The sequence below is a fragment of the Semicossyphus pulcher genome, unplaced genomic scaffold (genome assembly GCF_022749685.1).
Source record: "Semicossyphus pulcher isolate SPU_LCO1_2020_fin unplaced genomic scaffold, fSemPul1.0.p SCAF_7, whole genome shotgun sequence".
NCBI lineage: Eukaryota > Metazoa > Chordata > Actinopteri > Labriformes > Labridae > Semicossyphus > Semicossyphus pulcher.
Window position 1 is genome coordinate 2,443,804 of NW_027211748.1, and position 144,179 is coordinate 2,587,982.

General features: G+C 41.9%; 1 protein-coding gene across 1 annotated transcript; it reads right to left on the reverse strand.

The window, feature by feature from the left end:
- Positions 1-14,302: 14,302 nt before the first annotated feature.
- On the reverse strand, positions 14,303-107,815 carry LOC138611150 (cadherin-18-like). The gene is made up of 11 exons (XM_069684119.1): positions 106,937-107,815; positions 65,045-65,339; positions 60,480-60,599; positions 38,423-38,590; positions 34,038-34,225; positions 31,279-31,532; positions 26,838-26,974; positions 25,249-25,373; positions 18,336-18,450; positions 15,215-15,484; positions 14,303-14,958 (listed from the first exon to the last, which is right to left on the reverse strand). The coding sequence occupies exons 1-11, from the start codon at positions 107,804-107,806 to the stop codon at positions 14,303-14,305; spliced, it is 3,198 nt and encodes a 1,065-aa protein (XP_069540220.1). The 5' UTR covers positions 107,807-107,815.
- Between the last annotated feature and the right edge of the window lie 36,364 nt (positions 107,816-144,179).

Here is a 144,179-nt window from a genome sequence, read left to right on the forward strand (position 1 = left end):
CCTAATAAAGTTCAGCCTGCTGGAGAAGGTGATACAGAGATGCTTTCTGTTAGTTTAATACATTGTTTTTATGTCAGACTTTATTGTGAGAAATGATGATTATCATGCTTTCTTTTTATTACAAACTCACATCAGATGGAGCAGAATTAACTGAGTTGTTAAACATGAAGTTTGTGTTTTTATATCACAGAAGGACTTTGGTAAATGTAAGCACTGTTTAAATGACAGACCTGTCTAACATGCATTTATAGAACAGGACCTGATGTCTACTGACTTTCAGTCATGTTTCTTACAGGTCGAAAACCACAGATGAGTCTGCAACATGTTTATGGTGACTGTGTTCTCATTACCTGCTCTCTGCCTGGATCTGCTAATCATGATACAAAGTGTAACTTGTACTTTGGAGAAGCGAGTCGTCCGGTTATAACAGCCACCATCTGGAAGGGAGGGGTCTCAAAACACAAAGAGTCGTTCTGCCTGTTTACTGTCACAATCGATGATCTGCTGCGTCGTCTGCGTTTGGTTCAACAAAGTGATGCCAGCTGTGATTACAGTTTGGGGAGTGAACCCAATTCTTTGTCTGCTCGTAGTGACGGATACAGCTTGACTGGTGAGTCAGAAAAAACACACAGAATACACAACTTTGCGAAAGTCTGGAGTTTAACAGACACACTAATTATTACTTTATTAATTATTAGACGTAAATTCACTGTCAGCCTAAATTTCTCAACCAGTTTTCCCAACCACAGTTAAAATAGACTTCTAAATGTCAAGTGACACTTAGGGGAGGAATTGAGAGGCTTTTGCACACGCAAAACCTGTGTAGATGACACAAAAAACTCATCGTTCTCGAAGAACATGCAGAGGGCTGAATGCACCTTTAAGTGTGCTGCAGAGTAAACAGTGTCCCTGTGCACATATATAGTTCAAAACAAGGATGTTTCATAAAACACAATTACATTTCACAAAACATAATCAACATTTCAGAAAACACAACTCCATTTGAGAAAACATTGCCATTTGTAAAATTGATTGAGATAGTCTGACATCAGAATCAAAATCAAGTTTAGTTTCAGGTTCCTTCTGAAGAGATATATAACATACAAGTCAAAAAATAAAAGGCTGGCACATTAAGTCGTTGATATAAAATATGATATTTGATCAGCTCAATCCATCTTCTGCTGCTGTAGGTATTGTGGAGAGAGAGTCAAAAAGGACCCAGACAGAGCCAACTTCTGTTAAAAGCACAGGTAGGACATTTCATCAGTGTTGTGACCGAGTCATCTTTGTTCAAGTCCCAAGTAAGTCTCAAGTCATTTGGTCCAAGTCTCAAGCAAGTCTCGAGTCATTTTCTTCTTGGGCAAGTCAAGTCAAGTCACAGGTCATCAAGTCAAGTCGAGTCCTTAGTTAAGGCAAGTCAAGCCCCGAGTCAAGTCTTTTTTTCCACCCAAGACTCAGCACTCTTGAAAAGACAAGGTATTTTTATAACCTATAATTTATGTAACCTGTTCAAAAAGTATGACATGAATTGTATCTGTATTATCTTGGCACGCAGCCATGATGATGGTCTGCTCTGAGACCGTATTGAGTAGTAACGAGTACGACTGATGAGGCTTCTCTTTGGGGTCTTTGATGTTGCGTGTTGCCATAGCGAGGAGTTTGACAGACAGCCAGTCATCCAATCACGACAATAACATACAGGGAGTTTTTTGAGTCGCCCAATCATGATTCCCGGTTTGCGTTGAGTACATACTTGAAAGTTAGACAGAAACTTGACAACATTGAATGATATCATTTTATATTTAACAGCTAACATTCAAACACACTCAAGTTGTCCGAGTCATCATGCCTCAAGTCCAAGTCAAGTCTCAATTTACTTTTTGTCAAGTCAAGTCACAAGTCATCAAAACAGTGACTCGAGTCAACTCAAGTCCAAGTCACCAAGTCTCAAGTCCACATCTCTGCATTTTATACATCGAGGTCACACTTAAGTACATTATTATGAATGTGGTGTTTTTATTCTCCAGGTGTGACTGTGAGCAGCTCTGGTGCTTCCACTTTGGTGACTCCTTTAAAACAAACATCAGGTAACAAAAACACATGTGTTATGCAGATCTTGTGCATGTTTCAGAGTTTTCAGAGTTTTAAAAGTACTTTTGATGATGGAACAGGTTTGTCTGTTGGCACAGTTACTACAGGTTCCACCTCCACCCCCCCAACACCAGGCAAACCAGCATCAGGTGACATGTTTTACTAAGTGATGAATTTAAAGTCAAAGTCATAATCACATGATGGTTGCTAACTGATTCTCTAAAAGTATGAGATAGATATACAGACACACATATGGTGCACTTATGCTTCCACCCAAACCTGAAGCACTTACTACATGATAACATGTTAACATGAGTATTCACTCTGATATGTGAATAATCATGCTTGTTGTCATGAGAAAATGCATTTGCTATTCACTGTATTATTGTTATAATAATACAATTATTACAATTGAATGTCTTATACTCTGTTTTTCATGTCTGTTGAACAAAGGTAATAATTATTGAAACACAAATTGTTACGACCAGCGAAGGACCCAGAAGCAGAACACAAACTCTGAGGTTTTTGGACAGTAATGAGGTTTTATTGCAGGGAAAAGGGAGATGGAGATGTGGGGAGGTTGTCATGAAGGTTGCAGAGGGAAAGGTAATATGGCAGATGAGGCCAGGCAAGAACAGGACAGGACCTGCAAAAGAGACCAGGATGAGAAGACGAACAATACAGAGCAAAATCAGTGAAAGTCTTGAGCCGTATTCTACCACAGTGGCTGAAACACAATCTGGCAATACGTGGATGGAGAACCAGGGAAGATGTACTGTAGAGTTGATGAGTAGATGTAGAGCAGGTGTGCAGGTTTCACCAGAAGTGTTTCTTGAGCAGCAGTCAGGGGGGAGCTGGGGAGTGTCACGTGTGGAAGCCACGCCCACACACACAGACACACACACACACACACGCACACACACACACACACGCACACACACACACACACACACACATACACACACACACACACACACACACACACACACACACACAAACAGGGGTGGGGGGGCACAGAGAAACAGGAGGAACAACTGGCCAGAACAGGAACGAACAGTCACAAAGTAAATGATAAAAAGTAATTTGAAGAAATTGATCAGATGGGTGTGTGCATACATGCTTGAACCTTTTCTGAACTTTAGGAATGTTGTAGCATTCTCTCTACATCCACACACACACACACACACACACACACAGAGAGAGAGAGAGAGAGAGAGAGAGAGAGGCAGCAGCCAGTGTAAGAGATAGTTTAGAAATACATCATTAAGCATGTCAGAAAGATTCCAGGCTAGTAGTAAACATTCCTTGTTGAAAGGCCCTTGAAGTCAGATGTTGGCGATGCCAATGTTTTTTAATATTTGCAGAAAGACAACGTAAAGTTTTAATGTAAATATGTTTTTGTGTCTTCAAGAAGCAGAAACTACTATGGCCTCTATGAATCCAGCATCTGGGAATGAAATAACAGGTAGATGAGCACTCTTTGTACGGCATAAAAGTGCTAAAGCGCTGATATCACTGTAGATGTTTGAAAATGTTTTTGTTGTGCGAGAGTACACCTGGCATTAAAGATGTTTCTGTCCCTGCAACCACGCTGGAAACACCTTCAAGTGAGCACGTGATTTTTCTTACACACACTGTTCAGCATATTCTGATATGAACAAATACTTTTTAAAATCTTGCTTTCCTGTTTGTGTGTTTTCTTTTATGAACTTTGCAACAAGGTAACTCCTTAGTACACACACAGACACTGGCACTGCTGTTATGAAACACTACCACCTTTAAGTAATTCATTTTGACTTGAGTGATTAAGTCATGTGTATAGCTCGTTACAGCTCATTACAGCGTTCATGAGTTTTCATTATTAGAAACCAAACTAACTTTGTTTCAAAGCAGAATCATGGATATGGAAGTTTGTAGCAGTTGGTTGTGGATTTACTGCTGTCGTCATCGTGCTGGTTTCTGCAGTTCTCTGTAACAAAAGAAGAACAGGTGAGTCTAATGAAGTCAGATTCAGATTTTTCAGTTTATACATTTCGTTTTATACTGAAGTGTTGAACTTCAGGACAGAAATCTAAAACCTTCCCCATAAGTTTAAAAAAAAGTTTTTCTCTAAATGTTGAATATATGTAAGCAAAGGGCTATTTCACAATGATTCTATCTGCAGGGTCTGTCTGTATTACGGGGTTAAAGACTACCTTAAAGGTATAATTGTTAAAAATGAAGACAGCTGCAGCTGGAAACATGGTTGGTATGAGTGTGTATTAATTATTATAAAAAGTGTACTGATGTGCACACAGCTGTGGATCAGATCGATCACACAGCTGTCCTCTACACAAACTTGGACCTGAAACATGCACTTGTTGAGTTCATGAAGTTCACAGTTATAAAATTAGCTCTTGTGGTAATCGTCAGCCTGTGCAGAAGAAACACGTATCTGCATCTCTCACACTGAAAACACACACGTGGTAGACCACAGCGCTGTGACACTAATGTCCTCCTTTACTCGGAACTATTTCCATTCAAACGACATATTTTCTGAGAGGTTTTAGAGAATTGTTCTGCAATATAGATGTTTGTAATTGTTCTAACAGCTGATTGTTTTAGATTACAGATGAACTTGAACCGGCACATGCACAGATAGATCATAAAAGGTTCTTCATCTCCAGCCTTTTGCCACCACACTCGACATGTGACCCACTTGTTGATGATAATTGTTATTAATCTTTCAATTATTATTTTTCCAAATAATGTAATCAGAAAAAGAAACATAGATGTTTGAGTCATGTCATGTATATCAGTGGCTGTGTGCAGTGTTTAGAAAGCAGGACAAAAGTAAGACTCTCTGTATAGTAATTGGTGCAATTGGGTTTTCCTGTTCCAGATGAGAAATGTATTTTATTTATATCCACATTTACAATAGTTGAATTATTTTGCTCCTAAATCACATCAGCCCAAAACAAAACAAAAGTCAGGCTCTTGTGTCCTGGAAAACTTCAGACTTCATAATGATCCTTTCTGTAAGAAGTCATTGATCTCATGTGCCTGAAAGGTTCTAAATGATTTATGAACTTCACCAAACATGTCAAAACAAAGGGTTGAATACAACTTGTTATGAATTGTGTGTCATTATTAATGCTGTTGTGGCACTGGGTTGGGAATAGACAATTTGTGGGTTAAGTGCCCTTTTGTTATTGCTTGAGTACAGTGGCCGGACAATTTCCATTAGAAGAAACAGGCTGCAAATTCAGAAAAAAATCCAAAAATGCAAATAAAGAAACGTTGCAAAGTCAGAAACACACAAACCCAGAGATCACATGCAAAAGCAAAACACTGCGAATCCAGTCAGCACCATGGAAGTGCTCCAGGCCTGTAGGGGGGCTTGATGTAACAGATTTATTATTGACGGGAGACAGAGGGAGACTTTGTAATGTTAGACGCCGCTTCAGCACAATGTCTCTGTTGTTCAGGTACCACTAACTGCTGTACAAAAACACAACTTTACAACATGAGCAAAGAAATCACAGCTTTCATTGAGAAGTGGCTCCTGATCGACGCATAGCTTTGCTACAGTAACCACTGCTGAGTGTAGCTTCTGTTAGCCACGGATGCAGCTAGCGATTCTTTACATGACTGCCTGATGTCGCGCTCTGAGCACAATGAGGAGTTGGTGTTAACTCCTCTAACAAGCACAGCGGCTTCCAGAATTGGGAGTTATTTAGCCCGCAGGGGAAGACATGACCTATAAAAGCTCTGTGGTAAACAATGTTCTTAGTGTGTGTGTATTTCTCAGTAGCAGGTTCTGAGATAGTGAAGAGGCCCGAGTCTCAGGAAAAGAAAGTAAGTCGGACAAGAGAATGATATTCATATTTTCCCCTTATATTAACAGATGCTACAGTTGGTTTCTTTCTTTTCCCAGCGTGACACGTATCATTTTTACGAGACCATCCCTCTGGAGCCAGCTTCATCAGCCTGCAAAGACATGGTGTACAGCACTGTGAAGCCACACTGACGTACAAACAGCTTTCATGCTGTTTTCAGAAGAGTAAAGATGAAAAGTATAATGCAATGTGTTGTTTTCTCTTATCAAACAAAGTACAAGATTAAACCAAAGTTTTCAGCCAGAATCTTATGTTCCAACCTGCCTTTAGTTAGATAAAGATTAAAAATGTGTTTTGGTTGATAAAGAAATGAAAAAAATACTTTGTATATATCTATATCATTCATATAATATGCATCGATTCATTTCTGTAGTTTGGGTCTTTTAGTCTCATTCTAATCTAATCTAATTGTTCTTGTCAGATCGTACGTCACCACGGCCAGGTTGTTGACCATTTTCTAACGTGAGTTCAATAGAGTGTGAAATCGAGTCTTTTTCAGTGGCAATAATCATCTAGAGGATAAAAATGAAAACAAAATATGTCCGTCGGCTGTTACTAATGACAGAAAACATAAAAACAACAACAAACAACATTGGATACATATGATGTAGTATTATGAGACAGTTCAAAGTTTCACCAAACACGAGTTGAACTTCCTGGTGACCGAACAATTTAACACTCTATGATTTACCTTTAAACTGAATTAAAATTTAAATAAAAGCTTTCATCGTGTGGCTGTGTGCTCACTGACATTACCATGTAACTGAGATAACACCTCCAACCAAAATCTCAAGGACATCGATTCCAGCAGCGCCTCAATCACACCATCCTGTAAAAATATCAACACATCAGGTTCTTTCAGTTATAGGACATTAGTGTGTTAACTTATTGCTTTAGAGGAGAGGAACACGGCTCCGACCCCTCTGCTAAACTCCTTTTTGTTTGTACTTAAACAGGAAGAGAGACCACGATGGGAGGTGGAGAATAACATTATTCAATGCTGCCACCTAGTGACCAAAGCTAGCTATAGACGTGAGAAAGTAACAGCCCACTTATAATGTACTTCACATTCAACTTAAACATTGTTACATTCAGAAGAAACTACAAATAACACAAGTATGTTGCCACCCTGAAAAATAGTGCCTCGATATATCAGTGTAACATTGTGTGAACCTAAGAGAAATAATAATGTGAGAAATAATATAATACATTTATACATTTGTTTTTCTCACTTGTTACGAAATAAAGTTTGAAATAGGTCAGAATTGAAGTGAATATTAAGTTGAATTTGTACTTTTGTGGATCTGTTCAGACATTCCTTGACAGGTGGCCATTTTTCTGATCTAAGTTACTTTACTGTAACTGGATCGTTGATTCAACTGTGAAAGAAAAAAGTAAAATGCCATGTAGTTACTGACACAGCTCCTTACTGTAGATGATGCAAATGGTTTATTACAGTAATGTTCAGGGTTGAGAAGTGGCCTTTGTTTGTTGTTGTAATAACTAAAACCAGACAGCAGGGGGCGATAACAGGCTGGTAAACTAAAAGCTGGGGCTTCCTGTTCATGCCTCATGCTCTTTCAGAGGAAATAGCTCCATCAATATACATCAATATCAATATATCAGGTAAATTAAAATATAAAAATGTAAAGTCTGAAGTTACGATACTGCTTTCTCCTTCGGATGAGAGGTGAAACGTATTCAAGAACATCAACAAAATCCAGCTGCCTTTTGGATTAAGCTCAGAATTACCATGACCCTGATGACTGAGAGCCTTCTCCTATCGTTTCCTATCAGTAATAAGAAGATAAACTGGTGTTTGAAGGCAGACATGGAGGCCTTGTGCAACATGCAGCGGTCTGAACGTTTGTTAAGTTTATGGTATTACTTAATCTAATGTCTAAAGACAGTGTAGTTCATACTGTGGACACTTTTTTATATTTTACATTACACGTTGACATGTTAGACATTTAACCAGAAAGTGCTGCCACAACATTCTCTTCTTCGCCACCAAAACCAGACTCCATGAACAAAAACTGTGTCTTTACCTTTCAGCAGAGTGGACATTCTAATCTTTCCTCAGCCTGTTAGTTTCACAGTATTCTGTGTAACCTTTGTGCTTTAGATGGGGAGTGCAGATCGGTCAGGAAGAATGAGGTAGAAGGAGAGTTACAAACGTGACTACGGTTCTATGAATTCTGGATGACCGGCAGAGTCTCTGTCACTCTGAATCTTGGTGAAAAGATTCAAAGGGATATGTTTTGTGATGACATATGGCTTATACATAAGTCATATGTCATCACAGGCTTTGTTGACATGAGATACTCAACCTACACATTTAGAGACGGTCAGCGTTGAGCACTGCCTCTGGCGTTCAGCAAGAATGAAATACAACATGCATATAATATATTGCTTAGATTATCATTATGCTTGGTTTCTCTTAACACTGGTTAGTATACTATATACTAATATACTGTAGCTTGCATTTTAATGTGTTATAATATTTAAATAGGAGTTTTATCATTGAAATCAGGAACCTGAACAGTTATTCTAAAATATAATGGATCTCAATCAAACTACAGTGCTCAGCTGATTGATTTTCAGCTTCACGTGTAACTGTCACAAACTGGGCCACAAAGCAAGCAACTTAAGGGGAGAGGAAAACTACAAATGATAAGTGTAATCAGTCAGGTCATCAGGATGGATGCATGAGGTTGTAATGTTTAAGGGTGCAGAACAACAAGCCTGGAGCTCTGGCACACTGGGCCCAGGTGAAGCCAGTGTTTCTGATGGTACTAAGCCCCGCCCACCTCTGCCACGCTCACCCCCAGTACCTGCAGTAGAGCAGAACACATACAAGAGAACAACCACACCCCCAAGGAACAGGCAGACAAGGCACAGAGGGTCTTCACGTATGTAATCCATGATACAGCAGAGGGAAAATGAGGATCAAGAAGAGAAAAATCTTTCTCATGAATGAAGACGTTTCATCATGGACCCAGAAATATTTCCTGGTCAAGCAAGACTTGAATGCTCAAACCATGGAAATGGGATGTAACCATGACAGCACGTTGTGATACAGGCTCACGAAAACAGAGTATGAAAACAGGAGTAAATATTTCATTATATATTAACACTCAGATCTCTCCATAATGCTCTGCTAGTGATCTACATTAAGTATTTTAGCTTATTGTGATGCCATTTCTTGGAGTATTTTCAAATGCTTGATATCCCTAAAATCTGTACAAACTGATGGGGTTTTAATGTATGTTATTGTAATTTTTTTTTTTATTTAATAATAATTTAAACAGGTCATGCAATCACTCTGCAGGGCCAGATTATGACTGCACCCTGCTGCCTGGGCATTTTCACCCAGCATGTCACGTAAGGTCAGGACAGTATCAGTAGATGTTCAGCATTAAACCGTCGCTTCCTGCTGTAAAAAGAATCAATGCTAGAATTTAAAGAGTTATGCAAACCATGATCTCCTGTAGACAGTTTGCAACCAGCTTTGCGTTGTCATCTCGTTTCCCATCACATGTAACAGACTGTAATGAAATCAATGAACAACATTAACCAAAGTACAGCATGACCAGTTTTCTCTTCTAAATAAATGAAGGCTCAAGCTGTTGTCAAAAATGACTTTATGAGTTAACAGTATCTTCTCTACTATCAGATGCACATGCACTCTTACACACACACACACACACATAACAGTCATGTGTAAGATTGCAAAGTAGTGGTAGCTCTAGTTTACGCCCCTGTTACTGTTAGGTGGTGAAAAGGAGCGGGAATGTAAGTGAGCGGTGGACATATTGCATGCTGCTGATGAGAATCATTAGTGGCTTTGTTTGTCTGGCAGAGGAGCAGTGGCTCTGTCAGACCGTGCTGTGGACACAGTGCTATTTACAGTTCACCCTGGGAAGCCATTTAAATGCTGTTTCACTCAGAAACCTAATTATGTTTGTAATGAATAATTCATATTCTCAGCCCTGTTGTGGTCACTGTTTTTCAGAGACAGTAAGTGCATCAACCTCCCTAATTACTTGTTGAATAAATAAGCAGCAGAGGCTTGAATGGTGTTTAGAGTTTGTTTTGTGTCACCATACTTTTTTTAATACCATGAAACATGTTTTCAGCGACTTTGTCTCAGAAATAATTCACCAGAAAACCCTTTAAGAAAAGGCAACATAGGCCATCTCCTGTAAGACAAAGAATCATGCAGCGTCAAGCTAAATTAATGAAGAGCTGACACGGTCATTTTTCATGCTTTTAATGGACCAAACTAATACGTACAAAGGCTGGATATCTCCATGATAAACAGCTCAGCGTATTCAAAGTAACAATCCTGTAATAGAGACTATGTTCATTATTGGAAAAGGTTTACAAAATACTTTAACAGTGATTTATTTATGTCCCTTACTGGGTCTCCAGGGATGAGCTACACCAACAGGCAAACCGTGTCCAGGGCAGATTTACAAATCCCTCGATGGCTGTGAACGCTGCACTCTGAGCCATTTGAAGCCAATTATTACACGTTGAATACTGCAGCGGTCCCAATTAAAATCTTTTCAGGCTCTTTTTCTGGGGTATTTAATTTCCAGTGACTCCAGTTAGATGGTTAGAACAAAGGATAGAGAAAGACAAAAGTGTAAAAGCAAGACGAAGTAGAGTTTGTTTTTCACAGACAGCACAGGCTCAGATGACCTGCAGGAAAATATATATATCATGAAAATGAGAATCCCAACTGTGTCCTCTTGCACACCACACCCTAATAATACAAAAAGTAAACATTATTCAAGGATTGCATGTACGGTTCCAAAGCTAATCCAAGCATATCATCAAAGTGCTTTTCTGAAACCATTTGTCTTTTTATTCAATCAAAAATATACAACCATGTGCTTCATTTTCTTCATGAGTCAGCTTATTCACAGTTTCACGCTGACAAGATCTGAAAACACAGTCCTGTGTTGATTTTAGCCCAGTGAAAGGATGCACAATGAATTACAAATCCCCACTGATTCAAAGAAGACGGCAAGGCTGGAAAGCCAATGAGAAAAGAGGGAGTGAAAAAAGTTGCTATGGAAGTCCAACGATCTTATATTTGTGACTTGTCAGTATAAACAGGGCCTGCTTGTTCAAAGTAATCTGAACAGATTACGGCTCACAGATTGGATCAAATCTTGGGTTGCTCAGAAGAAGAAAAAAAGGATTCTGAAATGGCACTTCATCAGGTAACCGTTTTAGGCTTTTATCTGGATAAAACCGTTTGTGTTGTTTAAACCGTTTGAGAAGGATTGAGAAGGTCCTGATCCAAAAAATGTACATGTCCTGTACATGTTTTAGTGGTGTTTTTAACAAAAAATCTCATCCTGCTTTCTGCTAACAGTCATATGTATCACTCACTCACTTTTGCAAAATGTAAACAAAGCTTCGTCTACAATGCACCCCAGCCCCCGCCCCCCGCCCGCCCCCGCCAGGAGTTTCAGGCCTTAAAAATAACTCAAATAATCATTCTTGTTGCTGATGGCCTGGTTAGCTTTAGTAGGTCATAGAGAGTAATCCGAATTAAAGCTGCAGTAGGTAACATCATTAAAACGAACTTTTTGTCAGCATCAGCGTGTTACTGCTTAGTTGGCTCTGTTGTTTTTTCCACAGTCTCTGTTAGCAAACTAAGTGCTGCAGGTTTTGCTAAATAGAATTAGCTGCAGATTACCGTTGACAGCAAAAACACAGATTTCCGCTGGTTTGATGTGTATCTGCTTCGATTGTGTTGGTGGTGTAATACAACGGCTGCGGTTGATGACATTTCGCGTTCTTATCGGTGTGTCCGCCATATTGTATACCTGGCTTCTTCAGTTGCTGTGGTGCATGACAGCCTCCTCTGCAGGAAGGGGCTTTGGAGGCAGGACTGAGCGCCACAGAAAGAGAGGGGGAGGGACCTGGAGGTTGTTACCTTACCGTCCTACCTACGGCAGCTTTAATTTCAGTTTGTTTCATGACCAGCGCAAAACTTCTCACAGGAGCTCCAATATTCACTGCCTCTCATAGAGTTCTCTGCTCGGGAAATCATTGGCATTGCTGTTGAAGAGAGACATTTCATCAAAAATCAATTTGATCTAAACTGATCATGAGTTGTGGAGCAGATTTATGGCAAGATCGACTACAACATAGAAATTAGTGATGTTGTTCCTAATCAATGTTGACCAGGGCAACTAGTAAGCTTGTTGAACAAACCAAGAAGTCAAAGCCCTCATCGGAGTCTAGGAAGAGGAGGCCGATTAGACGGAGCTGGAATAGGTGGATGATAGCTCAAACATAAGCCTTTTCTAACCTCAACCATACGATGTGCAGATGTTGTAAAACACAAATTCTTTGAAACAGAATTAATATTGGATGATGAAAATATCTGTAACTGCACATGATCCAGAGAAATTGTAGAATTATATAACATAAACATTTACAGGTGATTAGGAATCAATGTGACCAATACCACAAACTGAATAACTGCAACACACTCAAGAAATGTTGGGCCTTGATCGTCCACAGGCATATACACTTCATGTTCACATTAGAGTCAGAAAATGGATAATATCAGCCGTTCTTTACCTGCGTACTGTACTTTGCTTTGATGGTTCACGACATGCCTAACAAAGAGCAAGTTAAAATCAAGCCTGTGTCATTGTTCCTGCTTAATCCTGTTTATCTGAAAAATGGAAGCAAACTCAACAAAGAGCCTTACATTAAACCTAACCAATGTGCCCCCTCTTAATTTGTCATGAGGCAGAGTTTTGAATCAGGTGGAGCCTGACAACATGACAACGTTTATACATAAATATTAATAGTACATATGCAGGTTGGGCAACAATACATAACCAAGATACAAAAATTCCCATCATTCCAGTAAATGCAGCAACTTCAAGCGAGGAATCTGTGCGACGCTTTCACTTCTCCTGACATTGCATGAGAAAAGGAAAATCCAAACTCCATTCAAAAAACAAGTCTTTTAAGGTTGTTTGCATGTCTCATCTTCTGACAGACCTGACAAAGCATCAAGTTTTACTTTTTACAAATCTGCAGCAGGGTGTAGTTATCACTGAATTTTATAGACGCCTACTGCAATTTAATCATGGCAAGATGGTTTTTATTGGTTCATGTCGCTGTAAGCCAGACTGAAGCCAACACATGACTTTGTAGTTTCAGTGAAACTGCTAACCGCCATGAGCTGATGGACAGGCTCTATTCAACAGAAATCAAACACCAGTGATGACCAGAATTCCTGGTACGGCGCCATCCTGACCGAGCTAACAGGTCATCAGACTGGGCACTGGTCAGCCTCAAGTAGCTGGAGGCAGCAGAAGAGTTAATTCAGACCGTGTGCAAGACAGTGAACTTCTGTGGGCTGTTTAAGTTTGATCTGAACACATCTTTAGGCTCATGGGGTTGGACTGAATTGCATAATAAAGTATGATCAGCAGAGCTGAGATAGTACATGTTATGTTGCCTGATGATATCACCCTCTGGATGCATGGATAGGTAGCAAATGCGACTGTAAGATTGAAATTATAAAAAAATACGAAAATGACCTTCACATTTTCAAGACAGCCGATCAGAACTGTGTGAAGATGGAACTGGAATTTGGTACCTGATGACCTTCACTAATCCACACCTGGGAAGGTGATGCTTACCTGCCGTCACTGTTTGCTTGCAAACATATTTATGTTGCGATGACCTTACAGGTTTAGTTGATAATAAGAATTCATCCGTTTTAGAGGCCTGCAGCTTTCTTTGGCCTTTGGAACATCTATCAGTTCTTTCTGATCAACAAATCAATCAAACTCAATGTTAGTCCATATTATACAAGACAGTTGATGACAAGTGAGCTGAACATAAACTCAGAGTACGATACCAGGGTTTTTAAGCCACTGCAGTTACAGTAACAGTAAAGATGGAGACCAGAATCATTTGGGCCCAGGACGAGGTGTACCTTTTCCTGCAGCAAACATAACAAGCAGAGCAGAAAGCCATTTGCAAATTGACCTGTCATTAAAAACCCTGGTCTTCTCTTAGTCTGCGTTTTTTGACTGGAAAGCACTCGAGCTGGATATGTTCATCCAAATCTCCCCAGCTTGTGTGTTCTTCTCTCCTGTTTAATTGCAATGGCTTTTCTTATCCTTTTTACATGATATCACAGTTTCAAATGGCCAGCTTTTTCAAACAGTTATTGTGCATCCTTGCATCCAATGTGTAAATGGCACAGGTAAAAAGCAGTCTGTTTCAACTTCTGGCTAAAGGTATAAAAACGTCAAGACAAAATCTCAGGATGGTAATCCTTATGTGTCAGGGTTAGCTGGACTTACAGCCAACTGCTCTCCGACAAGTTGTTCCAGTGTTTGCCTCTCTGGCTCCCAGTCTTCCAGGTCAGCATAGTTTAGTTCGGGCACTGCCCCTGTCAAGCCCAAAGAGCTGACTGACCCCGCCAAGGATCCACGGCCCTCATAGGCATATGTTTGAAGTGAGTCGTATGGTGGGCCTCGAGTGTCTAAGTTTGCTTTGGCCACCTTCTGCTGGAGGATCTGCTGAATGATGTCATCACCATCTAGCAGAACCGATGGCGCTGACTGGCTGATCTCTCGAGGAACACAATCAATGACAAACCAGCCAGGTTCTGACTCTGGGCTGTAGTTCCTGTAATCCATCTCCTGTGATTTCCTCCTTCTCCACACCACAAACCTCTCATCATCATCCTCAACCTCCTCCTCTTCCTCATATGGGCCTGGTCCACAGCTGAGGTAGGTGTGGAGCTTCCGCCGAGGCTCCGAGGCTTTGGGATTCCGAAGTGCAGCAATGTCAAAGGCCTCTGTGTCCTCCTCCCCGCCTCCCTCGTCATCATAGGTCACCACGTTCTCTCTGATGTCCTCCTCAGAGAGAATCAAGGGCTCTTTGCTCGCTTTCTTGTTTCGTAGCTGGGTGAACAGCATCACTATGGCTGGAGGAAAATAAGCAGGAGAAGTTTAACGGACGAAAGAAAGGATGAAGGGGAAAGAGAAGAACATACAGGGGAAAATAAAACCAATATCATCCAAAGTACTTTTTTCGTATGGATGAAGAAAATATGTGCAGAGGGACTTGTTTATTCAAAGAAACTAACAGATACAAATACACAGATTAAATCATTCCTAGTAAGCAACCGTTTTTTGGAAATACAAGACAAAGATAAGCTTGATTGTCAGCCTCATACTTACCTAATAATATGACAATACACAGCAGGATGGCCACAAAAGCCCCAGTGCTGAGGCCAGCTGAAGACAGGAAGGCCTGGGCCTGACAGACGTTGTTGTTGTTGCGCCCCCTGGTGTTCCTCTGACACTCACACACCCTGAGGGAGACTGTAGAAGTGCTGCTGAGAGGAGGCTCCCCACCATCAGCCACCACCAGGACCAGGCTGAAGAACTCCTGGTCTCTGTCCTGACTGAAGCCGTCACGCCGTCGAGACACTATACTGGCAGTGCTGTCTGGGAACATGGAGGACAGGGCGGAGGAGGGTGAGGGAGGAAGGTGACATCAAAAAGCACTTTAACATTAAAAAGGATAAAATGCTGTTTGATCGTTCCTCACAGTGGCTCCTCAGCAGGTCTGAGATGAGGTTTGTTGTATAATAAAGTAGGAGACAAATAATAAATCTGCACGCAGCATGATCACATTTAGGATCCAGCTTTTGTAAAAGTATTTAGTTGTACATCTTTCTAACTGCATCCTAGTGATCCTGTTTCTTCAGTGTTTTTGCAGCTGTATCACATCAACGTCATACACAGGGGGCTTATGCCAATGAACTGGAGACAGGAGATCCTCCCTCTTTTGTCCATGTTCTCTTCTAAATACTAAGAACAGCATACATTGGATAACATGATTCTTGTATGATATGTACACAGGGTCGGGAGTGCTGGGTTTGTTGATCTTAGGTTGAGTCAAACAGACACCAAATTGATGCTCTTTCCTCTAAAATCTCTGCCATGTTGACCAGCTGACAGTTTGTATTCAGCTTAACCAGTTGACTTCTCTACGAGCTGATTGGCTTTTAACTTGACAAGCTGAGTCACAGGCGACGGGACCACTTCACACGGCTGCAACATTCACACTTCACACTTGCTTGCTTCTTGCTTCTTGCAACAACCGAACTTCCCCTCTGGGGATCAATAAAGTACTATATCATGTTATCATATTCAGACACAGTTTTGTCTCCCTGTGAGACACACACCCTGTATGTCAAATAAACTTGAAGGAAAACTTTAACGTGGTTTTCCAGCACAACTGAATACATTTTGTTACAGTCACTTGAGTAATCAGAACGATGAAAATAAACACTTATAAATCAGCTTTAGGCTCATTTTAACAAGGAACACACACAAAACACATCTGCAGTGCACCAGCAGGCTCTGTGTGCCATGGAAGAACAAGTAAACAACAACAGCACAAAGCGCCTGCAGCAGGAAGCTCCCAGACTGCTGTCCGACCCCCCTGTCCGAGTCCTGTCACTGTGTCTCATTACTGAGGCTGCTGTCAGCTCCCCTCAGTCCTCTGTGTGTCTGCAGAAAGCAGTGCGTTAACACCAGGAGAGACCGAGGAGACATTAGACGATGGAAAAGAGAATAGGAGTTGACGGAGAGAAGGTGAGACAGATTTCTACAGGAACACAGGGGCGGAGGAGTCGCAGTGTGGGGAGATAAAACGACAGAAGACCTCGAGCTCCGAAACATCACGCAAGCTGACATATACCTGAGAACTAAAGGACGACCTGCCCCCTCCACTTTATTCAGCAGAGAAAGGGTCTGAAGCTAAATGAGGAGAGGAAATAAACAGAAAACTCCAGCGGCTGGGTTACCATAGCAACAGCACCACAGTTTTTTTTCTTAGACATAAAAGCAGACCTCAGTGCGGGGGGGGGCTGCTACCTGTTCCAGCAACAGCAGAGAGATGAGACTGTGGTGACAATACCAGCTGAATGTGTGGTGCTGGTAGAAACCACAGACACACCCTGACACAGTGTGTTCATCTGTGGCAGCAGCAGCTCTGAGCCAGGCTTCATTATGCTCCACTCGAGATAAACGCACACATGATATACTATAAAGCCAGGTTTTAATATATATTAATGTGGTTTAAGGTTCCCCCAGTGAGCACAAGGCGTATTGGCAAACGCGCAGAGGTCATGCATTAAGATCACTGCACACTGTGAGCCACATTAACTTCAAAGTACAGCTGCTCACCAGGCACATGCGCTGAAAGTTAGTCAAGCCTCCTTAGTCAGGCTTCAGAGGGGAGAATTCACAAAGATAATGCAGCCACTGATAGCACCATTAAATAAGCATCACTTACCCCCGCTGACTACCACTAAGTATATTGTGTTGACAGTATCACAAATGCAGCCGTAAACTTTGGCAGCTCAGTGCGACTGGTCATGTTCTGCGTCTCACGATGTGAAAGCTCTGCTGTACGATCCAGCTCAATTCTGTTCACATATAGACCATATGCTGGGGGGTCAACTTGTGAAGCCTAGACTCAATTGAAATTGTACTGGTTCTCTGACTACAACCCAGCTTCCTCCCCGGAGCAAGCCAGCAAGAGCAGCTCGTCCAGATAAAACATCATTCTCATCCTCCTCCTGCGTAACGGCTCACTAACGTCTGTTCCACTGTGTGCTGGGTTTGAGCCCCCTGATAACCCTGGACCAGTTTACTCCTGATTATAATCATTTAAAGACTTTATTTATGGACTACTTTATTTCACGACTCTGAAGACATAATAAACATATTTACAATAATCACTATTTCGCTTTGCAGAACTTTTGCTGTATAAGAAAGTCCAACGTGACGACTCATACAGGGAGAGACAGACAGATGTTTCTTTTCTAACTAAAATTAAAGTGAAGAAAATGGTGGAATTAAAATGAATAACAGGAAGTACTTTGAGATGATTTAGGAATGAACACCTGAGAGTCAAATAAACACTTTGTTTTGGAGTAAACTTTTCTGCACCACGGCTGTTAGCTTGGTTGACATCCTGTAATTAATTTTTCGCCGAGCACTTGCATATAAATGTATGAGAAAAATAACGATGTCGACAGCCTGTACACAGCTGCAAGCTGTTTGTGCACGTCACATTTGTGCGTGTGCTGCCACATGGCAGTGTGTTGACTTTCTTCATCAATGATTGATCTTTTTCCGATCTTCTTACGCCTGAAGAATACAATGTGTTTCTTCTGCCTGTGTTTAATGGACCAGAGCATCCACACTGAAACTGTCAGAAATGAATAGAAATATATAAACTATATTTAACATTTAACAAGCTGTCGTCGCACTACAGTCTTACCTCCATTGTCCTTCAGGGTAAAATTGGGATTGGCTGGATGCTCAGCAGGCACATAGAAGGAAAACTTTCCATTTGCAAAGTTGTCTAGATCTGCTGCTCGGATGGTCTGAATCACCTGAACGAGACAGAAGAGAAGAGATGTCGAGGACTGAAACACAAAGGTCCCTGTAAAGAAGAATACAGGTAAGAGAGAGAGAGGAAGACTGCAGAGACAGAGCTAAGTGAGGGGAAAAGACAGATAATAAAGAAAGAGGCTGAGAAAAAAGCCTTTGTCTATCACAGTCTGCTGACATGAAGTCAAGTCTGTCAATGCAACTGCATACAATCCAATATTTATAAAACAAAGTTGTCCATAATTTCTTGCATGTTTACACAACACGTGAACAGAGTAAAACAATATCATCAACCACAAACCTAAAAAGCATCTCATGAGCGTCTCATACGCAGCACGACACTCAGGACTGTGGAGATGAAAGTAAATATCTGAAAATATTGCTACAAGGAAAATCACTGCTGCCAGAAACATTAGCAACTGTGATCAAGTCCCTGAAGCTCTGAAGCTTTCTTTTTAAGTCTCTACATAGCTTCATTGTGAGTCAGCTTTACTACCATCTTCTTATACCAAGGCACGCTGGACTTGTGATCTTGAGTTCATTCCTTGGTCACAACACTGGACTACATAGCAAACACTGGGCAGCACAGGTTGCTTGGCAATGGGTCGATGGGGACCAAGTGTCCTGAATAATTGTCCTGCCTCAGTATCTTTGGTTTGTCTTTGTCAGAACTACAATTTTAGCATGCCATGTTCAACTTGACGTCCTCTCAGCTCCCACATGGCCTCATGACGGTTGCCCCAGTGAAAAACCTGAAACACACTGGAGGCCTGTGAATTAGGAGTGTTCAAATTCTATAAAACTCTGTGTTTTAAATGATGTTTATGAGCCATTGACACTTACAACTTAGAAAAAGACTACATTGGTATTGTTGCTTATTGAGATATTATTTTTTTTGTATTTTCAAATGCTTGGTATCCCTGGAATCTGAACAAACTAAGCTAAATGGTTCAGTAAGTCAATGGTGCATAATAAATACAATGTTAATCTATCTTAGATCAAGTCAAACAGGAGAATTGAAACTCTTCCTCATTGACAACTCTGTCAAACAAAAAGACAAACAAACCAGTTGGGAGGTAAGACCAGTAACTCCTGTGTTCTGTGAGGTGTAAATACTGCTTTTATCAAATGAAAGTGGTGTGTTTGCAGAGAGCGATGCTGCGTCTGTTTGTGGTTCCTCTGTAACAAAAAGGTCTATCTCTGCAGGGATCCTTTCTGTAATGTTGTCACACACTTAGAACAACAATCTGAGCCTGTCAGTGGAAACAACAAGAACTTTAGAGGAAGTATTGATGGATTGGATTGGACTTGGATTGGGTTGGACTGTCCGACTGGCGGCTGAAGCAATCTACTGGATCAAGTCTATCTATCTTTGTCATTTAGACCCCAAAAGATGTAAAAAGAAAAAAACAATGGCCCAGAACAGTGTTTGTTATCAATGATCTCAAATTGAAATCTAAAGCAGCTCACAGACTGCAAGTTAAATAATGCGATCATATTCCTCTAGAGGCCACACTGAATGTGTCTCAAGAGTAAACATGCAGGAAACAAATGCACATTTCAAGCGTGCAAATTGTAATGTATTCTGAGCCCTCCGGCTGGTATCCGACACTCGTCTGGATGCATTTAACACAGCAAACAAGAGATGAGTATTAAATGTACAGTGTGCCCCCCAACCTAAACAGCAGTCTCATCGCTTTGCAATCAATTATGCAAATGTTGTACACAACCGAGGCCCCAAACGCAGCACAAAAAGATTGTCACGCCAGAGAGACGTGCCATGCATGAACATTTTCTACCATCAATTTATTGCAATGCCAGCACTTTGGAAAAATAGAGTCCTCCCTCGACACTGATCGTGCTAGCATGTGTTGTCTGTTGCCTGAAGCAAAGCTAAATGAACACACATAAAACACACACTTTCATTAGCATAAGAACCAGAGAGAGCAGTGGACAGATAAAAGAGTGCAATACATATAATGACACAAAGGTAGTGTGTTATTTGTGTGTCTGAATGTACATGTGAGGAGAGCTGTTGCTGTCATGCAGATCTACGCTCTATCCCTGCTTTCCTTAAATAATAGTGTTTTATCCTCCCCGGTTCGCAGCGTGGTGGTGGTGGTGGAGGAGAGAGGCTGCTATCTGGCCCGGCAGCGGAAGCATCAGCACGCTCTGCAGTCTGAATAATTTATGGGTTCAAGAAGCTGCAGAGTCTGCAGCTCAGCTGATAAATCCCCCGCTGATGGTGTCAGACACACAACACAAAGGCTACAGATCAACATGAGTGTGCGTGCCAGCATGTGTTTGCGTGAGTGAGAGAGAGGATGAGTGTGTTTCCGTACATGTTTTCAGTGGTGCACACATTATTGTTGGTTATATGTGTATCTGAATATACGGCTAGCACACATTGTAGGATTTGATTTGCACATGCTTTGGTCAGAGATTTTTGTGGTTGTGTTTCTGCTGTGCAGAGTCAAAATGTCTCGTAGGTTCTGTTACATGTTTTTCATGATGTGCAACAACTCTGTCAGAGAATGACAGGAGCGAGCTGTGTCATAAGCTGTGTTCAGCCCAAAAGCAAAGCATGTGACCACACTAAGTTGACAGGAGGATCATTTTTCGTTCGTAAGCACAGGTTAGATATGACCCAAATATTCATCCTTCTAGATTTGTCAGAAAGCATAACGTCGCCATGCCTGGGTTCATACGTGGACGGAAAACCTTGATTGAGTTCTCTGCCTGTGTGGATCTGTGTCTGGATTAACTTTACTCCCTCTTCGGGCTACTTGGGTGTGACCATGCGAGGTGCGGCATGAGGGTGACATGTGGAACAGATCCATTAACATGCCAGATAACAGACTAACTAAGAACATCTTTCTCTGGGATCTCTCAAATAATTATCCTTGGGCGAGGGAGCTTTCAAAAATATTAGACAAACAAGGTCTCCAATATATATGGACCATTCTACCGAATTGGTTCAAATTCAGAGTTGGAATAGTATTTTTATAAATTAATATATATGGTTTCTGCATCAAAATAAGTCATCATTGCTTAAAGTACACATACACTTAACCAATCATTATCATAAAATGTTGCTTGATGATTCAATACATTTTATTTTTGTTAAAACAGCTGTTTTTTCGGTAGTGACTGCACTGTTTCGGTAGTGACCATACTGTTGCTATAGTTACAGTAGTACTGTGTTTGAGGGTGGCATCGTAATCACTTAACTCTTTTTGCTATATTTTAACTTTTAACATGTATCATAACCAATGTAACATATTAATTCATCATTACAGAAATAACTGTGGTTTCATCTTCCATATGAAATTTTAATTGGAATGACAAACAATAATGTCTAATTATCAATGAAAATGTTTTTTGTGTGACAATCACCAAAAACTTGTGCTTCAACACTGCAGGGCATCACTGCATGACATAAACAATAAGGTGCAATCATTGAAATAAAGTTTTGCAACTGAAACAGCAGTCTCTCAAGGCAGACTCTCTGCTTTACAAGCATAAAAAAGGAAAGAAATGCTTTTTTTTTCACAACGATGAGTTCCTATATTGTAAACAATGATGTATGTGCAAAATTACTTTTTTTTTTTGGAACAAACATTTAACAAAAATAAAGTTTTACTTAAACTGAAACTTTAGTCTCTCCAGGCAGACTCTCTGCTTAACAAGCATGAAAAAGAAATGGGAAGAAAGGAAAGCTTATTTTAACAGATGGCTTCCCAGATTGCGAACAACAAAGTGCAATAAGCACTGCAATTATTATATTTATTTGCAATGAACATTCACAAAAACATGTACTGTTGTGACTTATACAGGAGAGGTGCAATTATCATTGAAACATTGGTCTCTCGAGGTAGACTCTGCTTTGAAAGCATAAAAACCAAAAGAAAAACTTTTTAAAGTGATAAGTTCCCAGATTGCTAAAACAATTAACAAAAACGTGTCACTTGAGCATGGATTTATCTGTTTAAAGATTTAGTTTTTTGCACAGTGCTGCAAACACAGCAGGAAAGATTTGGACATGCCTCTGTGTCACTTTTTCGGGGGGATCTATTAGGGGGATGACCTTGTCCCTGGTATACCAAATCTTGTCCTCCCTCCGTGGACAGAAGTATCGGTTTCGCCCAATGTTATGCATTACCTTCACCTCCAGGGCAGCTGATGGATTAGTCGTTAATAGATTTCAGCTTTCCTTCTTCCTTCCGTCTCTTATTTCTTTCTCTTTCCTTTATTAAATATTCTTGGTATTTCACTGGGTCATTCTTAACTCTTTGCCTATACTCTCTCAGTCTCTCTGCTCGACTTTTTGGCATTTTGGTGTTTTATCTCTTCCTGCAAAATCACATTAAATATACAATAAAATAAAATTTAAATCAGATTATCTATTTATCTCATATGTATCCATATTATGTAAGACTTACTTTAATCAAAAATGAACATCATATATTGTCACTACCGAAACCTGTTTTGAACTGTGTGTACAGAGAAAGAAAACACAACATTTCGCGTTAAAATCAAAAGTGCTTATTTAATTGCAGAAATTATGTGTTTGGTAGTGACAATCCTTAAAACCACACACTAATTTTCAGACTTTGGAAGGCATGTACTTAATAATGTAATAACTAACCACTCACCATGTGGCCATGGATAAACAGGAAGGCAATGTCTCTTCTTGGTGAAATTTCTGGGGGTGTGGCTAAAACCTTGCCCTGCCTACAGACTAATACTCTTTGTGTTTCCGTAGTGACATGAAAACTTGGGACAGGGTATTTTACATAAAGACTTCTAATTTGAACACAATCTACAAAATCAATCTAAATCTTTCAACTTCCCTTTAAAAGAAATCAAAAATCTCTTAAATCTATTAGATCTATTAAAATACAATATTTAGGAAATTCTAGCAAAATTAGCAAAAATCATTTAAATGTTATTTTCATGAATTGAAATGTAGGAGTTAGAGGTTGGGACAGCCACCTCCCAACAGGAAGTGACATATAAAAGAGGATTTTTTTATATATTCAATTTAATGGTATCTCAATTAATGTCTTGTGATAAAATAGATCATAACATGATATTAGTGCAAGGTCTGAACACTTCATTGTTTTTTAAAATATGATTTTCATTGTGGGACAGCAATTTCAATCAATTCGGTAGAATGGTTCATATACAGAAACAAATGATCATGTAGTGTCAGTCAAATGAAAACAATACTATTTGAAAATTTGAAGTAGAAATGGTCTGAAGAAGTCTTAAATAAACTAAAGTTAGGGACATATAGTTTAATTAAAAAGAGTTGCCACACAGAGCTTTATGTCAGCCTGAACCTAACCCGAGCACAGAGGTCTGTCCTTGCCCAGCTGAGCTGCAGTATCCTGCCTCTGGCTCTGGAAACAGGTCGCTTTCACTCTATTCCAGAGGAGAACAGAAAGTGTTCCCTCTGTGAGCCAGGAGAAGTCCTCTGTATCACAATCTCAGATGTCACCTTTTAAGCAAAATGTCTGCACATTATCCTGATTTGTTTATGTTTGATTTTTGTCATACTTTATTCGACATTGTTTGATATATTTTGAGGTGTAACTGTTCTTTTGTTCTCATTCTGCCTTTGCTCTTGTTTGTTTTGTTTGTAGTGTCTTGTAAGCCTGTGTGGGCTGGGTACATTTTTGTGCATGACATGATGAAATAAACCAACCACCTAACTAACTAGCTAACCAGTGCCCACTTTGGTGACCTGTGGGGCCGCTTTGGCTCGGCTCACCTCAGCTCAATACTTCTACCTTTATAACTCCCCTTATTTCTTTCTAGTTACAGAGTGCCTGCCAACCTGACTCCGGTTCGTGGCAGTTTCACTGTACAACATAAAACCGGTTTTGTTGAGATGTTCCTTTAATAAACTGGTCAGAAAGAAAATATCTTGTTGCAGATTTTGTAAACGTTTGAATTTAAGTTTTGTCAGGTGTCTGCAAGACTAAACGAGCACACTGCTGTTAAAATGCTTGTTTTTTTTTTTAAAGGTCGGTTCAACAACTGCTGCTGTCATTTCAGGACGCCTGGAGAATCTCAGCGCTGATGGGCCAACAACACAGTACGTGTTCGACTTTGTCCACATGTACAATTCACTTTACCTTAAACACTAAATGTGCTATGTCCACAAATACAATAAAAAGAACCAAACCTACAATTCCGTGAGTTTGTCAACACTCTCCAGCTTCACTCAGCCTCTGGCACAATGTCTCCTACTGAACCTCTTTAGAGACTTAGCTCCACAAAGTGCTGATTTCTTTTCTGTCTTATATTTGAACAACAGAAAAAGACAGAAATTCATTACTTATAAAGATTCAAAAAGCAGATACAGTGTATGTTGTATTATGGTTCACTCTTTTGATGTTTACTAAGACTGACAGAATCCTAATGTTGTTTTGGTTGCTTCATTAAGAGAGTTAGCTTAGCACAGCCCAAACGTTTGTTCTCTGTAACCTTTAATGTAATCTTGGCCAGAAACTCACTCTGTTCGGAGACATATAAAACTTTGCTGTGCACACCTCTGTGCACTGTGCAGTGAATGATCTGACCTGAAGGAAGCCACAAAGTTGGATCTACAGACTCAAGTGTATTTTTTAACTTTCTAATTTTCTGTTTCCATCAGAAGCTTCTCAAAAGTTTCAGCTTTTTAAAATCACATTTTAAGACCATGATGTCATCATCCTCTCGCAGTGGCAGTTGCAAACCAAACACCCACAGAGTTTCTCTTGTTCTCATAGGCTGAAGCATCAGCGACCCACCTGTCCACTTTTGGTGCTCTCACACACTATGATGACGTTGTTGCCCCCGGAGATGGCAGGAATGTTGTCGTTGACATCCAGGACCTGGATGGTGACCGGGACGTGACTCACCATGCGAGGGTTATCTGAGAATGACAAAGAAACAGAAGTAGCTGCAGCTCTCCAGACAAAGTGACTTATTGATTATAAGGACAGATGTGTTGAGTTTTCCAGGTTCAGTATTTTTCACTTATTGGTTTGTCGTTCAGTGAATTTACAGATTGAAGGTTGACTGCACACCATATTTCTCAACAGTCTCATATTTCACTCATTGCTGTACAGTTCAATATCAAACAATACTGTAGACACAGAGGCATCTAAAGGCATGCAGCATATAAATACACTATATTCTATGTATCTCACATGTTCAGCTGTAACTCTACTACAGTGCAGGATGCAGGCTGATGCCAGGTCTCTGTCCTGACATGAAACATTGTGGAGAGAAAACAGTCATTCTGTCCACCATGGCAGGATGAAATGTAATCTTAGAATACCCAGTCACAACAATAGTGATGGTGTTGTTGTCTCAGACTGATATATTAATAAAATAATGCTTGAATGTGTCATCAAATAGACTCAGCTATGAATAAACCTGGGCAGCCGGCCAAACTAAAGTCTGTGTGTGGTATCACAGCGCATCAAACTGATTTAATGTTGGCGTATGTCCAATCATTAATTATATTTACACACTACTCTACTTTTCATCTCTCTTTGACTCTTTTTTCTTCCTGCAAGACAACGACCAAAATTTGTTTGCATCATATGACCTGTGTTTTCCACAATAACTCCAGAATAACTTCAGGAGCTAATTTCTATTTGTATCCTGAAGGAGGCTGAATGTCCCCAAACCTCGCTCTGCAGAACTTAAATAAAAAGATAACCTGCCCTGAGCCGTGCATCTTTTCTGTCTGTTCTTTGTCTTCCTGTGAGCCAGCACCTCATTAGAGCAGCTGTTTTCCTCCTCTATCTCTGACATCAACATCTCATTTGAGAAGGAAATACACTACAAGTGACAAATGCTTTAAATTCCTGATAATTTAGCTCAACCTTCATGAGAATTATTTTCCTACTGGTTCACACGAGGCGACATGCACTTTAGTAACATCTTTAATTCTTAAATTATAAGGTAGGTGTCTCTCCTGCTCTGCAGGTTTAGATCTTTTATCCCCGGAGAATCAGCTTCAGGATGACTGAGCCGTGCGGCATTTATGAATGCCCTCGCTCACTCTATTACCCGCACTTTAGAGCAGTAAAGGGTAAGAGAAAGGGTAATTGCAAAGATAAGCATCGGCTGGAGAGAAATGAGAGGGGCGGATCAAGAGAAAGAACTGATGGACTGTTCCTCAGATGGCTTCAGAACAGACTCAATCTCATCTGCACAGAGGTCACATCACTGATGTGCCTCAAGCTGTTTGCCACTGAGAAATACAGAATTAATCAGTATTCTAAAAATGTATTGAGTCTTTTATGTATTTTGTGTTTGAGTTAGTTAAATGCAGAAAGCAGAAATCAGATAGCAGGCGCTCTCAGCTGGTCTGCGGTGAACTTACCAACCTCTGCAGCCACCACGGTGATGTTGTGCCACGCTGTCACCTCCCGGTCCAGAACCTGAGTGGTCCTGATGATGCCGCTGTTCACTCCAATGGTGAAATACAAAAGTCTCTCCTCGTCATTTTCTATGAAGAACCTGCAGAAGAATGACATGGATGTTAAAGAGGAAGCACAGCTTTTCTTTTTCAAGAAAACACACTGAACTGACAGTAGTCATGGCAATATACCGATGGTGTTATGAAACTTCATCTTTTGATCTTTTTTTACAAATACATTTAGTGGTATTTTAGAAGATGTCGTCAAACCCTGAAGGCTGCCTGGCAGGTAACGATTATGTCCAGACACACTGGAAGGTTCTGACTCGACCAGGATTGAAGCAAACTTTGACATCACGTTTCTCCAGTGAGTTTCATATGGGATCATTTGTGTTTATTTATGTTGATTGAAGACAACCTGCCATCATTTGTTCTAAGTTTGAAAAAAAACAAAAAACACACAGCTGCTAAAGCTACGTGAGGCTGACCAGTGGCCAGTTTGATGTTAGCTAGGCCAGGCTCTGCTTGGTACCAGGCTGTTCTTCAGCTGTGGATGCCTGTCCGTCTGTCTGTCAGCGACTTTACTTTAACTAACGCGTTACGTGTCGGCTGAAATCGGGCTTACGACAGCAATAAATGTGTTTAAAGGATGCCGAAATACATGATGATTCAAACAGCTTGGATTAAAGTATTCTGATAATGTCTTAGGACGGGAACTTCAGCACTCTTAGGCTCAGGTATTTCTTTCACAGTATGTTGATTTAGGATGGCTGTCATAGGGTGGGTGGGTGTTTATGAGGGGTCAGGAGTCAGACTGCAACAGCTGGGAAGGTCTTTTGCTCTCAATGAATGCACAATCGGGGCGGCTGTGGCTCAGTGGTAGAGTCAGTTGTCTTTCAATCGGAAGGTCGGAGGTTCGATCCCCAGCTCCCTCAGGCTACATGTCGAAGTGTCCTTGGGCAAGACACTGAACCCCAAATTGCTCCTGGTGGCATAGCCAACGGGTATGAATGTGATATCTGATTGACAGTTGGGCACTTTACGTAGCAGCCTCTGCCATCAGTGTGTGAATGGGTGAATGTGACATGTAGTGTAAAAGCAGCTTTGAGTGGTCGCAAAAACTAGAAAAGCGCTATATAAGTACAGTCCATTTACAATGTTAATGTTCTGCTTCTCCTGTTATGTTCCATTTAGATCTGATGATTTATCTTTAAAGTGTCCTGATTCCAAATTAAAAAACACTTTATTTCTCATTGTGAAGTTGGAAAGTAACTATTTAGTAAAGGTTAATGTTGTCACTGCGAACAGACACAGGAATGAAAACGATGTTGATGATGGTTAAGATTTATGTACTGGCTGAAATTCCTGTCTTGTCATTTCTAGCTTCTTTTAACCTGAACATATTAAGTGAAGAATGAAGTGGCGCTGTTGTGCCTCATGTGTAAACGTACACAGCGTGTCTCTTAATTTTAATTTCTGTTGGGCAGTGAGATCGCTTCAGTGGTTTTAACATCGATCCGTGCTTCAACATGTGTCATACAGTGATCTCTGTGTGCTCTGCGTGTGCAGGGGCAACTAGCAACAGGCCTGACAGCAGGCGCACCTGGCTCTTAAAGGGAATGAGAGCTGACACTGATTGGTTTGATTCATGTCACAGCCAAAACACACAATGAATAATCCAGGGACTTGAGCCAACGTCTTTGTGCCTTGATAGATTGTCATAGATTGTGCACCGCGTTACTAGCAAAAGTGGGTCAGAAATGCTTAAATCACTTAACGCGCTTGAGACCGTGCGCTCTGTAAACAGGGCCCCAACACACCAAACGGCCAATTAAGTCTTTAAATTAGTAATGACAAGCTAAATAAAGCAGAACACCATGGCCAAAGTCAGGCTGTGCCAGCGCCAAGGTTAAGCAACTCAACTATTCATAGTTAAATGTAAAATATATAGTAAGTCATTTAACATAATAACTTTATTTATACAGTATCTTACAAGAGCAGCTGTCACAAAGTGCTTCAGATAAAACAGATTTAACACCTTAACATTAAAGAAAAATAAAATATAGACTTTTACAAATATAATATAAATCATCACTTATGGGCCTCTATACATGTGTGTTGGTGAGTGTGTGTGCAGACCCTTGTGAGACCCTTCCCTCTGCATCTATTCTGTTGTTTTGCTTTGCACGGGATGTTTTCAGGAGGGGCGCTGTCGTGGTTCCCTGAGCCCTTGGCTTTCCTTCTGTTGGACAGGTAGGTGCCTCAAACCGGGTAAGACAAGCTAACCGGCGGTTAGCATGCTAGCGCAAAGGTAACCGTGATGCTGTCGGTGTTACCTCGGTGGGTTGGGCGCATGAGAGAGTGAGAGTGAGCTTCTGGTGACAAAGAGCCCAGGAGGAGGGGCCCAGTTGGAACTCAGTTTGAATGTGTTGACAAAATGCAAGGAAAAATCCTCCTTATTATACCTTTATTACAAATAGTACAAAATAGTGGTGGTACTGCTGTATACAGGATCTGTGTTAAAAGGAGCAAAGCTTGAATCTATTCTATTCTAATAGAAGGTCCTGTAGGTTTAACAGCCAGTCACAGTGTTCGGTCCATCCAATCAGAGCGCAGCAGTGCTGCTAATTTAGTCCAAGGGATTGTGCGGCCTGGGCCGAGCACAGAAAGCCCTCATGTGCCTCTGCTGCCCCTTCACACTGATCCTTTCCAGAGCCAGGCCACAATCAAAAGGGCTTCTTTTATGTTGGTTCCATCCCAACCCTCAGTCTGATGTCCCCAAACACACCCATTCTTCACTAAAGCATGAAGCTGAAAGAAGTGAGAGTCACTGAGTGGCCAGAGCAAACTGTCCACAAAAAGCGCCTGTTCCCTGGATGATAGGAGAGAGGCAGAGATACTGTGGATGTTCGGGGTTCATTTTCTGTGTGGATGCTATTTAGTGACGGCAGTTGGAGTACTTTCAAGTGAAAATGGGAATATAAGAATAATTTGATTCATTTGGTCAGATTTCTTCTGCTGCTTATAGGACTGTTGTGACTCTGAGTATCTCTTGACTCCAGGTGGTGAGGCAGCTCTGATGTCGGGAATTATGTGTCGGACTTTTTGAGAATGACTGAAAAGAGTTTGAGACCAAATTTGTGCTCTCAGTTTGAGCAAATCTGCTTTGTTCTGACCTGAGAGTGTGTTGACTTATTGAAGCATGAAGCAGCTCTGTGTAACAACAGCTGTATCTGAATGTTCTGTATGAGAGATTTTTTAAACAGTCAAGTTTTATTTTCTGGGGCACATCACCAGCCCCGCTTTGAAGATTAAAGATAATTTATGATTTTAAATTAATTCCCTTCCACTTTACAAGTACATAGACGTTTTGTTCAGAACTGCATTGATGAAGCATGTTTGTGATATAACTGTGTGTTGGGGGTCTCTTAGGCATTTTTATATGTTGTATATTACTGAGTCATTTTCTGACCGTGTGTATCGGCCACACTGTTTTGCAAATACAGTTACAATTTTGCTCAAGATAAAACAAAAAATGTTGCAGCTTAAACAGAACGAGCGTCATCCTGAGCTTGTGCAGGCGCTTTGGAAGGATGTTGCGATCTGGTCTTCACCAGGGTGTTTCTGGGGGCCAGTCCTCCCTGAATACTGTACAAAAGAAACTAACAGACAACTTTGTTTGGAGGATGCAACGAGGAATGCCTGCAGGGAGCATCTGTGAAATGAGCACTAGAGCACGTGGACAACATAACTCCACTGGTTCAGCAACAAGGATTATACAGTACTGAGGTGATTTTCAGCAGCTCCCACCAGGACAATGACTCTGCAGATGATGAAGTTGGTGGGGTAATGGTAAGAAATCCAACTCTGTTTAAAAAAGTTTATGTGAGAAAGCTAGAAAGGTTGTCATGGATATGAATTACATGCAATAATAAAGTAATTCATTTAAAAAAGAACATTAACCCAAAAAGAAGTTTAGAAACATTTGCTGGAGTGGGACTTTAAGGAGTTGGACCTGGAACTTTTCCATGAAGGTGTGTGCTGTAAACAAGCCAGAGCAGCAGGTCCCCTACCTCCCAGGTGATGACCCTGGGCCAACATGGTTAACTCATGGCTACTGGCCAAAACAGCTGGCAGCAAGTCACGATAACAAAATGTTTGCATTAACCACATTTTTCCTCTTGGCCTGGGCCCTTATCAGCCCTTAGTCACGCACTGTACAATGTTACAATGTTACAGATGGCTGTGCCACCGGGAGCGATTTGGGGTTCAGTGTCTTTCCGAAAGGACACTTTGACATGTGGCTGCAGCAGTCAGGGATCAAACTCTGACACACTGAGAAGCCCATCATACATGACATACAAAAGCTACACGGACTTGTGTCACCACTGACTGTTTCCTTTACCTGACGCCGCTGTTGGTGCTATCGGGGTCCATGGCGGTCACAGTGCCGACCTGGGTGCCAGCCGGTGAGTTCTCATACACGTCCATGATGTAGTAGTCCATGGAGAAGACAGGAGGCTCGTCCACATCACCCACAATGACTCGCAGCGACGTGGAGTCCTTAAAGGGCCCCAGGTGGGAGAAGTGGGGGTCTGGGTAAGAGTTGGAGGCCTCGATGTTGAGTGTGTGAACTTTTCTCTTTTCATAGTTCAGAGGCTGTGGAGGAGACACAAAGCATTGTTATCATTCACAGGATGCAAAGTGTTCAGTGGGCAGAGTGGGCACCATGTACAGAGGACACAGCTCTTGCAGCTGCCGCAGGTTCAACTCCTGCCCTACACCCTTTGCTGCATGTCATCTCTCACTGTCCGCTCCCAATGTTTCCTGTCGCTCTTCAGCTGTCCAATCATTACAGGCAAAAATGGCCCAAAAAACAGCTGTTCTTACATTTAAACAGGCCCTGCAGGGGATCAGAGAGGAAACCAGTGATGTACATAGAAGCTGGCCCTGGACGTCTGACTCCGCCTGGAACACTCATCTTCTCAGATCAGATCTTTTGTTATTTGCTTCTATCACTTCCCAGTTTTTCACTCTTCTATTTCCATCTCTCTTTCAGCTATTATCAAAGGACAGATGACAGGACACATCATAATAAATAATAGAAACCCTCATAACCAAACTAATAATAAGCTTCAGTCGTTTCCTTTTTGCCTGTGATTTTAAACTTTACAACAGGAAGGGTTCACCTTGTTCAGTTTTAATATAGTTTCATCTGCATCATAAACACAGTGCCTTGGTGGTCATTTTGCATGTTGTGATGTCATTTCTTAGAGTATCTTAAATTCCTTAAATCCATAAATCTGTACAGCCTAAAGGTTATGTAAGGGTTCTAAGGTTTCCTCAAGCTGTTATGGTTTTTATTTTACATCAATTTAAACAGGATTATGCAAAGAACCATCTGATGTGGTGTTATCATTGTGCTATGCAAGTAATGCAGTGTCATGACATCAGCAATGTACAACATGATGTCACAGGAGACGAAGGCCTTTGCTCTCTGCCACAGAATGAGCCTCTTTGATTTACACACATCAGAACAGGATAATGCAAACACAGATCTCACACTGCCGACACCCGAGATGTCCCTTTTCATAGAGGTAAAAAAAAGACACTGTACATCTCATTCATGTGTGAATGTCAGTTCTAACTTTGTGAAAAAAATGGAGATGACTGGACTTTTATGCATTCGTAGAGTGGATCTCTGCTTGCTCTCTGCTCGCCCACCTTGTGTAAGTCACAGTGAAAGCATAATGTTGCACCAACCGCTCCTCGAACAGTCCAAATACTTTATGTAGACAAAGTTTTATCCTGAGATAAGGCCCAGCAGGGAGACTGGTGTGGAGCAGGGTTGTAAAATGTGCATCAAGGAGAGGGTGAGAGAGAGAGAGAGAGAGAGAGAGAGAGAGAGAGAGAGAGAGAGAGAACAGAGATGAGCCTCCTGTTCTCTATATTTTCAGCAGCTCTGAGGAGCTGTGTGACTGTGACTGCGACTCTAACCTGTAAACATGGGCACCCGAGTGTTAGAGAGCCCGCCCTGACCAGAGAATAATGGTGGCTGGCTGACAAACCACAACATGTTAGAGCTTTGGACAAAAATGTATTAACATCACATACAACTTAATACTGTTTGCATTCACTTCCTGTTTGAGCTTTGACTTTCCTCTGGTCCTAGGGTAATGGAAGTTACCAGCTGTCAATGATCCCACTAAAAAGATCCACAGCAATGAATGCATTAATTAAAAAAACATGGATGATTGTTCCTTTAAACATCCCAGGAATCCAAAGTGTTTAAATATTCTGACAAAAGCCTGGTTGAAAAGTTCTCCCTCTGCGCAGGGAGCTCTCGTCTGTTCTCGAGTTTTTGAGGGTTAGGGTGAGAGAAAAGGAGAAGAAGGTAAAAAGGTACAAAGAAAATCAAAAGCACTTTTAACTTGTGGCTCAGAAAAAAAAACAGTATTGCTCCCTCCTGCTGTTCTCCAGCTTCCCTGTTGTCATATATCAAAGGGTGCGGAGCAAAATCAGACACTGAGACTGCCTCAAAGAACTCCAGCTCAGCTGAAGTCAGGAGGATTTAATTCTGTTCCCTCTACATTTCACATTAGTGTGTTTGAATAGAGGAAAAAAACGCTCAAACTGTGAAGAACAAAATCATTTGTAGCTTTACAACTAACAAAACTGGTGCTTAATACGAGTGGCTCAATAGGTGCCCAATCATTTCTATCTTTTTTTTGCCATGTACAGTTACTACATTTTTTTCTGTGGCGAAACACAAGTTTTGAAATTGACTTTGTTCACAAGTGTTCAGGCTATGGTGGCACTGTGGATCGTCATCGAAAAATATGATCTATTCACAAATTATATCAATCAATCAATCTATCTATCAATCCTATTTTTTTTTTGTTTAAACCACAAACGTCAAGACATACTGTGAACAAAAATCACACCTGGTTCTTTAACCCTCGACCCTCAACCATTTTCAAAGCCTGACTTTGTATCTTAGATCATTTAAGTTCTCATCAATAATCAGAACCAGAAATATACTGTACACCGTAACGCTTCATTCTGCCTTTCTGAAACAGTTTTACATCAAAACTAGAAATGGCCACACGTGAAACTCTTGTTCTTACATCCGTGTGTCCCGTGTTTGTGATCTCTGATTCCTACCTGCTTCAGTGAGATGATCCCCTCTCTGCGGTCAGCATCAGTGGAGATGGTAAAGATGGCCGCTGCGTCTGCGTTAGTGATGCTGTACGTCATCTCAGCGTTCTGCCCTTCATCTTCATCGTTGGCTCTGATCCGACCCACGGCCTTCCCCACTGCAGCCAGCTCTGGTACGTACAGCTGGTAGCTCTCTTCAACACACACAGCATTTAATATCTTATTCAGTTCTTGCACATTTCTATGTCCACTTTCACAGTGTACTGCAGATGTTCGGTCTGATTCTGACATGTGAACAAATCTGTGAAAAGCTGGTGGACAGCAGCCTGACGTTACTCAGCAGGAACCTCATTATCTCTCTCACCCGGGGGGGTTTGTTTTACATATGAGGGCTATGAACTGCCCGAACATGTGCAGTCTTCATGCTGCGTCACTTGACTTCAACGGTACAACAAACAATAAACTAGAGACAGCATCCAGAAATGATGCTAGAGGGGACATGCACACCGAGGAATTATAGAGCTGAGAATGAAAAAACTTTTAGTTTCAGTTTCATTACTTGGTCTGTTCCAGAGAATCTAAAGCTCCCAGCCCATGGCTTGATCTGATTTAGTGGAAAACCTCATGTGATGACCTCTGACCTCTGATCTCTGAAGACCCTTGACTGGACTGCAGCCAGTGAGCAGGTCACAAATGTTCTGTGGAGCCACACCACATAGTGCTTTGAAGGTGATTCTGTACTAGCGATTACAGCAGTAATATTATCAGCTCTGCATGCATGAGCTGGAGCCTCACCACTGTTTCACTCAGAGGAGATGAATATAAACCCTCGCTCACAATCAGCTGGAGACGTGAATCCCGTAACTTTTCATATGTTGTTTTTTTTTCTGTTAAAAAGCTACTTATGTTGTGTTTCCGATTTAAGTTCAAAGACGAGTAACTCTGAGCTTCTAACTTTCTAACTGTATTCACGATGCACTGACTTTTGTTCAGACCAAAAGTGAAGCAGTTTTTCATTGGGTGTAATAACATCAAAGGAAACCGGGTGAAGTAAATGTTCTGCTGCCAGTTTCATGTTCAATTATATTCACTCAAAGATTCGTGTGACACTGTGTCATGAACCGTCATAACAGTGAATCAGAAATTGTGGGTCAATCTCTGTCTGAAAAACATAATAATAATAAAAATAATAATAATAATAACAATACATTTTATTTGTGTAGCGCTTTAAAAGGTACTTAAAGTCACTCTACATGAGGAAAAACAATAATAAAGACAGTAAAATAAAGAAATGAGAGAAACAAAGTCACAACAATAACATAATGAGGAATCACAGATTTAAATAGGTTGGTTTGATTGCAGTTTTAAAAAAAGAGGAATGGGGGAGAGTGTCTGAGGCGCTGGGGGAGAGAGTTCCAGAGGGAGGGGGCACCATTGGAGCTCTGTCCCCTCAAGTCCAGCACTTGGACCAGGTGAGAAGGTAAAGAGGTTAGCGTCGGCCAAGGTTATAGATGGGAGGTAGGAGGGGGCTAGGTTGTGGAAAGCCGTGTAGGTGATGAGAAGGATTTTGAACTGTATACTGAACGGGGAGCCAGTGGAGGTTTTGAAGGACTAGGGTGATGTGATCTCTGGTGCGCAGACGGGCAGCTGAGTTTTGGATGTATTGTATATGTGTTCAGGATTTTGGCGGATGAGCCACATAGGATGCTGTTGCTTTAGTCCAGTTGTGAGGTGATGAAGGCGTAGGTGAACATGCATAAAGATAAGATGTTTAAAAAAATAGACAAAAAGTCTAACAAACAAAAACCCAAAGAGCCTTGTGACCATAAATCTCATGACCATTCTTTCTCCCTCCTCTCTCACACCTAAACCCTCTTCCCAAATGTAGACCAGCTCATTGATTACAGCTTGAATTAGTTTTTCTCCTCTTGTTTTGTCATCAATGAACTTCCAAATCTTCCATGTAAAATATGTGAGTTTAGCTTGCAAGAGTATCTGACAAGACTGAAAGGTTGTTTCCCCATATGTGTCCCTGACAATATTCATAATGAGCAATCATCAAATGCTCCAGAGTCTAAAGAGAGTTCACTTTTCCCTCCTCCTGATGTTTCTATCCTCCTGATAAAACGCCCTGTGCTCTGCCTGTCAGCACCAGTGTCCGATCGCACGGCTGTTTTATGGCTCTTACTGACTTGGTTCCCTCCTGTCTTGATCGTTGCTTGTGTTGTTTTAACTCTCAGATGTACTTTGCTTTGGACAAAAGATAAAGAATGCACTGGATGGTCACTGAACTCTAAATCATGTTCACATCTACCAGCCACAGTGAACACAGCTGCTCACAACAGCATCACTAGTGCATATGTTCTATATTTATCTATTTATTGTTGGACTTTGCACAAGGACAAAACCAACAACGTTTTGTCAACAGTTCTTGGACCGTGTCCATCAGTGATAGTTCAGGGACAACATAACTGTGCATTCACTTTCTGTCACCTTTCTGTCCTCCGTGTGGTTTCTGTTTCCTCACGGCTGGTGAGCTCACAATGTTCTTGGATGACTCCGTTTTTGTACATAAAATACAAACATGCTTTATGTTATTGTTGCAAAAAGCAAATAAGAAATATCTGCATACGATGTAAGTAGGTTGCATTGCTCTGCCATATGGAAACATTTCTTTACATCTAAACTGTCATTAGCATATTATTGATGCTGGCCTGTATTTGTAAACGCAGGCAAAAACTGTGTGATGTGTTAATGTTTATGATCTCACCGCCCCATCAGTCGGGCATGAGTAGATCCTTTTAATTACAGTGTTGCTTGGAGGTAATCTTATGGCGTGTATGACGGACTGAGCCTTATCCTCTCAGCTGCAGCCCTGGTAGTGTCAAATGCAAAGGAAGCAAACAGAAAATATAGAATCATAATTAAAAGTTCTAAGTCGATTTAGTTTCATATCTTATAACTACAACAAGCAGCAGGATCAAGTGCTTCAGTCATTCTCTGTGTAGGAGGATGTCAGTATAACACAGAGGATATCTAAAGTCCTCAGTGTTTCTCTGAACTCTCCTCCTTTATGAAGATATGCACGCTGAACTTCACCTGGTCCCCTACGAATGTTGCTGCCATTTTCACAGACTACTGATATGTATGAAGGCTGTGCTTTTAAACACGCTGATCTGTTAGATAGACTGTATAAAAAGATGGACGACATGACAGCTCCCTAAAGGTGAAGCCAAACCCTCTCTATCACCCCCTGCTGACTGGCTGCAGTATAGCTCATAAAGCCCGCCTCCTCCATGTTAACAGATGGGACATGAGTCAAACTATAAAATCAAAATACACGCCAAATACATTTTTCTCCAACATGGTTTCTGTCATTATAGTTAGTTCCTATCATGCTGATTTATGTCACAGTTATTATTTGATGTCAGCCTACGACATGAACCAAAAATAAACCTTTTGCTTTGATTGAAGGGCAATAAATGGAAAGATGTTGAAATAACTTTTACTTATTAAAATTGTATAAATTTTATAAATTTTACTTGTAATTTCAATATTTCACCCTGCCACAACTATTTGTCTTTGCTTAGACTTTGTATGTATCATGTTGTGCTGAAACGTTGCTTCACTTTCACTCTGAATGTTTCTTTACTACTGCCACAACAACTGAGATCAATAACCACTAAGTGTATGAGATCAATCAACTAACCTGTCTACAGGTTTGTATAGATTTTTGGATGGACTACTGCGTCAGCTTCAAATTCTGCTCATTTATAAGTTTTAAACTTAAATATATATATCTACAGTATATATATATGGTAGCAGTAACATTGGTTCTGTTTTGATTAACTACTTCAAACTGTGATTTGTACTGTGCAGCTTGTTTGTCCTGGGAGTGAGAAGAATGGGGATTCAATTTTTATTTAACTTTCCCATTTTAATTATTTCAGGGTTTAGGGTTTTTACCCGGTTTAATATATTCAGCTGCCGCTCGCTCTCCCTCTGGGGAGGTGGACGAGCAAGCAGGGAGCCTTGATATCTTGGTGCTTGCCAAACCCTCGGTCCTCTTCAGCATAAAAAACAAACAAACATATCGACGTAAAAAAAACGTAAAGCTTCAAATCGTCAGTCGACAAATCAGTGGGTGATGTGGCTGCATCCTTTGTTTACACAGCCTGTATATAGATACTCTAATACAATACAAAAAAATGATTTATGGGGGAAGAATTCTCTCAGCCTGAGTTCAGGGCAAACTTATCTGTATCCTGATGAGGAATCTAATGTGCTCACAGTTAATGTTTTGACAGCAATGAGCAGGAAAGCAGTGAGCCGCAGCACGAAGACAAGGAAACACCTGCTGACCTGCTGCTGTCGCAAACAGACTCACTCACTCTGTGTGAACTTTGGAGGGTTGTCGTTGACGTCAGTGAGGTTGATGTTGACTGTAGTGGATCCAGACAGTCCTCCCACTGAGCCGGCCATGTCTTTGGCCTGGATCACCACAGCGTACAGGTCCCTGCTCTCTCGGTCCATGTTGGACATGGCAGTACGGATGATACCTGAAGGTAAGAGGAGAGACAGATATATATGTGAAACACTGTTTGAACTTATTGTTGATGAGTAAACTGCATCTGTTTATTCAGTCTGCAGCTACAGTGTGTTGGACTGAGATGAGACTGATTTACAGTAAGGAAGAACTTTCAGGAATCTTGCCATTTATTGAAAATGTTTTAAACCACTTTCATGTTGGACGTACAGTGAGCATGTTTAACCATAGACCCGTGTGCCAGCTCTCCAATGCTTCTTACAGATGATGTAGAGTGAGCAGGGTCGCTCAGGGTCCTGCATCACCCTGTCCAGTTTCTTTGTGCTTTAACAACCAGCTCACTGTACATGATCTCGGCCCTGACACAGCCACTCACTAAAGACATCAAAGGCTTGAAACCAAATGTTCATTTAGAAATGACCTTATTGATTAAGACATAATCAATATTCAGTGAGATTGTATAGTTGAAACTGCTTCATTGCTCCATGGTGCTCTGTATCTCTCTTGAATTAGTTACTTAGTTATTATAATTAACATTAAACAGCTGTCCTGTTCACAGGACACAGGTAGGAGCTGTGACAGTGTGCAGTGGTGCTTTGAGTTGAACCTCATGTTCACAATGCTGGTGCTAACATGCTGATGTTTACCATCTTCACAATTTTAGTTCTGTGTGTTAGCAGGCTAACGTTGCTAATCAGCATTAAGACACAGAGTGTTTGTTGGCGTATCTCTGGATTAAGGGCCCCTTCCCAGCGTGGTTCAAACTATAACACAGAGCTGTTGTTTCACATTAGGTGAACTTATAGTCTCAGGCTAATAAACTTTCTGTGACAACCAGTAACATTAGTGCTGGGCTGTTTATAGTGATGCTGGTGTGTGTGTCTCTGTGTATGTGTGTGTCTTGTTCAGCAGAGAAGACTACAGCAGCAATTAGAACAAACTTGTGGCCGACAGATCTCATCCCTGTTCTCTGAGAGCCTCTGGACCATTCACACGGATTACTGTCTTCTACTGAGATATAACACAAACTCAAGTGTGGAGCAGCTCCAACATGGAGTGTAGCAGAGCCGTGTGTATACAAGTGTGTGAAGGATCCATAGTGTATGAGTGTAAGTGAACTGGTGAAGGCTGACATGAAGTGTAAAGCACCTTGAGTGGTTGCGAGACTAAACGTGCTACATAAGTGCAGCCCATTTACCATCCGTTTATTTCTAGTGTATACTGTATATAACACAGCATGTCTAAATACCAAGTCATTTCATGAATTAACACTGAGGTTACAGATATATCAGTTAAAGTGCACTGTTAATGAAACGTGGCCGTGTAGCACACACTCACAGTTCCGGATGACTTGAAGGTTTTTGAAATGCTGCCGTAGATGTTGCAAACTTTCTTTGACCTGACGATGTCCTTTACTGCTGGTAGGAGTCTCTCTGTTTTCACTTGATCTTTGTTGAGTTGGGGGATTTCTAATTTTGACTTTGTCCATTATACATCTGTTGGGTCTTGAGATCAAATTTCCTTTGGGATATTAATAAGTTGAAGTCACTCTGCCTTTGTATCACACTGTTTGAGATTTTAACAAGCAGGAAGAGAGAGCTATTTATTGCTGCTGTTATTCTCCCAGAGCTGCTGTGCCCCAGCAGAGCTTGTTTGACTCAGAGAAGTAAGGTTCTAAGACATATTTGCAGTCGACAAGATCTACCACAACATCTGTCAACATCTGCAGTGCACAGCCAGGTCCATGTCAAGCACCTTCCCTTGTATCCAATCAGCCAACACAAACACCACATCAACACCACAGCCATGTCCCATCCATGCACGTCTTCCACATCACCTGAGCAGGATAACAGTTGTGTTCAGGATCTGTCTGTCAGGTTTATGAAAGCCAAACCATGTAAGTGGTCATTATTACTGTAATCCTTTATTGAAGAACAATCGTAATGACACGTTAAAATCTTAATCTTATGAGTATAATCAAATAAGGAATTTTACAACCAATAGCATTGCTGTCTCAACAACACAGAAACAAAAACAAAGAGTGGGCTCTCTGCACACGCTGCTATCAGTCAGTAAGAATCACAAGTACAGGGCCTAAGTTTGAAATATCTCAGTGACTCTTTCATTAAGCAGCACGATACAGGAGATTGTTGTCTCTTCCCTTTAAGCCACATGTGCTGTCTCTGGTGAAAAAGCTGGGTGTTTTATTTTCAGAATAAGTGATGTGTCTCTTTTAATGTAAGACGGCGACTTGTTGCTGCTAATTTTTTTGTCTGTGTTGGACGAGTCTGATTTTTTATATGCATAGCTCTGCTCAGTGTCAACATATGGTTGACACAGCTTACCATGCTTCCTTGCGGTTCATTGTAAAGCTCTGACTCACCACTGGATTGGTAGGATGGCCTGCTCTGGCCACTCACAGGCTCTGTCATTGGTATATTTTTATGTATAAGGGACTTCTTGGTCTGGTTCCTTCCTACCTTTGTGCTCTTATCACACAAAGAAGTGCCGGGCAGTACTCGCTGCACTCTCAGGATCTCTTTATGCTTTCTGTCCCAAATGTCCGTACAGAAATTGGAAAGAAGGCTTTTCTGTATTCTGCACCTGCCACATGGACTACATTGCAAAACGACTTGAAACTCAATGAATGAATCTGGTTAAATGCTTTTAAATCCAAAATGAAAGAACTACTCTTTCAGATCGTTGTTTTTAAATGATCTGGTTTGCAAAACTGACTGCTAGAACTGCTTTTCTGTTCTCTTTTGTGTCCTTTAAATGCCCCTTTTGGTCTTTTTTTATCTGTAAATATGTGTTTTTTTCATGCTGCTGCCTGGCTTGTCCAGGACTCCTTTAATAAAGGTTATAATAATATTAATAATACGGTTTGCCAGAAGTAGCAGCCTGAAAGACTTGTCTAAATGACCTGAACCCAAGGTCTGAACCCAAAACTGGTTCTAACAAGGACAGACTGCACACACACACACACACACACACACACACACACCTCTCCCACATGAGATGCAGACAGTGTTTAGCCTGGAGGCTCTGCTCCACTGCATTAGTCGCTTCAGAGGCCAACAAAGCAGAGAGCCATCTGGCCTTATCAGCCCCTTTAGACTGAGCAGAGCGACGCGGTGCAGGCTGGACCGGACAGGCAGCACACATTATGCACCTGTATCGCAGAGTGACCGCAGGACAGACACACACAGACTGACAGACAGAGCGAGAGAGAGGGGGATGTGTGAGTGCAGAATAGAGGACAAAAGGATGCAGAGTGGGTTTGAAAATGAGTGGAAGGGACTGGCCCGTGAGAGGGAAGAAAGCCAGAGGGAGCGGAGGAATTCTGCCTCTGTGTGGGGGGGTGGAGGCAGAGATTAACGGTCCTGTGCCGGGCACAGAACTGAACACAATTTCAGACTTGTGGCCTAAACGAATGTTTTTCAGCCTTGAAAGAATTGGATTGGAAGGGTCATATTTGGTAGTTAATCCCAGTTTCAGTCCTTTTGACAGAATGGCACAAAACTGGCCTCCACCAGCAGAAACAACAACACCTCCGGCTGAGCACCTTCCACCACCTGCGTCATGCAGCCCAAATAATGCAACGAGTGTAGCCGGGAAAGATATTTGATGGTGCATTTTCCCCAGTAAATGTTGCTTGATAGTATAAATGCAGCTTTCTCCTGCATGCCCTCGTCTCATTTTTCTCTGTAATCCCTCACACACAGACACAGGAGAGCGAGACAGAGAGGGTAGATTAGAGGAGGAGATGTTTCTCTGCTGCAGCTCGGAGAGACAGACAAAGCTCAGACACAGAGGGGAGGGGAGGGACGCTAAGAATAAGGGTTCAACAGATGTTCCTGAAACTGAGCTCCCAGCGGACAGTCTGACTAATTTAAAGCCATTTAAAAGACAACCTCTGCTTGTACTTATATATTATATATATATATATATTCAAGCATGTATGTGAATCAGAGAGCAGAAACATTGTTGTTAAAGGATGTAGTCAAGGCTCTGAAGGCAGAGTGTGCTGACCCAAGGACGTCAGTGGTATAAGTATTACTGTAATAGTCATACTATTGCAGTATTATGTTAACTACTGTATATATTAACTGTCTATAAGAAGTGAAAGTTGCCTCTTTTTTTTTTTAAAGTAAAGCCAAAGTGAAAGAACCTTAAACCTGCATTCTTTCTAATGGCCAGCAGGGGGTGACTATTGCAAGAGGAAGTCAATGAGAAAATGGTCCTACCTCTCAGTAAACATGCTCCTAATGAGTTCATGGTCTCAATCTCTAGTTTCAACTTCAACACAGGATGATGTTCATTTAGTCACTGATGCTCCCATTCAGGCTGCTTCCCAAGTCTCTTAAATTGCATCCATGTTTCCTTCACTTGTGTCGTTCACTTGCGGCCTTAGTCCCTCCCACCAGAGATGCATGGAGAGACGCGAGGAAACCAAGAGAGGAGAGAGGAAACGAGGGAATGTTTTTAAGAGACATGAGACGTCCTTTCCAATGAAGCATCACGTGCTGCGACGTCCGTTTGTGATGATCGCGTCAGCTGATCACCGCTGGATCAGCTTTCAGTCTGCTTTAACAGCTGTTTGTGTGTGCACACATGTGCACTGTATTAATTCTAATAAAACACACAGTAACAGTGTTTCCTCTCTGTAACCTGTTACCTGTGTAACAAACACCTGCACATGAAGAACAGGATGCAGAGCCATACAGACATTTCATACCAGCACCAAGTCTTTATATTATTTTATTTGTTCATTATTTACATTTTTGATCACAGATAATCTGATTATCTAATTATTTAATAAGCCCAAATACTGTCTGTTCATGAAGTTTGGAAATGATTTATTAGGCTAAAGGTTTCCGGATAAATAGAAATCACGTCACGCTGATCAAACGCGACCTCACTGATGATCACTCTCACACGTAAAAAGTGTTACCTGCTGACAGAGAGACTCTCCTGCTCCCTCTGAATTCATTCATTCATCTGTAATAAAAGTTAGCAGGGAAATAACTGATCATGACGAGAGGTATTTCTTTAGATTAAATAATAAATTAAATATTTAATAGAAATGAATCTGTTTTTGCAGCTTTTGACTTTTAGACAACTTATTTTTACTCAGATGTTGACTCAGAAAACAAATCAAATCTGCAGTTATTCACTGCATTTTATATATTTTACGACAAATTATGATCAATATTTCATTCTAAACGATCACGAGTGTCAAATACCAACTCATTATATCGACGTTGTTTATAGTGGGTTTCAAGGCGCCCTGTAAAGTCTGTTTTAAGGTCCGCTTCTTCCTCTCTGCGGTATGAAACTCCAGTGATGTTGTGAAGTTTCACATCAGTCCGATCTGCTGCAGCGTCCAATCACTAACTGATCTCTAATAAGGGGGCGTGTCGGCCAGTAAAAGACTTCCGTGGAGGCTGCTCTCGTGTATCCTCGCTTATCGCTCCTCTGAACTCCCTCCTCCCTCCTCTCTCCTCGATCCTCGCTCCGGTAAGAGCTTTGAGACGGTCCTCAATATGGCGGCTCCGGAACTACTTCCAGTTCGAGCGAGGAGCGAGGAGCGAGGAGATATCAAATAAGAGACATGGGAAGCAGCCTTAGAGTCACACACACACACACACACCAATAAGCAGGGGAGGGTTTAGGGCGGGGCTACCTGTGATTGACAAGCTTCCACCGAGAATTGAGATGTCACAATAGGTATCAACCTTTTTTTCCAAATATGGTCACTTCTGGTTCCAAAACAAACAAGATGGCGATCAGTGAAATGCAGATGAGGGTATAAAAAGGAGGTTTACAAACCAAAGGGAGGCGTCAGGTTGGCTATGTCCATCTCAAACATACAGCACATGATAATTATGATGTCATAACCTGGAAGATTTTAAAATGCTTTATTCCTTCACATCATTACAACCTCAGACAAAAGGTGATCAGTTTGTCCAACAATAAAGAAGACTTCCTTCACTCTGCAGAACTTATTGGACCCCTGTACATTCTCAAAAAGAGTCAAAAGTAGTCGTGATAGTTTCATCTACGAATGCAGCGCCCACAGTGGTGTTTTTGCTTGTTGTGATGTCATTTATTGGAGTTTCTTCAAATGCCTCATAAGTGTAATAACTGTACAACCTAAAGCTTGTAAGGTAATGAAGTCATCAACAAACAGAAGATGATGCAAGTACAGAACGTTAGCCTTGTTCTCCTGAATGAACGCTCAAAAACGAAAGGGAAGTGAAGGTGAAGAAATGACTCACTGTCTGCCCAAATATAGCGTAACTCAGACTCCTCTGCTCCACCTGTACACACAGTACAGTCAGTATGGTATATAGTCTACTATCTCCAGTGTCATAGTAATGCATGTCATCTATCAGTATGACCATCAGCCCCTGCTGTCAGTGGATCATCTCCCTCATGATGCTGCCGTCTCCCCACAGAATTATAGCAGTCACTCACATCAGACTGAGCAGTTTGATCTTTCACACTGTACCCATCCTGAGCTCGAGGAGACGTGACACCCAGGAGACAGATGGCACTGCTGAGTGTAAACATGGTCCGGGTGGGGGGGGAGGCTATGCCTTGCAAGAATAAAAGTTGCAAACCTCCATCGTTGTTCTCCTGAAGACAATACAGCACTTATTTTTATTCCGCAGGTCTCTTTAACCTCGCCACATCAACAAGTGAAATCCTGACAGTATTACATGTATTTATGATTTCTACGTGAAACATGTAGCTTAATGTGATCTTTAAGCCACTCAGAAAATCAAACGTCTGCAAAAAAGGTCAAAATAAACGCATCATTATGAGATTCTTTTCATGGTTGAAAGCACCATTTGTTGTAAAATAGAGCTTTGGTTTTTGGATTCATGTCGTCTTTATAAACCCAAGGATTATACAGACGACATGAGCTTATTTCAACATAGGTTATAATTACAGCAAGTTTAAAACCGGACCCAAGCAAGAAATGTTGTAACCATCAGCTGCAGCCATAAAAAATGTAGTGGAGGAAAAAGTAGGTCTAAGCTTCTGAAAGGGAAAGTTTCATCCAAATCTACTGAGGCACATAAATTTAGAACCTTTTTACTTTCCATCTTTGATTCCTTGCTTCTCCTGAGGAGGCTGACAAACCAACATATCGCACAAAAAGTCAGTTTTTACAAGCAAGGAGCAGAAGGAGGAAGAGAAGAGAGAAACTGGAAGAAATAAGAGCAGATAGACTGAAAGGTTCCCTTCACACACACACACACACACACACACACACACACAGCCGTTCTGTCAGTGTGAATGTTTGGCTTTCATCCTGTGATTCTCTCCACTTGACAAAGTCCAAGGTTAGCCATCCTTCTCTCTCCTGATAATTCATGTGCTCATACAAGCATGAAGGCAGAGACGGCTCCTCTCCAAGGCCACAGAGAGCCAGAGAGAGGAAATGAGTGTATAATATCAGCACGGCTCAGATAAGAGCAGGAATGAATGGATGTTTGGTGCCGCTTATGACAGCAACATTCACAGGCGGTTCTTTCTTTTCTGTTTCATACGGGCAGACAAACCGTGAGGCTGTGCACCTGCTCCGGGCGGGCCCTTCAGCCACAGACACAGATTATTAATAAAGATTAAATTATAGCACTAAAACGATTTAATGCAACTTGGGTCACAAAGCTGTGATTTGCACAAGCCCATGTCTGTATCAATCCCATGTCTGTATCAACATAAAGATGGTCACTTGGATTCACCTGCTAGTTTACAGCTGGACTGAGGTTACCCTGAAAATAATGGGGTTATAATTAATTATTAATTGTACACATATTATATTGTAAATGGACTGTACTTATATAGCGCTTTTCTAGTCTTTGCAACCACTCAAAGCTGCTTTTACACTACATGTCACATTCACCCATTCACACACTGATGGCAGAGGCTGCTACGTAAAGTGCCCAACTGTCAATCAGATATCACATTCATACCCGTTGGCTATGCCACCGGGAGCAATTTGGGGTTCAGCGTCTTGCCCAAGGACACTTCAACATGTAGCATGAGGGAGCTGGGGATCCAACCTCCAACCTTCTGATTGAAAGACGACCGACTCTACCACTGAGCCACAGCCGCCCCATTGTATTCAGGTAATATATTTGACACATGTATATATAGTAACTTGTGTATCCCATTACTCTGATATTTCTCTGCAGTATTCCAATTTTATCAGAGAAACAAGCTTCACACCAGGTGTGTATTAAAAATGTGTGCACAGTTTTTCTGCACAATTATCCAGCCTGTCAGTACAGTTACATAAGTGCATATTTATATAGTTACAAAAACACCGATCATCCTTTTATTGTTGTTTGTTTGCTTATGTCCCTCTTTGCTCTCCTTCCGCTGGCAGCTGAACACAGACGATCCTGTCTCTTATTCTTTTTCAATTCTTTCCTCTTTTCTGTTTCTGAGTTGTGATCTTTGGCTGCGTCCACGCACCAACGTGATGACGCAAATGCATTTAAAGGCATATGATTTGTTTAACGTAACTAGGCAACGGTCAAGGGTTATTATTGTAAAGCATTTCTGGCGCCTAATTGTTAAGTTGGCAATGTTGGATTAATTTAATTGTGCGTGTTGGGAAGCATAGAAATATCCTGATGGATGTTCATCACTGCCGCACTGACGAACATCCAGTCAGGATATTGGAAGGGATGTGGAGGCCGTTTAGTTTGATGGAACAGGGAGACGCTGAATTAACTTCTTATATGAACACTATCACTATCTTCTCATCTGGCTTGTTGATTGTTTATTGTCGCAGACATGTTTTGTTGCTGCTGCACATTGTTGTTACGATCTTCATCTCTTTGCGTGGCTGTTATTAAAATGATGTTGCCAAATGATTAAATCAATTACCTGCTTAATATCAGCTTTAGTCTGTGTTCTCTGGAATATCTGCGTTTTGGTGTATAGGTAGCGTTTGTGCAAAAACAACAACATTTTATTTCATTTAGCTGGCGCTACGGCTTCCAATGAAACATTTTTTAACAACTGACAGCTGGGCCAGTGAATACATTATTTTACTGTCATTATGACACTATTCTGAATTTGGTAGGGCCTTTACACTTCTGTTTATTCCTCAGTGCATTATATAAACATTAGTGTAATTATGCCAAAACTGGCAGAAGGTTTTCATCAGTGCTAGCTGCCATGTGTGAGGCTGGCAGTCTAAAGTCATCTACAGTCAATAAACAAGCATGTCATGGACAGACAGCAGAACACAGACGTGCAGCAGTAAAGCCGAGCATGTAAACAGCATATTCTGAATGAGGCCCGATCAATGAAGCTGTGATAAACACACGTAATATTCTGGTGCACACTCAGAACGTGTGTCTCAGTTGGGTTTTTACTGCAGCTCAGACACGTGACCTCTGTGTTTCAAAGACACGAGCCACCAGTGTGCAGTGTGGGGGTAAATCAGTGCACATATGGCTGCTTATGAACAATGATATTAGTGAAAGCCACATAAAGAGCTGAGTGGTAACATTTTTCTTTCTGGAAGAAGGGGGCAAACTGGAATACTTAGTGTCTGTAAGCAGTTGTTTCTGTTGTCTTTCTGTCCTGTACTCAGCTAATCTTTTGATTTCTGACCGACTTAACTGAAAGCTCATTTTGATTTCAATTGATGCCACGATTTCATCTGTGACTTGTAATGCTTAAACACAGCTTAGCTGATAGTGTCGTGTGGACTCGATGTACTGATGTGATGAACCTGATATTTAAAGTGCTCTGTTTGGATGAAACTTCCTTATTCCCTAAAAAACTACAAACAACAAAGTGTTGTGACATTCGCAAACGATCCGATTCTCCGGCTCTTTGGTGCGAGCGACACGAACCGAGTCGTATGTGAGAGGCGTTCCTTTTTTGTTGTGCCCAAATTTCACTGCCCGCCCGAGATCCACTCCCCTTTCTGCAACATTATCAGCCTCCGCTAAGTTTGTTGTTGTTCTGTTGATATCGCTGTAGTCATACAGAGTTGTATCATAAATTATTGGCAAATCAATGATGTTGATTAATTGTGCCTACATTATTCTGCTGTTTCCTTTTGCATTTTAAAAGAGCAGAATTTTAAATATGCGCGTGTTGACACGTGAGAACGTTCGCGAGTCTGAAGGAACGGAGCCATAAGATCCAGCTCCCTTCAAAGAGCCGTAATTCCCAACACTACTACAAAATAACACTTGGGCATCTCATGGGTTTGTTATGACACGCTTTAGACATTAGACATTCTGAACTTTATCTTATCAATAAAGGATTATCTTATCTTTTTTTCAGTTTAAACTCCAGTATCAACCTACATGAGCCTCACATTTGACCTGTACGATGTTCTGTGAGAGTTTTCCATGATCGTCACTCTGGATTTGTGACTTCTGTGAATAAAGATCTTAATAAACATTCTTAAGGCACTTTTGTTATCATTGGGAAATGAATTATACCTAGTTGTAAGAGTTAAAGGATAGCATATAGACCTTAAATATCTTTACATGAACCAAAAATATTCTCTCTCACCTGCCTCCTCCGATCTATTCTCTTCCTCTTCTCCTCACACCTTCCTGCCCTTTTTTTGCACTTCACTTCCTCTCTTCTTATTTCCCTTCCTCCCTCGTCTCCCCTCGTCTCAAACCCACGTCAGGTAAATTCCAGCAAACACGTTGTGTTTGGCTCCGATCTGCCTGCACCACTAAGTTCATCTGTCAGCCGCCTGAGATCCTCCGCAACATGTTAAACAAGCCTTTAGCATTCAGCTGCTCGCCTGCAGGACAAACTGGCTGCTGAGTGTGACCAAGGCAGAGAATTACTTTCACGCTTCTGTGTGTGTGTGTGTGTGTGTGTGTGTGTGTGTGTGTGTGTGTGTGTGTGCATGGTGAATAAATGCAGGTGGGTATCTTACATTGGATTTAAAGCTGCTTTGGGCCAGATTTGAATATGAAAATCCACCTGTCCTCTCACGCAATGTTGCTGCAACAGAGACGAGCATCACATATTCATTAATATAATCACCACACACTCCTTCTGTTCACACTAAATACATTCTAATGAGCATATGGTCACCAGGCCTGAATCAGGTTAAACCCTATGTAGTGGGTGATCGGGAGAAGAACACACATTTTTCTGAAAGTCCAGGATTCATTTCTGGAGCCGAGCTCGTGTCCACTAAAGAGCGACAGAGAGACGCTGAGTTTTACCCTTAAATCGCTCTATTCATTGTTTTTACAGGTTTGAATCACCAGGTCCGTTTGTTTCACAGCAGCTCAGCTCACAGAACCTCCTGATGAATAGCATGGGAGAAACACCAGTTTTTATCATGAATATACACACATCAACAAAAACAAACATAAACCATGACAAACCCATGGATTAATCTAGGGAACCTGTGCATGTGAAGGAGGTGATCTGTCCTTCTGAGTGCTCGTGGGCCTGTGCTCTGGCAGCTGACCTTGCCTGCGGGGCGTCTCTGTAGACCACGTCAATGAGGACATTAACTGTGCCTGACTTTGCTCTGGACTCAAACAGCCTCTCCAGTTTCCACCTAAATTGCTCCACTTTTTTAAAAGAGAGCAAATCTAAAAACCTCTCCGGGTGGGAAACAGTCCTCTGCTGAAGAGGAGAGAGCTGAGCAGAGAGAATATCGGGATGAGGTGAGGAGAGAGCGGGGGGAGGATGGTGGAATGCTGCATTAGAAAAGGAGGTAGAGGAGGGAGAACATGTTTGTGGCGCACTGGTGCTGTGCCCATTCAGTCAGAGCTTTCTTCTGATCTAACCTCCCACCAGGGGAAATATGCAGCTTTAAATAGTTTAACTGTTAAAAACACAGATGCATCTTGTTTTCTGGGTGCACTGTGTTGTCTAGTGTTGTTCTTCTTCCTGTGGACGGTCCATTAAATATATATATGACACATTTCCAGCACAGTCGCAGGGATTTAATCCACAGCGGTCCTGCCTGTCAGTGTGACACTCCTCCATCATTGTGCAAATAAAAGGACATGATCAAAAAGTCATGCATTCACTACTTCTGCCAAAAACACAGAAACAGAGTTGATGCTTCCAACTCGTACAGCAGACAATACAACACTTTTTATCATTAAAAAACAGTGAAAGTTAATTTGTTATTATTAAAATTTTCAAAGGCTCTGTTGTATTCACGTGTGACAGTGGGTCACATGTTCAGGGCACTAAGTGGAAACAATAAGTTCCTGTACTTCCCTCTTGACATGTATCAGCTGGTGTTAAGAACAGGTGTGGGTGGGGCTCCCATCATGCCCTTGTGCAGTCTTACAGGTAGATTTACTGAACCACCAAAGCACCAAAACAAGAAGCATTAAAACCTGCAATGCACCAAGAGTGATTATTCTAACTAACCCTCTGTTGCCCCTTGTGTCTACGTGTTCGATGGTCAGCATCAACATTAATTACATGAGCAGCATTACCTCCTGAGACCCGAGCTTTAGGTTGGTAAGCATGCTTCCTCTATGGAGCATGGTACTGTCTGTAAGCCACATCAAACTGCGAATGTCATTCAGCAATGAAGGAGTTTATACTATAAAATATGATGCTGTTAGTTTTTGGCTCTGGAATGATTTGGCAGTGCTTTAGATTAGACAAAAAGGCCCCCTTTAGGGAGATGAATATGGTTTCATGCCCCGTTACACCTCACCGTACTCATCGACACTGTGCGCATGTGCAATAGTCACAGGACTGATTATGTGAAACATGTAAAGCTGCTACTTTATTGCTGCTGGGTGCAAAAGGATTTTTCACGACTTATCTACAGGAAAAGTGCATCTGACATCATGTCAGCGCAGCTCTTCAGCAGAGCGCACAGAGACCTGACCGCTGTGCAGCAGTCTGTGTGTCACCTGCCTGTAAACTGTAAACAAGCACCCGACGCTGCTGCTACTGTCAATGTACTTTGTCCAAATAACACAACATATTGTTTGTTTTCCCCCCTGGGGATCAATAAAGTATTATCATATGTTATCTTATATTTTTTGTTAATTGTACATATTAAGGCAGACCGTATTTCTCTGGTAAAATGTCCTGTTCCTGTCTGGTAAAAAACATTCGGCTTCCTGCAGTAAGAAGCAAATACTTTGAGTAACACCAACGCTGTGGTGTCTCTTTATGACCCACCGTTGTGCAGGTGAAGCCGAGGGAGAGATGTCTTGTCTTTGTTTTAGAAGTTGTGACGTTTGGTATAGATTCATCATCAGCCTTATGTTTACCTGCAGTCATTTCGCAATTCCCTAGTTTGGGAATAACTGCCATAGGACAACACCCGGGTCAAGGTGGATCCTCTATCATGTTCAAAATAACACACACTTGCTCTGAAGGTTTGCATGTGAGGACTGAAAATAAGAGCTTTAAAATTAATAGTTTCAAAACACTGAAGCAGAGGAGTGAGTCAGCATGCAAGGAGTGTTTCTTTGAAACCATAACTGCAGTGAAACAAACCTGACTACACCTGACATCTTTTAAACGTTTCAGAGCCTCTTTTTAATCCCACAGCAGGTGGATGCCTGACACTGTTAACATTTGGTGTGAAATTTCACAATAATTATGTATGCAGGAGGTGGATTTCAGCCCCACAGCAAGTAAAACTGACACAAATTACACTGCATCACTGTCAGTTTGTGCTAACAGGACGTCCTGTCGGAAATATTTAACAAACCAAAAAAGAGTTCTCCACCTTTCAGCTCACATGACCGTCTGCATGTCAAACACGAGGGAACTATACGATTCTGTGTTTCAGTATGTGTATGAAAGCAGCTATAGCTGCCATTGTTTTAACTGAGACACACACACATGCACACGCGCACACGCGCGCACACACACACACACACACACACACACACACACACACACGGTGCAGCGTGTGTACTAAAACCTCTCTTCTGTCTCCAGTTAATTCCCTTCACATTGAGTGCAATGTGCTTTGAAAAGCTCTCTCACTCGAGACACGCTGATATTCTCTGAACACTGGTTTTACAAGGCCTTGTCTCTGGTGTCTTTAATGGACAGTGTCATGTCTGCCAGAGTTTTTGTTTGGGGGGGGGGGAGAGAGACTCGGGGGCAGGAGCAGTGCCACGGAGGAAAAGAGCTGTTAGCATACAGAACCTTCTGCAGTCTCTCTGCTCTGAACAGTAGCAGTTACGTTATTCACATTGCTCTCAGTTCACTGATGGTGTGTCGCAAAATAAAAATGTATTATCAATAAAAGAAGGAAAAGATATCAATTTAATCTTTAAGTTCACCTTTGAAGATGACAAATAAGACAGGAGCAAAGATGGCAACACAATTGTCGGTTGCTGCACCTGGTGTTTTGTTGCTTTTGGGTGTACTATGAAAATATCTCCATCCTGTGCAATCAATGCCATACTGAATGTACAACAAAGTGGGACACCTGACATCACTCTGTGCTCTTATACTGAAGTGAATTTAGAGAGACAACGATCAAACCTGGTGGACGTTTTGGGTTAGGAAAACGTTAGAGCCTGATTCCTACTTCTGTGATAAACGTATAACACAGCCTGACGTGCACCTCCCCTCCCCCCTTGAAGCAGCACTCCACAACTTTGATTGGTCCGCTTGTCATCTTTGCACCTAAGCTGTACCGGATATTAGTTTGTAGCTAGCTGCTACAGCCTGGTGGCTTATGAAGCTAAAAGTCAAACAGGGATTGCTAGTCTCAATCACCAAGAATCCTTTTTTAACTGTTTGCACATGCCAGGAAACCTGTGAGCTACATTAAGTACTCTGCTGGATGGATAATTAGGCAGGACAGTGACAGACGTAGAGAAGCAGCACAGATGTGCATCACCGCTGGGTTTACTGCTGAATCCTCATATTATTACATCACATGTTGGAAAATCAATATGGGACTGAGTTGATTGATGAGAAAGAACAACATAATGCAGGCTTTTTTGCCCTGATTTAGGTATTAACAGTAGGGTGATGATGGAGAGAGATGAAACCAAACTCATCCAAAAGTGATCGCTGGAGGGGAACGAACCAGAGACATGACTGTACATGCCCCCTGACCTCGTGATATTTCTTAACGTTAAATTTTTTTAATATCTAACACTTGCATGATTGGGTCACTCAGAGAGCCAGAGTTTGACTTGTAAAGGGGTTACAGATTTCTTTCTTTCAAAGGTCTTTGTATTGATAGTCAGCAATGAAGAACATGTAAAATGTACAATAAAATATTTTTTCCTTTCTTCCCCCATATAACAACACCACTCATCCATGTCACAAAACATGAAACAAATCAGACACCCAAACATAACAACTTATCACAGAAGACATGTTCTGAATTACAACATGGTGGTTCAGTTAACTTTACAGACAACCATACAAAGAGACTTAAGTTCTTCATAGTGACTGAAAAAGCAAGCTGTTATATTTTAGTATCAGGTAAATGAGTAGGATGTAGAGTGTGCCCCGCCCCCATCCCTCCGCCCAGCCCAAGAAAATTAAATAAATAAATAATAATAATAATAATTATAATAATAATAATAACAAAATTTACCACAAGCAAAAATTATAAAGAGGAAAACGAAAAGGAAAAATAAGAAAATACATAAATACATGAATAAAATAAAAAATGAAATAAGACGCTACTCAGAGATGACTGTAGTGGGTTTCTCAAAAAATGTCAGGAAGGGGCACCACACTTTGTTAAATTGATTTTCTGCTCCCTAGGTAGTGTAACGGATTTTCTCTAAGTTCATGCAAGTCATTGTGTCTCTAATCCAGTGTGAGTGGGAGGGAGGAGCAGAATCCTTCCACTTAAGTAAGATGGCCCGCTGAGCCAGCAAAGACGTAAAGGCCAACACATTCAATTTCGCTTTCGGCAAGTCCAAATCTAAAGATATGCCAAAGATAGCAGTCAAAGGATTTGGTTCAAATTGATGCTGAAGGATTTCTGAGATAGTTTGGAAGAATAATGTCCAAAATGTAACTAAAGCAGGACATGACCAATACATGTGCAGAAGTGAGCCAGGTGCGCCTCTACATTTATCGCATGTGGGGTCAACGTCCGGATACATTCGAGCTAGTTTAGTTTTGGATGTATGGATGCGATGAACAACTTTAAATTGTAAAGGAGCATGTCGGGCACACATAGAAGAAGAATGTATGCGGTTAAGGATTGATCCCATGTGTGACCTGTAAAAGTAGAATCTAAGTCCTGTTCCCAAGCTGATCTAATAGCATCCATTGAGGGGCAGTGCAACTTTGAAATAAGGTTATAGAGGTTAGACATAATACCTTTTGATGTTGGGTTGACAGAGAGAAATATATCAACCTGGTTGGCTGGAGGTTTATGAGGGAAGCGTGGTATTAAACCCTGTACATAATGTCTCACTTGTAAGAATCTAAAGAAATGAGTGCTGTGAATACCAAAGATTTCCCTCAGTTGAGAAAAACAGGCAAAGTGATTATCGATGAAAAGATCAGCAAGGCATTTCAGGCCTTTTTTGTGCCAAATCTTAAATGCACCGTCAGCCATTGAAGGAACAAAGAGGTGGTTGCCTGTGATAGGACTTCGAAGTGAAATAGTCTGCAATCAAAAATGTTTTCTGAATTGGGTCCAGATGCGCAAAGTCTGTTTTACCACGGGGCTACTGTTGGGAATGTCCGAGGCTAGTGGAAGGGCAGAACCCAACAGGGCAGGTAAAGATATTGGACCACTAGCACAAACCTCCATTGTTACCCAAACAGGACAACAGGGTTCAAGGTGAAAGTACATCCAGTACATCAAACAGCGGATATTTGCTGCCCAATAATAATATTGGAAATTAGGTAGAGCCATTCCTCCAGCCTGTTTAGGCCTTGGAAGAAATGCCTTAGGTAATCGGGGATGTTTTCCATTCCAAATGTAGGATGTGATTAAAGAGTCAAGAGCTTTAAAAAAGGCTTTCGGAATGACAATGGGGAGGCACTGGAAAAGATACAAGAATTTTGGAAGCATGTCATTTTTATTGAATTTCTTCCTCCGATAAGAGACAAGGATAGGGGGGACCATTTAGATAGAATTGCTTTAGCTTGATCAAATAAACTTAGAAAATTAGATTTGAATAAATGTTTAAATTCTCTAGTAATACAAATGCCAAAATATTTGAAATGATCTGTAACTACCTTAAATGGAAGATTTGTGTAGTTAAGTTTAAGGGCTTCCTTGTTAATTGGAAAAAGTTCGCTTTTATTTAGGTTAAGTTTATATCTCGAAAACTGACTGAAAAGCTCAGAAAGAGTGAGGGCTTCTGGTAGGGACGTAGCTGGTTTTGATACATATAGGACTAAATCATCTGCATAGAGCGAGACCTTGTGCTCGATTCCCCCCCTATATATTCCCTGTATTTTCCTGTTATTACGGATAGCTATCGCGAGCGGCTCTATGGCAATAGCGAAGAGGAGTGGGCTCAAAGGGCAACCCTGTCGAGTCCCTCGGTGTAGATTGAAATACTTTGAGTAATGGCTATTTGTTAATACAGAGGCTGAAGGACTTGTGTACAATAGTCTGATCCATGAAGAGAAAACGGGACCAAAACCAAATTTTTGAAGTGTATTAAAAAGATAGTTCCATTCTACTCTGTCGAATGCTTTTTCAGCATCGACAGAGAGAAGGCATTCTGACTCACCGTGCTTTGGGGAATATAAAATGTTAAACAGACGGCAGATACTGTAAAATGAATGGCGATTTTTTATAAACCCAGTTTGGTCGGGGGATACAATGGAGGGGAGGTTGTCCTCCAACCTATGGGCTAGGACTTTGGCCAGGATCTTTACATCTGTATTAAATAATGATATCTGTCTATAAGAAGCACAATTTAGCGGGTCTTTATCTTTTTTTCAACAAAAGGGAGATACTGGCCTGGTTGAATGAAGGAGGGAGTGCACCTGAGTCGAATGAATCAGAGAACACTAAGCATAGAAAGGGAGTCAGCTCAGCAGAAAGTGTCTGAAGGGAGCCCATCAGGGCCAGGAGATTTGCCTGATTGCAGTGAAGATATTGCCACAGCAATTTCCTCTTGGGTGATAGGTGCTTCCAGATTATTCCTCAAATCCTGGGAAAGGGATGGTAAATCCAAATTACAGAAGAAGTTTTCCATGACATTTACATCTGCTGTACAGTCTGAACTATACAGATTTGATATAAAGACTCTAAACTTCTTATTAATTGCTTTCTGATCAGATGTTACACCCCCATCATCTTTCTGTACTCCAGCTATAAGCTGCTTTGCTCTCATACCACGCAGTTGATTAGCTAAGAGTTTGCCTGACTTCTCACCATGCTCATAAAAGTTACTTCTACTCCGAAGTAATTGGCTTTGGACTTGGCGAGTTAAAAGAAGGTTCAATTCTGAGTTTCAAACGCTCCTTATATAGTTCAGGAGAGGGTGAATTTGCGTAATGTTTATCAATGTTTAAAATCTTATTAGCAATTTCAGTTTGTTTTTGTTTTGAAAGCTTCCTTTTATATGCTGCAAATGATAAAATTTCACCTGTAAGATATGCTTTAATGGCCTCCCAAATTGTTTTATTAGACATACCTGGAGTTGTATTAACGCCAAGAAATGTTTTAATGTGAGAAGAGATATGCGTTAAAAATGTCCGCGAGCAGCAATGGGTCCAGTCTCCAGTGCTTTCTTACTTGCTCAAAGTCTAGGAAATCCAGTGTAAGAACAAGAGGTGCGTGGTCTGAACTAATAATACTCTGATAACTGCAGGATTTGAGGATTGAAATTAAAGAGTTGTCTAAGAAAAAATAATCAATCCGGGTGTAGGTGTGGTGGACATGAGAAAAGAGAGAGTATTCCCTTCCCGAGGGATATCAAAAACACCAGGGATCGGAGAGGCTAAAGTCCGAAAGAAATGATTTTATATAACCTGCAGACTTGGGGTGGCTGTGGCTCAGTGGTAGAGTCGTTTGTCTTTCAATCGGAAGGTCGGAGGTCGAAGGTTCGACACTGAACCCCAAATTGCTCCCGGTGGCATAGCCAACGGGTATGAATGTGATATCTGATTGACAGTTGGTCACTTTACGTAGCAGCCTCTGCCATCAGTGTGTGAATGGGTGAATGTGATATGTAGTGTAAAAGCAGCTTTGAGTGGTCGCAAAGACTAGAAAAGCGCTATATAAGTAAAGTCCATTTCCTTGCTCAAAGTTGTAGGTTTAGGGGAGGAACGAACTAGCGCAGCATCCAAAAAACAATTAAAATCTCCGCCAAGAATCAGAGAATGAGAATTAAGATCAGGTAGTTGAGACAAGAAAGTCTTCATAAACTGTACATCATCAATATTTGGAGCCTACACATTAGCTAGCGTCACTGACTTATGACAAAGTTTGCCTGAGACAATTATAAAACGTCCGTTTTTGTCCGATATAACTTTAGAAGGCTCAAAGGGAATATTTGTATCAATAAGGATAGCTGCGCCCCTCGCTTTACCCTTAAAATTAGAGTGAAAAAACTGAGTCATGTAAGTGGGTTTCTTGGAGAAAGACTACCCCAGCCTTGAGCTGCTTTAGGTGTGTGAAGACTTTGTTCCTTTTCACTGGATGGTTTAACCCCTTGACATTCCAGCTAATGAAATTGAGATCACCCTTCATCTAGAGCTAACACAGAGTGAGTTAATAAGATGAGTAGCACCAAGAAAATAAAAAGTAAGTAAGAAAAAATAGATAAATAAAAGAAACATCTGTTCCCCCCAATGACCCCTGCCCCGCATATTTCCCCACATATTGCTCTGAACAGCAAACTCCAAAACCTCACCTGGTCCTAAAACAATCATTCCAAAAACATACTTCCTGACTAAACTAATTCCCACATATGTATTTTACATTTCACCCTAAAACAACGGGAAAACGTGAGATAGACATCAAAATCAACCAGGTGAGCAACATCAGTAAAGCACAATTTAAGTCTGCCTCTTCACCTTAACATTGTCTCTTTAACTTGACTCCTCAGAAAAACACTGTTCAGAGTCATAGTATCTGGTCATCCGTATTATTCTTCAACTATTGGAACGTATTACTTTAACATGTAGAAATGAAAGATAATATGTGTCAAGTAAAATCTAACATAACAAAAAGCCCAGCTCGCTACAGTATATAGAGACGGCACGTGTCAGAGTGGTCCACGGAAATGGGAGATGGACAGGACAAAAGTCTGAAGATGTTTACTCACAGAAGTCGGATTGACCATCATAATAAGGCTGGAATTATTAGTCGTGAGCCCTTGGATGTCAGATTATGGCGGAGTTGATGAGCTCTCTTTTGACTTGTCGATGAAGCAGACAGCCTCAGACACAGACAATAACCACTTCTTCTCGCCACTCCGGAGAGTAACGCCAGCTTCGCTGGGAAGAGGAGAGATGGTCGGAGCCCTTTCTTATAAAGTTCAGCCATCACATCCTTGTATTCAGCCCGTTGCTTCAAACATCTGTGGTGAAGTCCTCGTAGAACGTGCATGTGGCTTCAAGTTGCTCAAGACGTTGACTGACCTCCTCCTCCTCCTCCTCGAGATTGTTGATACGCTGTCCCTGGCCTGAAACTATGGCCTGAATCTGGTCGAGCTTGGTATCCAAATTTGCAAACGAAGACTTGAAGTCCAAGGCTAGTGTTGCTCTGTGCTGTTCAAGTAGGTCTGACATAAAATAGGGTTTTAAATGGAAAATGAAAAGTTGTTAGCGGGAGCTAGAAAACCACGCACCTACTCCATCCTCTAAAAACCTGAAGTCCAGGTTACAGATTTGATCTGCAACTCTGTATTCAAGCTCAGATTTAGCAATATCAGAGATATGCACTGTGCTTACAGAGCATCCTATCTCAGCACATTCTTCATAGAAGTGGAAGCCCATTAATCAGCGTCCACTCTCCGCTGTCACATCTCTACCTCTCATGAGCTAACATTGATGTAACATTCATCGCCATGTGTAACTAAAAGCTTCAGAAGAAAGCCTGATCCTCCCACCGACATGATCCGTGACGGCAGCAGTGTCGCGTGCTTGTTTACAGTTTACAGACAGGTGACACACAGACTGCAGCTCAGTGGTCAGTTCACTCTGTGCTCTTAAAGAGCTGCACTGATGTGATATCAGACGGGCTTTTGTTGTAGATTAATGATGGAAAATTAGAAAATGGCGAGTCAGTAGCATAAATAATAAAGTAGCAGCTCTTCTTGTTTCAGTTAATTTGCCTTGAAATCGCACGTCCTGTGATGTGACTACTGCACATGCACACATCGCAATTGCGATGGTTAAACGATTGATCGTACAGCCCTAATTGTAACGTAGTCACAGCTATTTATCCCCTGATTGTTAGTGATAGCCATGTTATCACTGCCAGGCACCACTGACCACGGCATAGTTTGCTTTGTGTTGATTGTTGGAATAAGTCGTGGAAACACAACGATAGTGAATATTTGGCTCATGTGAATATTCAATCTCAATCAATCTCAAATGCAGCGCTCTCCTGAGGAAATATTTGACAACTAATCAAGTACCAGCAGGGCACTTCCTGAGAGCTACTGAGCTATGCAAAGTTAACCTGCAGTGCACCACAAATAGGGGGGCTTCTGGTGTGAAGTGTCTCCCCCACCTGTGACACTCCCTCACATTAACTCACCATCTGCATCACTAATCACCATCTGAAAAGCTTGTGTATTACACTTTTCCTGAATATTTAATGGAGTCAGACAGCACAGTGTAAACCAGAGTCCTCCTGGCTTCAGCATCATTAGCTTGTTTACAGCGCTGCTTGTGTGAGTTGATCCCCGGGTACCTCTCTGTTTGAACCTCCCTGGGCAGTAGTTAAAACATCTTCAAACACAGAAGAGGAAGGTTACCTGTCTTTGGGTCGACAGAGAAGTACGGCTGTCCCTCCAGGATGCTGTAAACTATCTTGGCACTGTTCCCGTAGGTCGGGTCATCTGCGTCTGAGGCTGTCACCTGGAACACTGACGTTCCTGCACAGGTGGGAACACATAATACGTGATCAGATTTGTGAGTAACTTAAAGGAATAAATCATAAAGATGGTAAACATTCATGAAAAAATGGTAAACTACATTTCTGAAATGAAAAGACGATGCATGGTGAATATCTGTAGGACACTAGGCCACATTTCAAGGTGAAGCCACATATTTTGGAACATTACTGTTCCTTGTTTTATACATGACATAGCAAGACGTACATTAATTCTGAAGCACAATCGCTCATCACTTAGTCCTTGGGACAAAATGCTCTTAATGTGACTGCGGCTGCATCTTCTTGAACAGTTCCTATGTAAATGTAACAGTCCAAACTTCCCTCTGAATGGGAACAAAGAGCTGCAGTAAAACACGCTGTGTGTTGTCAGCAGTGCTCTTGTAAAGAGCCACAGCCCATTAGCCTGGCCGTGTAGCAGCAGACAGGAGAAGCCGAAGCTTTTATCCATCTCATTCATCACAGTAGACCTGCGGAGTGTTTGTTCTCCAGGCAGAGACACTGTAAAAGGTTCTGTGTTAAATGAAGGTTCCTGGAGTGTTTAAAAGCCATAGATGTTCACATATTCCTTTTTCTCAGTGAAATTATCAACAATTCTCTTATAGTTATGTTTTTGTCTTACCCCTATCTGCTATCCATACGCACTCATAGACCGTAAACAGTTATTACCATGTGACCCTTTGAGCAGGAACTAGGCCTACTGACACAGAAAAAACGCTTTACCTGTGATTATGGAGCTAGCTAGCAGCTAGCGTGATGTTGGACACACATGGCTTGCTAACTATGATTTAAAAAAGGCATGTCAGTCATCAGATTCTGGGGAAATATCAGACTAAATTCTCGGTAAGCACTTGAAAACACAGCACATGCATTCCTGAGACTCGGACCTCTGGAGACGGACCCTGGACCTTTGATTTCCCAGAGCAGGCAACTTGGGCTGCGTTAGTCTGATATTTAGTTGTTATAAAACGGAAAACTTGTGCTACAGTCACACCAAGCGTCCACACTACTCTGTCACTTCATAGATTATTACAAAATAATAATATATAATTGAAATTAGCACTGTTTATACACTGCTCAAAAGATTTAGGGAACACTAACCCTACTCAAACATCAGATCTTGATGTTCAAGAATTCAAGTTGAAAATCTTTACTGATGAACATTGTATAATTTGTTGAGAACAAAATGATGTAACAACGGTCAGTGGAAAACAAAATCATCAGCCCATTGAGGGTTGGATTCAAAATCAAACCCCAAATCAAAGTAAAGAATTGAAATCACAGGCTGATCCAACTTGTGTGAATGTCACCATGGCAACTCATGATGTGACTCAGTAGTGTGTATGGCCCCCACATGCCCGTATGCACTCCCAACAACTGGGCATGCTCCTGATGAGTCGGCGGATGGTGTCCTGGGGGATCTCCTCCCAGACCTGGATCAGGCCATTAATGGCAGTACTTGGCGGCGTCCGATGCACCAATACATAATGTCTCATAGGTGCTCAGTTGGATTTAGGTCAGGGGAACGAGAGGGCCAGTCAATGGCATCAATGCCTTCGTCATCCAGGAACTGCCTACACACTCTGCACCAGGAGGAACCCAGGGCCCGCTGCACCACCATAAGGTCTAACAAGTGCTTGGAGGATGTCATCCCGGTACCTAACAGCAGTCAGGGTACCATTGGCTATGACATGGAGGTCTGTGCGGCCCTCCAAGGAAATGCCTCCCCAGACCATCACTGACCCACCACCAAACCGGTCATGCTGGATGATGTTACAGGCAGCATAACGTTCACCACGGCATCTCCAGACTCTTTCACATCTTTCACATGTGCTCAGTGTGAACCTGCTCTCATCTGTGAAGAGAACGGGGTGCCAACGGCGGACCTGCCAATTCTGGTGTTCTCTGGCAAATGCTAATGGAGCTGCACGGTGCTGGGCTATGAGCACAGGTCCCATTAGAGGACGTCTGGCCCTCATGCCACCATCATGGAGTCTGTTTCTGACAGTTTGGTCAGAAACTTGCAAGCCAGTAGCCTGCCGGAGGTCATTTTGTAGGGCTCTGGCAGTGCTCCTCCTGTTCACTCCTCGCACAAGCAGTGTAACAACCGGTCTCCTGGTACCTCCTCCATGCTCTTGAGACTGTGCTGGGAGAAACAGCAAACCTTCTTGCGACCGCACGTCTGGATGTGCAATCCTGGAGGAGCTGGACTACCTGTGCAACCTGATTGGGCTGCAGGTACCGCCTCATGCTACCAGTAGTGACAAGGACACGAGCAGAACACAAAACTAAAGAAGAATCAGTCAGGAGGTATCAGGAGAGAGCAACTGTCTGTGGCCACCACATGCAAAACCATTCCCTTTTTGGGGGTTGTCTTGCTTTTGCCTCTCCATCGCACCTGTTGTCTCTTTAATTTGCACAACAGCAGGGGAAACTGATTCACAATCACTTGTGCTGCCTAAATGGACAGATTGAGATCCCTGAGGTTTAACTGACTTGGTGTTATACTGTGACGATGAAGTATTCCCCTCATTTTTTTGAGCAGTGTACTTCACTGGTACTCCCGTCAGCAGATCTACTTCTGACATAAAGACTGGTGCAGAGCTTATAATGTTAAAGGTCGAGACAGAGAAGTAGCTGCTTTAATGTGTGATAGAAAACACTCACAGCAGTGATCTGACTCTTGACAAAGTCTGCTGCTAACTTTAACCTACAAAACCATTCACGCCTTTAATGTTGCAGAGTTACTGAGGGGATAAAGATCTAAGATACCCCGCTGAGAAAGGTTCAGAGGAGGGTGAGGGATTTGAGGTTTAGGTGATAAAGAGTAGAGTGGGCGGGATGGGTGACGGTGGAGGGTGAGGAGAGGGCCAAGCAGTGAGAGAAATAGTGATCAGAGAGAAAGACAGGTAGTGAGTAACAAGAAGTGAAGACACACAATAGAATTAATGAAATGCTGCTCATTTTGGTCTGTTAGCTGCATGTTGCTTCATTTATGTCCCCAAAGCATAAAATCATGAGGGATGTTAAGAGAGAACGGCCCCATGCACCCTGACATGCAGCGCTGCTCTGTTCTTAACACCTTGACTTTGTGTCCTGTTCGATTAGCCGCTAAGGGGAGCAATATTGTGGTGTTGTCTCCAAATGTATGTGGTCAAAACTATCTTTTTAAAATGCTCAGGTATCTTGAAATAAACATGATTTTTAAAGCAGCATTTAAACATCCAAAATAGGTGTGGCAAAAGCAGAAACAAAGGCTGTATTGAAGGAGGATGCGTGTTGATACGGTCTGTATACTGTCCACGTTTAAAGCAAAGAGCCTTCAGGTAAACACGATGATGGACATGATGACATGACATAGCACAGTAAGCACAGGCATAACTAAAAACATAAGTTATAACGATATAGGTGAGTCAGCTCCAGGACTCTGAAGATTGCTTATAAGTCATGAAAATGAGTCAGTATGCAAATTACCATTGAGCCATAATGAATCAGTGAATTATATTTTAACCACCTCAGAGGCTCTCCTCAAAAAACAAATCTATACCAGTTTAATGAGTTTCTTTTGAATAATTTCACCACCATGCTGTTAGACCACCTTTCCTTTGGCACTACACTTAATCACAACAACCTCTGCACTCCTACACATGCAGCACACTGTATCAGATCAGCTGATCAACATTCATCTGGAGACAATAAATAAACGAAAACAACATGATGACAGGCGCTTCACACTGACGTTCTGCACGGAGACATGAGGAGACTTTTATGAAGCAGAGAACACAGAGATGACTTCTGCAGAGTGAGACGGGTGAATGGAGAGAGGGGAGAACTCCTGTGCTTGTTTCATTTATTTATTAAGCAGCATCTTTCCTGATGCCTGGGTACAGCCGAGCTCCCTATCAGGTGTCTGTCTTGATTATTTCACAGGGATTTTACATAATCTTCTTCAGGAAAGGATCATTGCACACATGGAGTTGTGTCAGTGTTGCATGTGCTGTATTGATGTTCACATTCAGTGCAGAGAGCCACAGCTGTCTGAGGCCATTATCACTGAAAGGGACACAGTGAAATCTACGTGGTGATCAGGGCACTCTTTGTTTGAACAGAAAAAAAGTCTCTTGGACGAATGAGCTGTGCAAAGGCAGAGACAGGTTAGTGACTGATTGTCACAGAGATTTATTTTGTACTGAAAACTGGGTTCTAGTTTTAATGATCATGTTCTTTATACTAAAAGGCTGATATTGCCTTGCTTACAGTTTTGCAATTTACTGCATCATATTGAATTGTAACTCATACAGATCATTTTATTACACAACTGAGTTCTATGACTCTGATATTATCAATGCTTTAAGTGTATTTACACAATTGTGTCTTGACTGAGTGGTGCTGGTTGTTAGATAAAGGTGTTTGAGGCGTCTGGCTTACCGACATCAGACATCTCCGGCACAGATGCTGAGAACGGTCCATCAAGGAAGGTCGGGGCGTTGTCGTTGACATCCTGAACCTTGATGATGAACTCTGACTCCGCCTCCAGAGAGCGGTTCGTCCACCTGTCGATGGCCTTCGCGTGTAGCACATACTGGGACTTTCTCTCTCGGTCCAGGCTCTCGGCCGCATGGATGTCACCCGAGGTCTCATCAATAGTGAAGATGGACCCGGCCCCCTCACCAGACAGGATGTATCTCACAGAGCCGTCACCCTTGTCAGAGTTGGAGTGCAGCTGGAGATGTAAGAAGGAGAGAATGAGTGAGTGAGGGAGCGGTGAAGTGTCTGACGAGTGTGTGATACAGAATAAAAGCCAAGTGTCAGGATGAGTGGTCAGTTAATGTTCAGGAGCAGGAGATGAGAGGAACAGCCATCCAATCAGAGCAGGAGAAGCAGGGGTGTGTGGAGGCTGGAGTGTGACAGCTTGTACAAAAGGTTCAGTATCTGTAACAAGAAACTGCCACGGTGCATTGATAAAAGAGAGCGTGACTGAACACGTCTCACAACATGCAGTTTGTCCTGAGCACCATGTGTCACTAAGAGAGACGCTGAGGAACACCAGATACAAGGAAAATGAAGCTCCCTGATAAACAGTACTTTATCATTGTGAGGTATGAGTCGTGTGTTGTGTGCTTATGGGAACAAATGCTACTACACTTATTTCATTATAATGTTCATTAAAACCTTCCACTTCCACAGGACCACAGAGACCCTGTTTAAACATGCTATTTACGAGCAGCGTCCTGGCAGCGTCCAACACAAGAGGCATTAAGATGTGTCTCCACATGCATCTCAAGTGTTCAGCTCTCACTTCCCCGCTCTATACACTACTAAACACAAAGCCGACATAATATTCTTTATCAAAAACATCATGTGATAAAAGCAAGGGTGCACACTTGCAGGAGAGAGATGGGAAAAGATGGGGCTTTCTGGAAAACGAGGGAGAGGGCAATTACTGATCGAAGTGCCAGCACGATATGAAAACTGTGCTTGATCATGAGGATTAATGTTCCTGTACAGTTGTGTGGTTTATTAGTGAAGTGAACTACACAGCAGACTGAAGTCTCTGTTAACAGTGTGCCCCAGCAAGCCCGCTTTCTTCTGATTGGCCAGCTCTCCAAAGCCTGGTGAGACTTTGTTACATCACAAAGTGCAGTGTGTAGAAAACACTGTGAGAAACCTGAGCTGAGAAGCCTGGGGATTACTCCAACATACACCATGACTTTATTTACATATAACACAAATTGGAGAGAGGGCTCAGATTTGTATGATAAAGCCTGAGAATAATGAAAACAGTGAATCAACTTGAAATGAGTTAACCTGCCTGCTGTTTACTTTCTTTTTGCATTTCTTATTTTACTTTAGTGATTTTCTTTCTTACATTTTATATGAGCCTTGTCGAAGGGAGTCAGAGCACCAGTATCTCAGTGCCGACTTCACTGCAGGAGCTGCTAATCAGATTACAAACAAAGAAAATAATTAAGAGCACAAAGTCATTTAGATGTATCTACATGAATAATAATTCTACACAGTTCAGTTAAGCAAAGAGAAGAATTCCAATCCATTAAAAACATTATTTACATCAGTTTGAAAAACAAGACACCATGGATGGAAAGCTCCCTGATTTGTATTCATTGTAAAAGTTAAAGAATAAAAGTGACCCTGGCTGTAGCTAAGTTACTGCGCCGCACTTTCATACATCCTGTGGCGGTCAGACACTCGTGTTTATTGTTCCGCACACAGTAACAGGGTCACAGTCTGTCTCCCTGTCCCTCCTCTCAGCCGTCTGTGCACCTCTCAAACTCTCCGACTTCTAATCCATCCTGCAGCTGCCTGACCCTCCCCGCTCACCTGAATCCATGTCCCTCATTAGACTCACTCATTGAATATTAGTCATTTAAATCGGGACATGTCTACCTTTATTTGGTCTACATACCTGTCACTTTCATATGTACGATAAATCATTGAGTCAAAAATAATTTGCTCATTTTCCTACAAAACTGCATCCCAACCCTGTGTGTCAAAGGTCTCTCAGGTGTTCAAAATACTATTAATACTAATATGAAAATATTGAAAAAGTGAGATTTTTACAAGGTTGCACCTCCTTTATCATCTTCAGGCTGTGAGTTATTCACGCCTACAGTCAAAGACTGAAAAGAATAACCAGAATTCAACCAATGCCACAAACACTCGTACACAGTCTCATCGGTGCAGAACCCTCACTGAACTAAATAATGAATTCAGTTTTAAATGTTTACTTTAAACAAGTTTTCAAAAAAGATGAATGTATTTCACATGACCTCTGACCTCTGCTGGAAGTGTTATTATCGTTTGAGATTCACCTGCTTTTCTGTCATATTGTAAAGAAAAGTTCACAGGTCCTTCAGAAAGTTAAATACACTGTGAGTTTTTAAACCTTTATAAATGCAGTGGTTAGCGCTGTGGCCTCACAGCTGGAAGGTCACTGGCCTTTCTGTGTGGAGTCTGCATGTTCTCCCCGTGCATGCGTGGGTGACTCATTGGTGACTCTATATTGCTCTTAGGTGTGGGTGTGAGTGCGAAAGGTTGTCTGTCTCTATGTGTCAGCCCTGTGATTGACAGGCGACCAGTCCAGAGTGTACCCCGCTTTTCGCCCAATTACAGCCCCCCCCCCGCGACCCTGAACAGGAGAAGCGGTATACCCGAACATGTTTTTTGACATGGCCAAAATAAAGTGGTGAAATTGAGATAAGTCCACTTAGTCCTGAAGCCTTGTGTGTGAGCGACCTTTTACCTGTGAGTATTCAACAGTTAAACATCCAAAAAGCTTAAGCGCAGCTCTACGCTTCTAGCTAACACCAAAATGACTCAGAGGTTCAAGAAAACTCCCTAAAAGGTGCAGCTCCCCAGAGACAAACCCTCCAGTGTTTTAGCAGAGGGATTTATATTTATTACAAGGTCGTGAGGAGCACGATGAATATGCTAACAACCTGCCTTCTCGCACAATGCTTTCCAAAATAATATTTGAGAGAACAAAGAGGCAAAGGAGGCCTATCTTGACACTGTCGGCACCATAACATGAAACAGGAACAGACAACATGACACAATAAGCTGCAGCGAGAGAGAGAACAGACACACACTGCCAGCATGAGCTTTAACAACGCGGCAGTGTGAAGACAACGACAATTCCTCGCTCTGGCACAAAATAAAACATTAAAAACAAAAAGAGAAGACAGGAGAAGACACGAAGAGGGGGAGGTTAAAAATACAGCAGCATGGAAACAGCAGCTGGAGAGGAAGAGGCAGCCACTGACATTTTGAGGCTAAAGTGTTTCCCCCTGTGCACGTCTCTGCAGCCAGGAGAACAAAGGCGTGTGAGGGTGTGAAATATGAATCAAAAAGCATGTGGGCCGGCAGGAAGAGACGGTTATTAATTTAAACAGGTTAATTCCCCTCTTGTGGGACTTCCAGGACATGCTACACTAAGCTCCGTCACTAACCGCAGAGAGCGGAGCCAAGATAAGGTGGCTTCACTCTGATTTGATATACTTCATCCTGTTTATGTAACATCAGTGCATCATGCTGTCAGCAGGAAGAGGATTTCTGTGTGCTGTTCATGGTTGAGTGGGTTTTCTCCTGCCTTTGCCCTTGAGCAGTGCGGTCCTCAGACATGGACTTGGTCCCCAGGCGTAGTCCTGTAGCGGTGCACTGATCCTGAATAATTGTGGAGGTCAGATGTAGAGGACGGATGTGGAAAAGGAAGGAGAGATCAGTGCAGCGGCCTGTTGTGTCTCCTTCAAATTAGTGAAGTGCCAAGGTTTGTCAGTTCTCCTGAAGCAGGAGTCTGCTCTCCACACCAGGAGCACAATTCTGTGTACGAGTCTGCTTGTCTCTCAGTGTGTTGTTTAAATAAGTGATATAAAAAACACAATCAAAAGCAAGGAGCTATTTTAAAATCCAATCACATGGGGGGGCAGGAAGAGGGGGAGGAAAATCAAAAGGGCTGGCAGGTGACGTATACATACTTAAGTCATCACTAAAACATGAATTCTTTCATATAAAGAAAAGAAATATAGTATATACTGTATATGTATGTATGTATTGTTTTCATACACGGCTTTGTTGAATATGCAATGATGATTGGTCAGTTATTTTTCTGTAGCAGACCTCTGCTATGAAGAACAGACTGCTGCTACAGACGACGTTCTCTGGATCAGATCACTCCACAGGCAGAAGGACGGTCATTTTTTATGTATTTATTTATTTATTTATATTGGTGAAATAACATGACAATAAACAGGATAGTGAGAGTGAGAAAAAAACCCAAAAAAAACCTAACCATAACCCAAAGCCTGGACAGGAGACAGGCAGGGCAGGTCAACAAAGACCCCCCCAACCTACCTTTTTATGTATTTTTTTGAATGTCTTTCCTCTCTTCCCCTTTTAATAAAACCTCCTTTAAGTTTAGTTACTTTTATATTTTGGGGCAACCGCACCCAGACCCAGAGGTGGTTGCTGGCCTGTTGCAGATCCAGTGTCCAGTGAAAGCCGTCTGGAGCTGCTACCTCCTTACGTACAGAAGAGAGAGCTAGTGTCACTGCTGCTGTGCAGGCTCACACGAAACCCTCTTTGTCAGAGTCAGTGATCAATATTCCTGTTGTTGAGCAAGATCAGGGTCATTCTTCAGTATAGGAGGAGATAGATCCTAGTTATGTTGCATTTGTGTCTGATGGATATGTTTCACTAGTTGGGAGTGAGAAGAAGGTACCAGTGAAGATATTAAGAGATTCAGGGGCCCTAGATTCATTTACTGTGGAATCTGTGTTGCCTTTCTCTCTTGTGACAGACACTGGTTCCTGTGTGGATGGGAGAGGGATGGGTTGGAGTGTCTTTTCTGCTCCACAGCACAAGTTGACACTTTTCTCAGATCTGGTGAAAGGAGACATCACCATGTGAGTGCACCCATCCTTGCCAGTGGGGGGAGTACAGGTTATCTTAGGAAATGACCTGGCTAGAAATAGGGTCTGGCCTGATGTTCCTGCTCAGGGGCAAACTGCAACGTCTCAGGTAGAATGCTCTGACATTCCCAAATTATCATCTGCGTTAATTCCCAATGGGGCAGTGACTCGTGCGATGAGCCGTGCCAGTATTGGTTCCAGCCTTGATGGTCCAAATAAGAAAAAGAGTTTTGCATTTCCTGTGCCTGCTTTTCCCTTGCCTGTGTCTTGCAGTGAACTTGTGAAGGAGCAGAGAGGTGATCCAACACTTCAAGATCTGTACAGCCAGCTTCTTCCTAATGATGAGGTAGAGAGTGCCACTCATGGCTATTTTCTCAAAGATGACGTGTCGGTGAGAAAATGGCTTCCTCAGGGAGATTGTTTGGTGGGGGATGAAATTCTGCAAATTGTTCTGCCCTCTAAATTAAGATATGTTGTACTCCAGACTGCTCATGATGGCATTGCTGGTCATTTAGGGGTTAAGAAAACCTATAACAGAGTCCTGCATCAATTTTATTGGCCTCGATTAAAAAGGAATTAAAAAAATATCTCTGCCTTTATTAAAACCTGCCACACCTGCCAGTTGACTGGTAAACCTAACCAGGCAATTAAGCCTGCTCCTCTATATCCCATTCCTGTTGTTGACCAACCGTTTGAGCATCTGATTATTGACTGTGTCGTTCCCCTCCCACGCTCTAAAGCTGGCAGTACATTTTTGCTAACTGTGATGTGTCAGGCCACACGCTATCCTGCTGCATATCCATTAAAAACATCACAGCCAAGTCTGTCATGAAGGCTCTGACACACTTCATGTAAATTTTTGGCATACCTAAAGTTGTTCAGTCAGATCAGGGGTCACATTTTTGCTCTAAGTTGTTTACTGAGGTTCTTAAACAGCTGAACATTAAACATTCCAAGTCCAGTGCCTACCATGCTCAAAGTCAGGGAGCTTGTACTGAGCTGGACCGTGACTGGGAGGAAGGTCTACCGTGGCTTATGTTAGCTGCCAGGGAGGTGTCCCAAGAGAGCCTAGGCTTTAGTCCTAATGACCTTGTTTTTGGTCACACCACTCGTGGTCCTTTAGCCTCCTTGCAGTGTGTTTGGCAAGCTCAGGAGCCTCCTCATAACTTAATGGACTTTGTTAATGGTTTCCGACAGCGACTGTACAAGGCTAATAAAATGGCAAAAGAAAACACGCAGGCAGCTCAAACAAAAATGTCTCTATGATCGGCATGGAGAACGTCGAGAGTTCAGTCCTGGAGATCAAGTGCTCGCACTTCTGCATTCCGTTGGATCTCCTTTCCAAGCAAAGTTTTCTGGCCCTTATACTGTGTCTCTTAAGGTTTCAGATTTGAATTATCTCATTTTGACACCTGACCGAAAGAAGGCAGTCCAACTATGTCATATAAATTTGATGAAGCCATACTTTGCTCGCTCTTCTGTGTCTTTTACCTCAGTTGCTACAGTGACTGCCGTGGAAAATTCACCCTCACCTCTTGGACATGCAGCTGAGGTAGAGGAAGAGTATGTTACTCCAGATGATGGTATTTTAAGAGGATGTCTGAAAACCTCGGAGTCACTTGCCAATCTAGGCTCAATGTTGTTACATTTACCTGAGGGTAACAGAGCAGGGTTAGTTAAAGAGTTTCCATGCCTGTTTTCAGACACTTCGTCGTGTACTCAGCTTATTGAGCACAATATTGATGTTGGAGAAGCTCAGCCAGTCAGACAAGTCTTCTATCGCATGTCTCCAGACAAGCGAGAGCATCTGGAAGCAGAGGTCAGTTACATGTTGGAGAATAATATTGCAGAGCCATGTTCATGGTCTTCATCATGCCTTCTTGTGAAAAAGCCAGATGGTACGTTTAGACCATGTACTGACCTCCGAAAAGTAAATAGACTGACCAAGCCTCACTCTTTCCCACTTCCACGGATGGAGGACTGTGTAGACCAGGTCGGCTCAGCCAGGTAAGTCAGTAAGTTCGATCTGCTTAAAGGCTACTGGCAGGTTCCTCTAACACCCAGAGCTAGGGAAATAGCTGCATTTATTACTCCTAGTGGTCTATACTCCTGCAAAGTTATGCCATTTGGCCTTTGTAATGCCCCAGCCACCTTCCAGCGCCTAATGAATCAGGTAGCAGCAGGTCTGGTTGGTTGTGCTGTATATTTGGACGATGTGGTGATATTTAGTGATTCTTGGGAGGATCACCTTAAGCACATCCGGGCACTTTTTGATCGTTTGGCCTCGGCCCGTTTGATCGTTAATCTGGCTAAATGTGAATTTGCCCAGGCAACAGTAACCTATCTGGGAAAGATTGTTGGTCAGGGGCAAGTGTGACCTGTCAGAGCAAAGGTGCTGGCAGTGGATCAGTTCCCTGTACCCACCACCAAGAAAGAGCTCGGTATGGTTGGATATTATAGTGGGTTTTGTCAACATTTTTCTACTGTGGCTGCACCACTCACTACCCTTCTGAGCCCGAAGGTGAAGTACGATTGGTCTAAAGCTTGTCAAGAGGCATTTGAAGCTGTGAATTCTCTGTTGTGTTCTGCTCCTGTACTAGCTGCCCCACAGATGGACCAACCTTTCATCCTGCATGTTGATGCTAGCAAAGTGGGAGCTGGTGCTGTGCTCACGCAGATCAACCAAATGGTGTCGAGTAACGGTGAGTTTCTTTTCTAAAAAGTTTAACTCACATCAGTTTAAGTATTCCATCATTGAAAAAGAGGCACTAGCACTCATCTGGGCACTGAAACATTTTGAAGTTTATGTTGGGGGTGGTCCAAAGCCATTAATTGTGTATACAGACCACAATCCATTAACCTTTCTGCACTCACTACAAAATCCAAACCAAAGGCTTATGAGGTGGTATCTTTTCCTACAGCCTTTTCACTTGGAGATTTGACATGTAAAGGGCACTGAAAATATAGTTGTGGATACTATGTCCCATGCTGCGACCGAGTTGACTTGGGCCTTTTCTACTTGCAGTGTTTTTTTTCCTGTCTGTCCTAGCTTTCTCCTCTTAAAAGTGCTCCTAGGTACCAAGGTTGCTGAGGGGTTCGTCTGGATGACTTGAGAAACCCTGCAAGTTGTATAGAAAATGTACAGGTTAACGTTAATATTCCAGAGTGTAATAAATAGAAAACATTCTTTGTAATTATTGTTGGATATTGTATGTTTAATTAATTGGTGTTCAAATTTTGGGACTCCTAGGGAGGACTCCCATCTCAAGGGAGGCGGTGTGACGACCCTCCCAGTCCGTCTGCCTCCCAGTGTTTGCTTCCTTATTTCAGCCATGTAGGTGGAGCTGGGAGAGGTCGTTGAGCTGAGCCTGCCCACCTGAGCTGGGCCTGCTGCATCCTCCTCATCCTTTTCTCTTTGTTTGGTTTGCTGCACCCATCACATGCATCATACAATATTTCTACTCATCCACACACTTCAGACTTGACTGATTACTCTTATATTACAATATAACATTAAGTATCTGATATGTTTGTTAATTTAACTTAAAATAAATCTGAAGCTGATTGCTTTATCTGTGTCAGGCCTCCCTTTTTGTTACTGGCCCTGAGCCAGGCGGTAACAGGAAGCACATGCTTTTTGGATTGTCCTATACAACTGTAGGGGCAGAGGTAGGCTTCACCGATCCCATTCTCCACCTGTCCCAGCCAGAGGTCCTGCCACACCACCAGACAGCCGGACAGGAATCGCTCACCCTGTCCGTACCCCTGCCGGCCCCACACCCCACTGCTAATGTTTAATTCTATTTACACGTATAATAGATGTGGATATTTTTATCAAAGTAACCAAAGAAGATCATGAATAAAAATGTAATTATCATAAGTAAAGCAGATGAAAAGAAATATAAATATATTAAAACATTTAAATTACAATAAGACATATTAATCAATAATAATAATAATAATAATAATAATAATGATAATAGGAATATAATATCAATATCAATGATGATGATAATAATAGTAATAATTATAATGATAATAATTATAATCTTTTTTATTAATAATAACTGATCACGGTGATAGTGACAATCATAGCAATAACATCATCGTAAATAGTTTGGTGTTTGTAACAGAAAGTTGGGTTGGGAATAAAAAATAAAAATAAAGAAATTTAAAAAAGCAAAATTAATAGAGTAACAGAAAATATTGCTTTAATTTTCAGTGTATGTTTATCTAGGTATATAAGTGCGTATTGATATGGATAAAGCTACCTCGTGTTTGATAGTGACTGTGATGTTGAGTCTGTATGGATATGAGAGTTACAAAAAAACGACGTGTAGATGCAGAGCTGAAAGTGTACAAGGATAGCAGTGAATCAAAATACTTTCCCACCTCTGCACTGCTGGCATCTATGCTGTTTACACCCACTAAATTAGGACAGTTGGCAGCACAAGGCACATTGTGGATTAATGGGTTTCTTTGATTCAAGTGCGCCTGCAGTCCCCGTGAGGCGGCGCTGCATTAGCGTCCATGTCGCCGTGAGGCGGCGCTGCATTAGGGTCCAGGTCCCCGTGAGGCGGCACTGCATTAGCGTCCAGGTCCCCGTGAGGCGGCGCTGCATTAGGGTCCATGTCCCCGTGAGGCTGCGCTGCATTAGCGCCCAGGTCCCCGTGAGGCTGCGCTGCATTAGTGTCCAGGTCCCCGTGAGGCTGCGCTGCATTAGCGCCCAGGTCCCCGTGAGGCGGCACTGCATTAGCGTCCAGGTCCCCGTGAGGCGGCACTGCATTAGCGCCCAGGTCCCCGTGAGGCGGCACTGCATTAGCGTCCAGGTCCCCGTGAGGCGGCGCTGCATTAGGGTCCAGGTCCCCGTGAGGCTGCGCTGCATTAGCGCCCAGGTCCCCGTGAGGCGGCACTGCATTAGCGTCCAGGTCCCCGTGAGGCGGCACTGCATTAGCGCCCAGGTCCCCGTGAGGCGGCACTGCATTAGCGTCCAGGTCCCCGTGAGGCGGCGCTGCATTAGGGTCCAGGTCCCCGTGAGGCTGCGCTGCATTAGCGCCCAGGTCCCCGTGAGGAGGCGCTGCATTAGTGTCCAGGTCCCCGTGAGGCTGCGCTGCATTAGGGTTCAGTTCCCTAAGGCGGTTGAAAAATGTTGATATCGACAGTATTTGATGTTCCAAAGCGGCATCCCTAACATCTCTTTCTTTCTTAAGTTTGCGTCTTAGCGACCTGCTGAGCATACGCTTTTCCATTTCCAAAAAGTTATTTTGACCGTGAAATAGAAATGGAATTTAATAGTTAATTAAAAAAACAAAAACATTCAAACAATTTTGATCAAACAACATTGTCAAAATAACATTTATTTTCAAAACAAAAATAATAATGAATAATGAATAAAAAAAAAGATATTCATTCTTAAGGCCAAGGGCCCCCTATTGGCTCAGGCCCTGGGCACGTGCCCACTCTGCCCATGTGGTAATCCATCATTGGCCGCAGCAAATATGCAAAACTTAAGGCTTCAAAACGGTAACCCACAAACCACCGGGTATTGTCTCAGTGGCTCTGTCCACTTATTTTATAAAGTCCATGGGTACAATTAATCTCTTCTTTCTGCATGACATTAATTCTAATAAATAGATGAACTTTTTAATGATGTTGCTTGACCACAACATTCTGTACTAAGGACATCAGCTCTGGAAAAAATCCATTGATTCCATTGCTAAAGTTATTCATGGTGCAACTATAGCCCCAGCTATCCCCACCACAGACAAACCTATGTAATTAACAAATGTTTGTAAAATACATTTTTAGGCACGCAGCAAATCAATGCTATAATCCTGAAAGTCATTCCTCTCCTGCACGACCTGCAAATAGATGAGCTAAGATACAACCAATGTACGTGAGAATGCTGAATACTATCAGAAAATATTATCATGGAGATGTATCAGTGAGTGAGGCTTATGTCTTTACACAACACACTTCTGCTGTAAAGAGACACAGAGGTCCCAGCTGTGAGGGTGTAAAGAAATGACTCCGTACAGCAGATATCAGCCTCCCCCAGCCTGTCTGACTGAGATCGTCAGTCTGATGTTTGGCAACAGCATTGCGTTTACCAAGAAACCTGAGCACACATAGAATCACTGCAGAGAACACAGTGTTTGTACACACACACACACACACACACACACACACACACGCAAAAACTCGCCTGGCAAGACATCAAGCACACACAAACAGACGGACACACACACACACACATACTCACTGCAGCTCTCCTTAATTCTTGGCAGCGAGAGTATTCCCTGAACAGGGTGTGATTAGTTAACTGATCTCTTCAACAAATACACACACACACACGCAATGATGCGCGCTCACACACACACACACACACACACACAATAACACAGACAGACAGTCTCACACACATATGCTGTGTAGGTGGAGTGTGTGAACAGAGTGCAGGATGCGGGGCTGGAGAGAGCCCTTCATGTTGGCTGCAGCTCTTATTTGGATATTTTGGACGGCACTCCGTCTCTCACTGAGAAATCTGGCACCAAGCCAGAGCAGACGCCTCAGTGTGAGACACATACAGCTTTCTGACAGTGCAGACGCTTTGCTTCTTACTCCAGGCTTTGTTTACATTCTTTTGCTGATATCTTTGTGTATTCTCTGCTAATGTTATGGACAGCAGATCTGGGTTATAAAATATTACAGTCTTTTATATCTATAATCACAAATCTAAATATGTTGGCTAGACATAGGCACAGGACAAATATTAGCATCAGGAGCGTTCTGGATCCTGCTTTACGTAATCTCAGAATCCATCCACTGTCGTCTGACAATGAGAGAGCCTCTGGGAGCGACAGCCAACTTCTGGTCAAGACTTCCCATTCACGTGTGTGGCCACTGTGTACAGCCAGAATGGAACTGGAGTTCAGAGGTCATATCTGAGAGCTGAGTCATAGCTGCTTGTGCATTACAGTTTTTCTTGATTGCTTTGACCTGCTTAAAGAAACTGGGATCCACTCGGTTTTCATCATCACTGTCTCAGCAGAGCACAAGACACCTCTTGCAAATGTGTTAACCCTTTCTCATTGGATTGACACATTGTCCCCACCCTTTTGCAGAACAGTTAACACAGATGTCATCCAAGCTGTCCAAACTCCATTGTTTTAGCTATGATAAACAAACAGAAACCATCTGTTCCCAACTATTAGAAACTACCTACATCAGTATGAAATCACTGAAGCACCTGTTTGACACTCCTTCACACAAATCTTCAATTAGCAATCAGTCTGCAGGCCTTCAAAGGTGCAGCGTCTGTGTTGTTCTTTGCCAACATGGATGGAAGAGGTCTAAGGCAGATGAGACTGAGTATCAATAGTGGCTATTTCTTATACTGTACAGTAAGAGATTTTTATAATATTACTGTAATAGATTTTATTTAGGTTTACATGTCAATCAATCAATCAATCAAATTTTATTTGTATAGCGCCAAATCATAACCAGGGTTATCTCGAGACACTTTACAGAAAGAGCAGGTCTAGACCGACTCTTTGTTAAGTTATTCAAAGAGACATGTATTTTGTGTAATATTTACAGTGTTTCCGTTTTCAGCCACAGTTTGAAATAAAGAATCAATGGAATCAATAAAATGTGCATCAAAGCATTTCTGATTCTGGATCCAATTCTTAGCAAGAAGGCAAATTTGACAACAAATGGCACTGGCATGACGGCTACGTACAGTAATAGGCTACAATGACAAGCAATGGTGCACTGATTTGCACTGAGTGCTGTATTTTGTATTTTGTTGTCCACTGTGTAATGGTTGATTGGAAGAGCTCAGACACTTGTTTGCAAGTTGTGTTGTTTGAAGGCCAAATTAGCTTTTGTTGCATATTTTAAATGTTTTAGACGGTGAGAGCCTTCTGCAAACAAAATGTGTCATTTGGACCATGAGTGGCACTGTGTCGGCCTGTGTGTTAACTGTTTTGAAAATGTGGAGTTTGAGTTGACTGCTGCATCAAAGCAATCAAGAAAAACTGTAAGATATCTGTTTATAGTGTTTTAAGGTAAATCCTTGTCAGATTATAGTCTGTGGTATTCAGGAGCACAATAGAGCATTTTGCTCTCCACACAGACTATTCACCTGCATACGATCAAAACCAGCTGAAACACTAGTGGACAATTATACTCAGACTAAAAGACCTGAACACTTCAGATATTGATGTCATTTGCCTTCAGATTCTGCATGTTATGCAGAAACTGTGAATAGAGACTAGAGTCTGAGTAGAATCGACCAATCATGACTCACTTGTAAACTCAGATTAAAGTCTGCAGAGTAAAAGAGGTGGAACAGAATGTGTAAAATGTAATACCCAAAACAATTTGCTCTCATCAAACAGCAATAAACTTTATTTGAACCTCCATAAACATTTACAGTATATCTGTATGTGAGTAAAGATTACAATCCTGCTGTAGATGTTGTCAACTGCCACATCGTGTTAAATGTTCATACAGACTGTAAACATTTACCAGGACACAGAGCTGAGCCCTGGAGTATCTGTTGGTATCCCCATTGGCTCGATGGTCATCAGATGATAGCTGAGCGGTTTCTCAGATCGCTGGACTTAATTTTATAAATGACACAAACAGTTACCAACATCTTTTGCTTCTTCAGCACAAACCTTTTGCTCTGTCGCTTTGCTGAACTACAGTGGCTGTAAAATCGACATTAGCTTGGAATCTCCACGCCAGACTCCACAAACTTGTGCTTTAAACTGAGGCTCAAACCCAAGTCCCCCACTCGGCCCTACCCCTGTGTTTTGAAATTTGTGACTTTAATGGCCGGCCAGCGCGACCATTCAGGCAGAACGCCTCATCAACTCTTGTGCTTTGGCCACAGCCGTGGAAAGCAGCTAAAGGAAGAGGACGTAGCAAAAGGTTAAGACTTGAGATCAGATTAAACCACTGCTTCAGGACTACGTCAGATAACACGCGTAACATCACACCCTCACACAGCAGCGTAAGGACTGACATTAACTGTGAGAGCAGAAAGCTACAGACAGAGCTAACTACTGTATGCCAATCTGTGATTGTGGGTGACTGAGCCATTTAGGATGTAAATGCCATGAGCATGAAGAACACAAATGTTCCCAATGATACAGTCTGTGACATGACTGAAAGAAACCACATGTCCTGGCTGAACACAAACTGAAAGATACTGAAGCACAGGCAGGGACGAATGACACTGTAAAACAGCAATTAGAGATCTGAATCAAGACTCTTCTCATCTATTAATAACACTCTTTGAACACTGAGATGACCATGAGTCAGAATAACAGCTTCAGCAGATTGTTGCTACTGAACAACTGGCTTTCATGTACATGTACTTATATGGATGTTCTTCTGGGAATGCAGACATATTTTTAAGGCAGAGTTTTGCCTAAACAAATGTAGGAGTAAACCTGTAACCTATTTCACTCCTGCTTTCTAAATCTGACCCTTCTGCCAAGAACAAGAGACATGAGGCAGTCAAGAAATTGTGATGAGATCTGCCTCAACCCCTGACTGAAGAGAGTGAAGGCATGAGGGACACCAGAGCCAAGAGATTTTCAACGCCACTCGCCAATAACTACCTGAGAGGATACACCAGTTCTCCCTCCACGTTAATCACCCTCTCCTCCTCCTACCCCCTCTTGAAGTTCACTGACCAATGAATGAGCTGGTCATTGCGCGGACTAAATTTACCCCCCCTGCTCCTGTCAAAGAATGTCAAAGGTTGGCCCCACTTTTAAATAAAGTATCAGGTACAAACCGGTTTGGAGTTGCTCCAGTATCACTTCAGCTGGCAGCCGCTAAACAGACCAGCTGCAACATAATCTTTTTGGGCTTCAATCAAAGTATGTTGACTTAAAGTGACAGGCTCAGACTGTTATTCTTGGTGATTGACACCATTACAGAAAGGATCTCTACAGAGACACACCTTCAGTTAAGATCATCGACCAGAAAGAGCAGTTAGATTGCTCCAGTCACCAGACTCCTTTGTCAAAAACCGTTACTGTTGTTGGGTGACTTTTATTCTGGTTACCCAGCAACCTTCACAATAACACAAAGTAAGTCGCCGCTCAAGTCAACAGCATGTGGTCATTTAACTGCTGTTTTGACACCCTGCCAACCAGCTTTTTCAAAACTGTTTCAGTTGCTTGGTTTGCATGTGCTGAAAACTGTCACTTGCTAACTCCTATCAGGAATGTTTCTGAAATGAATAAAACTGCAGTTGTTAAACTCTTTCTATAAAAAGACAACCTGGATGTAAATATTGAATAAATACTGACCGTTCGCAGGTCTTACACTTATTGGAAAATTATGAAATGGCCTTTTGGACAGATTTCTATCGCGCTTCAGACAACATCAGAGAAGTGAGACAGCACTGATTCAGGTTCAACATCACAGCAGCTCTCGTCAAACAAAGTCCTCAGTTGGTTGAGCTCATCTCAGAGGGAGAGGCAGTGTTGTTTCTGCTGGTGACCATACATCTGAGTGGATCACAAGATTCAATCAGTGGGCCACTTTAGTCAAACTATTTAAAGGTTATCCACGTTATTCCCTCATAGGTCATTCATCCATTATCTATACCGCTTATCCTGTTCAGGGTTGCAGGGGGGGGCTGGAGCCTATCCCAGCTGTCATTGGGTGAGAGGCGGGGTTACACCTGGACTCATCGCCAGTCAATCACAGGGCTGACACAGAGAGACAGACAAACCATTCAGGCTCACACCTACAGGCAATTTTTGAGTATGTCCAGCACGTCTTTTAACAAGCATGTCTTTGGACTGTGAGAGGGAGCCAGAGTACCAGGGGAGGACTCCACACAGAATGGCCCCCCATGAACCAGGAACCTTTTAGCTGTGAGGCGCTAACCACGGCACCACTGTGCAGCCTTCAGCTAATTCATACAAGCCAGTAAAGTTTCATATCGCAGCTACTTTAAGGACACTCAGACTCACTTTCATCATGTGACATTGGTCCCTTAGAATCACTGTAACAATGTTAAGAACAAGTGAATGGCAGGATGCAATCAAATGTCCTTAATTTAAACAAAGAAAGTCAGAAATCGTTGTATTTGGCAACATGAGGGAGCGAGTTGGGAGGTGAGTTATTCTCAGCGTGACTCCAGAGCTAACGACCAAAACACAAGTTAGATCTGAATCGATTCAAATACCACGATTTCTGAGTTTCACAAGCCACATCAGGACACTGAATGTGAACTTCATCATCTCAGAGAATCACGTCCAGATAAGAGTCAGAGACACTCATTCATGTCTTCATTCCCCGCAGGATGGACGCTCTGGTCTGCTCTTTCTCAAAAGACCACCAGACAACTGAAGGCCATTCAGAAGGCTCCTGCCAGACTTCGAACTAGAACCAAGAGATCTGAGCTCGTATCATCCATTCCAAATGTTAGGGAGTGAATGATCTGCAGAGCCTTGACATCATACCCAGGGGATAAAGACTGGCCTGGTGAATGTGCCGTGCACTGATTGATTTCATTAACTTAATTCTATTATTGTGTCGTGTGTAAATAGTATGCTCAGCCCAAATAAGGTTACAAAACACCATTATTAAGAAAAGGAGACCAAAAAGGACACTTAGATTACAATAATGTTATTAAAGAAATGAACCATCCTGATGTTGTAAAAGCTTCTGTTACAACTTTCCTTCTGTAGTCGCCAGTGCACAAACATCTTAGGACAATACATTTCACTGAACATAGATCAAACATTACTCATTATAAAAAGGACAAAAGAAAATGTGATTCATTCTCAACTTTTCCTTATTCACATAAAGCACACAACCTGAGCTCCTCCTGGATGGTTTTAAATCTGCCGACTTCAAGAGCAACAAGGATTCCTGTTCTCATGTGAGCAGCCAAAGCCCTCTGAGTCCGTGTTCATGTATGGTTCAGAGCCATAATCGTGCTTGATTTGAATATATATGTTTGTAATTTAGGTTTTAACAAGGTTTCATTTAACCATTTTTCTTAAATCCTACAAGTGACGTTGTTCTAATTGTGTTCACACCGCATGGATAATTATTTCTGTAGGTCTATTTTAATCAGAAACAGCACGCAGCTCTGTGGCCTACAGGGGACTGTACGATTTACTTTAAAGAAAAACCTTATTCATCCTATTTCTGACATATTCAGTAAGCTACACAAAACAACAAACGTGGGGAAATTAAATTAAATCACAGGAGGTCCCCAGGTAACACTGGTCTCATGTGAATAGGGCTTTTATTGCATTTAGGGCAAATGATGGGGAAGTGATTCCCCTCTGAGGACACTGATAGCATTATGAACACTTATATTCATCCTGTGAGCCAGGCTTACTGTTCAGATAATCATCTCATTAAATACCTTTACATCCTGAATAATGATCCTGCTTCTTAAAGTCACCAAAGTGCATAAGCTGGTAAATAACTCCCCTTTAAGTACAACAGAAGTTTTGTGTTTAATTCTTTTGGTTTCGTATCACCTACATTCAGAGTGAATTCATTTCATCACCAGTGGGGACAAAAACATATGCCCCTCTTTTAGTGACAAATGGTACGTTGCCAACTGGCCATATAAAATAACATTTTAAAGGGGCTGTATGTAAGATTTCACATATATTCATCAATCAAATATTTTTTATTGTCAATGTCTGAAGGGATAGTAGAGGAACTGATAAATTGAGACCTTCCGCAACTTCCTCCATCGGCCCTAACAACCTGTGGGCTGATTTTTATGTAAAGCACTCGGGACGTTTTTTCTGGGAAACAAGAGGATGTGACATATCTGCGCGTTCGCAAGTACTCCTGCCAAGAGCTCATTCTACACCACTGCAGTCAACAGTGTGCAACACGAGACAACGCAAGCTGTGAAATGGAGACGGATAATGTTAAGAAATGACCGGCACCCACAACAACACCAACACAAACTACGCCCAAGAATAAAAACTAAAAAAGTTTTATCTAGTGAAGCGCGTCTGACCAAACAGGAAGTGATCGTCGTCAGGGGGAAAACTAGAGTCAACATCGGCAGGGCATGTGCATCATGGAGACCTTCGATTGCTTTTGGGGATCAAAACAGACCCACAACTTATTGTTGTCATAGAAACGAAACCCGCGTGCAGCGTTCTCTCACCGCGCGCAGTGTTTTTTCTCTCACAGCACAAGTGCTTCATCCCAGCTCTCTCCAGCCGCCCTGCCCCGCCTGGCTAATGTTCGCTGATGCTTGTGATGATTTGCTGGTTCGCCGGCGTAATTTGCTGTTTGGTTACGAAGTGCAATGCCAGAGTCATGCAGTGTATTTATGTCAGAGCTAGTTGGCTAACCTTAGCATGCTCGCTAACCTTATCAGTACCAAAATACTATCTGCTTGACAAATAACTCTGCCACCTTACATGATATTAACTTAGGTATTATGACAAACAGTGTTGATTTTGGTAAACATGATGCCGGTCAATGAACACGTCTTGTCAGAGAGAAGTAAACAGATCCGGTGAGTTCCGAGACCGAGCATGCTCAGTTATGTGTGTCTTCGGCAAAAACCCTGAATGCTCTTTCATGTGTGCGAGTGTCTGCACGAGCACGTACATGAAGGATAACTGCAGTTCCCTCAACAGCCGACTGTGTCGCTAGGAATGAGGATTTTCTGAAAGTTACATATAGCACCTTTAAACATAAATCAAAGGAAAGAGCTGCAACAGGCCGACAACACTGAGTGCAAGCTGGATGACAACGGTGTTATTTCTGCTGCAGCTGCTCTAAATCCGTCCAAGTGGCCATCTGATGAAGACGAGCGCATCCTATATGGAGACTACAAAGATCTCACTGTACTCAAGACTCTCGCTGTCGAGGCCGCAAACAGTCCGGTACTCCTCAAGGAACTCGACAAACTCAAGTGTCATGGTGTCACGGGACAGAATCTGTGCAAAGTGCTGACCGCTGTCTCCACGCCCCCAGTGTCAACAACTGAGCGTGAAAGAGGATTCAGTGCCATGAACCATATTCTCACAGACGATAGAAATAGATTGAACGCCTCCACGTTCAATAGCCTGCTGGTCATCTCAGTCAATGGGCCGGGGGTTTCCTCCTTCCCTGCCCGTAGATATGCAGAGATGTACTGTAGGTAAAAGAGGGGCGACATGCCGCAGACTGTTTTCTTAGCCTGATAAGTCGGCACACATTTTAGCCTTTCCAATTGATGTTGACAGCACGTGGTGCTAACCTATTTCTTTTTGATTTAATTCTATTCAATATTGACGTTTGTAAATAAGTGCTTTGTCACGACGGACTAAGTGGCGCTTTCCGTGGTGCTGAAAGGGGGATTTCATTTTTGTGGGTTTTGCAGGCCCCTATGTCTCCGCAGCTGCACATGATATCTGTTATATAACCCCCCCCTGATTTTTTCACAAATCGCACCCTACATTATACATCAGAGCTACATTTGCAAACATGCCATATAATGTGTTTGCAGCATGTGCTCTGGACCATGCAATGGACCCTGTGTGTTTTTTTTTTTTTTTTAAACAGCTGTTGGTTTCTATTCAACTCTTGGGTAAGTGAACTTAAATATGCCAATGCATTTTTTCTTACCACTTGGGAGCAGCAAAACTGCAGAAAACAAATCACTGTTATAACAAACATGCCAGCCAAGTAGCCTAGCGTGTATGTGTTTGTGTCCTTAACTCCGTTTATGCTCTGCTTTTGGTCTCCGCCACCTATCTCTCTATATATAGCTCTTATTTAGCACATAGCTCTTATGTGCTAAATGCTCCATTATGTTCACATGCTAGCCTGTGACTGTATCTGCTCTGTGTGTGGTGCGGGGCATGTGGTGTGTTGTGATCTTTTTTTTCAGACTTCTGCTGCTGCTGTTAAAGACGTTGGGTTTGTTATGGAAAAACTAAAACAATCAGTTGAAATAAGCTACAAAGTTCAGATATGAACAGCAGAATTGGTGATAATCCTTGGGTTCACCACTCTTAACCACATCTTTAAAATTACTGTCATTCAGGGGAATCATTCATATATACGAATAATGATAACCGAAGCTTCAGTTCTACTTCACTTCTTGTTATTGCTATGATATTGTCATGAAATTCAGTATACAGGCCAGACTTTACAAATTGGTCTGTATTTTACTATATTTCCAAACAATATCAGTGTTTCACTAACAAATAATGCAGACTTAATGTCAGGCATGATGTGAGGAAAATCGGCAACGTGTGATAACATTGTTGAATTATGTGATGCGGTGAATAAATAGATATTTAACGGTAAGTATAGAATGCACCCTTTCAAAAACGAGCTGCAAATAAATAGTAGATACTGGATGAGACCATTTTAACAAGCATAAAAAAATGTTGTTCTGTAGACACTGTCTGTTCAGATTTTTCTGAAAAAAAACCCGGGTCCAAACAAGCACGGTATAAAAAAATCCCCGTACAAACTTAAACGCAAAAACACAACAGAAACGCTGTCATGAGAACGCCACACCAACAGGCAGCGATATTACCCAGTCATGCAAAGAAGACAAAGAAAATTGCGGCCAATCAAAAGTCTAAAAAATCTATTGCCAGAAGACGACCTGACGGGCTGCAATGGTGCATCGAGGAATATGCATCCCGATGCCTCTGTTCCTCAATATAGTGGGCGAGTAAAAGAAGCACGTCTGTGATTTTGCAAGGAAGTCGCCTCATTAGTGACGCCTCACAAGAGTTAACGGCACACAGCCTGGCGTCACGAGGCAAAAACACTGTTTACCCCATCTACACGTCTCCGTGGAAACAGTTTCTAACAGTGACCTAAAACGGCGTTTGTGCGAACGAAAGGTGAAAATACAGAGCAGAAGCTACGCTTTAAAAAATACCTGTGTGTGTGTGGACAAGGCCTTCGATTCAGACATGTATGATATGAACAGAATGTAATAAATAGATAGAATGCACCTTTATCTCTCAAATATGTGTGTGTTCAGTGGCACGAGATAAAGAATGTTCTTTGTGTTTGACTTGTATATTACTGACAGTTATCATCGAGACAGTCAGCCATACAATTCATCTGTTTGTGTATTCTTCTGCTGTGCCCACACAATATGTCAGCAACACTTTGCTTGGATGGTTTCCTAATATTAGGCACACACACACACACACACACACACACACACACACACACACACACACAGTCATCTTCCATCTGCTCTGCTTCGCTCCTTTCCATGCACTTGAAACAACTTGCCAATGCTTTTAAAGCATGTTTATCCCGGTGTTCAGGGCCAGCTTAACTGGATGGTGACCAGCCAACATCACAGTGTTTACTGGTGATGAAGTTACTTTAAAGTTATAGTTTTTATGAAGTGTAACATTGTATTTCTTTGACTGGTTCTGTGTGTGTCTCTACAATCTAAATTAAAAGGTGAATTCATTCAATAATGTAATTGGTTTTATTGAAGCAGCGTCTGTATTCATAAATGAGTCTGATTGTTAAGTAATCAGTGATGATCACCTTTTCTGTTTGTTGCCCTCATCAGATCAGTAAGCAGTTGTTGTTGCTGGACATAGAGTCAAGTCATTGGATAATCTTGGTCTTATCAAGATGTTTGTGCCAGAATAAGCAGCCACATAGGCTGACTATCGCAGCACTGCTTAACCGAGAAGTGTTTGACAGAACGCACATTGGTCTGGTAAAGATCTGCAGTCGCACTTGCTCTGCTTGCCGATCACTGGGCATATATAACCTGGGACGTTCCATGCTTTGTAAGCCTCTCAGGTCATTTACTCCAGTACACACACCTCTCGTCATTAGCATTTTTCAACACTTTTCCTGAGAGAAACCAGGACCACCTGACTTGTCTCCTCTCTGGGCCCAGCTGGTGTTGGTTTTTAGTGAAGAAACGGCCTATATGCATTAAGCAGTAGTAACACATTGAGCTAAACAAGTGTTGACAGGATGTTGACCGCTAAACTGTGAAAGAGTGTCCCTGCAGGCTGCCACAGTGTTATGAAAATAATCACAGTCACACAATTAGTTTACTATTTGTATCTATTATTGTAGAGCCAGGAATTACAATGATAGTTATGTGTTATAAAATACAGATATTTAAGTATGCAGTTTTGTCTACGGCCACTAGGGGGTTCAGTGAACCCCCCCAAACTACACCTACGCTTAAAAACTAGTAAACATGAACATGAAAGTCCACTGTGTGTTTGATCATAGTTTGGGTTATGTAAGATTAAGGATTTGGTTTCATGATGAACATACATGAATGATTAACATCACTTAAAAAGAAAGTCATTGACAATGGTTTCACACAGGATTCAAACCCTGGGGCCTCATTTCTAAATAAAGAGAGTGCGTAGAATCCAGACTAAAAGTGTCTAAAAATAATTCAGTTAAAAAATGCACTCACGTCCTGCGCCTGTTTCATTTTATAAATCACTATCCACCTGTAAAATGTGCGCACATGAATGAGCCTCTTATGAAGGTGAGACAGTGCTGATCAAATGATAAGCAGACTTTTATTTAATATTTGCTTCAATAATTTTAAATTGAAAGGTGCTTATGGAATACGTCTCACTACAAGACGAGTAGGATTTGGTGACATTAATGTGTGAAAGGCATCAACATACAGCCTGGCTTCAGTTCACCACCTCACCATCTGCTCACCAATTTCCCCTGTCTCCAAAATGTTCGTACGCATGGGTCAGAGCTGCCGTGGAGGACCGCACATTTTCGCGGTTTTTTTTTTATAAATCCCAAAGTTTGCTTTGAAAGTGGCGTTTGCCTTCTTCTGTGTGTACGCTGCGTTTATAAATGAGGCCCGAGGGCTCCTGGATTAAAGTCTCTCATCTCTGTGACCCTTCTGTTGCCCTGGACCACAGCCCAAAGCACACCTTGATGTTCTTCATACATACCTGAGTTCTGACTGATATTATCTTCCCCAGAACAATGCCCCGACAGTGGCTTCATGTATGATATTATAAATATATATTACAGTTTTTGTTCAGTCCACCCTCCAAACTTTGAAAAAGTACCAGTGAATTTACTAAATAAATATGAACACTAACATAAACTGTAAATCAAATGTTGGCAGAATGTAAAAACATAAAAAACTCGGAGGCCATAAACTCTTTCTTCTTAAAGTCTTGGTGCCATGAAATCGTTTTGGGACTTTGGGTGCTGATAAGAAGGTAGATAGTAAAACTGATACGATGATGATGTGGACATGATGGACACATTATCGACTCATAACCTGCTGAGTTGTTGTGGTTTGTCAAATAAAAATGAATGAGAACTAACCAAATGGCTAAAATATACACGTGTCTGTCCTGACAGCCTCGGCCATGAAGGACCGGAGCCTGTCGTACTTTATACAAAATCAGTTTGTTCAGACTTCCCATCAGAGATGCAGTGATGTTTAGTAACCAGTGTGTCCACGTGGTTGGCTTTCTGCCAAGTAATCTTTGTGGCAGGTAAGCTTTTTATTTCACTGCAGTCTGTCATGTGCTCACTGGAGGATGAAGAAGAACAGAGGTAAGGACAAGATGACCATCGATGCACTTAATGCAAAAAAAGTATCAAATGAAGCAAAGTGATATAAGTCTACAGGGAGGCATCTCTGTGTCATTTGGACCATACTGCTGTGTAAAGTGAGGACAACAGTGACAGAGAGGTACCAGAGAAATGCTCCAACTTATAGCTGCATACTGAGCAGGACCACATGTAGGCATTCTGGCTATTAAATCATGGACATGCCTTCAGATAAGCAAAGATCTAAGTGTAAGGGATGCAGTTCATCAACATGTGCTCATCCAACAGTTTGAAAGTATAGTGTAGGATAGGATCTGATGTGGAATATGAATGTCCAACACGTTCACAGTCCTGGTTGTTAGTTACAGATGATTTGTCACAAGGTAACATATATTCAGCTTCTGTTTCAAGGCCCCCTTTAGCTTATGTATTATGGTGGTAACACTACATTGTGGTATCAGGCAACAAAACTACTTGGCAACACACACTTTTTTTTTTATGTTGCAAAAGCATGAACATTGCCCCCTTCTACTCCGCCAAGACCTCCAAAACCTTTCAACTTTTTTAACTGTTGATGTTTTAGTTTTTTATTCTATTATTATGCAGAGTTTAAAAATAGGTTGTTTAATACATTTAAATTAATAAATTGTCTTTGGCTTCCTTTAAATTTGAAGGTGCTAAAAGTGAATAATTTCTGATGGATTCCAACTGCCCCAAAAACAGTAAAGTGACCTACATTTGTTAAGTATCTTAAGATGACATTGTTTGGTATTTCTTTGTTATGGAAACTTTACATTAACTATGACAACTCAGCATAGACAATCCTCATTTGGACCCATGTTTAAATGTGCCACTTTAGCTCAGGTGTTAGAGCGTGCGCCCGGTACACAAAGGCAAAGTCAGGGGAAACACTCCGGCCCTCGTCCTTCAGTGCATGTCATCAGTCTAATAAGCAAAAAGAAACAAATCAAAAGAAAGGAAAAAAAAATTCTCAAGAATAACAAACTGTACTCTCAGTTGTACCTCTGACGTTAAGCTTCAAGGACACAAATATAAGGTCTCATGACAGCCAAAGACTGATGTGAAGTTAACACTTAAATATAACTAACTCCCTTTAGGTTTTATAATGAGTATGTTCAAGACAACTCTGCATTAAAAATCACTGAATGACATGTAAACATTCACAAAGATATTTTTGTGGTATCTGTCTAACACTAAGCCCTCACAGAAAGTGTTCGACAGCTCCATCACATGTTAGTTTATCTTCATTGAGCTACGCTGTTAGTTACACATCCACTTCAGTGTGTCTGACCAGGGAGTGCTTTTCATCCTCTCATTTGGTTTTACACTCAGCTTACGGTTAATAGTGTAAAAGCCCCTTTTGGCTCATCACACCTAACCCGTCATCTGTTTGCCTCGGAACAACACAAATCACAGACCCAGACTCATTTTTATGAACCATGATTTTACCCATTTACTCTGCTGAAAATGAAAATGTTTTTTATGAGTCAGTGAAATGTATCTGTGCTCTGAGCCCCAATATTGTTCTTCAAATCTCCGAAGAGTTCTTTATCTCTGTGGATGCAGCTCCAGAACGCATTTTTCTTCTGGTTGAACACTTTTTATTAGTCACCAAAAAAAGGTTGAGGGTCTGCTGTATTTGCAGGGTATGAATCATGCATCCAATCATTTCCGGCTGAAGAAATATTCTAAAATGTCAGTAACTTATGCAACCACATGTAAGAGCCTGCTGCACACAGGAGAAAGGAAGAGAGAAAGAAAAACACCAGGTAACAGACGGACAGTGACACCAACACAGAAAAAACAGGGAGACGTATTTATATTGATGGCATCACAAATCCACACTGACAGTCATGAAGTGAGTCAGAGTTCTGCAGAGAGGAGACAGAGAGACATGATGCATTCAGAGCTGGATGCAGATTTAGATTATCACACGCACACACACGCACACACACGCACACACACACACACACACACACACACACACACACAATAACCCTTATTAAACAATTGAAAAGGCAGGACAGCAGGGAGAAGGCTGGTCTGCCTGCTTGACATGAAGATTGATCTAAATGAATAGAGAGATGAATCATTGACAGAATGGATGGACGGATGGATGGATGGATGGATGGATGGATGGACGGATGGATGGATGGATGGATGGATGGATGGATGGATGGATGGATGGATGGATGGGGAGCTAAGAAGAGATGGGGATGGATACAACAGACAGCTACAGGGCTGCATGAAAAGATGCAGCGAGACGTTGTTGGACTGAGCGTGTGATTGAATTCACATTGTTTTTACTCAATATTTATATATATACCAATATTTAATCACTCATGTTTACACCTGTGCTGTTTATTTGTGTAATGGTGTAAACATAAGAACAAGCGTTGCTTTGCTGCCCCTCTGATTTCCTGCGGGTCTCTTTCTGTCACTTTCTGTATATTTCATAATAAACTTGTCAGCTGCAAAAACCAAGGCGTTCCTGAGATGATGCGAATGTGAATTTCATTTCATTTCTGACAGCATTAGAAAAATGACCATCACCAGCCAATGTGTCCTTTCAGAACAGCATCTCTGTAATCCACAGAACACACACTTCTCTTGTAAAAGTTGTCACAAATAAACAACTATTAAAACATAAGTGAAATAACACTTTACTCTATGCATGAGCCCTGCAGGAGCACCACTCAGGTTATTTAGAAGTAGTTAAACATCTTTAGGAGCTTCATAGGTGATGAGGAATAGCCTGTTCACCGCGCTGCTGTCTGGCAACGATACGGGAATATCCGATGCTGTACGCCCAGACTACAGAACAGCTTCTTCCCTGGAGGCTGTGAGACTCGTCAATGTATCCTCCACTACCGATACAGAGTAGGTTTAGTGTTGTGTGTCACATAGGGCTCTAGCTTACATTTCACTGTACCTCTCTGTGCTGCTGAATGAAACAAATAAATGAAAAATAAACTTTAAAAACCAACAGTGGAAAATATTTTGATTTCAACTGTTCAGTCCAAATGCCTAAAATATCAGAGTTCAGAGGTCCCTTCTCGTGTTTGGGAAGCTAAAGAGAGAGAGAGTAATAACAAATCAAACCTAAAAGAGACAGTCAGTGCAGCCTTGCTGAGTCTCATGTCACATTAAAGCTCCTCTCCATGATTTTAATGGTAATATTGGGTCGTGGTTGGCTGGTTCTTCATCCAACAGTTTTTATAAAAGGGCAAAATAAATCTTTTTACACATGAAGCCTTTCATTTCTTCAACATGGTTATGAAACCGCCCCTGAGCTGCGGACCTGCCTCTGGCTCTCTCCACTCCACCTTTAGTTGAAATGTTTCTCCTGGGATGTGGACCGAGCTGAAAACAAACACTTCAACAAAGGCCATTTCCCAAATCAGTCCCTCTCCACAGCACTTCACTCTGCATGAGAGTCACACTTCTGATTCTGGAGGGCACTCGGTATAAAGGCAGAAGGTATAAAAAGAGGTAAACCGTGGGACACACTCTGAAACAAGCAGCAAACTGTGGTCACCATGAATACTAATAGATACTTCCCCTCGCTCTGCTGGAAAGCTGCAGCAAACGTACAGACCAAGAGTTTCAAAAAGAGCCTTTTCACATATAGGATGGAGTCAGTGAGGCGTACATGTTACGTAATGAAGGACATACACTCACTGTTATAAACTGGATATCATTTAGTGACAGGACTTTGGACACGTTTCAGATGTGACACTGCTGTCCACTGCTGTGGTATTGACACACTGAGATTAACTATCAAAGGCAATTATTACTTATAAAGCATTTAGGTAGAACAGGGCGTGACAAGATGACGGAATTAAAATGGCAAGTCAAGTTTAGAGCCTGATATTAATATATTATATCACAGATATAATTTGTATTATTATATATGTATAAGGGCTTTCTGCTCTGTGCCGATTTGGAAACTTTCTGACAAAGAATACGATGCAGAAAACAAAGCTTGGCTTGATTTAGAAGTCTTGAGATAACTTTGGTTATGATTTGGTGCTGATTAAAACTTGATTGATTGAATTTGATTGATTGAGAAGTGATCCCATCATTCCTCTCAGCACTGTCTGCAGCACATGTAGCAGAACGTCCCAGCTGAGCGGAGGGTGAGCGGAGGGTGAGCGGCACCAAAGCTTTTTATTTGTTCAGGAAGAAAAGCCTTGAGGTCCTTTGGGCCATTGTGTCAGAGCAAAAATCGATACATAATCTATATTTATAAGGTCTAACTTTTTCCAGTTCAAAATCAGCGGCCATAATTTTACTTCTCGAAAATCAGTTGAAGTCTACTGTAAATGTTCTTATATTGGTCGTTTCATACAGAACTCAGACACCATGTGAAGAATGATGATGGAAACAGCTTATGCTTTTGTATATTGATGAAAGAATTAAGTGAATGTGAATATCCTCAACGTAGCTGTGCTAACAAACTATATTGGCTTATGATTTGCCCTTGGTTAGTGCTGTCACCTCACAGCTAGAAGGTTCCTGGTTCAAGTCCCGGTTCAGACGTAGTGGGCCTTTCTGTGTGGAGTCTGCATGTTCTCCCCGTGCATGCGTCGGTTCCCTCCGGGTACTCCAGCTTCCTCCCACAGTCCAAAGACATGCTTGTTAGGTTCATTGGTGACTCTAAATTGCCCGTGGGTGTGAGTGTGAGCGGGAAAGGGACTGGCTCCAGCCCCCCCCACAGCCCTGAACAGGAGAAGCAGTGTAGATTATGGAGGGATGCTCATTTTATTCTAAATACTCCTACACATCAGATGGTGAGAAGAACGTGAGGCGGGAACATCCAAACCTCTCTCATAATGCAGAGCAGGTATTTAACATGTATCTGGTCCCCCTCTTATTCCACTTTATAAATAAGAACCAGATCTAGAAATGTGAATGAAAATCTCTCTCTCTCTCTGGTTCTGCTGCATTGTCTGACAAGGACAGTCTGAGTGCACTGCTAACTCAGTGGAGCAATCCAGACACAGAGCCTGCAGAAGGCGGTCACAGCGCTTGGCTCTCTGACACATTTTGGAAAGGCAAATATTGACAACGCAAATGAACAAAAATGAAAAATAAACACACACACAAACATACGGTGAAAATTCATTCATCCACAAAAACAAGTGGTGATCAGATTTTGCCTGTAAATTTGGACTGAGAGTGAACAGCAGTGACACAGCGCACGCTGTAACCTCGCATCCGATGACAGCAGATATGAGACACACATGCAGAGATAAGAATAGGAATGACTAATCAATGACGTAACGATCCAGTGAAACCGCCTGATCACAGTCGGTTTAGAGCTCTATGATGACAGTTCATGAAGAAAGTTTTGACAGCTGGTGGGCAGAGAGAAACCCAAACAAGATGACAACAAGATGCCATACAGATATATATCAGCCTCTGGCCAACACTTCTCCAGTGCTAATGAGATGGAGCTGATGTTGTTATCAAGTGTAAGTTGGGCTAATATTCACTGGTGTTTTAGCTCTTTTAGCCTGGACAGATGTTTATCACTGGTTTGCTGTGAACTATTCCACAAGTCTTACGACACTAGTTCAGTTCCAGATGAACCGTGTGTGTAAAAGAAAATAAGTTTAAGTCACTCACACAGCCGTAAATGAAACATGGCACATTTCCTCTGCGCTCATTCTTTTCATTTTAAGGCTGTTTGGTGTTTCACAGATGTACAGTATGTACTTAGTGACAGTGACACCGGCCTGGAGGAGTTTTCCACTGTGTCATCTCGTTTCCCTCATTGTTTGCACTAAACCATCATGGTGAATTATATAAAACAACTAAAGCTCTTGCAGTTGGCTTAATGTTCTGTGATCTAAGGAGGCAGAATATCTGACTGAAAATATTGTGTGTGGCAAACAAGATCATTTACAGCTTTGTCATCGTTTTTTGAAGCAGTAGACTTTACCAGAAGGCAGGCAGTGAGTTCGGTTAGACTGTTATGATTTTTGGATCATAATGAAAGATATGACTGGACTAGGGCTGCACCATAAATCGTAAAACCATTGCAATTGCGATGTGCGCATGTGCAATAGTTACATCACAGGACCAGCGATTAAGTGAAACATGTAAAGCAGCTACTTTATTGTTGCTTGGCATAAAAGAGTTCTCCTCTTTTTCTACTTTTCCATCATTAATCCACAACAAAAGTCCGTCTGATATCATGTTAGTGCAGCTCTTCAGCCGAGCACAGAGTGAACTGATGCTGAGCTGCAGTCTGTGTGTCACCTGCCTGGAAACTGTAAGCATGCACGCAATGCTGCTGCCGTCACAGATCATGTCAGCAGGATGATCGAGGCAGCCTTTTAGTTATGCATGGCGGTTTTTCAGTGATTCAGTGTTCCTGTGATCAGCGGCACCTCGTCCCGCTGCTCGTGAACGGTGTGGCTATGCAGGCTGGTAATGGAGGACGTGCTTTGCAGTGTTTAGAGACTGTGAGCTTTCGTTTCAAAAAGTTACTTTCACATACATTACACATAAGACATGATTTATTTGCCATAAACACCACCTGCCTGTTTGGAAGTAAAGCAACGTTGCTGTGCACAGTTATGTACTCTCTGAAATTCAGCATGCTAAATATTCCTTCCCCTCCTGTACAACCAGCGACTGAAGCATGTGACTGTGCACACTTCAGATACTGATTAGAACAAACCCTCGGTATCCTCGGCTGTACTAACTCCAAATTACAGCACAGCACTTGATGGAAAGGTCAATTCTTCTCCAGCACTGCAGCCATCTGAAGAGATCGCTCCCAGTTAGGCAGCGACAGGATGTATAGCAAGGGACGAAATGTGTGTGTGTGTGTGTGTGTGTGTATGTGTGTGTGTGTGTGTGTGTGTGTGTGTGTGTGTGTGTGTGTGTGTGTGTGTGTGTGTGTGTGTGAGAGAGAGGATGAGTGAGAGAACCTATGTGGTGGTAATCACTATGCTGTTATTAATGAGGTAGGGCTGGCTGGATGTGTTTCCTTACATGGAGTAACTCTGACTGTTGTTCTCATTTGAATGCGTTTACATGAACTTTAGAACTGACTCTCCCTCTTATCATGAACGAACCACTTAATAGGACATTTTTGCCTCTCGACTGAGCAATTACAGCCAGCTTCTTTTACAGGGGCCAGGAACGATTATCCCTATCTCAAAGTTTGCAGTGCGCACATGGAGTTCGACAAGAAACCAAAACACAAGAAGATGGTTCCATCCCAAAGTGAGCCTGAAACAATTATGCACACGAGACATCCCCAAACCATATTACTGACTAACCACGTTAAGAAGGACCCTCACTCTGAGGGGCTGCAGGGTTGGCTGGTCGGGAGCTCTCATGATATATGATACATGCAGGCCTGCCAGCGTGAGGACAAAGAGCTAATCTTCCTCTGTAGAACCAGCGGAGCGAGTGTCTGCAGTAATCTGCTGTTTCATTAACCATGTGGTCACAGTTTATGTTTCACAAGAGGCTGTTAAATATGCAAATGATGTTAATAACACACACGCTTTACTGCCCAGTCACACATGTATTGTAATTAACCTTTAACATGCACTGTGAGCACACAGTTGACCTATTTTCATCAAATTACTGAAACATCAAATCTGCAACCCTCTTTGTGGCTGTCTGTGCTGAAGGTGTGTTCAGACCAAAGCGAAGAGGAAGGCCTAAAGTAATGGACCCCAACCGTCCATAATTTATACCAGAGCCAAGTGGGACTGATCAATTCAATTGATTATTAAATGTCGTAATGCTACTTAAACGTTCATCATGTTTAAAACATATCGGGGGGAATTCACTAAAGGGTCGCACGGCTGCTTAACCTGCAAATGACACAAAAAGACTCAAAGCCTCATTCTCCACAGGCAGAGGGTTGAATGCACCCCAAAGTGCGCTGCAGAGCAAACAGTGTCTTCGTGCTCCGGTGCCGTTTGCCCACAATGAGTCACAATGCAAACATTCGCGCAAATTTGGCCCCTTTCTATGTAAATGAGCCTCGTGGCAAAAAGCACCTAATTCAGAAACACCAGCGCTAACAGCACCGCGCAGTTAGAGTGAAAATATTACCGCCTGCAGAGAGCTGGTGGGAACTGCGGCACAGTTTTAGAAGGACTGTCACGCTCTGAGTTTACACTGATCATGACGACAGTTACACCTTTTTGTTTGATCAAAAAACATATTTGTCTGTAAAAACAATCTGTTAATAATACATTGTCAGTGCTATTATAATCTGGAGATCAATCAGTCCGGGGCTGTGCGAGGCTCAACCCGGGCACATGGGCACACTTTACACATGTGTGAAGACGGCCTGGAGCCGTTACACATAACGGGGATTACTATCTGGACGAGCTGCTGTTACAGACAGGTAAACTAGTAAACACCTGGACTTTACAATAAACTGTTAAAAGAGCTGGTCCCTCCTCTCCCTGCTCATCATCGATCTGTGCGTGCAGTTGAGATCCGCCAGTGTGCGCTCCACTAATGCCGGAGAGCGCAGCAGTTTTCTCAGGAGCATTTTGATGGGGTCATCAAAAGCCGCGCTGTAGCACATGGCCGACATTGTAATATGTTAAATGTAACTATAATGAGGAACCATAATTACTACTGGATAATTGATATGTAGTTAACTGAAGGGTTGTCTGAAATGTTTAAATATTATACTAATAATAATTATGTACAGTAGAAGAGCTTCTATCAAAGAAAATAAAAACAGTCTTTCTCAACAGCAAACTTCCACTCACTCTTTTCATTCAAAATCAATAGGCTATCAGAATCCCAATAAACATACATTAGGCTGTTACAATTCAGCATATTTGAACAAACTTATTTACAGTTATACCCCTGAGGAGCGTAATCAGTGTGTTGTCACAAGTATTATCATGAAGCTTAAATCCCTGAGGAGCGATGTGAGCATACATGACGGTTGTTTTAATCTATCTAGTCTACAGAGCCTTGCGCTGTCATTGATTCAAGCGATGCAAAGGAGCACAATAATCTGAACACATCAGTAGACAGACTAACTACAGTACTAATAATGTAAGGTGCGGTGATGCTTTTGTTGCCTCACGTCCGTTTCAGAGCCCCCCCCCCCCAATATTTTGATGGACAGCTTTAGGTTTAGAAGTGGCCCCAAAATGAGACACCGAAATCCTTGTTGTGATTGGGTCTGGTAGATACTGGTAGGTTAGAGACCCAACCCGAACATTGAGTGGTAGAAATGACTAACATGTTTTTGAGTGAAACACTTACTGAGGCCAGCCACCAACGAGACACTCTATAATCAAGATCTTTCATTGTGTATCATTAATATTACTGAAATGACATTCTTTGAACTTCCTTTTCACCTCAGAGTATCCATCCCTCCGCGCCGCTGCATCTGGCTTGTACATTATTTTTACTTTCACACTTATAATCTGATCCAGCCTCATCATCATGTTTGTGTTTCTCTTGTGATGAGGGCTGATCCGGGGTCTCCTCTGGCCTGTTTCTCATTAAATGTAACACCTGCGTGGATCAAGCACATTTGGAGGAGCGAGTATTTGTGTTTATTGATGTTGTAACAAACAAACTTGTCCTCACGTTTGGTCTGAACACAGCTCTACAGCACTGGAAGATAAATACTATTACCTTCAGCCTGCTGTTTGAGTCTTCTGCTGTGTCCGTCTGCCTCTTGCACCTTCTGTCATTGGAGGACAGTCACACAGGAAGTGTAGCCTCTCCCTTCCTGCCTTTTATTGCGTCTTTAAGCTTAAAATGATGAAATAGTGATCTTACCTCGGGCACAGCAGAGGAAATAATGAAATCAAGTGGAATTAGAGAGCAGTGTTATCGAGGAGACCTGCCTGCATGTAAAGGAGCTGTACTTCGCTGGGCTGAGTTATATGTGAGGAGAAATGTGGAAGTGGATCCATAGAGGTTATAAAGGGAATGACAAGGATATGCTCACAGGTACAAGCATAATTATATTTTATGTGTTTTCTTTCTTTGCTTGTCCGCTGATACGCTGGCACCACTGAGTCGTGCGTGAGAGGGAGAGTTAAAGCAGCGAGGATAGCAGGAGAAAGAGTTTGAAACAGAGGACAAAGCGTGATCAGGCTTTAGAGAGGTGTGAGGCACCGCTCAGCGTGTCAGGATCCACAGGAAACTGTCTCACATTTCCTGCCCTGAAGGAATCTTTACACACGCCTTTCCTGCAAGTCTGCTTTTTCATTCCTACTTTCCTGCCATCCTTCCACCTTTTGGCTCACGTCATCTCCTCCTTTCATCAGCTCTTCTCCCCTTTTCTCTCTCACTCACTTCCCCTTCAGTCTCCTTTTCTTTGCTTTGCCTTTCATCTCCCCTCCTTTCATCACATTTTGTCTCACCTGGCTTCTCATCATCCTCCCAACACTTCTCTTGTCCCCTTGTCTGCACTTCTTCTCTCCTCACAATTTCTCACCTTTCATTCCTTTGCCTCTTCAGGTACACCTACACTAACTGGGTGTTCACACTGCGATGGTGGGGGATCGGTGTTGCATCAGGTACCAATGACACCCTTCAGCAGTAAGACCAGTCAGCACGGTCTGTCTATTTAAAGTAAAGCTCATCAGCCAATGGGAAACATGTACAAAAGGTTGGTGGCACACAGAGAGGTTTTATTGTCGGGTCAAACACTCTGATTGCAAGACATTAAAGAATCCGACAAACTGCAAATACTGTCACCAATGATGCATTGCTTTTGTAGGTGTGGGCACAAACAGTGACGGAGAACAGCCTGACTTATTTATGCTTCTACGTTTTTTGTTCGTCAGACAAAAGGCAATCATTAAACAGTGCTTTGGTCCCTGTACCTGATTACACCTAGTTTTAACATCCATCCTGGTGCTCCGCATGTTACAGTAGTGTCAGGTATAAACAGGGTGATGTCTCTGCTGTGCAGTGCAGACATCACCGCTCACCTGAGAGCTGCCTTCCTTTGTCCTGTTTTCTTTAAACAGACTCTGTGAGTTTGCAAACTAGGACTACATTTAGCCTTTTTTATATGTGCAGGCGACTTCACGAGTATGATCTGAAATGTTGACACTGATTTTATATGTAGCTGGATTATTGTGGATTTATTTTCCTTCAGTTTTTAAGAAGTACGTAGGAAAAAAGGAACATAAAGAACAACTTAAAGAAAGGAAGCGTCCTTATTTAATGTAATGTAAGCAGTCGTCTATATTTGCGAGAGAAAGTAATCATTTCTATAACAAAGGCTTCTCTGTCCATCGACAGCATGCGGCTCAGCTTTGTTCCAGCTCTTTATAATCACGTTTTAATCTCTTTTCTTACTAATCACATCCTCTCTCTTCACAGCAGGATCAGGACCTCATTTGAGATTCCACATCGCAAACCATTTCTTAGGATTGAACACATTTTCACATTGTTGTGAAAGTAGTTTTATTTTATTTCCTGCCTCAGTTTGACTCGCTGCCACGTCCTATTTTTGCCTCAGCTTCCTCTCTGCTTCTCTTCTACATATTCTTTACCTCTGCTCACCTGTGCTTCTCTGCAGCCTTCCTCTGAGCACAATAGCTCTCTCCATCAGTCAACGTCAGTGCACACTATATGATTTCTGTGTGCCTGAGTGTGTGTGTGTGTGTGTGTGTGTGTTGTGTGTGTGTGTGTGTGTGTGTTTTGAAAGACGGTGCCGGCCAGCACTTCACCCTCCCTGCTGTTCTGCTCAGAGGAATCAATAGAGAGCGAAGCTTCTTCTGAGTATGAAAAAGCAAAGCTCAGCTGTCACAGCACCCTCCAAACAATGACTCAGTGTTCCCCCGGGAGGTCCCAGTGTGTATGTGTGTGTGTGTGTGTGTGTGTGTTTTTTTGCACCTTAAGCACATCTGTCTCCACCTTCAGTGTCCAGCCAAATAACAAAACCCCCATGCACATAAACACACACAGCGAAAGCCCGGGGTCTCAGTCCCACTTGGAGTCCTCACCTTCATAAAGAGCAGTGTCAATGTCACGCAATGTCACTGTCAGAGGCCATTACATCAGCTTCACTGCGTTCATGCATCTCGTCTGACCAATGGGACCGGCCAGCCACTGGCCACTCACCACGTTACACACGATAACAATCCCCCTGCTGCCGGTCTCTTCTTCTGCACAGTCTAAATGGATTTGCTGTTCCTGACTACAGTCTTCCTCGGGGTTCAGCTCCTCCACACACTCAAGTCTTTAATAAAAATAATAATAACAGTTATTAATAAATTACAGTCATCAACTCTAGTTAAAGAAAAAAAACGTAAAAGTCAAACCTTTGCAAACTGACTTTAGTGAAAGTGTCCAGGCTTGTGACGTGTGATTTACCTGATGGGCCAAACTTTGGACCTTTGAATTCAGTCCAGTCTGCTGTGTGTGACGTGCCTATCATAGGAACCAATCTCCTCTGGGTGAAAGCCTGGAGGGGATCACACATCGAGTCCTCTGTGTGTGTGTGTGTGTGTGTGTGTGTGTGTGTATGCATGCATGCGTGCGTGTGTGGGCTGAACTCACATAATGCTACACCAATCATGATGTCCCCCTACACCGGAGAGGAAAACAACTGCTCTGCTGTTCATTGACTTTACATTGTGTGGATGAGCCTCCTCATTGCTTTCGCCTGCCAGTGACTGAAGGAAATATGTAAAAGCTTCTGTTTGTCGGGATGCACTACCAACATGGTGACAAACCCAGAGCTACATTTTTATAAGCATCCAAGGACAGAAACCGAACCTGTAAGTAAATCAAAGCGCATCAGACAATAAGATTTGAGGCTCAAGCAGGAAGGCTGAAAACTGTGGGCTCCAGACGCTCAAACTGGAGGTTGACAAAAAGCCATGTGAGGCGTGGTTTGATCTTTGTTTGGTTATATAATGGACTTATCAGCTGATTCCATCAAATAATTGTAAATATCAAATTACTTCACTTCTGATCAATCAGTGGGATCAGGATGATTTTTAGGTGTGCAAAAAGTGTGAGCTAACAAGTATGCATATGAGTAGCCTATATGAATTTATATTTTATTACAAGCTGTGTTTCTATGTGTATATTTCATCCTTTATTCGCCTGTGGTGTTGCAGGGCATCCTGGAAAAGTCTCAGTGGGTCCTCCGGCTGAAACAATAAATATCCACCTTATGCTGCTGTTTTTCTGAAATACTTTTTTCATTGACTTTTTGGTGAATGACGCTGCATATTTAATTAACGGTATAATAAGTAGGTTTTGTCTTGCATTTTGTCAACAACACACCCTCCTCCTGGGCTCTTCGTCACCAGAAGCTCACTCTCACTCCCTTGTGCGAGAACACACCGACAGCATCACAGTTACAGTTACCACGCTAGCATGCTAACTGCCAGTTAGCTTGTCCTACCCAGTTTGAGGCACCTACCTGTCCAACAGAAAGAAGGCCAACTCTCTCTCGCCATGTTCGTCGGTCTGAATGGGGCCCAGTTGCTAATTTGAACCACTCCCACACTCACCTATACGCTGTGATTGGCTCAGGGAACCACGACAGCGCCCCTCCTGAATACGTCCCGTGCAAAGCAAAACAACAGAATAGATGCAGAGGGAGGGGTCTCACAAGGGTCTGCACACACACTCACCAACACACATGTATCGAGGCCCAGAAGTGATGATTTATATTATATTTGTAAATATATTTTATTTTTCTAGGAAAATTCTTATTATTATACCTTCAATTACATGCTTGGAGTTCTTATAGTTTAATTAATTAAAACATGAATATTTAATTGGATATTTTAATACTAAGTATTATGAATGCACTGTGCATGACTTCTCTTTTACTCTATTTCATTTACATTCATGTTGTGAGGTAGAGGACTTTGACAGTGATGCATAAAAATTCACCAGGATACAAGAAATGAAGCGTCTGTCACTCAAACTCTCATGGGGGCGAACATCAGCAGCATGAAAGGTTACCACTCTGAAGGTGGCTGTTTTTTCCTTTGCCAACATCTTGCTTGTAAGGATGCCAAAAATAGACCTGACCAAAGTCAAACCAGATAATCCGAGGTTCCCTCTCAAAACCTCAAAGATAAATACAAAACATCTAAATATGAGAAATAATGTATATAAAGCCTCGCTGAATTGTTATTGAAATGATGGTATTTGGAAGATGTGTGTGCTGATGGAGGAGCTCCTCTGAGAGGGCTGTGGATATTCAAAATATTGATTATGATTTATCTGAAAATATGACTTAGAATAGCTTCAGTGTTTCTTAAATATATTAATTATGTTCTTTCTCTGACATTTGTTTGCTCAGCAGTCTTTGGTGAATGATTGACATGTTTTCGTAGAATGGTGATTGATCAACATTTCAAGAAGATGTGACGTCTGTCCTCCAGGTCGGTTATAATTAGGCTGAGCAGACGCCTCAGTTAAAACAGCTCTGCTTTAAAACAGTGAATTATTCTCTAAATATACACATGTCCTTTTTTAACTGCTAATATCTGCACAGTGTATGACAGAGACACTAGAAAGTCATTTCTCATTTATTTTGCATTGTACAGAAAAACTAACGGTGGATTTTTATTCATTTGTTTTTGGCAAATTGTAAACATCCAGAGAGGCTCAGTGTTGCCCAAATTTCTATCCTCATTTATATGAAATGGTTTCCTGCCTCAGTCAGGTTTCCATAAACCACAACCACAAGACAGAAGACAGAAAAGAGAAAGGTGAGTGCAGTCTGTGAGCGGTTGAACTTAGCCTGTTAGCCTGTTAGCTTATTCAATACTGAAATAGTATTTTACTTTCTTCAGACAACACGAGGACAACTTTAAAGACTGGAGGACAACTTTTAGCGAGCTACTCAAACCGCATCCGTCGTCCCTCCTCTGCCTGATATCTGACCCAACAGCAGATGCAGCTTCAGGCACAGACGTCTCCTCACTCTTACCAACCCACCGACACCGGACCAAGCTTCTCCTGAGATTCCCATGTTGGGCAGTATTTTGTTGTCCGTTCTGATAACTGTGAGGGAGCTGTGGGATTTCTTTTTTTTTGAGAAAAAAACTAAATGATTGTAAACCTTAATCACTTAAGTCAACATAAGACGCTGCTTCCACCGAGACTCCCCTGGTGCTCCGAGCTTCTAGCGATTAGGACTGCTAGCTGCATGGCTAACTGAGCTAACAAAGCTATCTATTTGTCATGAAACTCCTCTAATCACAGAGAGTTCACACAGAGCAGCCCGAGGACATCAGAGGGAAATCCAGAAAACATGTAATCTTAAAATCTTAAATCATTAAAGTGCAGCTGTTCCACCTTGTGCCTCTTTCTTTCACATTGATCTTCTGAGTTTGTGAGGTTTTTGTATCGTGTATGTATTTGTAGTTTTTGCACAGCATGTTGTCACATTATTTAAACTACAGTCTTATTAGAAATGTGAAACTCATCTTATTATGCAGCATTGACACAGTTTTATGGGGTGATCACTAAGGGAACCTGATATCAATAAGATAACATTTCACATGATTATAGGCTGCATCTGAGTCTGTGAATCCTTCATGGTCAGGTCGGAATGTTTAATTCAAACACATGTATACAGAGGGGTATTTACTGAATGCATTGAATGGCTGTTGCATAAAAAAATGCAGGACATAAATAGGATCACAAAGTGTGAGCATTTAACTTTAAAGTGGTGAAAATGTTTTCTTTGAGTGCTCTTGGTTTCTGGTCTCACGACGACAGCGTTTGAAACTGTGATATTTTATAATCCTCGTGAAAGCTTCCAGAGAGAAAATCAGTCTGAGTTGAGGTATTATATGTTACCACCAGCAGCAAACAAGCACCTCCTATTGCAATATCGCATATATTCATTTTCAGTGTATAGAGAGGTGTGCATATTGCAGATTATCCCACACACTGAACAGCTGTGGGTGGACAGCAAGCAAGCTGCATCCGATTGATTGTACATGTTTAAAACTGCAATCCAAGATGAGCTGGCACCTTATCCACAACAATGTTCAAATCTTAAGCAAGATGTATCATCGGCGTTTACAGTGGGTTTCACAATAATCACTTCAGAGGATTTCTCATGGCTGAAAGTGAAAATCATGACCCAGCCTGAAAGTGTAAACCTCAGAGGACAAAGGTCATAGTTTCTGTGTCTTACTTGAGTATGCATAGCTATGAAAAGACTATCTGAGCAGCACATGCTTTATGGTGTTACATTCACAGTGCTTTGTAGTAGAGCCCGACCGATACTGGATTTTTGGGGACGATGCCAATTCCGATATTAGGGAGTAAAAAAAACTCTGATAACGATATATCGGCCGATACATATAAATCGTACTTAAACGTGCGTTTATTGTAGGTATTGTGTGGTTATAATTAACAGATATGTTTAAAATGTATTTGAAATTAAGAATAAAATTCTAAATCTGAAAAGTTACATTTGCATGACACACAAAATTCAAATTAAAGTGTTTCTGTAGCCGCTTGAATAGCACCAAAATAAATGATCCCTCTGATTGTCAGGAGGTGTAATGACTTTGACTTGCAGCACTGTAAAACTTAAAGTTATGAATACCGGAGCATATCGGAGGACATAACAATAACAATAATAACAATAACAATAACTTTATTGATCCCCAAAGGGAAATTCACTTGTCTGGCATCTCATCTGCCATTTACTGAAGAATTAAAAAGTCTGACGGCTGTGGGCACAAAAGATCTATATCTCTCCGTCCTGCAGCGGAGAGAGAGGAGCGGTCCACCACCGTTGTTTCCTTGCTCCATCAAAGTGTTATGAAGTAGATGATCCGTGTTGTATGTTGGTATCATCGTTGGTATCAAATGCTAATATCGTCCGATAAAATCACTTTGTAAGAAGCAGGACTAAATGTTACCCTCAGATTCAAACAGAAACAGGTTCTCCAGGCAGAGCTTCCTGATTGCTGAGGTCACTCTGTTACTGTGTTGTTAATTTTCAATATTTGTGACCTCAACTCACATCTCTCCAGTTATTTGAATTCTTCAAAGAACACCTTCTATGATTGTTTACCATTGAGAATCATTCTTTTGCAACAGAAAGCTTAGGCTTGCATCATTCACATCATCATGTTGAACATTCATGGATGACTCATCAGCTTACAATGTTTGCATTGTAAATCCAGGTGAAAACGTACATGCAGCTGCAAACTGGCAGGAGATCCTTTTTTTTATAACTTACAAGAGCTAACGTAACCTTTGGGTATATAAGGATACGTTTACAGCGGATATATAAATAATCAGATTGTTTTGTACCTGATAAAGACATATTTCAGACCTATGATCCTGTCACAAGGATCACTCGCAGAAGTAACAGAAGAGTCTTCATCTCTATTGTCCCTGAGGAGAATTTAGTTTTGCAGTGAGATAAAAACGTAGAACACAAAGAGGCATCGACATAGACTGAGGTACAAAAAACATCACACATCAAGTGACAACAGTGTACTTAGAGTATGTTAAAAACTACCTCAAATCATCATCAGCTGCAACTAGTTAATTATCAGGTAGACAAACATGAGAACTAGAAAGGTTTGTTGGCCTGAGAGAAACAAAACTTATTCCCAGTGGAGCTAAAGTTCTCCATACAAATGATCTCAAGCCGCACAAGTTGGTCTCTTGTAGACCAAACAAGACAGATCAGTCAGGTAAACATCATCAGTCTTACTGGCTATTTAAGTACATGTTGCCACCTGGTCTTGAAAAAGATTGAGAGATTACCAAACCAAGAAATCAGAGCAAAGATAATGACTAACTCTACCGTGGAGATACTTAAAACACTCACCCTTTCAATGGTCTGACCCTTTATGGCTGAATGGGGCCCATAGGACTTCCTTCTGTAGTCTATACATTTTTTGGCTTTGCTGACAATACATGTGAAGAAACACCACAGGAAATCCCTCAACCATTGGGCCAAGTGCTGAACCACTCCCCTTTAACAGACTCACTATGAATGTTTAATCTGCAGACATCACAATGCGTCTACCAGGATGGGAACTAGTGATCAGTGCAGCGAGAGATTACAGGATGCAGCCCTGCAGTGAACCAGCAGAGGAGCTCAACACATCAGAAATGCCATCTACCCTGACACACTGGGACCCTGACACACTGGGATCAGTAAGCTTAGGAAATGTCACCCATCAAGTATGACTTTGTACTATTTATTAGTATCAACACTTGCAAGCACTCTGCCTGACACATCTGTAAGTGACTAGAACAATGAAGTGTACTCTGTGAATCTAAGCACTGCATTTGAACAATAAGGATATCTTACCTTTCCAACGTACTGAGGATCAGGTCCAATGTGTTCCTCCAGAACAAAGAACTGGTTCCAGATCCAGCCTCTCTTGGGCCGATGGGGGGAATCTTTGTCTGTCTCCAGTAACTTGGTCTGGTTCCTTTGTGATTTTGAGTTGGGGTTGGAGATCTTCTTGGCATTTGTGAATGATTGTGAAGTCCTGAGCTTGGAATGGGATATAGGACTTGACAATGAAGCTGGGCTGGGATCATAGTTGATGCTGGTTCTCATAGAACTAGATGAGTTGAACCTGTAATTAGTGCTGGATGAAAATAGTTTTGTGTCAGGAACTAATTCAGGATTAGTTTTTGGCCCAGCCACTGCCTCAGAGCTGGGAAATGCCTTAGGCTTTGGGTTTGACAGTGATCCAATCCAAGGTTTCAGATTGGTTTTGGTGCTGACCTCTAAAGATAGCTTTGGATTGTTTAAGACATTTCTGACCAGCCCTCGCCTTGAGAGAGAATTTTGTGTGGGCACATTCTGTGGTTTGAGCCTCGTGTCTGAGCTAGATGTGGCCTGGGAGACTGCTAATGGAAGGTTTGTGTTGGATCTATAGTTGTTGGAAAGATCCCGAGGCTTTAACTGAGACTTCCTCCAGGAGTTCTGGCTGGAGCTTAAGAGCTTGTTCGGCCTTAGTTGAGACACGTCTTTTTCAGGACTGGAGCTTGGGAGTAGGGTTTCCTCAGGCAGTGACTTGAGCCCCAGATTAGGGTAAAGGCTGGTGTTTGGGTTAGTGTGAGGGTTCAAATTGACCCGGATCCCACAACAACTCTGGGAGACAACACATAGGAAGACCACCAGAGGACAAATACAGGAAACTGCAGCCACTCTGGCTGGAACTCTCATTGTAAAGAAAGATTGGTCCGAATATGTCTTCCACTCTCACTTCCACTGTGTCATACCACCGTGGGCAAACACCCCCACATTTACACTCAAACCCACAGGTTCACAGTTCTTACAGTGCAGGGCAGCTAGGAGTGTCCACATGGTGCGGCCCAAAGAATCATCTCATATAGTTCCCTCAGAAATATAAAAAATAAATCCATTGTCTGGTTCAGTATTTTCAACTATCTGATGTGAGATGTTCCTTAATATGTGGCTGTTCTCTTCCTCCCAACATTGTTCCCGCAGCTGAGGTCATTCTGGATTATTATGAGATTCAAGGCAGGCACATCCATGGTTCAAAAATTAACATGAAAGTAGGTACAACTAGTCCTTATACTTGTAAAAAAGCGGTGGCAATCCTGCGCTTCAACAATGCATTATAAATCCACTATGGCCAAAAGTTGAGGTCCTTTTTCTTTATGTTAAAAGCAGAATGTCACCAGCTCCTTGTTGGGTCAGAGGATCCCCAAAGGTGTCCTTTTTCTGAAACAGAGAAGAGACAAACTCTGATGAGAACAAATGAGAACGATGCTGCAGACAAAGACTTCTGCCTGGACACATTTACAGAGACAGGCTGTAAGGAAACCTCTCTGATAGTGTAATTATGGTGCATACAAAGGGCTACTTCCAACATAAAGCTGGTCAGCACTGTTGCTTTATGAAAATGGATTGTTGTTTGCATAGTCCTGTTCAAATCCAACTCAAATAAAAACTGTTACAGCCAGAGCCTTAATTCTTTTACAGCAGAAAGTGAAGACCTCTGTGTTGCATCTAATCGTGTTTAGTGTTGAAGACATCATTACATTACATTATGTTACAAGTCTTATAAAACAAGATGACAAAGCTTGTGTGCTATAAAATGGCAGAGATCATTGTTTGCATAAACCTGTTTTCATTTATCTAAAATAACAGCTAGAGAAAAGAATGAGTTAGAATGATTTAGTTTGAAAAGATTTTAGGGATATGGATTATTTAAAGATACATCAAATAATAAATACATGACAGTATTGTAAAAACAACAATGATTTTACTGCAGGTGAAACCGTCAAAAGCCTTCACACTGCTGATTAAAATCTACTAATTTTCAGAATAATCTTTTTTTGTTTTAATTTGGAAAAATCTGAAAAAAAACAAATTTGGTTCATTGACTCCCAGCAGCTTTTAGCTTCCACAGGTTCTTGCAGAGCGGAGAGGTCTTTATTTAATGTAAGTAATGCCAAGCTCTGATTAAAGACTATTTTGTCGGATCATCTTCTGCCCATTATATTTTTTAGCTCAATACTAACTGCCAGTTTAAGCAGGAGGACACCTTTGTAACCACTCTCCAAAATTACAGATGGATTTTTTATTCTCCATTTATAACTGGACTTATTCATATTTTACCTTAGTAAAATATAGAGGGGGCTTTGTAAGAAAGGCAAAGCTAAAAGGTTACATAATCAAACAATAAGGCAAAATAAAAACCACAGAAAATGAAGGTTCAGTGAAGACAAAGTAAAATCAAGAAGATAAACGACATAAAAAACATGGTAGAAAGATGACAGAAGGATGATGAAAGATAACAACAGTTAAAATGATAGAAAACAAACATTGAAAGGTAAATACAAATTAAAAAAAATGTAATTAACATCCTATACAAGCAAGTCAAGAAAAACTGTTTTTAAGAAGTGAAGATGTCACTGATTCTCTCACAGGTGGTCCAAAGCTGAAGGGTCCTTTTGGCAAAAGCACGACCACCTTAAGATTTAAACCTCAACTTTTGGAACGACGAAAAGGGCCCCACCTGAGGATCGTAGGCTCCGAGCTGCACTTTTCTGCTGAGGGCTGGACCCTGACATGCTTTAAGAGTAAAAAATGCATCAGTAAAACCATGACATACTTGGAATCGAACAGGCCGAGCAGCCAGGATTTGGGTGATATGATGTTTTCTTTTAAACCAAGTGAGTTAAGCGTTTTGCGATGCTATAGGCTTTTAGGTGCAGTTTAGCACACAGGAACGTTGTTCAGAGAAGTTTAACATTGTGATCGGGAATTCACATCATGCAGTCAATTCTGTTACAATAACAAATGGCGTACCATTATGATGCCTGAAATATTTGACACTGATACCAGTACATTACACAATATCCAGTACTACTGCTAAATTCCAGCAGATGTCCAGCAGATGACAACTATGCAGTCCGTGTCAAATACTTTCTCTTCATTCAGAACAATTTAAAACAGAGATGAAAACGACTTGCTGAGTCGACAGATTTGACGTCATATAACATGACACCGTGCATGGTGAAAGTAGATACTGGCCAGATGGTCAAACCTTTTAATAAGTTATACATATTTTTTTGCTGACGTTTAATTAGAATTGGTATTCAATTGTAACACGAGTGGCCGTCTGCAAAGGGTGACTAATTATTTCTGAGGAAAATAAAACCCAGCCTCTTTATAGCATCAGTGTTGTTTCCACATTACAATCTAAAGCTTGTAAACACTCAATTTGGAAGAATGACCTTCAAACTCAGAAAATTGGAGGAGCACTTAAATGCATCATTTTTAATTGAACTTGTGTTTCATTAATTAGGTTTATAAGAGATAATCACACATCAAGATCTCATTGTAAAATAGCTGGAACCTTGAAAAGCGACTGTAGAAATCCCTGCATGCTGATTTTCAATCAGTCTTAAACCCAACAGCACAATGTTATTGTCCTTCAGTCCCATGAGTGTCCATCCTCTTCCACAGCTGGGTCATTGAGCATAGACATAAATAATACATGAATGCTTCTTACTGCACAAAGGTCACATTTTATTTAAATTACCATTTTTCATGTGGTCGGTTTATTATTGATTAGTTAAATGTAAACTCACATTAGAGACATCATTCTGTTTCTTCCTCACTCACTTAGACTGCACTCTCCCTGCCTCCTGAAGGAATTTAAAATCTAAAATCTACAAATAATTGACTACAAATAAAAAATGAATAAACTTACAAACCTTCCAAAACAGCCTTAACTCCTTTTCTACTCTATGGCTTCACCATGGTCCGTGACCGGGCCTCATGTTTCTGTCCTGCGCACAGTGCGCAGGCTGAAAGCATCAGTAGATCTATTATATTTTAGATTTTGGACAATATTTTTGGTGGGGACATCCCTACAAAGCCGTACTCTTGTGTACAGCCACACAGTGAGGCTTTTCTTTCTTAGTAAATGACAAAAGATTCTTCAGCTTTCCCAGACATGTCAGACTTGAATGCTCTAGTCCTGTTTGTGGAAAATTCAGAGGAATGAAGAGGCCAGATGTTTTTGTCCATCACATTCAACTGTGAACACGGTGCATTCAAACTAAACTGTTGTCACTTTATAGGCCTCTAATCAGTCTCTGAGTTAAAGACACTTTGGCCCTTGTCAACACAAACTTATGTTCCTGCACAAGCTGCAACTTTTCATTAAACCACACTTGTCTTCAGCTTGATAAGTCATTTTTCTTTTTGTATTGAATCAAATAATTAGCATACTTCAAACAGAAGAGGCAACTTGAGAACAAGAGCAACTAACAAAAGCTTCAAATCCTCCTGTCAAAGAATGTGTTTGTCTACCAGCTGAGCGGCTGAGCCAGAGAGCCTGTTGTTTGGCTTGTTTTGTATTTTCTGTCCTTATTTACTGCAGACTTTTTGCTCAAGAAGCCTGCTGGATTTCTGTGTTAGCTTCCATCTAAACCCTCCACCTGCCAGCTGTACCAGCCACTTCTACAGGCAAGCAAAGCAGAGACAACATGAACGTGATAAATGTTTCATCAGTGATAGAGCTCTGCAGAGGAAATGACTCTCCTTTTCTTCCTCCCCTCTCTCTTCTGTGAGAACAGAGTGGTTAATGTAGAATAAGAAAAAAAGAGGGACCACATTATTTGAGGCTAATTTAGGCCAGGTTCCAACTTTATGTGGACATTTATTAAATAAGCTGAAGGGAGCTTCTCCATGTCTCCTTGCCTCCTTGTCCCTTCATCATCATGCTCTCCAAGCTTTCTGGTTGAACATTTTATTTCTCAAAGATAAAACAGCTTTGGACGTTTTATGCTATTTCTCCTGTAATGGCTGCTACTCTGTCTGAGCTCATTATGCATGTTCCCATAGTGACATACAGAGCTGCTGCATTAGTGAAATTACAGAAATGTATTTGACAGTTTAGGGGCCAAACTGCCTTATCTGGACATGAAGTTCATTTTGATGCTTCAAAGGTCTAATGGGCTCTAATAAGACAATTAGCCATGTGTACTTAGTGTCCATGGATGATTAATGTGAGAGGAGCAGGGACCGGAGAAAAAAAGAGTAAGGTTTCATATTGTAACTCTAGACTATGAGTACAGGGAGAGAACATTTAATGAGGTCTATGGGTTTCAGCTCAAGGCCAGAAACTTTCAGTGCCATGGCTGGAAGTAGAAAATACCAACCCTCCCTTATCTAATATCCTTTTCCCACCGAAATTATCGTGTTGCCGATTGTCTCTTTTCCCATTGCCAGTGGAGTATCCTGCTTTCAGTCTCTTTTCTCCTGCGTCACCGTCTGATGTCACAACGTGCCGCAGGCAGGTTTAGTAACCAGTGAAGATGTTACAGTGGTTAGGTCTTTATTGTATATATTACTCATTCAGTCTGTTTATCAAACTCATCGCCGACAAATTTGGAATGATGTTCGAGCGCTGCTTGGGCAGAGACGGGCGGAATTTGTAGCTGAGATAACAAGGAGTCGCAGAAGTTACCGACGAAGCATAGCTTTAAAGAGTCGGTCTAGACCTGCTCTTTCTGTAAAGTGTCTCGAGATAACCCTGGTTATGATTTGGCGCTATACAAATAAAATTTGATTGATTGATTGATTGATTGATTCATGCCGAAAAGGGGGCGGAGTTTAGCGCATCGACCCAGATTTTTTGTTCCCATCAATGCCGATTGGAGGCAATAATTAACCGGGTCTACTGCAGAGTCTTTGACCCTGGTCTGAATGTCGATTGTAACCTTTCCCACTAAGCAAACAAGCTGGGGTTAAGGTTAAGCAGCTTAAGGTTTACTTGGAACAACTCCAACTCATCAAACACAACAGCCTGATTAGCAGTGCTATGCTCTAGAATATGATCTCTATCCCTATGGCATTAGTGTTGCATGTGCAGGGCTCCGCCGTAAAGGTAGCAATAGTAAATTAGCAATGTCAGGTTAGTTTTTTTAGAACTTTCATGCTCTTTATTCGAGGTTACCTGACTTCAGCGGCACATCAGCACCACACAGTAAAGCGATGGGCCACTGACAAAGCTGCGTTTCTTTGGGGAGCTTTATTTTCCATAACCTCAGTTTTTGCAAAATTAAACTCTCTCTGCTCTGTGGAGTTTCTTTGTGCAAGAACATGTACTTGGCAAAAAGCATCGCTCCAGAAGACGTAGCCATTGGTGCATGAATGTGTGCAAATGATTTGTTTATTGTATGGCAACACATTAATGTACAAGTATGTGTATGAAAGGATGAATGTATATACATGTATATATGTGCAGTCCATTTACCATTTACTGTCCTATGTACAGAAGGTGTCGACCTGCTAGCCGTCTCATATTTCTTCACAAAGCCAATAAGTGAACCTCTACTGATGTTGGTGTTATCACTAAGGGTGAGCAAAGTCTGTGGAAACCTGGTATGATGTTCTACACTGACCCTTTACCCCATCCAGTAGGCTCATGTAGTGTCCAGAGTGAATGAGTCAATTCATATTTCCACAAACTATATACATGAAAAAACCATAACACAGATGCTAAATTAGCTCCTTCATACAAAAAACAAGAAAAATCTACTTATTTAAGCAACCTTCTGTATTTGACCAACATCTGGAAAGAAAAGCTGATCGAGGGAAACGAACAAACATGAGTGAAAATGATAAAACTGTTGGTCAATCGTGACCTGACGGAGTTTGACTGCACTTTAAACTTTGAACTTTATTTCAGCAGATTCGCTCTGTTGATCAAACACTTTAAACAGCCAGATAAAAAAGACTATCCGACTGTCCTTCTGCTGCAGCCCAAGGGCAGAGGCTGCACTGCGCTTTCTTTTGGTTCCTGGAGATCTATCACAACCAATTAGCCATGGATTAGCATTCACTGTGGCTAATTATGATGCTAATTGGAGGGGAATACACAGAGGATCACTGAAGGAAGGCTGAGGCTTTGACTTGAATACTGACAAGGTTTCTGACTTTCATTTCTAATATTCTCTTTGTATGATGGTCTATCTATCTATCTATCTATCTATCCGACCGTCTGTCTGTTTGTCTGTCTGTCTATAAGTTAAGTTGGTCTTAGTTATATCTGTGTGATATTAACATCAGGTTGGAGGGAAACCTATGTGAGCCTGCTTAATCACAAATTATTCTCTGATGGTCAGCAACAAGAAGCACATATAAGCACTTTCAATACAAAAAATACAAAAAAATGTACTGGACACATCTTGATTTAAGCCACTCAAATCAAAAGAAGTCTTGACTAAATGGTACAGAGAATGTATCCATCTAAAACAAATGTGTTTTTGTGTAGATCAAAATAATTTTTCTGAAATGATTTCCAGGCAATGATTGAGAAGTTCTTCATGCAGGTTTTGAAGACATTCAAGGATAATTTTTATTTATCAAGCACTTCAATTGACATTTTATAACACAAACATTAACTTCCAAGATTCCTGTTGAAAGACATTTTAAATGTTCTTCTGACCTGACTTTTACAGTGTTATATCATCTGCTGGTCCTGAACAGCATCACATTTGAAGTCCCCATGAAAGACAGAGGAGAGAGCTACTTGATGAAACATTTTTCACTGTGTCTTCTGAAAACATAACGCCCATAAATAGTTCCATATTAAAAGTAGATTGGTTCTTTTAGGCTGCAATACATAATTTTTTTTCTAAAGCACTAATTTAAACTTAGACAGCAAGGATATGAAGTCATTTAAAACAAATTAATTGACTAAGTCATACCAAACTGTACAGTACAGAGCGTCGCTGTGTTTTACCTCAAAGAGACACTGCCTGTTTTCTGTAACACAACCAGATGTTAATATTTCACCAGTCAATTTAAAAAAGTCTTCTGAAGTGTTTCACTCTTTCTGATAGTTTGCAGAGAAAAAGAACAGATGTTGGGTTTGGCAGGATGTATACTGAAGGTCATGAGGCAGATTTCAGATCCTGATGCTGCCAGCTGTAGCACAACAAACACTGAAATACTGACAAGCCTGAGCAGCACTAATTTAATTTAATAGTCAGTTCCAGGCAAGTGTGTTAAAACATTTATCACAGCAAACACCCAGAGTAAGTCTTATTGATGCAGAGGGTTATACATGCTCAGAATGAATGCCTTGCTTAAGGGAACATCACTGAGACAGGTAGTTCGAGGAAACATGTTGACAGTGTGTGTGTGTGTGTGTGTGTGTGTGTGTGTGTGTGTGCGCTAACTGAGTTTAGTGAGCTTTCGGTCATGACCTCGCTCATTTAAGCAAAAAGCTGCTGCAGTCTATACTTCAGAGACTCAAACCTACAGGGGCCACTAATGCACTGCCTCTGCTGTGAGAGGAAGCACACACTTTCACATCAAGTGAACACTTTCAACTCCATCGGCTGTTATATGTCCCCTGGTACTGTACGGGAATGTGAGCATAAGACCAACGTAAACCTTTTAATATTGATATAAATTCTTCCCCCACACACATATTTATATTGCCCCCACACACATAATCACATATACAGTATACTGCCCCCACACACATATTTATATTGCCCCCACTCACATAATATACTGCCCCCACACACATATTTATATTGCCCCCACTCACATAATCACATATACAGTATACTGCCCCCACACACATATTTATATTGCCCCCACTCACATAATCACATATACAGTATACTGCCCCCCACACACATATTCACATGTATACTGCCCCCACACACATATTCACATTAAATACTGCCCCCCCACACATATTCACATGTATACTGCCCCCACACTCATATTCACATTAAATACTGCCCCCCACACACATATTCACATTAAATACTGCCCCCCACACACATATTCACATGTATACTGCCCCCACACTCATATTCACATTAAATACTGCCCCCCCACACACATATTGACATTAAATACTGCCCCCCCACACTCATATTCACATTAAATACTGCCCCCACACTCATATTGACATTAAATACTGCCCCCCACACACATATTCACATTACATACTGCCCCACACTCATATTGACATTAAATACTGCCCCCCAAATTCATATTCACATACATACGGCCCCCCACACACATATTCACATACATACTGCCCCCCACACTCATATTCACATACATACGGCCCCCCACACACATATTCACATACATACTGCCCCCCACACTCATATTCACATACATACGGCCCCCCACACACATATTCACATACATACTGCCCCCCACACATATATTCACATACATACTGCCCCCCCACACACATATTCACATTAAATACTGCTCCCCCACACTCATATTCACATGTATACTGCCCCCTCACACATATTCACATTAAATACTGCCCCCCACACACATATTCACATACATACTGCCCCCCACACACATATTCACATACATACTGCCCCCCACACACATATTCACATACATACTGCCCCCCACACACATATTCACATACATACTGCCCCCTCACACATATTCACATTAAATACTGCCCCCCCACACACATATTCACATACATATTGCCCCCCCACACACATATTCACATACATACTGCTCCCCACACTCATATTCACATGTATACTGCCCCCTCACACATATTCACACTAAATACTGCCCCCCACACACATATATTCAGATACATACTGCCCCCACACGCATATATTCAGATACATACTGCCCCCACACACATAGTCACATTAAATACTGCCACCCACACATATTCACATATATACTCCCCCACACACATATTCACATATATACTCCCCCCCACACATATTCACATATATACTCCCCCACACACATATTCACATATATACTCCCCCCCACACATATTCACATATATACTGCCCCCACACTCATATCGATATTAAATACTGCCCCCCACGCATATTCACATACATACTGCCCCCCCACACCTATTCACATATATACTACCCCCACACACATATTCACATATATACTGCCTCCACACATATTTACATACATACTGCCCCCCCCCACACACATATTCACATTAAATACTGCCCCCCACACACACATATTCACATATATACTGCCCCCACACACATATTCACATTAAATACTGCCCCCCACACACATATTCACATGTATACTGCCCCCACACTCATATTCACATTTAATACTGCCCCCACACTCATATTCACATTAAATACTGCCCCCCACACACATATATTCAGATACATACTGCCCCCACACACATAATCACATATACAGTATACTGCCCCCACACACATATTTATATTGCCCCCACTCACATAATATACTGCCCCCACACACATATTTATATTGCCCCCACTCACATAATCACATATACAGTATACTGCCCCCACACACATATTTATATTGCCCCCACTCACATAATCACATATACAGTATACTGCCCCCCACACACATATTCACATTAAATACTGCCCCCCCACACTCATATTCACATTAAATACTGCCCCCACACTCATATTGACATTAAATACTGCCCCCCACACACATATTCACATTACATACTGCCCCACACTCATATTGACATTAAATACTGCCCCCCACACTCATATTCACATACATACGGCCCCCCACACACATATTCACATACATACGGCCCCCCACACACATATTCACATACATACTGCCCCCCACACACATATTCACATACATACTGCCCCCCCACACACATATTCACATTAAATACTGCTCCCCCACACTCATATTCACATGTATACTGCCCCCTCACACATATTCACATTAAATACTGCCCCCCCACACACATATTCACATACATACTGCCCCCCACACACATATTCACATACATACTGCTCCCCACACTCATATTCACATGTATACTGCCCCCTCACACATATTCACACTAAATACTGCCCCCCACACACATATATTCAGATACATACTGCCCCCACACACATAGTCACATTAAATACTGCCACCCACACATATTCACATATATACTCCCCCACACACATATTCACATTAAATACTGCCCCCCACACACATATATTCAGATACATACTGCCCCCACACACATATATTCAGATACATACAGCCCCCACACACATAGTCACATTAAATACTGCCACCCACACATATTCACATATATACTCCCCCACACACATATTCACATATATACTCCCCCCCACACATATTCACATATATACTGCCCCCACACTCATATCGATATTAAATACTGCCCCCCACACATATTCACATATATACTGCCCCCCCACACCTATTCACATATATACTACCCCCACACACATATTCACATATATACTGCCCCCACACTCATATCGATATTAAATACTGCCCCCCACGCATATTCACATACATACTGCCCCCCCACACCTATTCACATATATACTACCCCCACACACATATTCACATATATACTGCCTCCACACATATTCACATACATACTGCCCCCCCACACACACATATTCACATTAAATACTGCCCCCCACACACACATATTCACATATATACTGCCCCCACACACATATTCACATTAAATACTGCCCCCCACACACATATTCACATGTATACTGCCCCCACACTCATATTCACATTTAATACTGCCCCCACACTCATATTCACATTAAATACTGCCCCCCACACACATATATTCAGATACATACTGCCCCCACACACATAGTCACATTAAATACTGCCCCTCACGCATATTTACATATATACTGCCCCACACACATATTCACATATATACTGGCCCCCACACATATTCACATTAAATACTGCCCCCACACACATATTCACATATATACTGCCCCAACACACATAGTCACATTAAATACTGCCCCTCACGCATATTTACATATATACTGCCCCACACACATATTCACATTAAATACTGCCCCCACACATATTCACATTAAATACTGCCCCCACACACATATTCACATTAAATACTGCCCCCACACACATATTCACATGTATACTGCCCCCACACACATAGTCATATTAAATACTGCCCCCCACACATATTCACATTAAATACTGCCCCCCACACATATTCACATATATACTCCCCCCCCACACATATTCACATATATACTGCCCCCACACTCATATCGATATTAAATACTGCCCCCCACACATATTCACATATATACTGCCCCCCACGCATATTCACATACATACTGCCCCCCCACACCTATTCACATATATACTACCCCCACACACATATTCACATATATACTGCCTCCACACATATTCACATACATACTGCCCCCCCACACACACATATTCACATATATACTGCCCCCACACACATATTCACATTAAATACTGCCCCCCACACACATATTCACATGTATACTGCCCCCACACTCATATTCACATTTAATACTGCCCCCACACTCATATTCACATTAAATACTGCCCCCCACACACATATATTCAGATACATACTGCCCCCACACACATAGTCACATTAAATACTGCCCCTCACGCATATTTACATATATACTGCCCCACACACATATTCACATATATACTGGCCCCCACACATATTCACATTAAATACTGCCCCCACACACATATTCACATATATACTGCCCCCACACACATAGTCACATTAAATACTGCCCCCCACACATATTCACATTAAATACTGCCCCCACACACATATTCACATATACACTCCCCCACACACATATTCACATATATACTGCCCCCACACACATATTCACATTAAATACTGCCCCCACACTCATATTGATATTAAATACTGCCCCCCACACATATTCACATATATACTGCCCCCACACATATTCACATATATACTGCCTCCACACAATGCACATACATACCGCCCCCCCCCCATATATTCACAAGTATACTACCCCCACACACATTCACATACATACTGCCCCCCCACACACACATATTCACATATACTGTCCCACAAACACCAGTAATGGAAACAAACAATTTCTACATTTTAGGTTGGTGTACACTGTATTTGTTAGTTGCACACAGTATCTTATATATGACCTCTATTACATGGGTTTAAACATTTGCCTAAGATTGACCTAAATTCAGTCCGACCATTTGAATAAAAAAATCCAAACACATACAGAAATAAGGAAACCCACTGAGCACATGTGCCGTCACCAACCTTATCAGCTGTGACTTCATGCATCAGTGCTGACGTGTCCATCGGGCACAGAGTGAGAGGGGAAGGGGAGCTACTTGACAGGTTTTGTCACTGCACTCCTTTCACATTCATAAGTCAGCTGATGTAAACAGACAAGTCCCTTCACTGGATCTCGGTCTGCTCTGAGACATTTGTGCTATTCACTTTCATGTTTTCTGCTTTGTTATTGAAAACAGCAGCGGCAGCAGATGACTCGTCTCCTGCGAAACGTGGAGAAATCTCAGCACAGAGAGCTGTCAGTCATAATCTCATTTAAATGCTGAACCTAGTTATTAGAAGTGTAAACCATCTGCAGTCCAGTTTTATTGTTTTTCCTTTACACCTTTAAAACCATTATCCAAAAAAATAAGCTGCATGGGTATGAACAGTAATGCCTGTTGATTAATCCATCACTTTGTTTCAGACTGTTATATTTAAAATATTAAATGAACTGCCGTTCATAGCCCTCAGACGATAAATGTCAAGGTTACATTTCAAAAGAGCTTGTTCATATGACAACACGTCAGACCAGGCCAAACCAAGTTATAAGGACTTGGACTTTCCTCTCACCTGCTCTTAGAGCTGCAGATATTTAGAACCCCCTAACTTCCTTTCCTTCTGCTGTACATTGTTTACAGTCCGACTGCAACTGAAGACCACAGAACTGAGTAGGAGTTGAGAGACAACGTCTACGACCGGATTGTTATCTGCACTTATATGCAGATATCTGTATTCATGTGGTCCGACTTTGCTCTCCACACAGACTGTTTTTCTGCACACAACCAAAGTTTACTTAATGTGTAAGGACATCATTACTGGGTCTACAAACAGACACCAGAACGCTTCTGACAATGAAAATCTCATTCTGCATTCATATGTTATTGCAATTAGTCACTTAAGATCAGTAAGTTAAAACGTTTTTGGGCCACCTGCTGCTGTGGAGGAGAAAATCATCAGCACAATCATATCTGAAAGATAGTGCTAAAAGTCAATATCTTTTTGTCCTTTCCTTTAGGATATACATTCATATTTGTTGGACTGGTACATTTTGTATCTGCAAAACAAAATGCAAGAGTTTGTTGGTGTGTAAATATAAAACACAACTACAGTGAATCTTGGGACATTTGTACAGTATGTCTGCTTTCAGCTTCATACCTAACTTAGTGCCTCACAGATGATTGATGAGAAGTCTTTTTAATTTGCTTGCTAATATTGAGTTTGTTATTTCTTGAATCCACTTAAACCATTTTGCTCTGTTCGCTTTATCGCCTGTTGTAAAATAAAGCAAAGGGGAGGATGTCATATCGTTCATCTTGTCCCTGGGATTATTTATGTCAATAAGAAGCTTGAAGTTATCTGGTGTTAACGCTCTGTTTCCTCTTGTTGTAAACAAATATCACCTATTTAATGGCTCGATAAGTTGGATTACATGCTGAATATGTATTCCTTTTTCAGGAGTTGAAAACTATCTTGAAAGGTGCAGTGGCTCTGGTGGCAGCTGTCACTCTGTCAGTCAAGAAGAGGTGCAGCAGCAATCCCTTTCAATGAAGCTCAGCAGGCTCTGTGAGCCATCACGACCTGAGAATGATTGACACCTGAACAGATGGACAGGAGATTTGTTTAGACTAATCAATGCTCTCTGTTTAAGCTACTCAGAGGTTTTAAATGCATCTTTGAGTTCATGTTGTTTCTTATATCTTCAGTGAGAGGAATTTAGACATTACAGGGCTGAGGATATGAGCAGTTTTAATTCTCTACAGGTTTTGTTCAGTTCGGTATCTACAGATTACGTTTGGTTACACGCTAAAAACTGTTAAACGATAAGATCCAGTGAAAATCCAGTGTTTAACCTTGTAAACTTCTCCATGTGGTGTTGTTCATGAGCTACGAGACATGTCAGGGACAACATCAGCATCATCTCCATGGCTGGGCCTGTCTGCTTTTAAACTGCAGTGTACCAAGGACAGGCTGAACAACACGTTTTCAGATTGGCAGGTTTGAGACGTCACAAATCTAAGGAGCCAATCCCGTTAATGGACGGGGCGACACTATGCATATCATTATGCGTAACCTATGGCGACCACTTCTGCAATACATGAGCCAGCTGTAACCGTCATCGTCATTTTTGCGAATTCACTACTGAAAACTAACATTAACGTTACTACTAATTGCTACATTTCAAGCTAGCTAAGTTTCAACATGTTGCCACTAAACGATGGCAGAAACGTGTTTTGTTTTTGCGAATCAATTGATTATGCTGCCAGTGTGAGGAGTATCCTGAAAATCCTGGAAGCCCAACTGAACTGTTCATCAGTTCAACTTTACATTATAGTTTATTATCATGATAGAGCTGACTATCACACACTGATGGGATAGCTGCCTAACAAATGCTCTTTGGCTGACACAAAAGCTAGTCAAGCTGCCAACATGATCTCAGTTTGTTTCTTGGAGCAAATCTTGTTTTTAGTTTAGAAATCATTCAGTTTTCAGCTTTCATTCAACTGTTACCAGGAGCCCAATTAACCACAGAGGTCTCCGTAAGTGACACTGAGCCAGTCATTATAACCAGTCCAAACACAACAAAAAGCACACATATAGTGATTTGTTCTAAATGCCACTTTCGCCCTCTCTCTCTCTCTCTCTCTCTCTCTCTCTCTCACACATCCACCAAGCTTAACCGGCAGTTTAAAGTATCCGTATCAAGAAAAACTTTCTCATCACTCCAACATACATTTTATAGCAAAGCCCTATAAATATTGTTTTATTGCCCAGCCTTTGGTTTGAATGGACCACTGTTTAACAGATTTTTGTGTGACAGAGAGTAAGGTTACATGTTTTCTTGTCTTGTTTAACTTCTTTTAGGTTAAATAGGTCACAAAGTATCATGATGTGGGTCACAACATTATCATTTAGTTTTAGGTTCACACTTTGCTAGTTGACATCGTTGAAGGTCCTGTGGTGCTTGGCCCATCCAACTCCGCCCAACGCCACAGCCGGACTAGAACTTTGTTCTTACGTCACTAGAAGCTGTTTCCCTGAGCGTCTCATGTTGACCTGAAAGGGTTAGAAAGCCCGCTGCGTCTCTTACAGACACTGAAGGGTGTCCCTGTGCATCAGTCTGAGACACAGAGGGCTGAGACAAAGCACCGGTATGTAACTCTTTGGAACCGAGAACAGATTAGGTTGTGTCGAGACATAGCAAGAAGTACCTGGATTCAAACCTTTCTGTGTAGAGTTCCCATGTTCCTCCTGTGCCTGTGGCTTTACTCTGGTTATTTCAGCTTCCTTCCACAGTCTAAAGACTTGTAATTAGTGACTCTTAATTACTCACAGGTTTGAATGTAGGCGTCAATGTGTCAGCCCCGTGATTGACTGATGACCCACCAGGGTGTACCTCGCCTCTCCTCTAATGTCAGCTCAGATCAGCACCAGCCCCCTACAACTCTCTAAGGCTAAGCCCAACTGTAATAGATGGATGAAGTTCAATGGCTGAACAAACATTGAGACCTGCACCACCAAGACAAAACAAAATCAACTGTGTAAGAAATCTAAGAATAAACTCGAGACGGCACATTTCAAAAACACACAGGCACGGGCAAAAGATGGAGGCAAATTAATGAGCAAGTGGAGATCCTCATTTGAAGCAGGGCATCCCTGCTCGGCTCTGCTCAACTTGTCAGTCGCTCTAAATTGGCTGCATTTACACATGAAGAGACAAATCTTGATTTACCCAGGGATTTACACATTTCACTCATCAGAGAAGTCCCGTCTGTGTCAGGAAGCTTAAAAATATCACACTCAGAGGCTTATAAAAATCCACAGATAATGGATGATTTAAAAATTCTGCATTAATCCAGCTGCCTGGTCGACCAGCATGCAGACTGCAGAGAATTGATCACAGTCCAGTGTGCAAATGATTTCCTTTAGGCTCTGCTCCGCCTGGACTCAGACACTAACACACTGCCTGATGTGGCTATAGGAGTGTGTGTGTGTGTATGTGTGTGCGTGTGTGTGTGTGTGTGTGTGTGTGTGTGTGTTTGTTAATGGCAGCATATAAAGAATATTCTCTATGGTCAAAACCAGTAGCCACGCATACAGAGTGTGCAGCTCCTAATGTGCACACACATCATCTCAAATAATAACACATTCAATGAACGTATTATCTCTCACCACACACACATACATACACAGCGTACCAATCACACACACTTTCTCCATTAAACACACACACACACACACACAAGTAGACAGCTTACTGTATCACACACACTTTTTCTATCACACGCACACACACACACATCAGAATCAGCTCCAGCAGCTAAACAGCGTTGCTTCAGCACTGAAGCAGGAAAGAAATGAAGGTAAAGGCATGAGAGGAACGGAGGGAGAGAGATGTGTAGATGAATGGAGTGATGGTCTTTACCTTGTGCAGATAGAATGTGTGTGGACTCCCCCCTCCTCACACTGCGCTGCTCTCATCTGTTTCCCTCTCTCTGGATTCTGCTCGCTCGCTCTACATCTCCCCGCCACTGAGGACAAGCAAGTGTATCTCTCTCTCTCCCTTTCTCTCTCTCGTTCTCTCTCTCTCTGTCCCTCTCTGAGGTTGTAGCACTGAGGAGAATAAAAGACCGCCTCTGTTCAGTCTGACACCACCTCTCTCTCTCTCTGCACTCCCCACCCTCCTCCCCTGTTTTATTTCTAAATATCAGCTCTGTGCTTTAGACTCCTCTCTCTCTCCCGTGTATATATTATGAATGTACATAAATATAAAGGACTGTTTGCAGATGCAAAGCTGGAAAGACCAAAGTGAGACCGAAATTGGCTGCTGCAAACACACACACACACACACACACACACACACACACACACACACACTGTAGACCAGTGGCTGCACACACGTATCTCTGCAGTTTGCAGTCTGTTTCTCTTTAAGCTGTTGTAACAAAGATTCAAAGACTGCATAAAAGAAGAGGAAGTGGTCTTTGCTTCCTAAATGAATCCAAAGCAAAAGTGCCCTAAACCTGCATCACTGCAAAGTTTCAAGTCTTCTTCAACACAGCACGATGTTCATTTTGTCAATGATGCTCCCATTTACGCCTGGAACACACCAGATGCCGAAGCGCCGAGAAGCAGAGCCCATTTCCTTTCGGCGCCCATGTTAACCGATTGTGTCGTTCACACCAGAGTTTCGGCGTCTGGTCTATTTTTTGCGCGAGCCGTGAGCGATCGCATCAATCCTGGCAGGAAGTCACACATGAAACAACGAGAGAATCCGGTCAATTTTCAAAATGAAAAAAATTTTCAAAATAAAACACCGCGATTGACAAATGCGATGTTATATTTGTGTGCTTTTATACATTTGTCAGTATCTAAACAGAGCGCGAGAGAAATTGAAGAAGAGAGAGAGAAATGCGCGTCTGGTGTGAACAGAAGTGCTCCGGCTCGTGCGCGTTTTTCGTTGCGCGGCGCTTCGCAGCGCTTCGGCATCCGGTGTGTCCCCGGCGTTATAGTCACACAGACCAGAAAGCAGGGGAGGGTTAAGGGCGGGGACAAGTCAATACCACAGGGATCTGTCAATCAGGACAGAGTTGTAGCAATGCATATTCACCCTGTTTCCAAATATAGTCACTTAAACTGGCAATCTTGAAGATTTTAGTTTCGTTCTCTTGGGTGCCCCCTAATGGCAGTAAACAGTAATTGTGGGAGCACACAAATTCCAAATTTAACCAGACGTCCACGGTTGGCTTCGGTTGTAACTCTTGATTTTCCTGGCTGACGGTCGCTTTCCTTTTCAGACTGTTTGCTTCATCTGAGCGTCGAGTTTGTTTCTTTTTCTGTGGATTTTCACTTCTTGTTGAAGTTGTATCTGTAGTCATCCATCTTTTCTTTGTTTGTTCAGCCATAGTAGATTACTGTTTACTCGCAACACTTGCAGAGAGCGGAAAAGCAGCCACTTAGCTCCGCCTACCCTCTCTGGCAGACCAACCACTGCTGGCTGATGGAAAATGCGTCACTAACTGGGCGCCGCTTGTGAGTTTTTCTGCAAATCTCACCACAGACACCCATTCCATAATAATACTATATACTGCAATGCAAAGGCTTTCATAAGTGGGCCATAGGCTCAGTCATCAATGTGTTACCTCATTCAAATCTAGATAGTAACCTAACTCACTTTAAGGTTGAAAGAAAAAGAGGGCGGCGGCTAAAATGCCAACTCAAGTCTTCAGAGTGGTCATCAAAAAACTGATTGGGGAAGTCACAGTTACTACGTCCACTTTTTTAAGAACAGTCTATACGTTGAATCCACCAAAGTAAGTGCTGAGATCTGAAGCAGGCTGATATTGCCAAATAGTTTGACAACAAACACAAGCAGGCCAGTTTTACAGTAATCTGGCCAGGAGCCAGGAACCCTTCCAGGAATCACTGTATTGTGAGGCTATGGTAGCAGCAGCAGAGTGAATGGTATCGTGATATCTCTAATACTTCATGGTTACCAGAAATCTTGTTATGCAAATGCAATTTATTTAGAGACAAACACCTGTCACACTGATGTAAATAAACAAACCCTGCCAAATATCACCCAGGAAATCAGCGGAAAGGACAAAAAACTGCTGAACATCAGGTGACCAGGTAGGCTCTGCATGGCTAGTGGTTAGGCGCCACAAGGTCACACTGGCTTGAAACAGAATAATTTCTGTTCTTCTCAAGTTGATGCATCTATTCAAAAGCTGAAGGGGGTAACAACTAATCTCTATAAAACAGATATCTGCATACAAATGCAGAAAGTGTAGGTGAGGGACGAAAGGTTTTATGTCCAGTATTTCGACCAATTACATTTGAGCAGGCGCTGGTTGGCCAAAATGAATTCCATCAGCTCGCAAACAGAATTTTCATTTGTTGTTAACATGTGTGTGTGAGTGAAGATAACAATCCAGTCGGGGATAAATGATGATTAATATTTAGTTACATTCCTTCTGAACGATACAGCATCAGTGCAGCAGTATGTTGTCATGTGGGTTTTGTTTTGCAGTTGTTTTTTATTCCCCTGCTGTTCAGAAGGTGTTGTCCATCTGCTGCCTGGATAAATACTTCAAAGTACAGCATTAGTCTGACAAAATCACAAGGAGCCAGAAACGTAATAAAACGGAGGCAGTGTGAGCTTGTAACTGCCACAGAGATCGTCAATACGGTGTGTGTGAGCGGAGAGTAACTATCTCTGAAATGGCTGATCACGATGATGACTGGCAGGCGAGGACTCTGAGCAACAGGTGTAGGTGACAGGCAGCAATCAGGAGATCAGGAAGGCCGGGCCTTTCCACAGAGACACAAAAAGGGAAGGGACTCGAGTATACCAGGAGACAGAAGGGACTGCAGCTGCTGACATTCTGAGCTGTGATGTCAAAGATGTAGGCTGTTTAGAACAAGACAGGTAAGATATGGTGTTTGAGTTGCATTTGATGTTCAGGTCATATTTCAGGCCTCCCGGTGGTGCCAGCAGACATTCAGATAACTGAGATCCAGGTTAAGACTTCCTCTTCTTTGTCTCAGTTCAACTTCAGAACCAACAGCTGCAGTGTTCAAATGACTTCAGGTGTTTATCTGCATTCAGATGCAAATCAGTGCTGGGAGATCAGCTGAAGACAGCGACAGAATAAAGTGGGTGAGAGGAGAACTTCCCATTGTGTTACTAATATTAGGGATGTTCTGTGTATTGTTCATTAATAGTGACACATACTCATTTATAAATTGTACATTCACTTACAGCCATTAAATGGAGTGCAAATTAAAGGTGCAGCTTTTTCTCGTCAAAACACAAATGTAAATAGTGTAAATATTTGCTTTTTCTACAACACGAGGCTGAAGAACTTATCATACAATTTTTGTTATAAAGTTAAAGAGATCTCATAAACATCCTCCTTCAGGCCCATTTTCTCTGCTGAGGTTAAATTCCCTCCCATGAACGGTTCCCTCTCTTCTCTCCGCCCCTGTCGTCCCTGTCTCTGCTTTAATGTCTGCAAATGTCAGTTGCATTACAAATTGAGACCTAGCCTCTTACACAAACTTGACGTCCCTTCTCCACATTTCATTTTCATTCCCAGTTTTTTCATGTTGTCGTCAAGATTTGACGACAACTGTAAAATGATTGCGACACCGTCCCGAAAAGATTTTATCAGAACTTTTTATAAACCGTGACACTGACCGAACCAGGGAGAGAACAAGCCAGAGAATAAAGAGATGTTTGAATGTGGAGGTGAATTTTTGTCTGTTCATGTAACACAACAGAGATTTAGGCTCTCCTTTAGAGTGTGAGCGCTATGAAAACACGACAGCCTACCTGTCAGTGCTCTGGTTTTACTTTCATCAAGATATCATGGTGTCACGTTCAGGAAAGGATTCAACTTTTCACAGAGCCAATAGTAGCCCTCTCTTTTCCCTTCTGTCGTCCCAAAGCTAGCATTGATCGGCTCTGACTGGGACTGAAGGTTTTCTTTGTGTTTCCCCGTTCCCTGTTTCTCCCTGCCTCCATTGTGTCTCCACCTTCCTTGTGTGTGTGTGTGTGTGTGTGTGTGTGTGTGTGTGTGTGTGTGTGTGTGTGTGTGTGTGTGTGCGCCATCTCCCCCCCCCAGGCTGCTGATTCAATCCCCACCTGTCTCCAACCATCTTGTCACCGTGCAGTATAAGAACCCAGGCTCTCCATGCAATCATCACTTCATTGTTCCCCCAGTTTCAGTGGTGGTCACTCTCAGGATTATCAGTATTGTGAATGCTTGAGTTGTTTTTTATGGTGCAACTTCATGAACCACTGTCTCGTCCGCTAACTCACTCCTGTGGTGCACTCCACCACAGCCTGCAGATCAGCCTTTCCACTCCTCGGTCAGCATCATCAAACTCTCTTCCCCAAACAGCCTGCCTGTCCCCTGCCTACACCATCCCAACATCAGCACTTCAAACGGCAAATAAAACCACTACTTTCTTTCAGTGAGTGTGCTTTTTGGTGCAGCATAAACTGCTGCCTCAACACTTGTGACAACAGTGATCCTACCATACCCTGAGGCAAAGCTGATGTTTTATTTAAACTGGAGTCTAATATGGAGAATGTTGTCAACATATGTGATGTTAGCAGTTTGCAGTAACTCATTCTAATATTTTTATTAAATAAACATGTCTTCAGTGTTTGGTCAGTTACTTGTAAAGTGTAGCGAGCTAACTCACCAGTTGAAAGATATTTATTTAAATGCTCCTAGAATAAAGCTTCACTACACTGAGCGGAAGATTAATGTAGGAAGCTAATGTTCATCAACACTGCAGAACTAACTTTATTGGGGGGTTTTTTCACTGACATTTCATTCTTAGTCTTTATGGTGTAAGCTGTATCTACATACATTTAAAATAAAAAAATACTCACCACACTTGCCTTTTCTTTCAACCCTCTGTTTTTCTCCACAACCGCCAACAGCCACTCAGCATCGATACACGCCAACACAGCCCCTCTCTCTCAAGGCGTCCCCCAAGGTTCAGTGCTCGGTCCCCTCCTCATCATCCTCTACATGCTTCCCCTTGGTCACATCATACGCCACCATGGCCTCCATTTTCACTGTTATGCTGACGACACCCAGCTCTACATCTCCAACAAATCCATCACTGCTGCCACTCACTCCACCATCACAAACTGAATCATAGACATGAAAACCTGGATGCAAGCAAACTTCCTCAAACAGCAACACATCTGAAATCCTCATCATCTGCCCCACTGTTTCCACTTTCACATACATCTGTAACCTAGGTCTCACCTTCGACCAATCTCTATCCTTTGAACGTCACGTTAAACACATAACAAAAACTGCCTTCTTCCATCTGAAAAACGTTGACTATCTTCGCCCCTCCCTCTCCCCCTCAGCCGCTGAAACGCTCATCCACACATTCATCACCTCACGACTGGACTACTGCAACATTCTGTACTTTGATTGTTTTATACTGTTTATTTGCTTAACTGTCTTCGTTATTGTCTTTTATCATGTAAAGGTCATTTTAGTACCGGTTAAAAGCGTTATACAAATAAAATATGTTATTATTATTAACTGTAGCCACCCCAAATCTTACTTACCAAGTTGCCCCTCTTCTTTCTGTTTGTATCTGCCATGGATATATTATTAAGGTTTGATCATAAATCCATGGTTTCCGCCCTGTTGACTTTCCTCATTAGCTGTGTTGAAAAACACAGCTGACAAAGCATATCGAAACCAGCTTGGTACATAATGATATTGGCAGCACCCAGGTGCACTTACAGGCTTTTGCTAAACAACAGCATAAGTAGGCCTTCATTAAACAGGAGAGGTTGCACCACGTTAATTGCATTTACAGGAGGGACTTGGCAGAGAGCGTCTCTTTCTCTCCTCTGTTTCTCTGCAGAGGATGTGGTCATTATGTCATTATGTAAGACCCAGCTCTCGACAGCAGAACGTACGCAAGGGGTTGAGAGCATGCAGAGACTGTCAACTAATTAATTGATCTTTGCTGACTTCATGTTCTGGGAAAGATAGAAACAATTAAAAATTTTAAAAAAAGAGTTGCCAAATATATTTTGGTGGCTTTTATATACCCGGTCCGTCCACTCAAGTAAATCTATGTGTGGGGAAATCTGGTCGTGGTTTGTCTTTTCAGCCAAAGCTTGGTTGGCTTCTGTGTTCCTGCACATGCTCTCTTGAGCTGACATATGAAGGATATGTGGTCAGTGGACATCTTAGCAGAAAGCAGAGGCATTTCAATTACAGCCTGTGCTGTGCACTATGTGCACCGTGACTATGGAATGTGCTTTTGCAGGGCTTGAGGGGAGATGGTGGTGTCTGTTGAAGAAGATTGATGTCAGCATCTCGAGGGTTCCCACCACTGTCAGCAGCTCTTGTGCCTTAAACTTGCTCAACTTTTTATGTATGAGGGATGAAGTGGATGAGCCAGCAGAACTGAGGTAACCGGACATTCTGGTGACTTGTGGGAGAACATCTGAGACACAGAACGTTGAAGTGTGCTCGCTACAGTTTTAACTGAGAACTGAGGGCTTGCACTTTCAGGGAGAGAAGGTGAGGCAATGATTACAGCAACAAAACATTTTGCTGCACTTGAATTTCGTCTTAATATTGTCTTTAAATCTTTGAAGCTATGATTGAAATAGAAATGGCTGTTTCCCTGTTAAACACTAGGACACAAAAGTGCAATCTTTATACACTTACAAATCCATTTTCGATGGGATGTTTTTATCTTGTGTGAGTTGAGAAGTATTACACTACGTTTTTCAAAAGGAAATATTTTATTTTATATTGAACACCTTAGCCTTTCTTGATGCTTTGTTTCTTTATATTAAAGCTTTAGTGTTACAAAATCAGATAAAATGTTTGATCCTCGTGTCCTTACCATCGTCTGATCGTCATGGTTAATATGAGCACCTTTACCTTCTCTGACGACCTGATCTGACAGCCCACCTTCAACAAACAAGTGGGACCTGAAGTGACAATTTAGCCCCCAACAAAAAACCCTGTAAGGAACCACAACTTGTCAGTCATCATGATAAAAAAAATGGTAGCAAAGTATTTGATGTTTGCTCGTCACTCGTGACCCTCTGGAAGGCTGGCAAGAAGCCTCAGGTGACATGCTCGACTTTGACTGTGAAGTGTTTGTCTGAAAATCTAAAGCCTTTTATGGTAATTTGCTCCTCTGCTAGATGGACAGGTGTCCACAGGTGAAACAGAATGCTGGTAGTTGGTGTCCAGGAGAAATCCTGGTACAATGCTGAGCCGAGCCGGTCCTGACCCAAGTAAAAGCTCATCAAACTGACCACTACTCAGCATCAAGTAGCTGGAAGCAGCAGGAAAGTTAATCCAGACACACTAGATGAGTCGGCCTCCAGATGATGTTATGAACCGACACAACAGTGTTTGGTTTCCAGCACATCTGGGAGGGCAGATATGAAAGAGCTGGGTTCAGACACAGCAAGAAACACAAACTGGTGTGTTTTTAATTTGCAAGTTTCACAAGTTACCAATTATGTAAGATAAATTTACTTCACTTCCAATCTGAACACAGCTTACAGGGTGTGTAGTGAATGGATTTACAGAGGAGTTGTATTATTTAGTCTGTTCTTATCCACAGTGATGAATTTATCCATTGACAATGTGTCAGTGATACAGGAAGTACTGAGCTCTTGAGCTCTTTGGCAAACGGTGAGGTTCAGATATTTTTCAAAATGTAATGAATGTGATATATTGAATGTTACTGTTGCATTGTGACTCCTGTCTGGTGATGCTTTGATTGTTTCAGGGTTCTTGGTAAGTTCTTTTCATTATGACTTCTTGTAGGAGCACCCTCTGCAGACTGCATTCAGTTTCAAACATGGCCTCAGTGAAAGTGAAAGTGCCACTAATGCCATCAAATACCTCTTTTTTAATCACCTTCCAAATCACTGCTAATGTGTTACCATTTCCGTGCTGTTAGAGATACTGCAGGTTTGCCCAGGATTCCTGCTACAGAGGCACCGCTCTGTGGATTCAGACTTTCTGCTGAGTGCTGTGTCACAGTAATTGGCCACGAGACTCCTGAGACAGATAAAAAAACACATACAAATAAATAAATAAACAAACCAATAAATAAATAAGAGTCTACAGCAGAGCAAAGACTTGTTCAGAGAGAGTGCAGCAGCTCTGTGTAACACAAACAGTATCATTACTGCAAACAAACACACTCTGAGACAGATTACAGTGTGTGTACACAAAATGTGTAATATTTCATTTGTTTGGTTCAGATTTGATCAATTCAACAGGAGCCGAAATCAGACACAATTTACATGTACTGACACAAGGAAATGTAACATCCCAACATACAGTTTCTTTGTTTAGGAAACAGAAGTATTCTTCATTTGAAGGTCTGCCAGTCAAACGGCGGTGGTTTAGCAATGGATGAAACGTTTGGCATGCTAAGGCTTTTGACCTTTTACAATTTACCATCACAAAGGTGTTAAGACATCACTCAGGTTTCTACCTGCTAAAAGGAAGCTTTCTCTAACATACATTTTTTGGCCTTCTATGCCTTTATTGACGGAGCAGACAGCGGATCGTGTTGGAACAAAGAAAAAGAATGGGCGATGACACACAGCAAGGGGCCGAGGGTGAGAGTTGAACCCTGGGTCACCACATCGACGACTGTAGCCTCCGTACACGAGTCGCCGATTTAACCGCTGAGCTAAACCAGCGGAAACAAGAAAGTTTTGCTGCCAAATGTTGTTAAGTGCTGCTCATCATGGATTCATGTTGGGTCTCTGTGAATAATATGACAAAGAGTACGGTTTAGACATGTGTCTTGAGATAACTTTGGTTACGATTTGGCGCTATATAAATACAAATTGATTGATTGATTGGTCGTGTTAGCTTGAAAGGTGTCTGAATGCTAATATCTTTTCACTTGAGATGTTCACCAGATTTTGTCTCTTTGTCTTTTCAGTTGCTGATCAATCTGCAAGCAGTGAAATCATAACAATGTGAGACCTGAGACCTGGAAGCCAGCAGTACATACTTAGGATATAAACCAGAATATATCTACACCATATAACCATTACTACATGGCTGCTGTATGTTAGCCGTAGATCTGAGATCTGTAAGGTTTGATCTTAGAGCACATGCGGATGTTCTTCCAGTGAAGGATCTCCAGCTTCAGCTTCAAATCCATTTCCACCTGAGCACTGCGGGTCAGAATAACCCAGATAAAAGATCAAATCAAAGGGAGACTAAAACATTTACAGCTTCATCACAAAAAAGGAAAGTGGATAAGAGACAGAGAGAGAGCCGGTGGAGAGGATGGAGAGAAATGGAGAAAAAAGAGAGAGGTAAAAGATGCCCCACTGAGAGGGAGCAGAGAGGCTGGGAAGTGAGCGAGATATGAAAGAGATCTGAGTGATGAGGAGCAGAGTGGATGAGATGAAGAGCAAATGGAGAGCAATGGCAGCAGAGAGAGATGAAAGAGACTCAGACAGGGACAGGTAGTGACAGAGTGAGAGGACAGAGTCCATGTTTCACTGACAGAAGAGCCTCACTGTCTCATACAGTGTCTTTTGTTCTTGTCTTAAGTTCCTGCAGTATGAGACGTGTTCATGAATGACATGTTGTATTTTTAGTGATTTAAACTCTGTAGAAAAAGCAAAAGCTTCCAAAATGTTCTGAAAACACATTTTGAATAATGACAATACTTCCAGCTGTTGAGAGCGGGGACGCATAGGGTTTGATTGTTTTGACTTAAGATAAAAGGCTTCTAGCAGAGCCGACGTAAGGATTGTGGTCAGTGATAAGAATTGTTTTTGACTCACATGATCAACAAAATCTTCAAAGTGTTTGAGGGCCACAATGAGGGCAAGAGCTTCCGTTATATTATCAGAGTGCACCAAAGAAGAAACCAGATGCTCCAAACATCATCTCCTTCTTGATGGAGGACAGCACCCGCTCCTGCATCACTTGCATCAACAGGAAGTTTAGACGGCCTCCTATTTTTTCCAAGTAAGGCACCAAATCATGACGACACACACTATGCAAGGGTGTGATACGCATCATGCAACCTTCAAAAGTCTGCATGTAGTTATTGAAAATGATTATCTCATTAATTTGAATAAACTAGAATGTTTTCCCAAAATTCCCAGCACAACCCACACAGTCCAGAGACACAATTTAGCAAGTTGACGCAGGTTTTTCAAATCCGGGAAGATCCGCTTATAGATGCGGCTCGTCTCTATTCCCATTGCCAGTGGAGGATACTCCAGTCGGTCTCTTTTCGTCGGTCTCTGATGCCACAAACGTGCCGGAGACAGGGTTAGTAAATAGTGAACAAGTTACGGTGGGTAGGTCTTTATTGTATCTATTACACATTCAGTCTGTTTATAAAACGCAACGCCGTCAGATTTGGAACGATGTTCGAGCGCTGTCTTTTCTAAAGTCTGAAGTTCCCTGAATGGATGCCTCCTTCTTAATGCCTCACATCTTTATAGTCTATAGGAAGATCGGGTCCCCATGCACCCCATGGATATATTTTTTTCTCTCAAATGACATATTTATATAGTACAGTTAAGACTTTAAATCCCCCCTCACACACCCGCCAAACGTCTTCCCCATCATTATCCCCACTGGCCAAATAAGAAGATAAATAAATAATTAAACAAATAAGTAAACAAAAATAAATATATATCGATATACAAAATTATATAATATAAAATTGTGCATGTGTATATATTGCAATTACATATACTTGCCCATAAACAAACTCAAATACACACAAATATACAAATACTCATACTGAATACAATTAACATAAATAAAACAAACAAAAAAACGCACTGTTACAAGAAAAGCTAGTTCTGCATATATTTTTTTAACATAGATTTTTGTAATCCTCAAAGTGTCTAGTAAACAGATTTTGGTGTTCCCAACTTGAAATATTGTCCCAAGGGTCCGTTTGGCGGCCATCTTTGCGGCCATCATGGATTTCCGCCGAAAATTGAAAATCTAGATAACTTTTGAATTAGACAAATTAACATTTTTCTGTGTAATTTTGGCATGGAGAATTGATGGAGAGTGTCAGTGACATGATTTTAACAAGTTTGGTTTATTAAAACTTGAAATTTAAGGAAAAAAGTATAATTTACACTCAAAATCTTTGCAAAAAAAACCCACCACTTTTGTTCATGTCCCACATCTTGTTCAACAATGTTGATGTATGTAAAATGAGCTAATTCAATTACAACATGACATTATCTCAAATGAATCTTTTTTTCATAAATATTACTTTACACATTAAAATTCCTTTTCTGCTTTTTTGTTTACTGATGTATATGTTTGTTTTTAACTCTAAATGTGCCTGTAACACACTTCTGAGTCCTTGTGGCAACACTGAACAAATGCCATAGTAAAAGTCTATCAAAGCCAAACAAATCAGTTAGCAAGTGTATGGCAAAGATGACAGGTTGGACCACCCACCCTAGATGACCCTCAGGAACAAGAAAAACAAGGTAAAGATCATCTTTTCTTCTGATGTATTTAGTGTCCTTACCATACAGCTTAGTAAAAATAAAAAAATTCAAATATAAATTCATATAACTGTTGAATTAATGTATATTAGATGTTAAGAGTCAAGATTCAAAAGTAACATCCCAGAGCTTGCTAGCTGCCATTTATCAGCACTATGAGCAAAAAAGTAATTTCCGCTATATGTCTTAACCGCAGGAGCTTAAAGCAATTCTTACCTTTCTGGCATTTTTACGCTTTTCTTTTGTAATCATAAAATGCTCCTAATAAGCGTATAGCACAATAAAATGTAAAAGAAATCAACTAGGCCTTGAAACTCACCAATATTTAATTCTCATATATTTCTGATAAAAGTCCGAATAAATTGATTTGCCGAGCTTCCTGTCTATCATCCGTCGCCTCGTCCCTCCCAGTTGCACCGCTGTCACGGCTCGCAAGTCACGCGCCTCTCTGGTAGAGCAGTAGAGCGGTGAGAGAGAGCAAGGAACGGAGAACTGACAATGACTGACCAAGGCGAGCCGCCACTTCCATCATCAGCTGCTCCCACAGAGAAAATGATCAGGACAAAGAAGACTATTTCACAAAAAGCTGCCATAATTACGATAGTAACGTTGGTAGTTCGTCAGACTAAAAAGGTAACTAAACGTTACCAGGGAGGGAATTTTATTTTATACCACATGCAGAATTGAATATTATTTAATTACTATTGGTTAGTTTTCACTTACCTGTGCCTCTGACTCTGACTCCGACTCCATTGACCCGTTTCACTCGCGTTACTTCTCTCACAGCACGCGTCAGGGATGCATGGAGGAGGAGGGAGGGAGGGGAGCGTCAGAGGTCAGGCAGGGGGAAGAGGGTGGGACTTTGAAGGGAGGCGGAGTTGTTCTTGTTCAAATTTTAACTAAGTGCTGAGGGACATGCCAGAAAGGTAAGAATTGCTTTAAGGTAGGTTACTTATGTCAACCATACACTAGAAGACTTTGAAAATACTTTTAAGACTAGCTCGGGTTAGCTCGTAGTGTAATATCATAAGTTACAGTAGCTAACAAAAGCTTGTAAGTAGCACCGTTTGACAGTGGTTGGCTAGCTAGTTTGCTATAACATACAGACTACTCGACGGAGATTTTGAGGGCTAGATTTTTTTAATTTAGCAGTCAAAAATGACCGTACTTTTAGAAACAGCCGTGTGTGTCTGTCTGTCTGTCTATCTATCTATCATCTGTCATCTATCTATCTATCTATCTATCTATCATATGTCTATCTAATCTCTGCAATCTCTAGATAAGAGAGATAATGGTGGTGTCCCCGTGTAACTTGTATTTTACATGTAGCTGGCATTGAGCATCTAGATTTCTCAGTCAAGTTAAGGGCTCTGCCACTGACAAGCTGGCTCAGCTACATAGCATTCGTTACAGACGTCTTGTTGAACCTCCTCATTCACCTTATCGCTTGGATGTTGTCTGTATCACATTCCAGAGAGTCTTGCTGGTGCAGATTTAGAGCCCATTGGCTATCATCGAGGCTGCTACCAAACCTTCTCTAAAAACCAGAAATGATTGTGTGTAACACCATCTACATCGCATGGTGCAAGGCGAGGACCTGTTTGTAAGAGAGGCCAATTTCCATCAGTCCTGTCGCAAGTCATTCAATCTGAAGTATGCAAATCATCTGCGAAATACAGCCCGAGCTACAGTCCAAGACCATGTCACTGATACAGAGCAGAATTGTAAGGCTGCTGCACATTGAAAGCATTCATTGCTGTGCTTGATTTCATTCAAGTTTAAGTTATTCAGCAGAACAAGGTTGTGCAGCTTGCATCGTTGCGTCTTATCTACACCCAAGAGTTGGAAAAAAATGCCCCGATCCCGCACACAAAAGTGAGAAGTTCAAGGCCAAACTTGAGAACCATTACATTCATGAGTTTTTTGCCTTTGCCAAGGTTAATAAAGGTGACAAAGGTTGTATCACCTATAACCTGATATACAGTACAAACATGTCTGTCACAGATGCAGTGACCCACGCGTATAAGCTGGGTTCCACAGACAGGTATGAGGATGCAGCCCTGCTCCTTTGTGGTGTAATCCAGCAGACATTCAGTGAGTCAAAGTCACTTCCCTGGCCTCCTACAGCTTATGATCTTTAGGTCAAGTCATCAGATGAACTCCTCCCGCTAATTGCTCTCTTAACTATTCCAGGACATCTGCCGTGCTGTTACGAAAGGAGAGTTGAAGTTGCCAAAACATATCCTCCTCTGTACCACCATACGTCACTTGTACCGCAGTAGACAACTCACCACTATTCTCAAAAGGCTATGGCACTGTGAGACCTATGACTTCAGCTTGGAACTTGAGACAGCGCTGGCCAAGGCTCTCAGTGAGGTTTCCACCTCCCTCTCTCCCCAAATTATTACTGGCGAAGGCAATGATGTGTTTCATCTCGAGTAGGACAATATGAACAAAATAATGACAAACATCCATGGCTCAAACATGGTGAACAGCACCGGTGGAATCATGATACAGGAGGTGGAACCTGGATTTGATGCCACCAACCAAGATCAACGGATGTTCCCTCTCTACAAGCGGAAAGAGACACGCACTCTGAAGGTGGATATATATGAAACTCTGGACCCTGTCCACATCTATAGTCGAGTCGGGCACAAATTTCCTGAGGGAGCAGTGTTCACTCCACCCACTAAAAACAGTGAAGTTTACTCAAAGTACATCCAAGAGTATCGTGTCTGGTTACTTGCGCAGGTGGGGGGAAGCAGCGGTGAGAAGCAACTTGTCTGGCTTTATCTCAGCTACTGGCGACAAGCCCTCCCGAAAATCAACCATCGACTATTTCATCCCAATCAACCAACCTTTCACCGAGTACTCAGTGATCAAGGAGCTGCTGAAACGGTCTCAGGATGCCACCATGGAGGTGGGTCAGGAGTATGTCCTTAACACCTTTGACCTTGGTGGCTGCATGAAGGTCCTCCCTCTCATTTGGAAATTCCCAGACGAGTACAATAAGCATGTGGTCACCCCAGGGCCATTCCACACAGGGATGAACTACATGGGTATGGTGACTAGTCACAAATGCAAGGGCTCAGGCTACTCTGAAATCCTCATTGAGGCTTTACTCATCACTAGTGGCTGCCTGGTTAGTGTGTTGAAGGGGAAGGCATAGGCCAAAGCCCTGTTCTGTCTCAAAACTGTCAGTGAAGCCATGGAACGGTTGTTCATTGAGAGATTCATTGAGGTGGACAAAGTTGAGGTCACCAACCCCAAGGCCCTGTTCAACCTCGTCCAGACCTGTAGTCGTGAGACCCTTGACCTTGCATTTAAGGACCCCTCCACTCTTGCCATCCTCAAGAAGTATGTGGCATACAAAAACAAGGTGCGTGCGGGCCACCTCGGCAAGACCGCCACATTCTGGCTCAGTGTGATAGATCATACCCGTCTGATCCTAATGTTGCAGTACTAACAACTTGGCCCTATTCCTCCTGAAGATGTACCTTATCCAAAGGAAGATCTCTACATCCAGGATGGCAATGCACTTTTCCACGCCTTGATGAAACTCCCCCCAACATTTGAGGGAATTTGCCTCCAGTTTCTAGATCAGGTGGTGGCTAAGAAAAATGTTATCTTCTCAACTGATTCATACCATGTTGACTCCGTCAAGGCTCAGGAGAGATTGCGCCGTGGCTTCTCCCAGCGGTACATCATAGGTGGACCTGCTGTTTTAAACATGATAAAGAATCAGAGTAGTTGCAAAAACAACAAGACCCACAAATCAACCCATTTCAAAATTTCAAAAACTCCAATTCAGTAGACGTCAGTTTTTGTTACGCATCCTGTGAAGAAAAACAAGGGGATTATGATCTGTAACCACAGGAGCACTAGTGGAACCTATATAAACCTGAAAATGCTCTAGAGCCACAACAACAGCCAATGTTTCCTTTTCTATTGTCGAGTACTACTTTTGATGGAACTCTACAACTGATGGAACTTGATGGAAGTTTTTTTGACAAGTAAGAAACTGGGTGCTCTACGCCATCAGAACCGTCCTGCAAAAGAACAGCGCCAATGCAGGTGTCGCTCGCATCCACAGCCAACTTAAACGGCTGGTCAAACTGGGGCGCAGCGAGGACAGGTGCATTCACAAGAAGACTTTTAGTCTGTTCAAACGCAGTCTGACAGATGCTGGACCACTTAAAGTTAACTTTCGGACTAAGGAGATCAGTTAAAAGCAAGGCTCCAGCCGAAAAGTTCTTACAAAAGCCCCGGTAATAACCAACCATGGCCAAGTTACGGCAAAGCTCGGTTCAGTTAGTTGGAACGGGAAATGCAGCAATACATTCCACCTTTGCCTGAACAGGACGAACCTGACCTCCCCCCACCACCTTGCCAAGATAAGTCACAGTCGCCTGTCCGAACTCACATTTGGGAATTTGGGACATTCGGGTTTTGTTACATTGTTCACTTTTCTGAAGTCTGTACAAAAACAATGTTCGCCATTAGCTTTTTCAGCTAACAAACAGGGGGAGCTCCAAGGACTACAACTAGGCTCAGCAATATCATGCTGTAACATATACTCCACCAGCTTCTTGATACAACAACGTTTATCTGGATTTACACGATAAGGATGTTGTTTAATGGGCTGTTAGTCACCTACGGCAATGTCATGTTTCAACAAAGTAGTCTGAAAGGGAACATCAGAAAAAAGTGTTTTGCTAGACTGTATTAGCTGAACCAAGTCTGAACTCTGCGACTCAGAAAGATGAGACAAGCAAGCAGGGAAATTTTTCAAAACCTCTGAGTCCAACAACTTTCCATGAGCCAAAGCCACCGACAAGATGTCACTCACTTCAGCACTAGGCAGAGCCCCTGGGACTTTACCCGCTACCAGGCTAACACGCGGTGCAGCAACTTCAGCACCGGACAGCACCACAGAGGTAACCACAGGCTCACCCGGTTCAGAACTGGACCCACTATCGATCTGCACATTTTCCCTTTCACAATAAGGTTTTAACATATTAATGTGACAGACGACTTCTACGACGGTGATCAGGAGTGTCTAGAAGGTCATCTCTATCACCAACCTTTTCTTTTACCAGATAAGGCCCATTATAGCGAGCCTGCAGGCTGGACACAGGGATCGGCAGCAACACTAAAACCCTGTCACCAGGCTGGACCTCTCTGTGTTTAGCATGCCTATCATACAAGCCTTTCATTCTGGCCTGCGCTGCTTTAAGATTGTCTCTGGCTATCTCACAGGCACGGTGCAGTTTCATTCTGAAGTTACACACATAATCAAGCAGATTCTCACCTGTCCCTTCACACAACCACTTCTCTTTCAAAAGTTTGAGAGGACCACGTACAGGATGGGCAAACACGAGCTTTGATGGACTAAACCCCAAAGACTCCCGAACTACCTCCCTGACTATTTGCATATGAACTCCCTCATCCCAGTCCTTTTCAAACTCCAAACAATACGTGCGCAACATAGTTTTTAACGTCTGGTGGAAACGCTTAAGTGCACCTCGACTCACTGACATGCACTGGAATGGCAATGTTTAATCCCGAGCTGCTTCAACACCTGCCCAAACAAACGGGACATAAAGTCAGACCCCTGATCTGTCTGGACTACTTTGGGCAAACCGAACAGTGAAAAAAATCTGGTCAGAGCATTAACAACACTGGGAGTTGTTATTTTACGCAGAGGAAACACCTCTGGGAATCTTGTGGATGAACACATGACTGTCAACAAAAACTTATTCCCAGATTTTGTACGAGGAAGAGGACCCACACAGTCAACCAAAACACGCTCAAAAGGTTCTCCCACAACTGGAATTGGATACAGTGGAGCAGGAGGAATGATCTGGTTAGGTTTGCCAGCCACCTGACATGTATGACGAGGCTTACAGTAACGTGCCACATCACTCTTTAAACCAGGCCAAAAGAAAAGTCTCAAAATACGGTTGTATGTTTTTTTAACACCCAGATGACCGGCAAGAGGATTATCATGTGCTAGGCTCCATATTTGAGCTGGAATTACAATCTGTGTAACAACACTCCAGTCATCTGCAGGAGACGCATCCAACGGTGTCCATTTACACATGAGCATCCCATCCTTTAGGAAGTAACCAGTTGACAAAGACTCAACTTTATCTGCAACTATAGCATTTTCAAACAATGCAGACAAAGCAGAATAATTTTTTTGTGCAGCAATTAACTGCTCACAAGACTAAGACAAGTTTTTAACCTCAGGGAAAGTTTTTGTAGGCCTACTAATTTTTTCACTTTCAGCAGCATCTGACGCAAATGAGCGACTGTCATCAAGGACACAGAGAAAACTGTCACTCAAGTCTACTTCGCCCTCCTGCTTACTCATAGACCTAGTTACAGCACAAGAAGCAAAACCTTGGGAAATTTCTGAGCAAGCTCATCCGGAGAATGACGAACAGGAATGGGTGTCACTTCAGGCGTGACCAACACCTTTCCCCCAGCCAAATCATTCAAGAATCAAGAAGGCAACCCCTTTAATCGGAAAACCAGGACGCACGCCCACAGACACGTTACCTGACACAAGGTCCAACTCCACAATGATTTTGTGTAATGGCACCTCTATGTCTTCCATGCTGAAACCTAACACTGGAACATCAGAACCTACCGCAGACTCATCACTGAGTGGCAAAACTCCCTCCAAAATGAAGGACTGTGAGGCAGCTGTGTCACGCAGCATATTCACAAAGACCTTAAGACTGTTACCAGGCAACGAGACAAAACCATCCATAACAAACGGAACAAAGTCCGCCAACCCACTGGACATTTCTTCAGACATCAAAGGTTCGGGTAAGTTATCAATTTTGTTTACGAAAGCAACTGGCTTTGCGATGCACTTTCTCAACACCGGGCAACTTGCTACAATATGTCCTTTTTTCGTACAGTAGAAACACATAACATTATCCTTGTCCCTCAAATCTTCCTTATCAGTTTTAACATCAAGCTCTAAGGCACTAGAACTCCTGTTACCATGAGATATGCCAGCAAAACTTTTAGCATGGTCCTTTCCATTACTTGTATTAAAGCTCTCCAAGGGCTTGTTAACATAGCTAAATGGACAATCAAAAACAGCCTTATGGGTGAGGACATAGTCATCCACCAAAACAGCAGCTTTAAACACATCACTGACTTTATTCTCATTTAAGTATGTCGACACTTTCTCAGGGAGACAGTTTTTAAAATCCTCCATTAGCACTAGCTGTTTAAGCTGATCCTAATCTTTTACATCATTAGATTTACACCAACGATCAAAAAGTGCCTCCTTCTTATGAGCAAATTCAACAAAAGTCTGATGTCCTTGCTTTTTTAACATGCAAAATTTTTGTCGATAAGTCGATAAGTATATGTCCGGTACTAGTTCATACACTGTAAACCCGTATTTTGTTTCTAATTAAAGCAATTCTTACCTTTCTGGCATGTCCCTCAGCACTTGGTTAAAATTTGAACAAGAACAACTCCGCCTCCCTTCAAAGTCCCACCCTCTTCCCCCTGCCTGACCTCTGACGCTCCCCTCCCTCCCTCCCTCCTCCTCCATGCATCCCTGACGCGTGCGGTGAGAGAAGTAGCGCGAGTGAAACGGGTCAATGGAGTCGGAGTCAGAGTCAGAGTCAGAGGCACAGGTAAGTGAAAACTAACCAACAGTAATTAAATTCTGCATGTGGTATAAAATAAAATTCCCTCCCTCGTAACATTTAGTTACCTTTTGTAGTCTGACGAACTACCAACGTTACTATCGTAATTATAGCATTTCATCGCCTGTTTGTTTACAGTCAAATGCGTCGTTTTTCGGCAGAATTAATATTGCTGTC

Coding starts and splice junctions, on each gene's coding strand:
- LOC138611150 (XM_069684119.1), bottom strand. CDS start 107,806: ATGAGAGTTCCAGCCAGAGTGGCTGCAGTTTCCTGTATTTGTCCTCTG. Junction 34,226..38,422: donor CCCTCCAAAGTTCACACAGA/GTGAGTGAGTCT, acceptor TGTGTGTTGAAG/AGAGCTACCAGCTGTACGTA. Junction 31,533..34,037: donor GGATCATCTCACTGAAGCAG/GTAGGAATCAGA, acceptor TCTCCTCCACAG/CCTCTGAACTATGAAAAGAG.